Source organism: Gymnoscopelus microlampas (genome assembly GCF_963454915.1).
Source record: "Gymnoscopelus microlampas genome assembly, chromosome: 17".
Classification (NCBI taxonomy): Eukaryota; Metazoa; Chordata; class Actinopteri; order Myctophiformes; family Myctophidae; genus Gymnoscopelus; species Gymnoscopelus microlampas.
Genome location: NC_139954.1, coordinates 45,303,538 through 45,446,128, shown reverse-complemented (window position 1 = coordinate 45,446,128; position 142,591 = coordinate 45,303,538). Strand labels below are relative to the sequence as shown.

The 142,591-nt window shown below is 42.3% G+C and overlaps 3 protein-coding genes across 3 annotated transcripts in view; all 3 read right to left on the bottom strand.

Moving 5' to 3' along the window:
- Positions 1 to 21,432: 21,432 nt before the first annotated feature.
- Positions 21,433 to 61,323, bottom strand: epc2 (enhancer of polycomb homolog 2). The gene is made up of 14 exons (XM_084084995.1): positions 60,923 to 61,323; positions 56,284 to 56,443; positions 49,360 to 49,505; positions 47,787 to 47,993; positions 45,091 to 45,239; positions 41,006 to 41,135; positions 39,448 to 39,660; positions 36,890 to 36,973; positions 35,982 to 36,130; positions 31,607 to 31,956; positions 27,488 to 27,642; positions 26,325 to 26,478; positions 22,997 to 23,402; positions 21,433 to 21,981 (listed from the first exon to the last, which is right to left on the bottom strand). Exons 1-14 carry the CDS (start codon positions 61,073 to 61,075, stop codon positions 21,915 to 21,917), a joined length of 2,523 nt encoding a protein of 840 aa, XP_083941121.1. The 5' UTR covers positions 61,076 to 61,323; the 3' UTR covers positions 21,433 to 21,914.
- An 8,516-nt stretch (positions 61,324 to 69,839) lies between these two features.
- LOC311064039 (methyl-CpG-binding domain protein 5-like) lies at positions 69,840 to 107,035 on the bottom strand. Its single transcript, XM_084083762.1, has 11 exons — positions 106,941 to 107,035; positions 97,725 to 98,156; positions 96,863 to 97,397; positions 90,115 to 90,217; positions 88,032 to 88,191; positions 84,716 to 87,022; positions 79,856 to 80,082; positions 78,004 to 79,149; positions 74,185 to 74,261; positions 73,245 to 73,320; positions 69,840 to 70,264 (listed from the first exon to the last, which is right to left on the bottom strand). Exons 3-11 carry the CDS (start codon positions 96,955 to 96,957, stop codon positions 70,211 to 70,213), a joined length of 4,245 nt encoding a protein of 1,414 aa, XP_083939888.1. The 5' UTR covers positions 96,958 to 97,397; positions 97,725 to 98,156; positions 106,941 to 107,035; the 3' UTR covers positions 69,840 to 70,210.
- Positions 107,036 to 111,495: 4,460 nt separating this feature from the next.
- Positions 111,496 to 142,591, bottom strand: part of acvr2aa (activin A receptor type 2Aa) — a 96,439-nt gene continuing 65,343 nt past the window's right edge. The window contains 7 exon segments of the mRNA XM_084085255.1: positions 111,496 to 117,455; positions 119,240 to 119,370; positions 123,972 to 124,110; positions 128,507 to 128,621; positions 131,185 to 131,330; positions 132,113 to 132,256; positions 134,763 to 134,909. Coding sequence (XP_083941381.1) covers positions 117,261 to 117,455; positions 119,240 to 119,370; positions 123,972 to 124,110; positions 128,507 to 128,621; positions 131,185 to 131,330; positions 132,113 to 132,256; positions 134,763 to 134,909 — 1,017 coding nt within the window. The 3' untranslated portion in view covers positions 111,496 to 117,260.

Sequence of the window (142,591 nt, the reverse complement as noted above, 5' to 3'; positions counted from 1 at the left end):
TTAGATCTAGTTTTTGTACCGTGTTGGCAAGAAGATCCAGAGCTGCATCCAACACCCCAGAGGCCTTGGAGAGGAACAGCTTCCAGACTGGTCTGGAACCAGTGGAGCTGGGGCACCAGTAGTTCGGTAGGCTTGCGTGCCGCACGTCTGGGGGCCAACATCCTCCGAGACTAGGCAGTGGTACTATTTAACCCATAGTTGGGGGCTGGTTCGTGGGCACCAGTAGTTCGGTAAGCTTGCGTGCCGCACGTCTGGGGGCCAACCTCCTCCGAGACGAGGCAGTGGTACTATTTAACCCATAGTTGGGGGCTGGTTCGTGGGCACCAGTAGTTCGGTAGGCTTGCGTGCCGCACGTCTGGGGGCCAACCTCCTCCGAGACGAGGCAGTGGTACTATTTAACCCATAGTTGGGGGCTGGTTCGTGGGCACCAGTAGTTCGGTAGGCTTGCGTGCCGCACGTCTGGGGGCCAACCTCCTCCGAGACGAGGCAGTGGTACTATTTAACCCATAGTTGGGGGCTGGTTCGTGGGCAACAGTAGTTCGGTAAGCTTGCGTGCCGCACGTCTGGGGGCCAACCTCCTCCGAGACGAGGCAGTGGTACTATTTAACCCATAGTTGGGGGCTGGTTCGTGGGCACCAGTAGTTCGGTAGGCTTGCGTGCCGCACGTCTGGGGGCCAACCTCCTCCGAGACGAGGCAGTGGTACTATTTAACCCATAGTTGGGGGCTGGTTCGTGGGCACCAGTAGTTCGGTAAGCTTGCGTGCCGCACGTCTGGGGGCCAACCTCCTCCGAGACGAGGCAGTGGTACTATTTAACCCATAGTTGGGGGCTGGTTCGTGGGCACCAGTAGTTCGGTAGGCTTGCGTGCCGCACGTCTGGGGGCCAACCTCCTCCGAGACGAGGCAGTGGTACTATTTAACCCATAGTTGGGGGCTGGTTCGTGGGCACCAGTAGTTCGGTAAGCTTGCGTGCCGCACGTCTGGGGGCCAACCTCCTCCGAGACGAGGCAGTGGTACTATTTAACCCATAGTTGGGGGCTGGTTCGTGGGCACCAGTAGTTCGGTAGGCTTGCGTGCCGCACGTCTGGGGGCCAACCTCCTCCGAGACTAGGCAGTGGTACTATTTAACCCATAGTTGGGGGCTGGTTCGTGGGCACCAGTAGTTCGGTAGGCTTGCGTGCCGCACGTCTGGGGGCCAACCTCCTCCGAGCATTATAATTGCACAAATTTAATGACCAGAAGTCTAGCTTCACATTTGCGCTTTTTATAGAATTGTCACATCAGAAGACAGACCCTTGCAGCGTAGAGAATAGAGAATAGTTATACCCTTCCAGACAAGAGCCATATCCCTGCAGACACGGCCGTCTTCAAGGCAAGAGTACAGTCAGAGTGCAACATATGCAACATTAAATAAATGCACTCATAAACCTTATAGACGCCGGTAGGGAGGGGCTTTATTATATTATTCGCTTATAGATTCCAACGAGTTGGAATCAACACTCGATTAATGTTAGGACGTATCAACAGATAAATCCTATTGACACACTTCCCTAAAGGCAAGGCTCCTTTCAGTCAGAGGAGGCATTTATCTGAGCTTCAGAGCTTGCTCTATCGGCCACGGCGATCGGATCCCTTCAAGACAGACTTCAAGACTGGAAGGGTAGAACTATTCTTTACACTGCGAGGCTCGGCCTTCTGATATGACATTCTATAAAAAGGTATTGAATTCATTGTTATATGGGTATTGAATTCATTGTTATATGGGTATTGAATTCATTGTTATATGGGTATTGAATTCCCATTATATGGGAGCGCCAATGGAGGGGAAGGCTGCTTCTGTACACGCTCCTCAGCGTCGCAACGTTTTTCCTTCTTTTTAGTATTTTTAAGCTTTTATTATTTTACATGTACTTAAAAGACGTATGAAAAAATTGCCTTTCCCTGTTCTCAAGTAAAATATTGATATGCGATTAAAATGTGATTAATTGTGATTAATTCATTACAAAGCCTCTAATTAATTTGATAAATGTTTTTAATCGAGTCCCAACCCTAGTTCTTATATATATTTATAATGTTCTTACCCTTCATCACAGACACCTGTAGCAGAGTCTCCAAACTTTGTAATCCAGTGTACACAAACTGACCGTTGGAGATTTCCCCAGCAGAGCCACATGACTTCCCTGTGGAAGAGAAAGAAATGTCCTTCAATACACTGGTATGAAATATCCAGTGGTGTAAAGTAACTAAGTACATTTACTAAAGTACTGTACTTAAGTACAATTAGAAGGTACATTTACTTTACTGGAGTATTTCCAATTGTCTATACTTTTACTTACATCTCAGAGGCAAATATTGTACTGTTACTCCACTACAATTATTTGAAACCTTTAGTTACTAGTTATTGTAGATATACATTATTATATTATAAAAACATACATTAACCACTTGCCTTTCACAACCACAAGGACGCACGTACGCACGCACACGCCACTAACCTGTACACACTCGGGTCCAGATTGACAAAGGTATCCAGGTCCATGTTGACATTGGAGCCAGCGGCACTTCTCACATAGGAAAGGGATGCACCACCTACAGGTCATAAAGAAAATACTGAATTTATCCATCTCTGAAGTGTGCGTGTGTGCGTGCGTGCGCAATAAAGGACAAGGATAGGATAGAACGCAATGGTATGAGCCAAAAGCGTCGTGTTTATTGAATTCCTAAAGGAAGCGGAAATATGGAAAAATGAACAAAACCAGTTGACTGTGCAGCCCCAGGACAGTATCTCCAATATTTCAAAACACTCAAAAGCGAAATCAACCAAATCAACCACTTCATCAGTTACCGCAGCCCGACTCAAGGCTGAGGCTGAGAAGGCTGTGCTCCTTATAAGGGCATCGACTTTAAAGGCAAAGCAGGCTCTGGAAATGGAGCAGGCTAAAATGCAAGCCAGCCAGACTGGAACAAATGGAACTGGACATATGCCTGGCTGAATCCGATGCTAGATTAAAAATCCTGGCGGATCTTGACTCCATTTCACAACCACCAGCACCATCACTGCTGAAATCAATCACAACCACAAATGTTACAGCCAAAATCACAGGATGATGCCATGAATGAGTATCTGGAAAATACTAAAACCCCAAGCATCAATATGGACTCATTTCCAATTAATTCACTTGGAGCCAGACAAAAAATAAAATTACAAGGACCATCAAACCCAGGCCTAAGGCCACCAGAAATCACAGCAACTCATACCCAACAGCAAGCAATTGGGACAGGAACTGGAATTACAGTGTCAGACAATGACGACAAATTCTTGACTGTAATACAGAGGCAAAATGAGATTGCTGATTTACTGGTTGTACAGCTAAAATTGACCTCACTTCCCTCTAAGGAAATCCCAGTTTACGATGGCAACCCTTTAGATTACCAGGCATTGATGAGGGCATTTGAGCATGGTATTGAGGAAAAGACTAGAAGCCACCAAGATAGGCTATATTACTTGGAACAGTACACCTCTGGACCCTGCAGAGAATTGGTTAGGAGCTGTCTTCATATGAATGCCAACACAGGCTACATTCACGCTAAAACACTGTTAAAAAAGCATTTTGGAGATAACATAAAAATCTCAAGTGCCTATATGGAAAAAGCTTTAAATTGGAAAAGTATTAAGGCAGAGGATGGAGATGCACTGCATGCTTATGCACTCTTCCTGAGAGGCTGTTGTAACGCAATGAGAGATTTGGAGGATATAGAGGACCTGGATCTGACTTCTAACCTGAAACTCATTGTGTCCAAACTGCCTTATAAATTGAAGGAAAAATGGAGAACGACAGCTTGTGATATTTTAGAGCAAACGCAAAGGAGAGCAAGATTGAGCCACTTGGTACTATTTATGGAAAAGCAAGCGAGAATACTCCAGGACCCACTTTTCGGCGACATTCATGATCCTCTTGCCAATGTGAAGGTTTCAAAACCAAGGACTGCAGCTGAATCAACCTCAGGCAGATTTAAGAGCAAGGGGAGTAGTTTTGCTACTACGGTGGCAACAGTGTCTGACAGCAAAGCCGAAAAGTCACCTGTCAAAAGCAACATGCCTTTTGGTGCATATGATTTTGCATGTATTTTCTGTACCGGCAAGCATCCCTTACCTGAATGTCAGAAAATGAATGCACAGGCACATGAAGACAAAGTTCAGTTTCTCAGGGAAAAAGGACTATGCTTTGGATGTTCAAAAGTGGGACATTTGAGTAGAAATTGTAAACGGAGACTGACCTGCCAGAACTGCCAGGGCAGACATAGTTGGGGGCTGGTATACAACACTTACCACTTGCTGGAATAAAGTTGCACTTGGGGGAGAAAGGGGGGAAATAGTTGTGAATTTGATGACATTTAACTAAAACTCTACTTAACATTTAAAACAAATTAAGGCAAATACCTCTCCACTGTATATGATGCAGCCTAAGAAAAGAAAAGTGCAGATATTAGGATTTTGTTCATTTCTAAAACACCATGGAAAAGCAAAATAACCAATACAAATAAAATGTAAATGTAACGGCAATGTTTACGTCATGTAGATAGAAGATCTCACCTGGTGGAACGTGATGAGCTAAAGTTAGCTCCATGTATGCGATGGATGATGCTACACTCTGAGGAAGAGTAGGCATGGCCTGGTCCAGTCTGGTGAAACTGAGACCCAACAAGTCAGGGGTTAACATCAGCCAATAATAACGAATGAAATCACATCTACCTGTCTTCAAAAAACATAATACTATATATTGATGGATCTACTTACATTATTTGGTACGATGAGCAGGAAATGTTTCCCTGAAAAGTGGCAAAAATATGTTGTCATTTCAAACCTTAATGTGCATGGTTACATTTTCTATTATCTTTACTTTATGTGTTTTACCGTTCCAGAGAACATAACAAGGTGGGACACAAACTCAGCCAATCCAGTTGGAGATGCAGTCAGGGAGTCAAACACTGCGTTGATGACAACGTCTTTCTCAGCAGGAAGAGGCAACACCACAAGTTCTGCACTCTGCTTTGGAGACAGGAGCCTTACAGCCTCCAGCTGGACAGAAAGACAGTCAAGAAAAGATTATCACCACCACTGGATTTTATTTGATAATAATAAGGTAACTATTTGGTCTAATCATTCTTTAGAGTTTTTTTTATGTGGCAGCGATGAAGTCTTACAGGGGAGAAGCCTGGGTTGAGATTCATGAATTCTCTGACAGACACAAGGGCTGAGAATGGCCCAAAGTTGTTCTGCAGCCAGTAAGCACTGCTGTTGTAGGGGACAGATCAGAACAAAGTATTAAGGCATCCAAACAGAAAAATGGCTGCAAATACCAGTCAAAACATTTTCCAGTAAAGATATCCCATTCTAATTGAGAATAGAATGGGAATATATTTATTCAGCAAATACATTTGAAAATGAGAGCCAAACTGTTATTGAGATATTGCAGTTAGTCAGTACCTGGCTGTGGTCGGGAGAGGAAAGGGAGGATTAGTTCCTTCAGGCCCAAATGCTGCTGCTGTGAGGTCATGTTGTCAAACTGATGGCTAAACTCCTTCAAACTGGTGAATCAAACACAGAATGAGAAATACTTATTTCTTAGCTTATTGGTGAAGCTAGAGAAAAGGCAACGGAGTCATCAAAATCAAAATCATCCCCCAGGAAGAATGAAGGTGCACAGAAATGTCTATGGAAATCCAGCAGTCAGAATTGCCACTCTCATCTCTCCAATCACATCCAGAACCACAGACGCTGATGGACCAGTCATGGTCATGGACTAGGGGAAGGATTACATGGATCAATATTTAATATTATTACATTTGCATTAATATTACGTGATGATATTTAGTGTACGGAATAGTAGATAAAGATTCTGGCTCTATAATAGAGATATTCTTTCAAATCTTGATAGACTGTTTGCCTGACAGTGAATAGGGAATTTTTATTAGCATTTTTTTTCATTAGCAAATCTTTTTAAGATTATTAAAAACATGAGCTTTAAATTTAAATAATTTCAGAATTCAGATGTGTTACTTTTAATTAGTTTTTTAGAGATTGTTCATTCTGTCTTCACCATAAAAGTTGTTTTAAGTGTCTGGTTAGATCTAGTTTTTGTACCGTGTTGGCAAGAAGATCCAGAGCTGCATCCAACACCCCAGAGGCCTTGGAGAGGAACAGCTTCCAGACTGGTCTGGAACCAGTGGAGCTGGGGCACCAGTAGTTCGGTAGGCTTGCGTGCCGCACGTCTGGGGGCCAACATCCTCCGAGACTAGGCAGTGGTACTATTTAACCCATAGTTGGGGGCTGGTTCGTGGGCACCAGTAGTTCGGTAAGCTTGCGTGCCGCACGTCTGGGGGCCAACCTCCTCCGAGACGAGGCAGTGGTACTATTTAACCCATAGTTGGGGGCTGGTTCGTGGGCACCAGTAGTTCGGTAGGCTTGCGTGCCGCACGTCTGGGGGCCAACCTCCTCCGAGACGAGGCAGTGGTACTATTTAACCCATAGTTGGGGGCTGGTTCGTGGGCACCAGTAGTTCGGTAGGCTTGCGTGCCGCACGTCTGGGGGCCAACCTCCTCCGAGACGAGGCAGTGGTACTATTTAACCCATAGTTGGGGGCTGGTTCGTGGGCACCAGTAGTTCGGTAAGCTTGCGTGCCGCACGTCTGGGGGCCAACCTCCTCCGAGACGAGGCAGTGGTACTATTTAACCCATAGTTGGGGGCTGGTTCGTGGGCACCAGTAGTTCGGTAGGCTTGCGTGCCGCACGTCTGGGGGCCAACCTCCTCCGAGACGAGGCAGTGGTACTATTTAACCCATAGTTGGGGGCTGGTTCGTGGGCACCAGTAGTTCGGTAAGCTTGCGTGCCGCACGTCTGGGGGCCAACCTCCTCCGAGACGAGGCAGTGGTACTATTTAACCCATAGTTGGGGGCTGGTTCGTGGGCACCAGTAGTTCGGTAGGCTTGCGTGCCGCACGTCTGGGGGCCAACCTCCTCTGAGACGAGGCAGTGGTACTATTTAACCCATAGTTGGGGGCTGGTTCGTGGGCACCAGTAGTTCGGTAAGCTTGCGTGCCGCACGTCTGGGGGCCAACCTCCTCCGAGACGAGGCAGTGGTACTATTTAACCCATAGTTGGGGGCTGGTTCGTGGGCACCAGTAGTTCGGTAGGCTTGCGTGCCGCACGTCTGGGGGCCAACCTCCTCCGAGACTAGGCAGTGGTACTATTTAACCCATAGTTGGGGGCTGGTTCGTGGGCACCAGTAGTTCGGTAGGCTTGCGTGCCGCACGTCTGGGGGCCAACCTCCTCCGAGCATTATAATTGCACAAATTTAATGACCAGAAGTCTAGCTTCACATTTGCGCTTTTTATAGAATTGTCACATCAGAAGACAGACCCTTGCAGCGTAGAGAATAGAGAATAGTTATACCCTTCCAGACAAGAGCCATATCCCTGCAGACACGGCCGTCTTCAAGGCAAGAGTACAGTCAGAGTGCAACATATGCAACATTAAATAAATGCACTCATAAACCTTATAGACGCCGGTAGGGAGGGGCTTTATTATATTATTCGCTTATAGATTCCAACGAGTTGGAATCAACACTCGATTAATGTTAGGACGTATCAACAGATAAATCCTATTGACACACTTCCCTAAAGGCAAGGCTCCTTTCAGTCAGAGGAGGCATTTATCTGAGCTTCAGAGCTTGCTCTATCGGCCACGGCGATCGGATCCCTTCAAGACAGACTTCAAGACTGGAAGGGTAGAACTATTCTTTACACTGCGAGGCTCGGCCTTCTGATATGACATTCTATAAAAAGGTATTGAATTCATTGTTATATGGGTATTGAATTCATTGTTATATGGGTATTGAATTCATTGTTATATGGGTATTGAATTCCCATTATATGGGAGCGCCAATGGAGGGGGAAGGCTGCTTCTGTACACGCTCCTCAGCGTCGCAACGTTTTTCCTTCTTTTTAGTATTTTTAAGCTTTTATTATTTTACATGTACTTAAAAGACGTATGAAAAAATTGCCTTTCCCTGTTCTCAAGTAAAATATTGATATGCGATTAAAATGTGATTAATTGTGATTAATTCATTACAAAGCCTCTAATTAATTTGATAAATGTTTTTAATCGAGTCCCAACCCTAGTTCTTATATATATTTATAATGTTCTTACCCTTCATCACAGACACCTGTAGCAGAGTCTCCAAACTTTGTAATCCAGTGTACACAAACTGACCGTTGGAGATTTCCCCAGCAGAGCCACATGACTTCCCTGTGGAAGAGAAAGAAATGTCCTTCAATACACTGGTATGAAATATCCAGTGGTGTAAAGTAACTAAGTACATTTACTAAAGTACTGTACTTAAGTACAATTAGAAGGTACATTTACTTTACTGGAGTATTTCCAATTGTCTATACTTTTACTTACATCTCAGAGGCAAATATTGTACTGTTACTCCACTACAATTATTTGAAACCTTTAGTTACTAGTTATTGTAGATATACATTATTATATTATAAAAACATACATTAACCACTTGCCTTTCACAACCACAAGGACGCACACACACGCCACTAACCTGTACACACTCGGGTCCAGATTGACAAAGGTATCCAGGTCCATGTTGACATTGGAGCCAGCGGCACTTCTCACATAGGAAAGGGATGCACCACCTACAGGTCATAAAGAAAATACTGAATTTATCCATCTCTGAAGTGTGCGTGTGTGCGTGCGTGCGCAATAAAGGACAAGGATAGGATAGAACGCAATGGTATGAGCCAAAAGCGTCGTGTTTATTGAATTCCTAAAGGAAGCGGAAATATGGAAAATTGAACAAAACCAGTTGACTGTGCAGCCCCAGGACAATATCTCCAATATTTCAAAACACTCAAAAGCGAAATCAACCAAATCAACCACTTCATCAGTTACCGCAGCCCGACTCTACTCTACAAGCTCACTTGGTGCTGTGCTATGAGCTTGTATATCTGCTATTTTTTTTAACACTGGCCCTGGAATGACCCAAAGACACTTAGGCACACAGAAGTGAGCATGTTTGTATGTCAGGTACTTATTAAAGCATACTTCCAAACGGAAACAAATATACTAAATAATACATTGCATCCACGACGTGAAAACACAGCAACTATACCAGTTAACTACACAACTGTACCAGTATGCAAACACATACTAGTACAGTTAAGTAAGGGTGCGACTGCTAGTATACTGCTTCTGGGTGAATACAGTAACTGCCTTTAAAACGAAATTGTGATTTTGAGAGACCAATTTCATCCAATCAGGAGAGAGAACTCATACAGGACACATCCTATACAATCAAGTTGTTGATTATGGTTGGATGAAATTGCCAACACACCCTTAATTTTCTGTTTAAAAAGGACCTGCAGAGACAGGCTGTTCCCTGTTACTAAACAAACACAAAGCAATGATGGCTATAAGCATATAGCTTTCTATAAACTGGACAATAGCAAAGAAACAGTGCCAAGATCGATCTTGAAAACTGTCATATTGTGCTGAAACATTGGCCACATATGGGTAAGACAGACACAGAGGATACACAATCAGAGCCTGTTAATGGGCATCAACAATGGATCATTTATTCAACCTCTAGCCACACCTCTAATCACCCCCCTATTATCACCTTTCAGTCAGCTGACAACTCTATAGAAAATTGAAGCAACACATACTTGTCACCTGAATACCAGTGGTTCTCAAACTATTGAATTGTCAAAGAGCTCTTTGACATTACAAAAGAGATTTGCATTAGACCACAAACCCCCATAACCTACTAGTATTTGACCTCCAGACAATGTCAATAAGCCAACATTAGATAGTTACACACCTTGCAGTAGGTCTGGGATGGTGTGTCTGTCACCTGGGTCCGCAGCCTGAGCTGTAAACAAATAAATACAATATTTTAGACACAAAGCTATGAAAGTACATGCATATCAATAGACAATAGCAGATCTACAAGCTCACAAGTGACCTACAAGCTGACAAGTGAGCTTGTAAGCCAACTAGCTCACAACATGTTGCATTGTGAGCTTGTAGATCTGCCATTTTCAAATAGCCAAAGTTTAAATGGGGCTGAAGTGGTTAATGTACCCTATGTTTTTTTAAATAATAACCAAAATCAAAAGTAACTAAAGTTTTCTAACAATTGTAGTGGATTAAAGGTACAATATTTGCCTCTGAGCTGTAGTGGATAGAAGTACAAGTACAATATTTTTCTATGCAAACTGATACAGTAAAAATCACTGTTTTTGCTGGCAGCAGTGGCACACTATTACACTGTTGATATGGCAGTCAAAGAGTTAAGCTACAGAGTATATATATTGGCAATGCCTCCTTAAAAACGGACAATGGACTGACCCCAAGAAAATGTCCATATGCTAACATTAGATAGTTAGATCTAAACGGTTTTGATTTGCACATGTGTCATGTTATGTTAAACAAACCTTGCAGTAGTGCAGTCTGGGACGGTCCCCTCAGTCCACATCTGTGTTGGCCAAGATATCAGGTCCGATGTACAGCCACGCCACAGCTGAAAATGTCAAGCAAAAATACTGTATTTTAGACACAAATATATATTTGTCACCATATAAATATAGTGACAATAGCAGATCTACAAGCTCACAAGTTATCTACAAGCTAACAAGTGAGCTTGTCGATCGGCTATTTAAAATAAGGCAACAAGTTTACAGTGAGCTTGTAGATCTGCTATTTTCCAAACATTAAACTCACAGTGAGCTTGTAGATATGTCAGTGATGTTGCTAGGTTTTCAATGTAATGTGTCCCAGAAAAATGTTATGGGTCCAAAATAAAATGTTTTTTTTTTCTCTCGTTCTCTTTTATCTCCAAGTGTTATACTTATAGCTACATTCAAATTATCTGAACATTAAACAAAATGTGGCAAATTTTAAACTATTTGTTAAAAGAAAGTGTGTGTGAGTACATTATATCCTGATACACTGGCTCAACCTTTTCAGGCTGTGACCCCCCAAAATAATCATATCTTTACTGGGGGGCCGCCAAAATAATCATATTTGAACTGGGGATCCCCCAAAATAATCATATTTGAACTCCCCCCACCCCACCTGACAAGCACTTCAGGGGTTGTGGCATTACGTTTAGTTTGACTTGGTTCCACAGATAAATATTGTGAGGCGTTGTGAGCTTGTGGATCTGATATTTTCTTAGATGATTTTAGATAAGAGCCTATCTAATGAATCATGCAGTGGCTATATTTTCAACATAAATGCATGCTGCTTCGATGCGAGAGTGTGTTGCGTGTAACCAGTGATGGAAAGTAACTAAGTACATCTACTTAAGTACTGTACTTAAGTACAATTTTGAGGTATTTGTACTTTACTTGAGTATTTCCAATTTCCAATACCTTTACTTCTACTCCACTACATCTCAGAGGCAAATATTGTACTTTTACTCCACTACATTTATTTGAAAACTTTAGTTACTAGTTACTTTTCAGATATAAATTATGATATTATGAAACATACATTAACCACTTTAGCCCTATTTTATACACAGGCTATTTGAAAATAGCCAATCTACAAGCTCACAACGTTGTGAGCTTGTAGATCTGCTATTTTAAAAAATGGTAGTACTTTTACTTTTGGTACTTTAAGTACATTTTGATGCCAATACTTTTGTACTTTTACTCAAGTACATTTTGAAATCCAGACTTCTACTTGTAACAGAGTACTTCTACATTGCAGTATTGGTACTTTTACTTAAGTAAAACATTTGAGTACTTTTTCCACCACTGCGTGTAACCACAGCACAGATTTGCATCGCATTGTAAACAGCTGTGCCTCTTTTACACACTTTGAGTTTCTAACTTGCGGTCACAGTCAGTGTGTGGTACTTTTAGGTGGATCTTACTGTAACAGATAGCCCCAGATGCAATTCAACATTTGACAGACCAGTAAGGCGATCAGTAATGTTATCTCTATGGGCGCAACTCTTGCGCAATGTCTTAAAACATGTAACCGGCGGAGGAGAGAGGCGAATAAAGTGCTTTTTTCAACTCGTTGGATAGATTTTATGGTGAGTTAAAATTTCAAACATCTGTGAGCATTTCAGAAAATATACAGCGGAGGGTGAGGTTCCGACTGGAGCTATGTAACAGTAGCCTGGGCAGCATTCCTTTTCGGGTATATGATCCGGTCGGAAAAAAAAAGAAAAGCGACCGGATCGCGACAAACCGGAAAGACGTCTCACCCCAAAATAGGTCCGTCCCCAAAATCCTTGATACGGCGTAGTTTAGCTTATTTTTTAAATATAAATGTGAGTGTACTTTCCAGAGACTATTTAGCGTCTGTATTATCCATATTATCCCACGGGGAAATTCTATTCCATTTAAATAGGGATTGGGGAACCAAAACAAAGCGGCACCGCAAAACCGGATCGCGACAAAACCGGAAAGAGGATGCTTTTTTTTTTTTTTTTTTCAGTAGGCGTGGTCTAGACCGGATCATATGGGCCTTCAGTAACGAATACCAGGCTTTCCTCCGAGGTGGAAAGACTGGTGATGCGAGGTTAATGTAACAGACAGATCTATCCACCGTTCCAGCCAGGACTGTCGATAGCAGCCACAGAGCATGGATCACAGACTATATATTATAACTATGATCACAGAAACACTACGGAGCCGGCAGCTAGCCGCTAAACATTAGCGTAAGTCGGTGTTGCCAGATCTAGTGAAAGAAAGAAGCAGCAAGTCTATACAAATTTAGACTTGCTGCAAAATTTAGTACAAATTTAGACGCCCAAAATAAGCAAATAGGGGGCAGTCAGTCAAACTTTATTGTCTAATGTTGAGAGCAGTGATTTTAAAACATTTTCATGCCATGGACCCCCAATATTTACAAGCTACTTGTACTTTACAGGGGAAAAAATGAAGCCCAAAGTCGCTTATAATTACAGATTTGGCAACACTGGACCAGCCGCAAACACAATACACACACCACACACGTAACAGTAACAGTGACCTGAAACAAACGTAGCCTGGCGATTGTACTTAATTCATTTAAGGTCCGTACATGTACATAAACGTTCACATTTCAAATATAAAGTTCTTACCCCATGGCCACAGATGTGATAATTCTGTTCGAGCCCTCAGAAGTAACCGTATCTTCAGTATTGCTCAATAAAAAGCATTTTAATCCGATCGGTGGCCATTTTCTCAGCATGTCCGCCGTATGCTTTCAACTGCAAGACCCATCGGTTGGTAGGTGTACTGCACTCTGATACAGTGTGCCAACTATGAGAAAATGGCCACCGATCGGATTAAGATGCGTTTTTATTGAACAATACGGAAGATACGGCTACTTCTGAGGGCCCGTACATAATTACAACATCCGTGGCCATGGGATAAAAACTGGGTTTGAAATCTGAACGTTCATGTAGATGTAGGGTCCAAAAAAGGCGGGAAAAAAGGTAGATATAAAGTAATAAAGGCGGGAAAAAAGTAAATATAAAGTAATATTATTCACCTCAGACAAAAGACGACGAAATGAAAGTAGATCAGTGATATATGAACCGAAATCAAGTAGAACAGTTTCCAATAGTAATCTCTCATCGGACGGAGAGACCTAGCATCCGCTGGAAAATTTGAGTAATGAGGCGAGCTTGCCAGGAGCCGTGGATTTAAGGGGAGGGACAACATCAGCAAGGGCTGTGATTGGTCTGACAAGCAGACATGCGTACATGCGTGTCTGTCTCTCTCCCGGCCCGCTGCAGCCAGCGTTGCCAGACTGTGGGAGAGAATCGAGCGACCCGGTCTGGGAAAACAAAGCCCAAAAGAAGCGACTGTGTGGACTATATGGGCCACGCGAGCGGCGAGCCCCAACGGATGGTCTCTTTGTGCTGGTTGGGACCCAATAATAACGTTTAGATTTGATGTTTTATGTGCTTTTGATGACACAAGCCGTGGATTTTTTACATCTCCGCCGCAGCCTTCCGTTACGACCAGCGTTGCCAGGTTTGGGAGTGAAACGAGCGGCTGGCCTTTTAAACCTACTGTTTACATCGTCAGTATGAAAATTGCAGATCCACAAGCCACACTGGTGAGAGCATAGTCAGACAGCAGCAGACAGGTAAAGGTGCGTTTTATGTTCCACAGAACTCCACAAAACGGCACTTAACACATGTAACATTGTGTGTTTAAACTGCCAGATGTATCTTTTTTTTCATATGACCAAGAGAGGGATGCTGTGCTAACGTTGTAAACAGACGTTTAAATGGCTCCAATTGTGCTAATAGGTCATAATCATTGATCAGTATATACTCCCTAGTCCCTAAGGAAGACGATGTTATATTTAATATGATTTTAAATACATATTTAGCTTAGTTTAAGGCTCTTATTTGTTGAAAGGAGGAGATGCTAGCGAAATTAGCGCGTTAGCGTCATTTATTTAGGGGTTTAAAGGCTGCATGGGACAGTTTATAACACTGTAAAGCTAACGATTGTGTGCTCAGATAACCTGGTGAGCTGATGAATGTACAGTGGATTCATTGTTAGATCAATCTGGGATGTTACAAGTGTGTATTGGGCTGACTGTAACCTGAAGCTTAAAGCTAACAGTCCATGCTAGACACATCATTACTCATAGACCATCACTGATCACTATTAAAACCTCGAGTTTACAGTTCATATTGTAGCGGCCCGCTGCGGACTGTGTGTGTATAGCACTTTAAGGGTTGTCAGCCAATGGGAGGGTCTTTCCGGGACTAGTCAGGAAGTGACGTGACCGTGTTGTGTGTGTGTCCCTATCTCGCGTCTCTGCCTGGGATTTAACGTGTGGCTATGTGAGCCTGGTTGTACTGAGTGAGTTATTATAATAAAGAAAGAACCTAAACGGTGGATTACGTCTCAGCCTCCACTTCCTGGGATCGTTACATTGGTGTCAGGAGTGGGGCCCATGCAGGGTCCGGCTGGAAACAAGCTTCGTGCTTAGTCCGACACCCTGGGTAAACAACAAACTTTGCTTTTTTGGCGTGCCCTCGCGTGAGGGACGAGACGGACCGGCCGTGTGCGGTGAACCGAGAAGCGCGAGGGCGCGCTTCGATACGAACCGAGGGGAGAGTGTAGCGTCCCCAACCCGCCACAACTTCCTCCACCGGGGGAACTATCTTCTCTGGCGCAGGGGGTTGTTGGCCGGACTGGTCGACCCCGGCTCGGGGCGCTGCGCTTCTCGGCCGTTACAATATCATTTATAATATTTGTAGAGGCAAACTAACAACAAATAATTGCCAATGAGGGATGGTGTGAAGCTTTTCCAGACGCGTGGTGTTTAAAGTAAATCAGAGGTCTTCTCTTGAGTGCATTTAAGGATGTTTATTTTGATTGCAGGATGAATGACAGCAAAACAAAAGCCGGGTGTTTAACTGTAACTAAACAACTAACTGTGATAAGGAAATAAACAGAAAATAACGCAAAACAAACAGAAAACAAACAAAAACATGCACGGTTGAAAAACTGTGTGGCTTCCCTCTGGTCTGATTCCCAATCCCTAATGCTGTGCACCTGTGACATCCCCATATAGGCTGTACCCTGAAATTGGCTGAGTCCCCGCCTATGCCCAGGTCAATCAGTATAGAATCACAGCACCATCACAATATCACAATACCTTCATATTCAAAATATTAAAATCATCAAATTGGCTGCAACAATATTTTTAGCTTGGTTATTATATAGCAGTTTGAGGGAAAGAGCTCTAGCTCCGTTTTTGTACTGTTATTTAACATGACAGTTTGTTTTGTGGTCATGGGTCAATGTTGTTGGTCAACACATGTTTACCTCCATCTGGGGTGTGTGTGGGTTTTGTAAACCGCTCAGTGTAACATGCATGATATTATACTGCTAAATTAGGAGAAATCAAATTAGTGATGGACTGTTTCAGACAATGTAATGTATTGTAGATGTTGATTCTAATCACTGTATCTGATCTGTTTATGTATGTCTAGGCCCCTATGCTCGTTTATTGTACATTATAGGGCACTGAGGGTGTACAAATGGAATCAAATGGACCCTCAGGGGTCCATTTGTACACTCTGAGAGATAGGATTTTATAATATAGATTGGGGTCCCAGAGATATAGAAAATGTTATCAAATGGGGGTCTTTGGTCTAATCATTAGACCTTTGTGTTTCTTCTTCCTCTCCAGGGTGTGATGGTGGGCATGGGCCAGAAGGACAGCTACCTGGGCGACGAGGCCCAGAGCAAGAGAGGCATCCTGACCCTGAAGTACCCCATCGAGCACGGCATCGTCACCAACTGGGACGATATGGAGAAGATCTGGCATCACACCTTCTACAACGAGCTGTGTGTGGCCCCGGAGGAGCACCCCGTCCTGCTCACTGAGGCCCCCCTCAGCCACTGCAACACACGTTATTCAGGCTTTTTAAATATTTTCTGTATTCACATGCAAGTAGGGACATGGTGGTGTCACAAAGCAAACAAGCACTGGTAGTAAGTACTTCTAGCTTATGCTGGATCCAGGGTGCAACTCCCTGCAGCGCTGTGCCCTGCTGACTGTCTCACCTTTGTCCTGTTGTATGTTTACATGAAATGTTATCACTCAATTCATTGTTATGCTGTCCAGTTAACAAATTAACAAGGTTGGTTGACAACTGTGTGCAAAGAGGCTGTGTTTTCAGATCAGCTACAGTTGTCTGAGAGTTGTCCAGTTAACAAATTAACAAGAACGGATGACAGCTGTGTGCAATGAGGCTGTGTTTTCAGATCACCTGCAGTTGTCTGAGAGTTGTCCAGTTAACAAATTAACAAGAACGGATGACAGCTGTCTGAGAGTTGTTCATTGTTGGTTGGCGGAGCCCGGGATCGAACCCGCAACCCGTGGCATAACAGAAACACATGGCTACTAGACATGCAAATCACATGCAAATATGCATGAGACATGCAAAGGAGGGACCCTCCCCGATTTGATCACGTGACAGGGCTCGTCCAATGGCTTCGCAGGACGGAAAGCACTACGGTATGACCGATCCCCTGAGAGACACGGGGAGAACATGCAAACTCCACACAGAGTAGGCCCTTTCACCAACCCCACCTAGGGTATGGGCGCTGATGACGCGGAGGAGAAGACACGCCACCAGCGCCCACAGCATCCCCAGCGGGAATCGAACCCAGGACCTTCTTGCTGTGAGGCGACATCGCTACCGACTGCGCCACCGTGACCCCTTGTTTTCAAGTGTTTTCCAAGTGCAACTTTATTCCAGCAAGTGGTAAGTGTTGTATACTTTTCTTGACCTAGTATTTTGTGAAACGTTGTCAAGTATGGCAAGCCGAATGTATTTGTAAACGCAGAATTCATACACAAAGGCAATATCAATATTCTTCTATATACATGCGTCAGAGACGCCATGCCTTCCTAAATCCCTTTGAACAGAAATGGTTTCCAAACCACTTACATTCCCAGAACATATTCTCTAGTTATTTTTTTCAATCCTTAATTCGTTGCTCTGTTTTCACAGAAGCAGACATTTGTCTTGGACAGGTGAATTTATTTCCGAAGCATTACATCTCAGATTTATTTAAAGGTAGGGTAAGTGATTTTCTTTGGTCAAAATAAGTGTTAAATAGCTCTATATTGTGATAGTACTCATTGCTATAGAGTGTTTGTTCAGTAAAAGGAGTCTCCTCCTTGTCTCTCCAGCTCTTTATAAAACAGAAAATGCATTTTCGTTTCAGTTTCAGTTTCATTTCCAATGTCATCCAATCAGGATAGAGAACTCAATCAGGATATAGATTAAACAAGTGAAATTGGAAGTGATGACACTAAGAAATGAGCAGACAAAATTGGAAGTGGAACACTATACAAATTAAGCTTAAAAATGGGTACTTTCTCCTGATTGGCTGAGATTTTGACACCTACCGGAAAATGTATTTTCTGTTTATTAAAGAGCTGGAGAGACAGGGAGACTCCTGTTTCTGAAAACACACTCTATAGCAATGATTACTATCAGAATATAGTATTTTAACCTTTTAACAAAATACTTTTTGTTTTAACCAAATAATATCACTTACCCTACCTTTAATAAATAATGCGTCTCTTCATGCCCGACAACTTTCGTGGTCTGACTTTTGACCTCTGACCTTTAGATCGCCCACCATTTTGAATTGTATGAAAAACAGCCATTGGCTCATAACTTCTACATTTTTTCACTTATGGAAAATCCGCCGCTTTTGTTTTGTCAGCAAAGGTCCTAAGTTCATGTGTAAAATGTTTTGTGCAGATTACTCAAAAATCCCAGGAGGAAATAGATTTTAACTATTGCAGTTTTATGAAAATTATTCATCTGCCCCTAACACATACATGCAAGACTCACATTTCTTTGAAACGTTGCAGTTATGTAGTCATTCCAAATATCACTGAAACCAATCTCACTCCAATTGGCCAAAGGGGGGCGCTATAGCAATTTTTTGAAAATGTAAACTTTAAACAGGCAAAAGTCATGCCTCGTTTGGCCGAAAGTCGTGAAACTTGCTTACACTATCGCTTTGACCAGTAAGCTCCGCCCTTAGATTGTCCGCAATTTTGAAAAACACTTAAACCCAGGATTTTTCAGCTATTTGCGTGAAACTGTATCATCTGTCTGATCTCCTTTTTCACAGGTCCTTGTCTGTTGGTCCAATGGCGTCTCCCTTAAATGAGTGCTTTACAATCTCATGGTCGCCAGTTCAAGCCTCACTTGATGCAGACTTCATTTAAGTTGAATTGCAAACAACATGACTGTATCAATGAATACATGTGCAAATGGTAAAGATAACCTGAAATGCTTATTTGAGAGTACGTTTTTTTCAATCTATGACATACTTCATTCTGAAAATAGCCGATCTACAATCTCAAAACTTTTCAGATAGCAACGTGTTTCTGAGCTTGTAGATCGGCTGCTTTCACCGTTTTCGGTTGCGAGGAGACATACAATTTCTCTATTGGCAAATGGTTTGTGAACGAGTGATCTTAGTGTTGGCTTGGTTCATGACAGAAGGCAAGAGTTTATGAACAGACAACATCAGCCTGGACAAAGCTATAGCACTATAGGTAGTGTTGCAGCCTATTTGTCCGAAGGTTGAGAGTTCGATTCCTGTTAATGGCAATAGGTTGAGATGTCCAATCAATCCATTCCATCTCTCTCTCTCATCAATCTATTCCGTTTCCATGTCTCTCTCTGCCCCGTATTATGTCTGCTTGCAGCTATATTTTCTTTAAGTCCTCACTTTACTCTCATCTGAGCACCCCCAAAATCACGTGGGGAGCAAGAATACCTCCCAACTGAGACGGACTGAAAAAACAAATGTAGGCTACACCCTTACATTTCTGGAGGTTACAAATAAACATAAACTACTTAGATCTCGACATAATCCTCTTATAATCCTCAATAATTTCTTTAGAATCTAGAAAGTGGAGATTATGGTATATACAATGAATGTTTTTAAAACAACAAAATCTTAGCCGTGGCCTCGATACAGTTGGCCCCCATAACTTGCATACCATGTTATCGTCTAGACAGTAGAATACGCCACCTGCTGCTACGAGCCTGACATTACAACTACGTGCACTCTCACCCACAGCTCTGCAGGCAAGACTAACATTATGTCACTGTCAAAACATGTAATGCCATGTGCTATATGTGAACGTCTGTGTATAGTATGGTTGGACTAACTTATTGGATTAACTTAGTCAGTGGTGTAAAGTAACTAAGTAACTAAGTAAGTACATATACTTACGTAGTTTCTGTACGCAAGTACTGAACTTAAGTGCAATTGAGGTATTGTTTTACTTTAAGATTTTGCAAATATCCATACTTCTACTCCACTACATCTCAGAGGAAAATATTGTACTCTTTACTCCACTACAATATGAAAACTTTAGTTTCTAGTTACCGTGTAGATTTTGATTATTACAAAACACATTAACCACTTCAGCCCTACTTGCCATTTGAAAATAGCAGATCTACAAGCTCACAATGCGTCGCGATTGTCAAATAAGTGTCAAGAATTGTCAACCGTTTAAAAAAAAGTTCACGTCACAAATAACGTGAGCTTGTAGATCGGATGTTTGTTTGTCGTATGACAAAGTATATAGAGAGCTCAAGTTGTTATCGCAGTGCAGGATTAGAGAAAAAAAACATAATTAACAATTAAGACATTAAATTGTATAGATGTATTTTTTATTTCCCAGCATTTTTTTTTCTTTTTTTTCTGAAAGACTCCAAGAACAAGTAACAGGGAAAAATGTATGTCTGAAGAAATAGTGCGTGAACACTACGAGGCATGACGCAATTAATCTAAATGTGGTTTCAACATTTTTTTTCTTATTATTTTCTTCTCTTTTGCTAATATCTGTACAGAATTCACTACTTTTTAAACTACACTGAACACTATAGGAGGGAGAGAGGGCCGAGCACTTGACCATCAGACATCGTTTCAACATGTTACTTGCCCCTTTGACCTGGGGAGGGGGGGAGGGGGGGGGGGAGGAAAACAAAACAAGGATACCAAAAAATATCAATGGCTTGGCTACCCCTAAAGTCCCAAGGGTTAGTCAGTCACTCGCTTTTTTTTCTTTTTCACCAATTATCTGAAAGTTCAACACACAATACAGAATGTTCTAGTCCTGTGTTCATTGGCTTAAAGTCCCTACCCGTTTAAAAAGGCAAATATATTATAAAAAAAATGGTTTCCTGTTTTATATTTGCAGTTTTGCTTTTTTTTTTTTTCAAAGGATGCATATATTTGTTTCGATGGGGATTTAAATAAATAGGTTCCTATGGAGACAAAAAGGCTACATTTCTTCACCTTTTTTTTTCTTTTCTTTTTTTGAAAAATTCTACATCAAATGAAAAGCAAAACAAATTATTAAAAATTAAAAAAGAAACAACAAAGACATATTCCTGTTACACCAAACAAAGCAACAAAAATACTCGTCTGAAATGGAAAAAAAAAATGCACTAGTCTAATTACAAAAAAAAAAGTTCAATATCGATTCAATTTGTGAAACCAAATCATATCATCAGGCTCGATTTTCCCCGTCTTTGGAAAAAAACACAAGCACACAAAACCGAATATGCTAGCAAGACAGGCCTGGCCGAGTCTTGGGCAACACATACTTTTGCTGATTTGTTTTCTGTGAAATACAAAATGTAAACATTGCAAAATAAATAGTGAAACTTGAGTGATGCAGGACCCATGCTCATGCTCATGACCCCGACACTAAGCTGCTGCATTTTTGTGTGTGTGTGCGTGTGTGTGTGTGTGTGTGTGTGTGTGTGTGTGTGTGTGTGTGTGTGTGTGTGTGTGTGTGTGTGTGTGTGTGTGTGTGTGTGTGTGTGTGTGTGTGTGTGTGTGTACACAATTTTGTTTGCATTTTTTTTTTCAAGTGCAAAAGCAAGATGACAAAAAGAATTTTGCTTGGATTCAAGTAACAGAAAAAAAAAAGAAAAAAAAACATACTAATGATACAAATATACTATCTTACAAGGTAGTGATATTCCCAATTTACAAAATGTACATGTATAATATTGACAAATGGGTTAAAATATTTTTTGATATGCTCGATTCTTGTATAGGTCCTTGTATTGTGTCCCCTTTACAGTGGCAGGGGACTGTGGGGGGGGCTTTGCATTCGTCCTCTTGGAGGTCTCCGCTTGTCACATTCACCGGTCTGAGCAGAGGCAGATGGAGGGGGGGGGGGGGGGAGGGGGGGGGGGGCAGAGAGAGAGGATGAGAGAGACAGAGAGAGAGGATGAGAGAGAGAGAGAAGGAAGGAGACAGAGAGAGAGAGAGAGAGAGAGAGAGAGGGGGGGGAGGAGGTGTTGCTATGTAACCTCCATTGCCAACGTCTCTGATATTCCATTCAAAAGTCTCTCTGGCTCATGGTTCTCCCTGCAAGATGAAAAGGATAGATTGATTGATTGATTGAACACTTTAATAGACAGAAATGTAAACAGCACGTGGTACAGTTAAGACATTAACCTTTTGACTGCCAATAGACGAGATTTCTCATCATATTTTGCAATGGCAAAAACACTGCCGCCACTGAGAGAACGACCAGATGTGTGTTTTCAGTGGGTTTTACGATAGAGGGCGCTCTTCCGCAGGCTGTGAATGATCCCAGGGTTCACCCAAGAAGAGTACATCAAGTGAACACAACAAAATGAAGCTGGTTTCGTTTCAGCGTTATAAACGTTTCTCTGCGTTCTGTTGTTTTTTGGCAAAAACAAGCCACATTCAACTGCCCATAACTATGGAGCGGATTATCCCGACCGCACGCTTTTTCCCCCCCTCAGATTCTCCGAGACCCCCGTACGTGTAATGCGGCGATCGCCGGGTGGATCGCTGTGAAAAAGTATATTCCATGATTTTTCAAAGGTTAGTAAAAACGCTCAGAATCGCTGGCAGTGGCTTGACGCCAGTGTTCATTTTGACAGCATTTTTTTTTATAGTTTTAGTCATAGTGTTTTGAATCAAATTCCATTTAGTTTTAGTCATATTTTACCGTTAGTTTAGTTTCAGTCGACTAAATATCATATCACTAAAATGTATTTTGGCGGTGCCTTGATGGCGTCGTAAAGGCTGATTTTACACAGTGCATGTTGAAAATAGTTTTCTCTCCTCGGTCATCACTGTTTAACATAAACCGTTCTAACTACAACATGGATGCCCCGTTTGACACGTGGTCTGCACTGGTAGACACAGGGACATGTGCACGATGTTTACAAACAGTGCATCGCGCATTCTTAAGGATTTTAACGGGGTCTATGGCGACGTGAAAAAAACAAAAAACAACAATAAAACCTTGGCACTGGCGAGTACATTATGAGATTAACCTCTGGCGGTGGATGTGTTAAAGAGTTAAGGCTCAAAGGACGACACAAATAAAAGTCTCTGGTGCGTTTACCTGGCGAGGGTGGCGACGGCGCTCGCGGGCGTGACCTTGGGCACGCGGTCCAAGGTGGCGACGGTGGCGACGGTGGCCAGCTTTAAGGCAGACGGCAGGGTGGTGGGAGCGGAGGGCCGGGTGGCGCTGTGGTGGTGGTGGTGGTGGTGGTGGTGGAGGAGGGGGTGGTGGGGGACCGCCGGCGACACGGCGCTCCCGTGGGACCCCCCCCCCCTGCTGTGGTTGTTGTTGGGCAGAGACTGCGGCGGTGGCACGGAGGACGACGAGGAGGACGAAGAGGAGGAGGAGTGAGCGGGCAGCAGCGGACCAGCGCCGCTGGAGGAAGATGGCCGGCCGCCTGCCGCCGCCGCCACGCCCATCTGAGACGTGGTGGTGGTGCTGGTGGAGTGAGGCGGTCTGGGGGTCCCTGTGTGGACCACACAGAGTCACTCATGTTACAAAAAAAACAAACAAGAAATGACCAAAGTCATAATAAAGCTGCATGCGGCAGGCTTTTTTTTGCCCCAATCTTTTCATAGACCTGATTACTTGTTTTTTGGATTGCTTGTTTCTCTCGCCAAACCTGGCAACATTTAGCGTGACAGAATCTGCGACGCGAAACGCTGTAATGTTTTTTTATATAAGTGGTGGCAACATTTTTTGACACCACACGGGTCTTCCCAACAATAGCTAAGATTGAAGTCAGTGTGAACATGGCCAAATAATAACTTAATAGCCAAACTAGGTCTAATGAAGCACGCTAGCATTTAGGCTAACCCTCCGGCCTGAGGCTCTCTCCCTTTCTCTCTCTCTGCTGCAAAGAAGGAGAGGCGGGTGCTGCAAAGGGCCGTCTCCCCATTGGCTTAAACGGGGGGACGTGTGAAGGACAGCCAGGACAGCCAATGACAAATAGGTGTCAAAGGAGGAGAGGCGGGTGCTGCAAAGAGCCGTCTCCCCATTGGCGGGAAGTGTGAAGGACAGCCAGGACAGCCAATGACATTTAGGTGTCACTCAGGTGTCGGACTAGGACTAGTGCTGTCTGTAGAGCCGCTAGCTTTCAGCAAGCGGCTAAAAAAGGTCGAAGAACAACAAGGTGTCAAACGACACCTTCGTTATTTGCTGGATTCATGGACAGAAAAGTCATCGACTTGTTATAACCCGTTCAGACCGGGGAACGCATCCGTGTCATTTTATACATTTCCTTGGCTATTCAAAGATAGCAGATCTACAAGCTCGTATCGCGGCAGCTTGTAGATCGGCTATTTTTGAAAAATCATGAAAATTTGTGCAAATCTTAGAATACATGTATATTATAAGTGTATTAACTCAAATCTTTGCTTCTGGGGGATTCTACAGTTTGTTTGTTTTTTAAAGTATGTTGCTATATTCAGTGGTTCTCAAACATTTTTCCATGTCAAGGACCCCCAAAATTATATGTATTTGACCGCAGACCCCCCCCCCCCCCCCCCCCCCCCCCACATTTTTTTTTGAATAGCCAAAGAAATCTAAAATGACACAGATGCCTTCCCGGATTGAACATTCGTCCAATACTGTCACTTCCCCATGCCAAAACCCTGGTTCATGCTTTCATCACTTCAATGCTTACAGACTACTGTCTGTAATGCCCTCTTCTCCGGTTTACCATCAACAAATGGCCTTAACCCATTGAGACCTGGAACTGTGTCATTTTTAGATTTGAGCTAAAAAAGCATTATTTTACACTTTGGGCTATTCAAAAATAGCAGATATACAAGCTCATAGCGCGGCACCGAGTGCCGCGCTATGAGCTTGTAGATCTGCTATTTTTGAAAGATTGTGAAAATGTGTGCAAATCTTTGAAATATTTATATTTCTTAAGCGAACATTTTTAACTCAAATCTTTGCTTCTGGGGGGTCCCTGGAACAACATATTTTGATGGGGGTCCGCGGCCAAATACATATAATTTTGTGGGTCCTTGACATAAAAAAAGATTGAGCATCATTGATATAGAAACATACGTTTTTCAGAAAACTGTTCAGCTATAGGAGACATGTAGAATCGGCTTCATGTCTCAATGGGTTAAGACTAGTCCAAAATGAAGCAGCTAGAGTACTAACTAGAGAAAGGGAAATTTGATCACATCACACCAACACTCATAGCACTGCACTGGCTGTCGATGCAGGCCAGAGCCGACATCAAGGTACTACTCCTGACCTATACAGCCTTGAACGGACTTGCTCCATCCTACATGTCCAGTCTAATAAAACCTTATATCCCTGAACATCCACTACGTTCCCATGGATGCTGGTCTCCTCACAGTCACAACAAATAATAAAATAACAGTTGGGGGGCAGAGCATTCACACATCGTGCCCCCCCCCCCTCCATCTCTGCAATGCTCTCACTAGTTGTTAGAGATGCCGACTCTCTGGGCATGTTTAAATCTTTTTTTCCCTGCTTTATGGTTTCCCCTAGTTTTATTGAAGGTATTGCTACGTGGTTTATTGCTACGTTCTTGCCCTGTGGTTTTAAATATAGTTTAAAATGTATTTTCTTATCTTCTTTTTTTTTGTCGTTCTGTACTTTTTCAGAACTGTGCACAGCCTGCATGGTAATTGTTTGACCATGCATGCGGGCACATTTTACTGTGTTTCTTGGCTACTATGTCTTTTTTAGCGGCGCTAGCGAGCGGATCCTGCTCTATACCTGACTTTGTCCGTGTTCACCGTCAACGTTCTGATTGGTCAGGTGCGTCAACAAAGTGATTGGTCAAGCTTCACGTGACACGTGGCTATAAACACATTATAAACACATATCGATGACAAAATGTATCAAAGGCGCCGCTACCTTCACACAGGGTGTGATTTTTTGTTGTATGACCTGTTGTGAATTGTACAGAGACCCCTTGGGGTGATGTTGCACTATAAATACTGAATTGGTTAACCCATTAAGACCTGGATCGCATCTGTGTAACTTTTTTGATTTGAGCTAAAAAGCATTATTTTACACTATGGCTATTCAAAAATAGCAGATCTACAAGCTCATAGCTTGTAGATCTGCTATTTTTGAAAAATCATGAAAATGTGTGCAAATCTTTGAATATATTGTTTTAAAGCGAACATTTTTAACTCAAATCTTTGCTTCTGGGGGGTCCCTGGAACAAAATATTTTGAGATGGGGGTCCACGGCCAAATACATATACGTTTGGGGGTCCTTGAAATGGAAAAAATTGAGCACCACTGATATAGAAATATATGTTTTTTCAGAATACTGTTGGGATTTAGAAGACAATTGTAGAATCTGCTTCAGGTTTCAATGGGTTAAAGTCGGTGCATGTGTATAGCATTAGAATGAGCCGGTGAGTTGGTACCTGAAGGATAGAGGACACCGTTGACACTGGTTTTGTGGGGTTTGTTCTCGTTGTTGACGTGGCCGAGGGGCGAAGCGTTGATCACGGCCGACGCGGCGAAGTGGGCACTGGCCGAGTCCAGGGTCTTGGACGTGCCGTCGTTGGAACTGGCGGTCTGAACGGAGAAGACAGAACGGGTCAAGAACCAGTGGTGGGGAAAAAAGTACTCACAATGTTTTACTTAAGTAAACGTATCAATACTGCAGAAATACTCGGTTACAAGTAAAAGTAAGGGATTCAAAATCTGCGAAATAACTAGTAACTAAAGTATTCAAATAATTGTAATGGATTAAAAGTACAATATTTGCCTCTGAGATGTAGTGGAGTAGAAGTATTGAAAATGGGAAATACTCCAGTGAAGTAAAAGTTCCTCAAAAGTGTACTTAAGCACAGTACTTAAGTAAATGTACTTAATTACTTTACACCACTGTCAAGAACATTAGACAGACTAATAGTAATCACATCCACAGAACGCAGACATGTACCAACTAACGCCATTAGTTACACTACTCCAAGAATGAGTCACCTGGCTCCAGTCAATTAAGTACAGCGTGAGTAAGAGTGTAGGGATGCAACCATGCATTATTTTATCCATTATTTTTTTGATTAATTGAATAATCGAGAAGCACATTTTTCCAAAAATTGTTTAATTTTATATCAAGGAATTGATATTAATAATCAACTAAATCGATTAGTTCTGATTAACCAATTAAGTACTAGTTTCAAACAAAAGGAGAAAGAGAAGCACATTTTTCCAAAAAATTGTTTAATTTTATATCAAGGAATTGATATTAATAATCAACTAAATCGATTAGTTCTGATTAACCAATTAAGTACTAGTTTCAAACAAAAGGAGAAAAAATAGCAGATCAACAAGCTCACAACGTGTTGCGATGCAACGCGCTGTGAGCTTGGAGATCTGCTATGTTTGACATTTTAAGTATCAAAAAATATAGACTTACCCCCCAAAAATCTATAAATTACAATAACTGTTGCACCCCTACAAGAGCGCGTGTGTGTGTGTGTGTGTGTGTGTGTGTGTGTCTGTGTGTGTGTGTGTGTGTGTGTGTGTGTGTGTGTGTGTGTGTGTGTGTGTGTGTGTGTGTGTGTGTGTGTGTGTGTACCTGTGTGTTGTGGCGTTGTTGTTGTTGTTGCTGCAGTGAGGAATGCTTGGAGGGGGGAGGGGTAGCCTGCTGCTGCTGCAGCTGTGCCAGCTGTTGTTTCTGCATCTGAGCCAGCTGCTGTTGATGGTTGTGGTACTGCTCCTCTGTGATGCCCCCTGGTGGTGACACAGGGAGAGAACATGCTCAATAAAAGGTTTTGGCTGAGACAAGAAAAGAAAGACATGCCGGGCATCTCCAGGTTTACTTCCCGTGTCTGCGTGACATAGGTGGCTCTGACCTTTTTAGGAGAGCGGAAGCAGGTTGGAGTCGATTAAGTTAACCCTTTAAGACCTGAAGCCGATTCTACATGTCTCCTAAATCCCAACAGTTTTCTGAAAAACGTATGTTTCTATATCAGTGGTGCTCAATCTTTTTCATGTCAAGGACCCCCAAAATGATATGTATTTGGGCGTGGACCCCCATCAAAATATGTTGTTCCAGGGACCCCCCAGAAGCAAAGATTTGAGTTAGAAATGTTCGCTTTAAAAATATATGTATTCAAAGATTTGCACACATTTTCACGATTTTTGAATAGCCAAAGAGTAAAATAAAGCTTTTTAGCTCAAATCTAAAAATGACAAAGTTCCAGGTCTTAATGGGTTAATAGACTAGGTTAATAGTATTAACCCATTAAGACCGGGAAAGCATCCCGTGTCATTTTAGATTTATTTGGCACCGAGAATTTCGTGTCTACAATTGGGATGGTCTATCTATCTAAATCAACCATCTTTGGCTTTAGCAATGAAATATAATACAGAGGTCATGGGAAATCGCTGCAGTAACGGGGCGAAATGCTCAAAGTATGAGATTTGTTTTTCAATCTAGACCTTATTAACCACTTTCAATCTGGCATCTGGGACATAATAGGCATCTTCCATTTTCTCAAAATGTTCACCCAGAATAGGGATGCTAGGGTTCATATGGTTAAACCCTGTAAGACTTCCCAGTGAGCCATGGTCGGCTATTAGACCTCTGTCTAAAACCGGGTTGTAACTGGTCTAAAAGTTAAAGTTTTTTCAACGTCTAAGCTTAGCCTAGACGTTGCTTAGCTGTTTTTTAAGTGTCTATATATAGACGTCATTTCAACAGCTATAATATAGACGGTCTATATATATATATGCTTAAAAAAACAGCTAATGAACGTCTAAGCTAAGAATAGACGTTGAAAAAACGTTATAACCCGGTTTTGGCGTAGCTGCTAAGACGTATTTTAGACGTAGAATAGCCCGCAAAATGCTGATTCATTGATGTCACATTCAATGAACATTCATTTATGCACATTTATGAATGCCGGGAATCACTTTAATGTGGTCTGGATTGAAAAACAAATGAACCCATCCTTAAAATAGAAAATGTGCTCCTCGGAGCACAGGTCTCCGCCAGTACTGTTTCTGATTAATCCTGTCTTACCTATTTATATTACATATTGTCACTTGTCACTTGACCAATGTTAGCTTGGCTGAGACGGACACACACACGGAGGGTAAAACTCTCCTGGCGGAGACAAAAAAATCGCACCCCATTCATATTTAGAAACAACAGTGGTCATCAGTGATGGAAGCTCACTTCAAAAAATATAAAAGATTTTTTGAAGTGCGTGGTGTTATTAATAGGTTTTTATTTCATCATGCATCTCGTTAGACAATCTAAGCATTGGTGACAACATATTGTCATGTGTCACTTGACCAATGTTAGCTTGGCTCAGACGGACACACACACGGACGGACGAAAACATACTCTCCACCATACTGGCGGAGACAACTAACATACAGAAAGAATGATGTCCTCTGCCCTGCTGGATTGTGCAGTATAGTTAATGGAGATACAAATTAAAACTTTTGATTTCTCTGGAGTGTTTCCAGCCATAGAATCTGACTCAGTGAGTGCGTTCTTCAAAAGCACCCAGCATCATCCACCCACACACACCCCCACACACACCCACACACACAAAGCTTGTCTGGTCTCGGAGCTGTGAATTGACCAAGGCTGTGACATAAGAGGGAAGTTTCAGCACATAAAAAATGCCACGACAGCTCTAAACCAGCGGTGGCTGACTGGAACGATACGAACAGGAAAACCACAGACAAACGCCTGACCTCGACTAACTTCTTGTCTCTGACCGAGACCACAGAATGTAGAACGTCTCCGTGTACTTTGAGTAGATAATGGGAAGCATGAAACGGCCGTGTTTTAGCAGTGTGGTACAAGTAGGGATGTCCGATTTTATCGGCCTCCCGATATTATCGGCCGATATTAGCATAAAAATTGATATCGGGAAAATATCGGTATCGGTTTTTGAAAAAAAAAAAAATTTTTTTTTTTTTTTTTTTTTTTTTTTGCTTTATAAATAAGTTACAGGAGTTCTTACTGTATATGGTGTGTGTGATATGAAATTTGAGCTTACCCTAATCACAATAATCCCCGCATATATCGGTATCGGTTGATATCGGTATCGGTAATTAAGAGTTGGACAATATCGGTATATCGGTTATCGGTAAAAAAGCCAATATCGGACAACCCTAGGTACAAGTGCCTGACAAATTGACAATGTTGTCTGAATCTGAAGTAAGCAGTGGTGGAAAAAAGTGCTCAGATGTTTTACTTAAGTAAAAGTAGCAATACCACGATATAAAAATACTTACGTTAAAGTAAAAGGCCTGCATGTGTTCAAAATGTTACTTGAGTAAAAGTACCAAAGTATTGGCATCAAAATATACTTAAAGTAGCAAAAGTAAAAGGACTAAAATGTTTGAAAATAGCAGATCTACGCGTCGCAATGCGACGCGTTGTGAGCATTTTCTAAGATAAGGAACAGAGGACATGCAATTTCAGACTGAACTTCAGTTGTACTAATAGAACTGGTACAAATGGACAGACGAGGGCTTCCATCAAATGCAATACTTTTGATACTTGCAACAGAACAGAGTGCATCGTGTAAAATTGCGAATTGTGATGCGTCAGGTTAGCTGGGATTGGTTCGTTTCATCTAGTTAAACCCGATATACACTTCGTAGACCGGGGTCCCCCAGGGGTCCTTCCTTACTTGGTCCCCTTCTTTTCCCCGTCAACACCTAATCGCTTTGCCAAAAATAGCCGATTGACTTTGTCCCGCAGATCAGCTATTTTGCAGAACGTTCGCCTATTATCGCACTGAACATTTGCCTATTCTGAAATGCCTGGAATAGGGACATGCATTTTTTTTTATTAATTGTTTTGCTTTGACATCTTTATTGATCATGAAAAAACATTTAACGCTGCCATTTAAATCAGTGGTTCTCAACTAGTTGCCCGGGGACCACCAGTGGTCCTTGAGGGGGTTCCCAGCAAAAGATGTTAATACATTTTCACCCCTTTATCCATATTGTATACGTTGGCTATTCGAAAATGTTAAAAAATAGCAGATCTACAAGCTCGCAACGCGGCACAAAGTGACGCGCTGTGAACTTGTAGATCTGCTATTTTTTTAACATTTTCAAAAAATCTTGAAAGTCTTTAAAGAATTGTGTATAATTTAGCATTTCTTTTAACACAAATCTTATCTTCTGGGGGTCCCTGGCACAAAAGAAATTCAGATGGGGGTCCCCGCAGCCAGATGTATATCAATTTAGGGGTTCTTGGCATGAAAAAGGTTGAAAAACCACTGGTTTAACCCATTAAGACCTGGAACTGTGACATTTTTAGATTTGAGCTAAAAGGCATTATTTTACACTATGGGCTATTCAAAAATAGCAGATATACAAGTTCATAGCGCGGCACCGAGTGCCGCGCTACAAACTTGTAGATCTGCTATTTTTGAAAAATCTTGAAAATGTGTGCAAATCTTTGAATATATATATTTTTAAAGCGAACATTTTAACTCAAATCTTTGCTTCTGGGGGGTCCCTGGAACAAAATATTTTGATGGGGGTCCGCGGCTAATTACATATCATTTTGGGGGTCCTTGACATGAAAAAGATTGAGCACCACTGATATAGAAACATACGTTTTTCAGAAAACTGTTGGGATTTAGGAGACATGTAGAATCGTCTTCAGGTCTCAATGGGTTAAATGGTTCATGGGAGTATAGTCGCGGCGACTCACCTGAGCTGCCGTTCTTGACGTTTGGCAACAGCGGACCCCCGGTCGGCCTGCCGTCCAACGGGGGGGGTCTCCCCGTCCTGCTGTCGCCGACGGCCTGGCTCTGAGGCGGCCGCGGTCTGAAGCAGCGCCACCTCAAGGCCTGGATGTTGCTGAGGATGTCCGCCAGGGAGGAGGCCGCGGCGGCCGCGCTGGAGGAGGGGGAGGAGGAGGAGTCTGGCAGGTCCGTGGCTCCTCCTCCGGTGCGGGAGGAGGAGGACACAGGACAAGGCGAGGAGGACGAGGAGAGGACCTCTGGGTCTAGCTGCTTGAGAACCGCGTCCAGGCCGGAGGACGCCCGGTCCAGGTTCACCCTGAGAGAGAGAGACGGTTCAGAGATGATTAGGAATAGCTGGGATTGGTTGACTTAGTTAAAGGGATAGTTCACCCCCAAAATAATTTTCTTTCTATGGATTAGTCACCCCATGGAGACTATTTTTTAGTTTTTGTCGCATTCCTAAGCCAAATAATTTGATGACCGGCAGTGGTTCCGGTAGGGGACACAAATGATTCAAATTATTGGCTTAGGAATGCAACAAAAAACAAAAAATATCCATGAATGCAAGTCTCCATGGGGTGACTAATCGATAGAAAATACGTTTTTTTTTGTGAACTATCCCTTTAAACCCTATATACACTTCTTAGACCGTATCAAGTATTTAGAGCAGTGATGTAAGAAAAAGAAAAAAAAAGGCCAACACAGTTTTTTTTCTATGTTGTCGGTTATCCGCTGTTATAACCATAGCATGAGGTCATAAAATGCTGAAACGCTGAGGAAGGCCCACGTGCCAAAACGCGTCCGTTTCTGTAGACTGCTGCTGGGGATCATTAAATCATTGGTTCTCAAAGTGGGGTCCGGGGACCCCCAGGGGTCCTTGAGGGAGTTCCAGGGGGTCCCCAGCTAAATGATATATTAGGCACCAAATGGACCCTTATGGATCTGTAACTCTGAGAGTGTACAAATGGAACCAAATGGACCCTAACGGGTCCATTTGGTTCCATTTGTACACTCTCAGAGTTACATTGACATAGATTTTACAATATAAATTGCGGTCCAAGTGGTAAAAATGCCATTAAATGGGGGTCTGTAGCCCTAATGCATGTCAAACTGGGGGTCCTGGAAATTAAAATGGTTGAGAATCGCTGCTAGAGCCGTCAAAAATCTTCTCTTATGGGGGTCCCTGGCATATCTTTTCAAATGGGGGTCCGCGGGCTAATAAGTGTCCATTTGGGGGTCCTTGACATGAAAAAGTTTGAGAACCACTGCATTAAATACTCCTAAAACTTTTTCCAGAGAGTGCGGATGTTTCTTTTGTTTTGTGCATATTGTCAAGAATCTGCAGCTACTTTAACCTCAAGACCTTTGCCCTTTGAGTTGAGCGTGCCACTCCATTGCAGGGCACATCACAAGAGTCATCATCTCTGAGTTGTGTGTATCGCAACCAGTGGCGTGCACAGACATTTTGAGGGGCAGGTGCTCAAGTAAATTATACTTTTTTTTGTTTACTTGGTCTGCTCTTTTTTCCCTCAACACCTATACCTCTTAGCCAAAAATGGCAGATCTACAAGCCCACAACGCCTCGCAGCGCGAGGCGTTGTGGGCTTGTAGATCTGCTATTTTTGGCTAAAGTTCTCCTCAGAAAAGGGATGCAAGGTTTCGAGTGGTTATGATAAAAAGAAAAATCATATCACATAAAGATTTGGCGGACCCCCTGTAGTAACTCTGAGGACCCCTAGGGGTCCCGGACCCACTGTTGAAGACCCCTGCTGTAAACTGAAAAAGGGGCACTTCTGGTCAAGAGGGCAAAGGGCAGGTGCTCTAGCACCACCTAGAGTCTATCTGTGCACGTCCCTGATCGCAACAGACGCCAGTGCTTGAATGCACGCCGGCCATATAGGTACTGTATGGCCATATTAGAGTCTACAACGCAAGCAAGTGTTCAGATAAAAATTAAACAGTCATTTGTCTTTCTGGAAATGCTTCTCACCGCCTTGTGGTTTCCTATTTGTCACAGCCTTTAGTTTATTTTAGAAGCCAAGCTATTCAAAACAAAAGTGAAACTTTATATATAGAAGAACACTTAATGTTCTGCTTGCTGGACATACTGATCACGCCCACCCCGAACCTCTGAAATGACGTCATATTGCAGTCTGGACCCAGCCGGCCCGAACGAACGTGGGCTGTAGAATGCATTGGGCTTCAGACTCGTGTAATTTGAAGGGCGTTCGAGTTATTTTGTCTTTATATAAATGTGTATTATGGTGTTAAAAGCCAGTTTGTTTGTAGACTAAAGTGGAATGTGTGTGTGTGTGTGTGTGTGTGTGTACCTGCAACAAATGTAATTAATTTGCATACTTCAACACATCGTTGGGGCAACAGTTTATTAATGTCTCCCAATTGTTTTCGTGATGAGTTTCAGTTTGTGGCAGTAGTAGGCTAAGACAGGGGTCTTCAACCTTTTCATGCCAAGGAATCCCTAGCTGAGAGAGAGATAAAGCAGGGACCCCCTACTCTATATTGTATAAAATTGTGTTTCAGATTTTTTTTTTACTTAGTCTGCCCTTTTTTCCCCTCTACACCTAAAGCCTCTTTGCCAAAAATAGCCGATCTACAAGCTCTCAACGCCTCGCAGCGCGAGGCGTTGTGAGCTTGTAGATCTGCTATTTTTGGCTAAAGTTCTCCTCAGAAAAGGGGATGCTAGGGTTCAGAGTGGTTAAGGTAAAAAAAAAAGAAATATCACACAAAGATTTGGTGGACCGCCTGTAGTAACTCTGAGGACCCCCTAGGGGTCCCGGACCCCCTGTTGAAGACCCCTGGGCTAAGAGAAGGCAGTCAGTAGGCCAGCCCATGAAGGCTCCATTACATTACTTATAGTAGTCAATCATATGGCAAAAAAAAGTAACATTATAACATAACAGCCTACATCCACAGCCTGTCTGAAATCAACATGAGGAGCCAAGCCTACATGATCAGAATCCTGGTAAAAAAGAGACGGATTAGGCATTCGAGAATATTATTATTGCCCAATGAAAAAATAATAAATAATACATTAATTAGGTGTGTAACGAGACGTGTATTCACATTGAACCATTCAGTAGGAGGCTTTCTGTCCGTCACGCACTATGAATTGAATGGTAGACTTTCAGTTTTGTCTTTAACCCATTAAGACCTGAAGCCGATTCTACATGTCTCTATATCACGTTTCTATATCAGTGGTGCTCAATCTTTTTCATGTTAAGGACCCCCAAAATGATATGTATTTGGCCGCGGACCCCCATCTCAAAATATTTCGTTCCAGGGACCCCCAGAAGCAAAGATTTGGGTTAAAAAATGTTCGCTTTAAAAATATATATATTCAAAGATTTGCACACATTTTCACGATCTTTCAAAAATAGCAGATCTACAAGCTCATAGCGCGGCACTCGGTGCCGCGCTATGAGCTTGTATATCTGCTATTTTTGAATAGCCAAAGTGTAAAATAATACTTTTTTGGTCAAATAAAAAATTACACCTGCGTTCCAGGTCTCAACGGGTTAATCAACTTCTCTGCATACAGTATCATAATAAACGCAGAGGTCAAAGTTGTGTTGAGGCACTGAACACCGGCCTTACAGACTATTTGTTAACCTCTAAAGGCTAATCTCTACTTTTCTGCACAACTTTTTCGTCAGGCTTGACTAAAAATGACGTATTTTCAACACAGACACGTTTGTTCAAGTGACACGTTCCAGTTAACACATTGGGTGCCAAAACCGTATATATACTGTTTTTGAAAAAAAAAAATGAAAAAAAAAAAAGTTTTTTTTTTTGTTTTCCCATTTTTTTTTCTTTTTTCCTCCATAGCAACAGGAGATATCATTTTTCGAAGATTTAGACTCCCATCCACTTCCTGGTTAACTTATGACTTCAAAAGCCTGTATCTCGGCTCCTGTGTACTTTTTTTTTTTTCCAATGTATTTTTGACTATTTTCAACTGGCTGCAACTATGGAACGGATTTCCGAATGTTTTTTAATTTTTTTCCCCCGATTGTACGAGACCTCTATATAATGAATGGATGCTTTTTTTTACATGGATTTGCTCGTCGTGGATTCTAGAGCTTTAAACAGTAACGCGCAGTCAATGTGGAGAATGCTGGCACCCAATGTAAGTTGTTATGAAAAATGCTGGCACCCCATGTGTTAAAAGCAACGCCATGTTGTCGCGAGACCCCCCCCCTCCCTTGTCGAAAAGGGTGGTATAAATCCATCTTTGACAGTCGGCACAGCTTCTTGTAGTGTGGAACTTTATGTCAGAATGGTATCCAAACAGTCAACAAGCTGTTTAAAGGTTTTACTGACCTGCCGCCTCGGCCCATCCGGCGGCGGGCGAGCCCCACACAGCGGCGCGGCACCGACAGGGCAGTGACAGAGTGCCGGTGGCGCAGGGCGTCCGTGCCCGCCAGCTCGGGATGCTCCCATAGCAGCCCTGCCTTCTGGTCCACGTGGGACTGACAACCAGCACAGAGGAAGGGGTTAAAAAAAAAAAGAAGACACACACACACACACAAACGTTCTGAAGATCTAAAAAAAAGAAAATCGTGCTCAAAACTTTTGGTATGCCCTCCCGGTGGATGGTGGTGGTGAGGATGAACTGGTGTCCATTATGTCAAGATGAAGACATTCATATACAACAGGGGTGATGCAACTTTGATGATGTAGAGCCACTATATTTCCACACTCACTCCAGAGGGCCACACGTTGCATATATCCTACTGTCTCTCCGTATTTTTATTTTTTTTTCGCCATTCATGTCACACAAAAGTAGCAAAAATAGCAGATCTACAAGCTCAAAACGCGTCGCAGCGCGACGCGTTTTGAGCTTGTAGATCTGCTATTTTTGCTATTTTTGAATTGGAATCCAGTTTTTTTTTTCTATTTTTGAATGAAAATCCTGAAAAGTAACATTTCTATTTTATTTCAAATGCATTTAGTTATACTTATGTTAACTTTATGAACTTAAAATACAAATACATTGGACATTAAAGACATTAAGCTACTACTATAGACTGAAGCAATTAAAGTGGGTCATGTTTGCATGTTTGGAATAGTAACGGCTGAAATCAATAATATATCAGTAATCCGATATTAACCTGTGGGCCGCATTAAGTGAAGGCGGGGGCCGCATGTGGCCCCCGGGCCGCCAGTTGCCCATGTATGATATACAACCTAATGACGAGTCAAAGCTCCGTTGAGGTGAAGGGACTTACAGCGAGGTAGTGACACCCGGCTTTCCTTCTGAAGGCGAACACTCCGTCAGGGTCGTTCTCCTCATCCGGCTCCGATGGGGGAGACTGTGGGTCCAAGAGACAGAGAGAGACCACCGTTACTACAGAACTACATACAGCAAAGGGTCCTGGAAGTCAGTTTCCCAAACACTGGGTTTTATGGGTAGGATATATCCCTTTTTTTGGTTCCTATATTTAAATAATATACATTATTATTTCAATAGATTGTCAAAAAGAAAAAAACAACAACATGATGATAAAGCACTGCTGGCACAGCATCTGAATGGAACCACCTTAATGTAGACACCGTTCTCAAAAGGTAACCGAAACACTCGCCCCAAAACACACGCGCCCCCATTTCTTTTGCGGACCGCTCGCCCCCAGCGGTCCTTGTATTCTTCTATTCGTTTTACTGAGGTTAAGGTTAGGAATAAGGTTAGGTTAAGCATCATTTTACTGAGGTTACGTTTAGGAATAGCGACAGTTCCGAGGTCTCCGGATTTGACCCAGGCGAGTGTTCTTGTATTCTTCTCAAATTAAGCCTGCCACTGCATGAGACTACTACACCAACTCCCAAAAACATAGTCTAATTTCATCTAGAACCCGACTCCCATTCCAACTAGAGCCGAACCATGCCAGGTTTTATAGTCCCATTCCAACTAGAGCCGAACCATGCCAGGTTTTATAGTCCCATTCCAACTAGAGCCCGACCTATGCCAGGTTTTTTAGTCCCAGTCCAGCTAGAGCCCGACCCATGCCAGGGTTTATTGACCCATGCCAGGATTTGATTTTTTTACCTAGAGCCCGACCCATGATGCATTTTTGGGTCAATGCCAATCCCGATGTTGGAGAGTCCTAGACCACCAACACTTTCTAATCAAATTGATCTAAAATGTGATATATATTATAATTTAATTTATAAGCAAACAATTAGTGTAAATAAAACACAAATAACTTTTTGCCAGATAATCTTTTTTAAATCAAGTATACATTTACACAGTATATTACATCAATATATGAAAATAACATTTAAGTTTAATTATACCATTAACAAGCAAACAATGAAATACACATGAACCTAAACATTTTGATGAAAATAGCCGATCACAAGACCTGTTGTGAAATTGCAACTGAGCTATTTTTTAATTATTTTGATAAGCACGCCGGTTTTGAAAGTGGCTACAAATCGCAAGACATCAGCTGCATAATTCCTGCTCAATCTAATCAGAAAAGTCAAATAATTAGATGATTGGTGGCATACTTGTATGATCAATTAAACTGCGAAATATATGCCCTCGGCAGGAATGAAAGCTTGGAATAGGCATATAACAGATTTGGGGCTAGAATTGGACTGGGATGCATCGAAAACCCCAAATCATCAATATATACAGTACATTTGAAGTTTTGTCACAGAGCATATGTAACACGCAGAATTAGGCATCGAATGGGATTGGCACCTGTCCCGTATTGCACATTTTGTACACCGGGAACCTTGGGCTCGTTTGTCCATGCTGTATGCAATGTCCAGGGATTTTGGAGTTCTGGGGAAAGGTTATAGAAGCTTTACCGGACCTAATGGAAGTACAAGTGCCAATGTTTGTACATCTTTTTAAATGATGAATCTAAATTTTCCCTTGCTGAAAAGTCGCGCAAAGTTTGGCCGGCAGGACAGCAGCCAAAAAGATAACAGTCCAAAAGCTGGAAACCTCCACATGACATTTCCCAGACACACTGAGCTAGGGAGGCTTTATGGACATTGCTTATCTGGAATAGTCTTCAGCGAGAATTAACCTTGCTCGACAAGGCACCATTTTACTATGGACAAATTTAATATCAGATCTGAAAGACCTTCTGACTTAATGATGCAATGGATGTGTCGTGTTGCTCAATTAACCCATTGAGACCTGAAGCCGATTCTACATGTCTCCTAAATCCCAACAGTATTCTGAAAAACGTATGTTTCTATATCAGTGGTGTTCAATCTCTTTCATGTCAAGGACCCCCAAAATGATATGTTTTTGGCCGCGGACCCCCATCAAAATATTTAGTTCCAGGGACCCCCCAGAAGCAAAGATTTTAGTTAAAAATATTCGCTTTAAAAATATATATATATATATATTCAAAGATTTTGCACACATTTTCACGATTTTTCAAAAATAGCAGATCTACAAGCTCGTAGCGCGGCACTCGGTGCCGCGCTACGAGCTTGTATATCTGCTATTTTTGAATAGCCCAAAGTGTAAAATAAAGCTTTTTAGCTCAAATCTAAAAATGACACATTCCAGGTCTTAATGGGTTAATAGGAAGGAAGGAGGTAGGGTTGGGATGATGAAAGGTGGGTAAAGGGAGAAGGGTGGGGCATACTGGAGTTCAATTATGTTGACTTTGCACCGTTTGAGATGTGCATTTGATTTCTTGTGAAAAATCAATACAAACGTAATGAGAAAAAATAAATAAAAGTCAAATAATAATGGCCGATGAAACATCAGCCTGGCTCTAATTCCGACCATCCGGGCGAACGCGGCCCGACTTCCACTAACCAGCGGTGCGGGGTAGTCGTCCTCTCCTGAGCTGTGGAAGTCGTACTGTTTGATGTCGGCCTTGTTGACGGTGTACTGGCTGGGCGGCCGGCCGGGCCGGCGCGGAGGGTACAGCTTGTCCCGTTTGGTGTACTTCTTCTTTGGCCGGACGAAGTCAAAGGGAAGCTGCTCGTCCTTCACGATCACCTGGTGAGGCAGGCCCGACTTGTGCGTCTGCGGAGGACGGGGAGAGATAGATCGGTGGTCAGTGAGGGCGTTTACATACACACAATACCCAGATAACTGAGTAGAGTCGTTATCTGTGGCAACAGGATAGGTGGGCACCAAGGAAGAGTGGGCACCTCTGTGTTAAATTGGCATTTTTTTTCCAAAATGTTAAAAAATAAAATATTTGGAAAATGATTTTAAGTAAAGTATAGTTCTCCCACACAACTATCCTTCTCCGTTCTCTACACTGGCTCCCCGTAGCAGCTCGGATCCAGTTTAAAACCCTGGTGCTAGCCTATAGGGCAGTGAAAGGAACAGCTCCTTCCTACCTCCGGGCTATGGTCGATACCTACACCCCTGCCCGACCACTTCGGTCTGCCACCTCGGGGCGACTGATTGCCTCGTCACTCAAGGGTCCTTCTGGTCGATCCACACGGTCACGACTTTTTTCTGTTCTGGCCCCACAGTGGTGGAATGAACTTCCCACTGAAGTCAGGACAGCAGAGTCACTGCCCATCTTTCGCCGCAGGCTGAAAACCCACCTCTTCAGGAAACACTACCCTTCCTCTTTGTCTGGCTTACTTGTTAACTAGTTGTACGAACTCTTGTTTTTCTGTTGTACTGTTTTATTGGATCTTGTTTAGTCGATACACTTTTTGTATTAGCTCGTGCTCATTTGATTTTGCTATTTTGTCTCATCTGTTTAAGAAAGTAGGTAGCTGATATATACAGTAGCACTTTTACCTTAGCGCTAGGTATACTCTTGGTTGCTTGTTTTTACAGGAAATGCACTTAGGACTTCTGGTGATTAGTAGTTTCGGTCCCTACCTATGTTGAATGCACTTATTGTAAGTCGCTTTGGATAAAAGCGTCTGCTAAATGACTGTAATGTAATGTAATGTAGAACATGCTTAAACATTCGACAATGAAGGTCTAATATTTCTACAATTGCTACAAAACCTGTATATCCAGTCATTTTGGGGCATAAATAAAGTTGAAGGATAAAATTAAGTCTGATAATGATGTACCGTGCATGTTCACATCATGTATACTTTGACAACCATACTTACGACCATTTTCCAAATATCTTTTTTTTTTTACATTTTGGACAAAACAAATTATTTGCGATAAATCGCAATATTTTTGGGGATAATCGTCATAATCATTTCCATGTTGGAAAATGTTCATATATTTTCCAACACAGTGGAAATGGAAGATGTACACGCTCAAAACGCGTCACACCGTGACTCGTTTTGAGCATCAATTTGACAGCAATTATTTGAGCAACAATTCATCGTCAAGTAAAATGTCATAATCGTGACAGCTCTATATATACACCATAGATTTCTACCTTGATTTTGATGTCAGCTTTGTGCCGGTTGCCGTTGGTGAGCGTGACGGGTGCCGTGTAGACGGGCATCTCAGCCAGAGGCAGCGTCACCTCGCTGAGGACCTCTCCGGTATAGTCGCCCATCTGATACCTACAGGAGCACACGGGTAGGGTACAACAGAGTTAATCCAGTGGTTCTCAAAGTGGGGTCCGGGGACCCCCAAGGGTCCTTGAGGGAGTTCCAGGGGGTCCCCAGCTAAATGATGGATAGTTAGGAATGGACCCTTATGGGTCTGTTACTCTGAGAGTGTACAAATAGAACCAAATGGACCCTAACAGGTCTATTTGTACACTCTCAGAATTAAATTAACGTAGATTTTACAATATAAATTGGGGTCCCAGAGATAGAAATGCCATTAAATGGGGGTCCGTACCCTAATGCATGTCAAACTGGGGGTCCTTGAAATTAAAATGGTTGAGACTCACTGCTATAGAGCCGTAAAAATCTTCTCTTATGGAGGTCCCTGGCATAATTTTTCAAATGGGGGTCCGCGGGCATGAAATAGTATCAATTTGGGGGTCCTTGACATGAAAAGGTTTGAGACCCACTGATTTAATCAATTATATATTTATAAAAACAAAAATCGATCATCTTTTCCTTTCGGCTGTTCCCTTCAAGGGGTCACCACAGCCAATCATCTGCCTCCATCTGACCCAGTCCTCTGCCTCCTCTTCTCTCACACCAACTAACGTCATGATGTTCTCTCTCACTACATCCATACATCTCCTCTTTGGTCTTCCTCTAACCCATTAAGACCTGAGGCGATTCTTTAAAAAAAATCTAAATCATAACAGTTTTTGGAAAAAAAAACAGATTTTCTTTTTTTTCAAGATTTTTCAAAAATAGCAGATCTACAAGCTCATAGCGCGGCACTCGGTGCCGCGCTATGAGCTTGTATATCTGCTATTTTTGAATAGCCAATGAAATCTAAAGTGACACAGATGCGTTCCAGGTATCAATGGGTTAATAGGCCTCCTGCCTGGCAGTTCCATCCTCAGCAGCCTTCTACCGATAAACTCACTATCCCTCCTCTGTAGATGTCCAAACCATGGACCAAGGGGATTCCGGTCTAACCTCATCTGAGAAGCCTGTCCGGTAACCATAGTGAACAAGAAGGGTCTCAGTGCTGATCCGTGATGCAGACCCACCACGCCCATAGCACACCTCTAGCCTGGTAAACCCTCCCTCCGGAAATCTCATTTCCATTTGATTTCAGGAGTGAGTCTGGCCTGATCCCATTCTGCAATATTGGCTGTGGGCTGGAGTTGGGCGGGAGTAATACCGTTGACCGACAACCCCTTCAGCCAATTATCGTTTTTCCCCTTCAGCCAATCAGCAGTTCATTTTTACCACCTCCAGACTATGTGACGCAACGGGACTTTTGAGACGGCCATGCCCAAAATAGGTTGCCTTATTGGGATACATGCGTGTCACTCCCCGCCCCTGCCGGTTCTCTAAATTTATATTTTTAAATAGGCTCCGTCATGATTAATTGACCACATATATGAAGTTAAACAACTAAATTCTATCCAAACGATATCTTAATAGTAAATTCCGTGCCTCAAAAAAGAAGTTTGAGACCGCTTTAAAAACGAAAGTAAGAAGTGAAGGCCCTCGGACAACAACAATGGCTGCCGTTCGTCTTTTGTCGGCTGCACTCAGGCTGCACTCGGCTTCATTCGGGCTCACTCGAACTCGCCACCTGACTGGCCAACTGTCGCTGTCAATCACAGAACGATGTGCGACGACGCTGATAGGCTCGTCAGTTTGGCGTACACAGCCAATATTGCAGAATGGGCGTTCAGGCCAGACTCACTCCAGAAATCAAATGGAAATGAGATTTCTTGAGGGAGAGTTTACCAGGCTAGCACACCTCACCACTGTCTTACAACTTCCATACATGTCCTGCACCACTCTTAACACACTTCTCCGTCACTCCAGACTTCCTCATACAACACCACGGTTCCTCTCTCGGCACCCTATCATACGCTTTTCTCCAGATCTACAAAAGGCAACTTCTCTGAACTTCTGTCAGCATGCATCAAAGCAAATATTGCATCTGTAGTGCTCTTCCTTGGCATGAAACCATACAGCTGCTCAGAAATGCTCACTTCTACCCTTAAGTCTAGCTTCCACTACTCTGTCCCATAACCTCATTGTATGGCTCATCAGCAGATTCCTCTGTAGTTTGCCACAACTCTGCACGTCGCCTTTCTTAACCCATTTAGACCGGGAACACATCTTTTTTAGATTTATTTGGCTATTCAAAAATAGCAGATCTACAAGCTCATAGCGCGGCACCGAGTGCCGCGCTATGAGCTTGTATATCTGCTATTTTTGAAAAATCGTGAATATTTGGTGCAAATCATTGAATATATATATTTTTAAAGCAAACATTTTTAACTCAAATTTTTGCTTCCGGGGGTCCTCCTTGCAACAAAATATTTTGAGATGGGGGTCCCTGGCCAAATGCATATCATTTGTGGGGGTCTTTGACATGAAAAAGGCAACATAAGCAACATAAGTTGTTTTGTTTTTTAGAACTTAGATTTAGAAGACATTTGTAGAATCCCCCAGAAGCAAAGATTTGAGTTACAAATGTTTGCTTTAAAAAATATATATATATATATTCAAAGATTTGCACAAATCTTCACACTTTTTGAATAGCCAAAAAAATCTAAATAAGACACAGACCAGTTCCCGGTCTGAATGGGTTAAATATCGGCACCAGCACACTTCTCCTCCATTCCTCAGGCATCCTCTCACTCTCTAAGATCTTGTTGAACGACCCGAGTCAAAAAAAAACTCTACTGCCACCTCTCCTAGACACTTCCATACCTCTACAGGTATATCATAAGGACCAACTGCTTTTCCACACTTCGTCCTCTTCAATGTCTTCCTCGCAAATGTTTTGCATGTTCAAAAACCTTCGAAGACAGTGAAAATAGCAGATCTACGTAAGCTCACAACGAGTCACATAGCGACACGCTATGAGCTAGTAGATCTATCTTTTTTCTGTTTTTTGCTCATCTCCGAGGAGAAAAGCCTGGTCACACAGCCTAATGCAGAATGTGGTCTATAGGGGCGAGACTTCCGGCGTACGCCGAAGAAGTATTTTTCGACTAATCACAAACACATTCACAAAAGATTTCTTAAGCCCCAACGTCATTTCCTTGGGCGGTATTTCCGCCAAATTCCGGTACGTCCGTTTAGACACTCAACCAGGGTGCTTTTCCGATACAGGTATCGGTGTAACTCTAATTCAGGTTTTAAAACACAAGCCGGGCTGATGCCAACAATGGTAACCTTTGGTTTCAGCGACGAAAATCACCCCGAAATCACTGTGCTAACAAGCCGTTCTGAACAGGGATAAAACACAAACGTGGTAAATTAGCCGAGCAAAAGAACCTTCCTTTCACAACAACGTGCCAAGTTAAGGCAAAGACAAAATTAGGACAGTGGGGTGAAATTGTACCAATGTCAAGGCATCCCGTTAATGAACATACACGCGAGTGAGTGTGTTAGAAGGACAGGCCGTTAGCAGCCCAGTGAGAGCTGCCGTAATAAATTAGCCAGTGTGACATCTGGTCACTTCTCCACTGGAACAGGAAGTCCTGCTGCGTGACACCACAGGACACCACAGGACACCACACGGAGCGCTAGAAGAACACCGCCACCGACAGGGGCTCGAAATGAATCCATTATTTTCTTAGACATTATTCAGTCCATTACTTTTTTTTGTCCAAAACTGCTTTTCAGGAGCAGATCGACAAGCTCAAAGCTTGTGTATCTGCTACTTTTGCGTGACTCTGTGGTGTGATCAAGTAGGGCAATCATTTTACAAAAAAAAAAAAAACATAAGGTTTCTGCCAGACAGCAACGATATAAAAAATCCCAGACAATATTATCTAGTCACCGTTTTCTTTTTTTAAATGTTAAAACCAGTTACTTTTCTTCAATCAACAGTGAGATTTCTCAACTCAAAGTGCATTATTTTTACCTTACGAGAAAAAAAAAACAGTGCTTGTCATGAATGTGTGCCCACCTCTTCTCCACCAGCTCCAGGGTGAGATGCAACAGCTCTCTCTTGGACTTCTCTCTCCTCTTGATCATCTCCAGGATGGTGACCGTCCGGCTGAACTCCCTCCTCAGCTTCAACATCTTCTCATAAGACGCTTCGTCATTCTTACGGTTCTGGACACAAGAGACACGAGGTGGAAAGTTTTATTTCAATCACATTTAGGCTATCATGTTACAGTAATGAATCAAATTAACAATCAAACTATTATAGACGCCTTAACAGACAGCGTCACGCTGATAAGAACCAGTATGCGCACAGGCCGGCACCAAATGAACCCCACCGCTCATAAGATGCAAGGTAAAAGTGGTCAAAGCCTCACCTGTAAAAATGCATCCCATCAAACTTTCAGATGCCGTTTTTCTCCCAGTATGGAGGAAGAATGCTTAGGATCTTTACTGTGATCTCTCGCTCTTGAAATATATAATCCTTGGTTTCTGTTGTGTGTAAATAATAATAGCAATTCAAAGCAGTTGTCCCCCAAACCCCGCCTCCAGTGGCTGTCATAAGAACGGAGGGAGCGCTCTATGATCACGGTACCAGAACCTGCTCTTGCTCGCGCAGCTGTAGCCCGTCAAACCTAATTTATGCTCCGTCCCGCGAAGGTGTCGCGCGCAGAGAACGGCCGAGAATAGCAGAACCTCCAAAGTCACAACGGTCTCATCCGCGACGCGGTTGTGAGCTTGAATGTCAGCTGTTCTCGGTGCGCAATACCGTTGCGGGGTGAAGTACAAATGTCTCGCTAGGGCGCACCTCACTAGCCAACACACAAGAGGGTTGAATGAGCTGAAACCAGCGCACCCCAAAACAACAGGTTTGGGGATATGTTATTATTATTATTATTTAAATGTTTTTATTGAATTTTCAAGACACATACCAACATATAACAAACTACAAGACACCACAGACACTAGTACACAATATCAAATGAAACAAATACTCATATCAACCAGGTTTGGGGATATGTTGGGAATTGATTACATGAAACGGTCACCTGTGCGTCCAGTCTCAATGTTTTTTAAACAAATAATTGGTCTATTGGGAATACCAAACACAGCTAAAACAAAGATGTGCTACTGCGATGCACAATGCGATGCGAGAGTGCGGTCTAGCCAACACCAACTCGGGACTCCTGAATCGCTGCCCTCCAACACTGTCCTATCTAGAATCAGGGTCTTGAGCTCTACAGTGTTGTTCGCTAGGCGCGACGGCTTAGTGAATAACACTGTAGAGCTCGTAGATGGAGGTGCACCACCATCTACGTAGGTGGTGCACCTCCTACTGGCTCCACTGTGACACCGCAGTGAATCTACGTAGGTGGTGCGCTTCTTGCCTTTCCTGGCTTTGCCCTGGGTTTAGCTCCCATAGTGTCAGTTTGCTTGCCACTAGTTCTGGGTGCCTGACGCAGTGCCCTGCCAGCCTCATCCTCCTCTCTCTGACTTTGTCTGTGACCCGTGGTAGGTCATCGTAGAGGACCACATTTCTGATGTGGTCCGTCCATGTGACACCTAGCGCCATTCGTAGCATTCTTGTGTAGATGTGCTACTGGCTCCATCATAAGGCCTATTTTATTTATACATAGTAGGAAACATGTTTGTATAGGAAATGACTAGCTTGTAGCTTAGTTTTAGTCGTTGTAAATCTTCTCAAGGAATGTTGTGAATTATAGGAGCTGAAACTAAACGTTTGCTTTGAACGAGTATCTTTCTCCTCTTCGGCTGAGGCATTGTTGCGTGCGGATAGGATACATACTGGCAGCAGAGTGGCTACTGGAGCCAAAATGTTGTGTCGCTTACCGTGTAGCCTATAGATGCGAGGAGTGCGTTGGCACACTCACTTGTACACCTGTTATGCAAAGTAGCCATTTGGGTACTTGGCTCATGAAACGAGGGGCTCACGTTCTAGCGTGGACGCACGTGCACATCCGTACCGCACCGTACCTGTGCGTGCGTGTGGAAAAAATAGTGACACCACGCCGTGGTGTAGGCCTGTCACAATGATTACATAATAGTCTAATCGCAATTGAGATAATCGCAATTATTTCTGAATAATTGTCATGACCGTTTCCATGTTGAAAGATTTTCACACATTTTCAAATATTAAAAAAGCAGAAATAGCAGATCAGCTATTTCTACTATTTTTACATGCATACAAATTATTAAATATGTCAATAATTTCTTTGTATATTTCAGTTATTTGTCATATCTGCACTGTGGAATGTTTTATTACGAGGCCTAACAGGCTTCATATGTTCCACTGCTCAATGCCAAACACACAATTAAAGCGTTAATCGCAATTATTTGAGTGACAATTAACTCATCCACTGCCACAGACGTAAAAAACGTAATTAATTTTTTTTCAAAAAAAAAGAAGTTTTTTTTATTTTATTTTTTTGTATTTTTTTACCCAAAGACCAAGGAGATATTATTTTTTCGAAGGAAAAGACTCCCATCCACTTCCTTGTTAACTTAAAGCTTAAAAATTCTGTATCTCAGCTCCTGAGTACTTTTTTTTTTCAATGAAAAATCTCTGTCAGTGGCCAAACGCGGCCAGCAATAAGTCTGGCAGTGGATGAGTTAATCGTCACCTCAAATGTGTAATCGTGACAGCCCTATCGGTAAGGAAAACCTTGTGTGTGGTACATCTCTAAGCAGCACACTCACCTTCCTGGTCTGCATCTTCTCCGTGCGGCGCCTGAAGGCCACGTAGGCGTCGCTATTGGTGGAGCCGTCCCTCTTCTCCTGCTTGATGAGCGGGATGAGCGACGGGCCGCGGCAGTTCTTCCTCTTCCTCACCCAGTAGTCGTACACAGACTTGAGCAGGTAGTCGTCCTCGTTCAGCAGCAGCTTGGCCTCGGGGAGAGACACCAGCTGCACATGATGGGACCAGAACACAGGATGTTAGAGCGGTGGTCCTCGACTTTTCAAAACAATCCTCAAGGACCGTCCCACCCCACAACGACAATATAAACATTTTGCATGTCGTTGCTGTCTGGCAGAAAGCCCCTATCTCCATATTTTTTTCCCACACTTACATCTATTTGTTCAAAAAAGTTCTTACATTTGATGGAATTGATGGCATGAGATATTGTTTAACCCATTAAAGGCCTGAAGGCCTGAGGTTCCGATTCTACGACAGTTTTTTTGAAAAACCTTGTGTTGCTGTGTCAGTGGTTCTCAAACTTTTTCATGTCAAGTTTTCATGTCAAGGACACCACAATTGTTATGTATTTGGCCGCCGACCCCCATCTCAAAATATTTTGTTCCAGGGACCCCCAGAAGCAAAGATTTGACTTACAAATATTCACTTTAAAAAAAAAATATATATATATATATATATATATATTCAGAGATTTGCCCCAAAAAATATCTCGATTTTACAAAAATAGCAGATCTACAAGCTCATAGCGCGGCACTCGGTGCCGCGCTATGAGCTTGTATATCTGCTATTTTTGAATAGCCAAAGTGTAAAATAATGCTTTTTTTGGCTCAAATCAAAAAGTGACACAGATGCGTTCCAGGTCTTAATGGGTTAAACATTTCTTCTACGTTTAACACACGCACAATATATGGGAAAATAAAAAGACATTCCCATGGACCACCATGTAATTGTGCCATGGGTCTACTAGTGGTCTGTTGAGAAATATGGCTGATGAAATATGGGATGGCAATGGTCACAGGGGAGAATAGTAGCAAGGCTGGGTACTGTATCGAACCCTCCAATATAACAGCTGTATTACAATCAATATGAGGAATTCAACTCTTTTTTTTCAATTCTTATTTTCACGATATCCTTCAATAACCATCATCAAAATATGGAGGTATATTGCTTCTGGGGGGTCCCTGGAACAAAATATTTTGAGATGAGGGTCGGCGGCCAAATACATATAATTTTGGGGGTCCTTGACAAGATTGAGAACCACTAATTATAGAAACATAGGTTTTTCAGAAAACTGTTAGGATTTAGAAGACATTTGTAGAACTCCCAGAAGCAAATATTTGAGTTATAAAAATGCTTCGCTTTAAAAAACATATATATATATATATTCAAAGATTTGCAAAACTTTTCACGATTTAATAAAAAAAATAGCAGATCTACAAGCTCATAGCGCTTTGAATAGCCATAGAAATCTTAAAATGACACAGATGCGTTCCCGGATTGAAAGGGTTAAAATCATACATTATCGGATTGGCTCGTTGTATGAGTGCACTACTTGCTGTTACGTGGATGGCGTACCTGGTTCGTGCTGGCCTTCTCCAACCTGTCCACCATGACCTCAAACTGCAGTGGTTTGATCTCCATCTTGCGGTTGAGCCGGTTGAGGAGCGTCTCATCCTCCGAGTCCATGTCGTAGTCCGGCTGCTCATTGTCCAGACCCAGAGCTATTGGGGAAGCAAAACAAAGAGTCAGGACAACAGCTGACGGACCAGTAGCATATAGCAAACTACTGATGGAATGCCAAAGAGTCAGGACAACAGCTGACGGACCAGTAGCATATAGCAAACTACTGATGGAATGCTGGTTCATAGGACACCACCCTTCCTTATTCCATTGAGACCTGAAGCCGATTCTACATGTCTCCTAAATCTCAACAGTTTTCTGAAAAACTTATGTTTCTATATCAGTGGTGCTCAATCTTTTTCATGTCAAGGACCCCCAAAATGATATGCATTTGGCCGCTGACCCCCATCAAAATATGTTGTTCCAGGGACCCCCCAGAAGCAACGATTTGAGTTAAAAATGTTCGCTTTAAAAATATATGTATTCAAAGATTTGCACACATGTTCACGATTTTTCAAAAATAGCAGATCTACAAGCTCGTAGATCTGCTATCTTTGAATAGCCCAAAGTGTAAAATAATGCTTTTTAGCTCAAATCTAAAAATGACACAGTTCCAGGTCTTAATGGGTTATATACCTGACTGAGGTTCAATTTAGGCATTTAGCAGATGCTAAAAGCCAGAGCGACTTACAGTAAAAGCAAGGTAAACACGAGGTAATACATCAAATGCATAGGAATAGTAATCTGGGATCATTAGGTAAACCAAGAACCTATCAGTCTAAACAGTATAATATCAAAAACGTAATTATTATCTATTGTTTTTTAATCTGTACATTGAAACTATACAATGCCAGGTCAACAAATTAACCTGTGTACATGTATAACGGATGCCACACATGTTCATATTGACCTGGTTGGGATGCTAACACCAGCCCTCACCTAACTGACTAGGGTTCATATTTAACCTGGGTGGGATGCTAACACCAGCCCTCACCTAACTGACTGAGGTTAATATTTAACCTGGTTGGGAGATGCTAACACCAGCCCTCACCTAACTGACTGAGGTTCATATTAACCTGGTTGGGATGCCAGCCTTCAAGGCAACTGCAGGTAAACTTTATCAGTAGCTGGAGGTTGGCCGTGTCCACCATCCACTTTGGTCATCTGGAGGTCTAATTGTGTTCTAATTATTAGTTAGCTACTGACAACTGACAAAATTAAATAGGTTAAGACTAGGTCATTCTAGGATATCGTCTGTGTCGGGCAGAAACAGAGTGACATACTTTTTTGTGACGCTGTAGTATGATCAAGTAGTGGGCGTTAATTTAGGAAGAAACACAAAATGTTAGAATATGGAGATACAAGGTTTCTGCCCGACAGCCAAAATGTGTAATGCCCTGGTAAATAATGCTGATGTTTTAAATATGGAGGCCATTTGTTTGGCAAGGGTTTCTCTATGGGCTTATCCAACACCATGGGCAAATACTGTAGATTTAGCTGAAGTGCCTGTGTGTATCTCAGCGTTTGTATGGAACTTCTGATAATATTCCATAAGAGGTACATGTGTGACCTCAGTATTTACAATATCACTGAATACCTCTAGCCCAGGGGTCAACGTTTTCAGGCCAAGGACCCCCTAGCTGAGAGAGAGATGAACCAGGGACCCCCTCCTCTATATTGTATAAAATTGTGTTTCAGATCAAAGTTTTTTTTTTTTACTTAATCTGCTCTTTTTTCCCTCTACACCTATAGCCTCTTTGCCAAAAATAGTCGATCTACAAGCTCTCAACGCAGCTTGTAGATCTGCTATTTTCGGCTAATGTTCCCCTCAGAAAAGGAATTCTAGGGTTCAAGTGGTTAATGTAAAAAAAAACTAAATCCTATCACAGAAAGATTTGGCGGACCCCCTACAGTAGCTCTGAGGACCCCCTAGGGGTCCCGGACCCCCTGTTGAAGACCCCCGCTCTAGCCTAAAAATAGTTTGATTCATAGAGTGTCCCGAGTAGACCTCTAGACCTACTACTGCACACATAAACAGAGCTGCTACCTTTAAACACATTTTAAATCTGAGGCTTTTCTTTTGTTACACCATTTAAATCGTTTTGAGAAAGAATGCTGCTATTCGTCCCAAAGTGACTGCGAAAGATTGCTGCTATTTAGCTCGGTTTATACAATGCTGTACCCCCTCCAACTGTATATACTTCCTCCATTTTCAACTGTTTTTATCATATTTTGACACTTGCTTTGGCAATGTTTTCCAATAAAGCTCCTTTGAATTGAATCGATTCACATTGGCAGGGTCTGCCCAATAAATCATATGTAATTGTATTTATCATTGTGTCACCTTATGGGCACCTCCACCAAGTCACATTGCTGTCAAGATTACTGGGAAAGTGGGAATTAAATGGGTGTTTAGATGAATCAATGTCAAATTTGGAAATATTAGCCCATTAGATTTGAGCTAAAAAGCATTATTTTACACTTTGGGCTATTCAAAAATAGCAGATATACAAGCTCATAGCGCGGCACCGAGTGCCGCGCTACGAGCTTGTAGATCTGCTCTTTTTTTTTTAATCGTGAAAATGTGTGCAAATCTTTGAATATAAATAATTTTAAAGTGAACATTTTTAAAATCTTTGCTTCTGGGGGTCCCTGGAACAATATATTTTGATGGGGGTCCGCAGCCAAATTCATATCATTTTGGGGGTCCTTGACATGAAAAAGTTTGAGCACCACTGATATAGAAACATACGTTTTTCAGAATACTAAGATTTAGGAGACATGTAGAATTGGCTTCAGGTCTCAATGGGCTAATGGATAACTGACAAAGCTGGCTTTCTCGCATCAAAGAATACTTCTTGATTTTCTTGGCTATTCACAATAAATGCTGAGACCAATGAATCACAGCTCCTTAGTGCAAAATATGCACAATCCTCTATTCTTAAGATGTATTTTCTTTTTGCCTTCGTATGCTTCATTTCATTTACGTCAGTGTACTAGAGAGAAAGGAAACCAAGGGCTGACAGAGATAAATGGGGGTCGGATTTGAACCTGGGTCACAAGGAGCATTAGCTATGGTTTGTTTACTCACTGGCTAAGCCACCAGCCACCCCTGCACTATCCACCATTAAAACCCACCCTTTCCTATAGCTACATCAGGGGTCTTCAACAGGGGGGGTCCTCAGAGTTACTACAGGGGGTCCTCCAAATCTTAGTGTGATAGGATTTTTTTTTTTACATTAACCACTTGAACCCTAGCATCCCTTTTCTGAGGAGAACTTTAGCCAAAAATAGCAGATCTACAAGCTCACAACGCCTCGCGCTGCGAGGCGTTGTGAGCTTGTAGATCGGCTATTTTTGGCAAAGAGGTATAGGTGTAGAGGGAAAAAAAGTGCAGACCAAGTAAAAAAAAAAGTTTGATCTGAAACACAATGTTATACAATATAGAGGGGGTCCCTGCTTCATCTCTCTCTCGGCTAGGGGGTCCTTGGCCTGAAAACGTTGAAGACCCCTGCTATAGCTACATCATTGAGTAGTACCTTGACCCGTTAAGACGCATCCGTGTAATTTTTTGACGACTTTGGCTATTCAAAAATAGAAGATCTACAACTCATCATAGCTATGAGCTTGTAGATCTGCCTTTTTTTTTTTAATGTGTGCAAATCTTTGAATATATATTTTTAAAGCGACATTTGTAAACTTGCATCTGGGGATTCTACAAATGTCTTCTAAATCCTAAGAGTGTATTTAGAAAAAACGTATGTTGCTATATCAGTGGTTCTCAAACTTTTTTTCATGTCAAGGACCACCCAAAATTATATGTATTTGGCCGTGGACCCCCATCTCAAAATATTTTGTTCCAGGGACCCCCAGAAGCAAAGATTTGAGTTACAAATTTTCGCTTTAAAACATACTCAAAGATTTGCACCCATTTTAACGATTTTTCAAAAAATAGCAGATCTACAAGCTCACGCAGCTTGTATATCTGCTGTTATGCCTAAACTTCTTCATTTTTTATTATTTTGAAAAACATTTTAAACTCGTGAAAATGGCCTCACAACGTGTAGATGTAGAACGGCTATTTTCCCCATTTTAAAATGTTTTTCAAAATAATAAAAAATGCCCAAGAGGTTTAGGCATAAGGCGCCATGCAAGATAAATGGTAAATGGTGCATTTATGTAGCGCTTTTATCCACAGCGCTTTACATAGATTGTGCATTACATTCACCCATTCACACACACACACATTCAAACACCGATGGCGGAGGAAACCATGCAAGGCACCAACCTGCTCATCGGGAGCAATTAGGGGTTCAGCGTCTTGCTCAAGGACACTTCCACACTAACTCTGAGGGAGCCTGGGATCGAACTGGGAACCTCACGGTTCCCACCCGGCCGCTGTACTGGCCACTCTACCCCTGAGCCACTGCCGCCCCCATAGGCCCATACTGATACTGTAGGGCCCGCTGAGGGGCTGCAACAGGCAGCCCAGAATAATATCAAATCTGTCTGTCTGTGCAAATTACAAAGTAGCCCCAAGTGGCATTACCGGTAGTTGAGATTCTAATTACAACTTACATAATATGAGACAAAGTACAAATCAAAACAAACTTGCCCTTGGGGGATTTGTGCACCGGGGCCATAACGGGGACCATTCATTCATTCATTCATTCAAGCACCTCAGGTAATTATCACCAAATCCATTACAATGACACAGACAAGGCCACTGTAGCACTCTGTGGGAACAACGGCAGTGGCCGTTGTTCCCAGACATTTTGAGGGGCAGGTGCTCAAGTAAATTATACTTTTTTTTGTTTACTTGGTCTGCTCTTTTTTACCTCTACACCTATACCTCTTTGCCAAAAATAGCAGATCTACAAGCCCACAACGCCTCGCAGCGCGAGGCGTTGAGGGCTTGCAGATCTGCTATTTTTGGCTAAAGTTCTCCTCAGAAAAGGGATGCTAGGTTTCGAGTGGTTATGGTAAAAAGACAAATCATATCACATAAAGATTTGGCGGACCCCCTGTAGTAACTCTGAGGACCCCCTAGGGGTCCCAGACCCCCTGTTGAAGACCCCTGCTGTAAACTGGAAAAAAAAAAACTTTTTTTCCCCCCTTTTTTTCAAAAGGGCACTTCTGGTCAAGAGGGCAAAGGGCAGGTGCTCTAGCGCCACCTAGAGTCTATCTGTGCACGTCCCTGAACAACGGAACACTACAGTGTTTTATCAACTCCCACAGGCACAGTACACCTACAGGTCCACCACATTTAGCACATTAATATGAGAGTAATTTATGTCAAAACCGTGTGCTTTGTCATTTAGCCTTTATCGTGCAGTCAAATTATTATTATAATAATAATGTATTTATTTTTGCCATATATTCTTGGTATTGGTACTCAGGGTAAACCCACCAAAAATTATATTTTGGCACTATTTTATACTTCATGTTATTCAACAGTCGACGATGTACCGTACAAGCTCAAAGCTTTTTACGATTGTGGATTTTATTTTATGCATAATTATTTTTCCACCTGTAATGTCCAAAATAGGGATGCCAGGTTGACCGTGGTCAAACCTATAATCCTGCCAGTGTCAGGGTCCTGCCCACTGACTGACAAAACTGAGGCACACTGCCATGTTGTTACCAGTGGAATAGTCTCGCGTACCCAGACAACTATTCCACAATCTCCGAATGCTATAGAGTCTGTAACTACACTTGCCGAAAGTGGAGAACGGAAGCCGTCATCTGTTCGTCATTTCCGTTCACGAAAAATATCTTTACATTTTATTTTAGAATTTCCATTTCTGATAAGCAGCAGGCTACATATTGCTTCAATTACTTTGATTTATATTAGGAAAGATTTGCGTGACTGTAAAGACGAAACGGAAGCGGGGAGGACTGCCGTCAATAGGGCTGTTACGACTACAAATTTAAGTTGACGATTAATTGTCACATGAATAATTGCGATTAACGATTTGATTGTGTGTTTGGCATTGTTGAACATTGGAACATATGCAGACATTTTTTTTATTTCCGTTTGTCTTTTAGACTTCGTAATCAAAAAATTGCACAGGGCAGATATGATAAATAACTTAACCATACAAAGAAATGATTGACATAATTCGTAATTTTATAGATGTAAAAATTGCATAAATAGCCGATCTACAAGCTTACAACGCGTCACGAAGTGACACGTTGAAAGCTTGTAGATCTGCTTTTTTGTAATATTTGAAAATGGGTGAACATTTTTCAACATGGAAACGATTATGACGATTATGCAAAAATCAGGGGTTTTCAACCAGTGGTCCAGGGACCACCAGTGGTCCTTGAGGGGGTTCCAGGGGGTCCCCAGCCGAATTAATAGTTAGGAACTAAATTAACCCTTATATGTCTGTAACTCTGAGAGTGTACAAATGGAACCAAATGGACCCTAACGGGTCCATTTGGTTCCATTTGTACACTCTCAGAGTTGCATGAACAGTGATGATGATACTACAGTGTAGATTGGGACCCCCAATAAACCTAAATGGTTGAGTCCCTGGCATATCTTTTCAAATGGGGGGTCCGTGGGCTAATATGTGTCAATTTGGGGGTCCTTGATGCGAAAAAGGTTGAAAATCACTGCAAAAATGATTGCGATTATCTCAAATAATTACGATTAGACGATTACGTAACAACTGTGACAGGCCTAGGGCGTCACATCCGCTTTATCCTCTGATCATTTTTCAGAGCTTCCGTTTTGCTCCAGACTTGTATGACGGAAAGCATTAGAAAATTGTGTGAGAGGCAACAGTCTGGCTCACGAGATCCACCAGGGGAACTGTTGGTGTGGTGACAGGCAGAAGGACCATGACAGACCAGACATCTGAGAGAACTCACGCTGTATGTGGATGAGCTGCTTGGGAACCTTCAGCTCGCCTTTGTACAGGCGGTCATAGTAGGTGATGTTGCTCTCGGCCTCTGGCACCGGGATGACCATATTCTCCTTCTTCTCCCTGTACACCGAATGGGCAGAGATGGCCCTCTGGAGGTGGTGCTCCTGGGGGAAGACAAACGGAATATTCACCTTTAGTCGCGAATAGAAGAACGGTCGGTTTAAAAACAACCTAGTCGGACGGACCCGGTCAAATCCGGCCACCTCGGAACGGTCGCCACCAGGTGTCCCTAAAACTTGACCTCAGTAAAACTATGCCTAAACCTAACCTTATTCCTTAACGTAGCCTCAGTAAAACTATGTCGTACAATCAGGTACATGAGCGATCTGACAAGAACCAGAACGAACCAGGGCAAAGGGAAATGCTAAGCTGCTCTTTTTGCGCTCTCTTTCTTAAATCTTTTTACGTTTTCTATCATTATTTATTACCTATGCTGCTGCATTGTCTGAAGGAAGCCAAACCAAAATAAGTTTTACTCTTATGTACCTGTACACAAGATGTAACAATAAAGTACAACCTTGAACCTTTGCGTCTAAACCTAACCTTATTCCTAAAGTTAACCTCAGTAAAACTATGCCTAAACCTAACCTTATTCCTAAAGTTTACCTCAGTAAAACTATGCCTAAACCTAACCTTATTCCTAAAGTTTACCTCAGTAAAACTATGCCTAAATCTAACCTTATTCCTAAATTTAACCTCAGTAAAACTATGTCTAAACCTAACCTTATTCCTAAACGTAACCTCAGTAAAACTATGTCTAAACCTAACCTTATTCCTAAACGTAACCTCAGTAAAACTATGTCTAAACCTAACCTTATTCCTAAACATAACCTCAGTAAAACTATGCCTAAACCTAACCTTATTCCTAAACATAACCTCAGTAAAACTATGCCTAAACCTAACCTTATTCCTAAACATAACCTCAGTAAAACTATGCCTAAACCTAACCTTATTCCTAAACGTAACTTCAGTATAAATGTGCCTAAACCAAGCCTTATTCCTAAAGTTTACCTCAGTAAAACTATGCCTAAATCTAAGCATAACATCAGTAAAACTATGCCTAACACTATCCTTATTCTCAGTAAAACTATGCCTAAACCTAAACCTTAACTTCAGTAAAACAAATACCAGAATCTAAGAACCACTGGGGCAGAGCGTTCCGCCCCCCAGACTAGGTTGCTGTACCGACGCCGTTCCGGTTAACTTTAGTCTATCCGAGCGTGAAATTGGCGTTCCTTTTTTAATTACTTCTACTTGGTCATACATCAGTGGTTCTCAAACGTTTTCATGTCAATGACCCCCAAATTGATTTGTATTTGAACAGATTTTTCGAGGCCGTAGAACACATTTTGCTGCCCCCCTGGAACCCCCTCAAGGACCCCTGGGGGTCCCCAGAGCCCAGACACCACTTTTGAGAACCGTCGATATAGACACGTGTGCTCAAACAATACTGTTACATCCTACTTATTGCCAAGACTCCAATGTACATGCCTTTACATTCAATCAACACTGCTTTGTTGCAACTGAACGACCACTCTTTTAGAACAGTGGTTTTCATAGTGGGGTCCGGGGACCCCTAGGGGGAGTTCCAGGGGGTCCCCAGCAAAATCATTGATAGTTAACCAAATTGACCCTTGAGGGCCTGTAACTCAGAGTGTACAAATGAACCAAATGGACCCTTACGGGTCCACTTGGTTCCATTTGTACACTCTCAGAGTTAAAGTAACACTGGGATTTTCGGGGTCCCAGAGATTTAAAATGGTGTCAAATAGGGGTCCGTGGTCTAATGCATATTATCAAACTGAGGGTCCTTGAAATGAAAAACAGGTTGAGAATCACTGCTCTATAACCACACCGTAAAAATCTTCTTATATGGGGGTCCATCATGGCATATATATTTTCAAAAGGGGGTCCGTGGGCTATAATATGTGTCTCAATTTTGGGGTCCTTGGCACGAAAGAGTTTGAGAACGACTTCTTTGTAAAACGTGGGACAGTTGACACGGTTCAGGTTGGTATAATATAATGAGAGTTGTTGTTGTCACATCAAAAAGGTGACATTATTTGACACTACGCTGTGCAGTGCAGTTTGTTACATTATATTTGGCGTTAAATGGGAAATGAAACTTTGTAGTGGACTGGTAGCAGTGGTGGAAAGTAACTAAGTACATTTACTCAAGTAATGTACTTAAAGGGGAAATCCACCCATTTTCAATATTTAACTATGTCATTAATATAGCATAAAGGAGTTGTGTGGAAATAAGAAAAAAGGTCCCCCCTTTCTGTGTTGCCTTGAACTGGAGGATTGATTTTGGGTTTAACATTGCAAATTACAACATGATGAGTCATCATGTTGTAATTTGCAATGTTAAACCCAAAATCAATCTTTTGATTTTGGGTTTAACATTTTTTGGGGAACTTTTTTCTTATTTCCACACAACTCCTTTATGCTATATTAATGACATAGTTAAATATTGAAAATGGGTGGATTTCCCCTTTAACCCATTGAGACCTGAAGCCGATTCTACATGTCTCCTAAATCTCAACAGTATTCTGAAAACCGTATATCAGTGGTTCTCAATCTTTTTCATGTCAAGGACCGCCAAAATGATATGTATTTGGCCGTGGACCCCCATCAAAATATCTTGTTCCAGGAACCCCCAGAAGCAAAGATTTCAGTTAAAAATGTTCGCTTTAAGACAATATATATTCAAAGATTTGCACACATTTTCAATATTTTTCAAAAATAGCAGATCTACAAGCTCGTAGCGCGGCACCGCTTGTATATCTGCTATTTTTGAATAGCCCAAAGTGTAAAATAATGCTTTTTAGCTCAAATCTAAAAATGAAATGGGTTAAGTAAAAGATTTTGGTATTTTTTTGTTTTTTTCTTCAGGATTTAGAATTGAATGCAGTTACTTTTGGTACTTTAAAGTGTATTTTAATGCCGACACTTTTGCACTTTTACTCAAGCACATTTTGAATACGGGGCTTTTACTTGTAACAGAGTACTTCTAACATTGCAGTATTGATACTTTTTAATTGAGTAAAACATGCGAGTACTTCTTCCATCACTGACTACTAAGCGTGTGTGGGTTCTGAATTGCAGGCAAGCTGCTAAAATATGTTCATTTCTCAGCTATAGCGAATGCTACAACATAACAATGGAGGGCAGGTGTTTATGCCTCCAATGTGCTTTGTTGACTGACACACCTCGTCAAGCCACAGTTTGACAGTCAGTCATAATTGACTTAGCATGTGGCTAACGGCTAGCAGAGCTAACGGCAACCCAGTTGATAGGAGCAGTGTGTAAGAACGGCGTTACAACGAAAGTGGTGCCCTGTGGAACTTGGCAGGACCGTGTCAGGACAGAGGCAAATATTGTACTTTTACTGGACTGCAATTATTTGAAAACTTTAGTTACTTTGTAGATTTGTATTATTATTACAAAACATACATCAACCACTTGAGCCCTATATACATTTCGGCCATTTGTATAAATTTTATATATTTGAAAACTTGTGAACTTGGACATTCTGCATAATGGGTACTTTATACTTTTGGTACTTTAAGTACACTTTAATGCCAAAACTTTTGTACTTTTACTCAATTGTTTTTTTAATTGCGGACTTTTACTTGTAACAGCGTATTTCTACAGTATTGATACTTTTACTTAAGTAAACAAAAAATGTGAGTACTTCTTCCACCACTGATCCCACAGCAAACCATGGCATTCTCAATAAAATAAAATAAAAACAGTGACCTCTTTCGCCACACAATTCGATAGGTAAACAATGCCGGTGCAGCCGGTGGCGACGCACGCCTCGTTCAGCTGTTCTGCGTCGCCAGTCGCCAAGAGAAACTACGCAAAAACATCTACGTCACAGACACCACAAAGCGCCCCGAGTCTCCGTGGCGCTACGCTAGCGGCGTAACCGTTGACGTAGCACGGTACGCACAAAGAGTAAAGCCAGAGAGGGCCCGATCGCAGTGTTGCCATGTCCGCTTATTATAAGTGACTTTGGACTTGTTTTTCTGTAAAGTTACTTGAAAATACATTAGTAGTTGCAAGTTGCGTTTTTTTGGGCTTGTTTGTTGTTTCTAGTGTTTTTCCAAACATGTTCAAGTCAATGATTCCCAAATTAATATGCATTTGTCCACGGACCCCCATCTGAAAACATTTTATGCCAGGGACCCCCATACAAGATTTGTGTTAAAAAATAATGATTCAAGAATATTGCTTTTTCTTTCTTTTTTCAAATGTCTTCCAATATTTTTTTTTGAAAATAGCACTTCTGCAAGTACATTTTGTAGATATGCAATTTTCAAATAGCCAATTCATTACAATTTGCACAAGTTCAGAGGGCCGAAGGGCTCGCTTCTCTTTGGCCATGGGTTTTCACAGACCCCCGTTGCTTGTTTCCCCTCCATCTCGAAACCTGGCAACGCCGGTTCGCACGCAGCGTACGCTAAAAAAAAAACCTGCGTAGAACGGCTACGTGCATACCGTTGGCCTGCTATGGGGGCGCCCCGGATCATCCCCAACAGATTATATTGTATTTGTAAAACACCTCAAAAACGTACCAATTCCTCCTCCTTCTCCATGCCCGTCGGCATCTGCGGCACCGCGCGGTTGATGGACACGCAGTCGCTGAGGTCCGGCAGGTCTCTGTTGCGGTACACGGGCAGAGGTTTGGCGGCGTCTAGCGCTCGCGCTCGGAACGATAATTTACTCATTGTTTGCGCCCTTTTTAATCACACAGAATAACATGAATCCCCCCCACCCTCCCCTAGACGGCAGTTTGAGCTCCAAATAACGGTATAAATCCACCGGGGAAGCGGCCGTTTTCGCCAAGTCGCAGCTCATCGGTTTCCCCTCCGTCGAGTTTGCGTGAGAAAAGCCATTTGTTGTGGGGTTTAGCTCGACGTTTGGGCCGTTTTCCTCGGCCGCTCTGCTCGCTGCGCCATGGAAAACATGGCGGACATCATGTTGGTCCACACTGTAGCGGCTCGAGCGGAGCGATGCCTTCCCGTCGGCCAGTGCGTCGTTGGGAAGCTGCGTGCGCAGCTTCATACAACATGTATGAACAGAGTGATGATGATGATGATGATGGCACTCATCATGTTATACTAAACTTAATGTGTGTTATTTATTACTGAATTCCATATAATACACGTAGGTTTAGTGTAACATGTATGAACCCCTGCTCATTTTGCTAGGGTGGGATGTACACAGTGAAGCAGCCTTTATTGGGCCCTGGTCTACAAGATACAAGATACAGTGGTTCTCAAACTTTTTCATGTCAAGGACCCCCAAATTGACACTTTTTAGCCCGCGGACCCCCATTTGTAAAGATATGCCAGAGACCCCCATAAGAGAATATCTTTACGGCTCTAGCAGTCAATTCTCAACCATTTTAAATTCAACGACCCCCCCAGTTTGACATGCATTAGGCTACGGACCCCCATTTAACGGCATTTCTATCTCTGGGACCCCAATTTATTTTGTAAAATCAATGTTAATTTAACTCTGAGAGTGTACAAATGGAACCAAATGGACCCGTAAGCGTCCATTTGGTTCTATTTGTACACTTTCTGAGTCACAGACCCATAAGGGTCCAATTTGGTTCCTAACTATCTATCATTTAGCTGGGGACCCCCTGGAACCTCCTCAAGGACCCCTGGGGGTCCCCGGACCCCACTTTGAGAACCACTGCACTACACCTCAAACATCAAGACACCCATGTAGGCTACCTGTCAAACTACTTTAAAAAAAACGTCAAAGACGCCCACAAACACAACACCAGAGGGAGCTAGCGCCACAAATCACGTTCAACCCAGATTTGGCTCAAACAAGGGGTTAAATTCGTTCTACTGCTATGCCACCAAAATGTGGAATGCCTATACCAACAGTTATACAAGAGTGTGAATCCTTACTCTCCACTCAAAAGCACTTACAGGTGGCTGCAACTCGGAACTGGCCCCTGTAAAAAGCCCAAGCTTATCACCAGAAATGCCCCCCCCCCCCCCCCCCCCAACCCGAACTGTTTACTGTACATATTTTTTATTTTGGATTACTACTCGTTTATATGATTTTTTTTTGCATAGTATTGTTTATTTGTCTGTCATTGATTGACTTTATTAGAAGTTACTATTAGAAGTACTGTATTAGAAGTTTGCAGAAAAAAAGCACATGAAAGTACAGTTCAATATAAGGTCAGCTAATAGGATTATTAAGGTCAACTATAAGCCATATTGGCCATATGGCTTGTTTCCATTGGGGTCCTTTGCACTCAATTCATAGAGACATTAAATGACAGACAGATATACACTACTATGCAGAACATCATAAAAACAGTTTTAAAAAAATAAATAAAAGAAAGGTACTCTTTTAGGACGGCTTTGAAGAAGAGTAGGGTTTTACTCTCTTTCACGGCTTTTTGTATTCCACATTTTTGTGGCATAGCAGGAGTTCAACCCATTAAATGTCATTAAATGTTTCGATGAATAGAATACGCAGGACCCCAATGGAAACAAGTCATTGTGCTTTCTTGGGTTTTAATCCTTTTAGCAGACCTTGTGTACAGTGGCGTGCACAGACATTTTGAGGGGCAGGTGCTCATGTAAATTACACTTTTTTTTGTTTATTTGGTATGCTCTTTTTTCCCTCTACACCTATACCTCTTTGCCAAAAACAGCCGATCTACAAGCCCACAACGCCTCGCAGCGCGAGGCGTTGTGGGCTTGTAGATCGGCTATTTTTGGCTAAAGTTCTCCTCAGAAAAGGGATGCTAGGTTTCGAGTGGTTATGGTAAAAAGAAGAATCATATCACATAAAGATTTGGCGGACCCCCTGTAGTAACTCTGAGGACCCCCTAGGGGTCCCGGACCCCCTGTTGAAGACCCCTGCTGTAAACTGGAAAAAAAGGGCACTTCTGGTCAAGAGGGCAAAGGGCAGGTACTCTAGCACCACCTAGAGTCTATCTGTGCACGTCCCTGCTTGTGTAGAACTCTACTTTCTGTGCTTTTTGTGCAAACTGTTAATAAAGTATTCAATCAATCAATCAATTTATTACTGAACATCCTTATAATACACATGTATGAACACAATGACGATGATGGCACTCATGTTGTACTAAACGTATGTGTGTTATTTATTACTGAACATCCTTATATTATGTGTTTGCTTTGCTGCTTCCAAACTCTGGGTCACTCACTGCCTTAGCACATGTTTTACACCCACTAAGCAGTGGTGTAACGTAACTAAGAACATTTACTCAAGTACTGTACTTAAGTACAATTTTGAGGTACTTTTACTTTACTGGAGCATTTCCAATTTTCAGTACTTTTACTTCAACTCCACTACATCTCAGAGGCAAATATTGTACTTTTACTCCACTAAAATTATTTGACAACTTTAGTTACTAGTTACTTTACTACTTTAGATTTTGATTATTATTACAAAACAAACATTAACCACTTCAGCCCTATATACTGTACATATGGGCCATTTGAAAATAGCCGATTTACAAGCTCACAAGCTTTTTACTTTTGGTACTTTAAGTACATTTTGATACCAATACCTTTGTACTTTTACTCAAGTAAAATTTGAATTCCCGACTTTTACTTGTAACAGAGTATTTCTAGATTGCAGTATTGATACTTTTACTTAAGTAAAACATTTGAGTACTTTTTTCCACCACTGCCCGTAAGCCCTGCCCTGCTGCTTATGCACCTGTCTAAAAATCCATACACTGCTTTAATTAATTGATCTTTAGAGAACATAGATTTTTTTTAAAGAAGAAGAAGAAGAAGCCACAATGAAACTGCTCATTAGATCAAAACTACATTGGGATAAATGTAGTTACTTGGGGTCAAGTATTATAGAAGCCCAGGGCATAGGTCATAGAATAGAACATGAACCGGCCCTAACAGTTGTTACACATTGTGCTTCTGATAATGATACTTATCTGACTTCAGTGCACATTAAGTGGTGAAAATAATTGTTAATAGCCTAGTAGGTTACTTAACAGTGTAGTTCAGACTTATAAGGTGAATCTGTTAAATTTGTATTAAACCTGTCCTGGGTTCGATTCCCGCCGGGGACGCTGTGGGCGTGGGGCCGTGTTCTCTCCTCCGTGTCATCAGTGCCCATACCCTAGGCAGAGTTGGTGAAAGGGCCTTTCTGTGTGGAGTTTGCATGTTCTCCCCGTGTCCCCAGGTACCCTCACAAAAAACATGCAGTTATCCTGGTCTCTATACTGCCTCCCCCTGGTCAGCCGGGGTGCCTGATGGAGGGGAAAGGAACTGGTTGGAATAACGTGTTCCTTCCACGCGCTACGTCCTACCGGGGAACCCCCCCCCCCCCCCCCCCCCCCTGTCAGGTGATGAAGAAGAAGCGGCCTGCTCTCTCCTAATGCATTGAAGGAAGCATGAACTCAGTTCGGGGCTCTTCCCAGGTTGGCAGAGGGAGAGTAGCACCCTGGATTACAAGCTTAGGCATTGGCACTGGGTGAAAAATGGGTTCCAAAATTGTGGGATAAAAACGTAGGTTACTTTTTTGTTGTTGTATTAAACCTTTAAAACCGGGAAAGCATCTGTGTAATTTTTATTTACAGGCAAATTGAAAAGATGTCATGAGTGAGAATTAAACATGGGTTTGTGTAATAAAGACAAAATAGCATTAAATGAGTGATAGTTTTAGTTTTTATTTATAAAATAAAAATAATAGATTTTTGTTGTTGATTCATAAAACAGATTTGGAACAGATTCCACAGGAACATTTTTCTTTAACAAAATATAGGCCTAAGAGCCACTGTTCTTTTCCTGTAAGATCAGGCAGTTTTCACATTTTTAAAACATTTGGATGATACTTGAAATGTCAAAGAATTTAAATATTACAGATGCCGTTCCATTAAAATGACATGAGAAGAAAAAAAAAAAATCACCGAACATTTCATAAATTTTGTACATTATAGCCACTTAGGTAGAAGAAATTATTTACAATATAAATATTTTTTTTACACCGCACCACCTGCCACATACATTAGTCAACTTATAGCATATAACATTCATTTGAACATATAGCAAAAATATTTATTTAATATTCATTTAAACTCATAACTGCGAAGAGAGCAGACACTACAATTCAGTGGAAGTCATTCAGTGTTTCCATGCGCAACCATATTCCAATATTAAGTATGATTTATTCAAGTATTAACTTTTTGTTAATAGTACTGTTTAAGCTATATTAACACCGTATTACTTAACTCTTTATCTGAATGGTATAGGGCTCATTCTTTAACTCAGAACACAGCAGCACTTTCTTCATTAAACATTTTGTCAAAAAATCACCAAAATCCCATTAGACCATGTCTGAGTTAGACGTGACCTTGCAAAGACAGATAGCGATAACAGCATCAAAGCCAATCCTGGTCAGGCCTACTGATCCCTATTATTGTTGGTTTTTGAGGTCTGTGTACGTTCGTTTACATAGTAATACTTAGAATATACTTTTCATGTACTGTATATTTTAAATAGGATAAGATAATCCGTATACACAGCTTTAGACCTTAGCCAGGATATGAGGCAACATCCAGAATACTTTGTAAAAGTACACAATCATAACAAAAAAGGTCTGAAACAGATGAAGAACATTTTGATAAAGAACCTTGCTAAAACAAAGACCACAGATACATAGGCAACTTGGGCAAGAGCCAGGTTACGCTGACCTGGCCACAAAATAAATTGTACAATATGACAAACTGCATTTGCTAGCCCCACTGGCAATTTCACAAGAAAAAAGAAAAAGTAACTTTGGATTCTATTCACAAACTAACAGCCGCCTTTTTAACAGCCTGAACAGCCTTCACCTCTTCAACATAGGTGAAGTTATGGGTGGAATCACTTCACTCCCCCCCCCCCATATTCTCTCATATTCACAAGCATACTTATAACAATTCAGCAGGTGCAAGTAGGGAAATGTGTCATGTAGTAATAACTAGTATTATTTAGGTTTTTTTAAACAGGGGGAAAGGGGGAAAAATAACATTGGTTTGTAGTGCATAATTTATAAACACTAACAGGCCATTGATTTTCTCAAAATGTTTATTTAATTATGATATATATATATATATATATATATATATATATATATATATATTCTAAGGCTTTTTAGAGAAACCTTTCTTATTGCTAATCATTATCCTAATCCTTTGCAGGCTTGTCACCAAATCAATGCCATCCGCTAAAGTAAAAACAAAATGTATTTGATGCATCTGATTCCATTGCCATTCTTGCCTTGAAAAAAGAAAACAGCTGATACATTAGACTGCTATGTATTACTTTATATTAGTTTATCGAGATATTTAATGTTCAGGTTTTGCCAACTATCTTATAAGGTAGCCTATCTGGAATTGGGCCAACCCAAAACACAGAAAATACACAATTTGATTAAAATGCAACGCCAGTGCAATGTCCCTTTTTCTCAAAGTTGTCATTTTTCCAACATTACTGGTGCAGTGCAGCCAGTTTCCGATAAATATAAACATTTGCACTGCAATTCCATCAAATGGTAGCAATTCTGCATTTTTGAGGTCATCTTTTTTTCATACAGTAGCAGCCTGATGCAATGAGTCTGCTCAAAACTGATAAACCAAGCGCAACGACACAAGAACGATCCTATTTAATCAAACATGTTAAACCTATTGAGTAGTGTAGACAGCTAACAGTTATAACATGTTTGCATCAGGATTGAATAAACAAGTGAAGGATCAGGTCAGAGAAAATTAAAGCACACACACTATTTTGCCCAAAATCAGTGGTCAAAAGTAATATTTAAAATATGATTGTGCCTTTAATCGTCTTTGTCACGCCCTGTATTTGAGGAAAAAGGTTCCATCGTTGTTAGTTTAGACAGGGGATCCAAATCTCAGGGGATCAGTGCTCTCCTGGAAAAAATATTTTATTGTTTAAACAAACTTCCATTATAAAACCTCAAATCTGTCAAGACAGACCTAGCTTAGTGTAACCAAAGAGAATACACAACTGGAAGTGCCTACCGGCACTTTAGGATCATATGATGACTTAATATTCTGTTTGGCCCACTCATATGATTATTGTTTTGTTCCAGTGACCAACTTGGCTTTAGAGACAACCTTAACCCCTCCAGTGTTTATAATTCATGATAAAACAAACAGTACATGTCATGAAGGCTAATCACATTGTTGTGTACTAGGAAGCACAACTTCCCAACCAAGCATCCTAAAGATAGTAAGTGTGTGCCTTGCCATCTTAACCCATTACGACTTGGAACTGTGTAATTTTTGTTGGGCTATTCAAAAATAGCAGATATGCAAGCTCATAGCTCGGCACCGAGTGCCACGCTATGAGCTTGTAGATCTGCTATTTTTGAAAAATCGTGAAAATGTGTGCAAATCTTTGAATATATATATATTTTAAAGCGAACATTTTTAACTCAAATCTTTGCTTCTGGGGGTACCTGGAACGAAATATTTTGATGGGGGTCCGCGGCCAAATACATATCATTTTGGGGGTCCTGACCTTGACATGAAAAAGATTGAGCACCACTGATATAGAAACATACGTTTTTCAGAAAACAGTTGAGATTTAGGAGACATGTAGAATCTGCTTCAGGTCTCAATGGGTTAAAATACCGGATAAAATATTGGATTGTGGATTCTTGCCAAAACCAACACAGGTAAAATCCTCAGTGTTCATTTAACTCAAGAGTGCACACTTGGAACCAAATGGCCCCTCATGTGGAGTTAAAATAACACTCAAGAGGATTTTATATGCCTCGATTTGAAAGGTGGACGATGTCATTCTGATGCAATCAGCTCCATCCATTCACTCAAGTCAACACTTAGGAGGAGCATCTGTTACTCCAGTGGTTCTCAACCTGTGGGTCGGGACGCCCAGGGGGGTCCCCACATGATTTTTTTGGGGGGGTCCCTGGATGACGGTAAAGTGACAATTTAAGGACTTTTAAAGGACGATTTCACCCATCTTCATATAATCCTCACTAATGCTCATTATAAAATTTTTGTCTACTCAGTCTTTGTCTCAGAGGGCTGTGGACAGTTCAGAAACCCGCCTACCAGTGACATCATCGATGGGGAATCCAAGCTAATAGAAACTGCAGGCTTTCTATTCCTGGAAAGTTAGCATGCTATTATAATGGAAGCCATTGTTCTAGCGCTAATAAGAATAAAAAATAAAAAATTCAAATCTTGAAAAAAAAACAAATTAAAAAACATTCCTAACGATGAAGTCACTGGAAGGCGGGTTTCTGAAGTGTCCACAGCCCTCTTATGAGACACAGACTGAGTAGGGAAAAAAATGTCAATTTTATCAGGTGCATTAGTGGACTAATTGAAGGTTAAAAATGGGTGTAAAAATGGGTGAAGTCGAAAATGGGTCGTCCTTTAAGACCGTTTTAATACCTAAAAAAAATGGACCATTAAATTAAATACATGACTATACTATAAAACTGGTCAAACATTGGCCAAATTGTCAAGTATGACAAAGAGGCAATTGTTTTTAAAAACAGACGATCTAAGCTCAGAACGCCTCTGCTATTTTCACAATATTTAGCTGAGTCAAACTAAATGTAATGTCTCAACTCCAACAATTCCAAGTTCTTGTCAGGGTGGGGTGGGGGGGGTCCCCAGTTCAAATATGATAATTTTGGGGGGGGGTCCCCAGTTCAAAAATGATTATTTTGGGGGGCGCGGCACCGAGTGCGGCACCGAGTGCTATGAGCTTGTAGATCTGCTATTTTTGAGAAATTGGAAAATGTGTGCAAATCATTGAATATATATATATATATATATATATATATATATATATAAAGTGAACATTTTGAACTCAAATCTTTGCTTCTGGGACCCCCTGGAACAAAATATTTTGAGATGGGGATCCGCGGCCAAATACATATAATTCTGGGGGTCCTTGACATGAAAAAAGATTGAGCACCACTGATATAGAAACATACGTTTTTTTTAGAATACTGTTGGGATTTAGGAGACATGTAGAAGCGGCTTCAGGTCTTAATGGGTTAATCAGGGACATCTCCGGGGTATTAATATTTAGTCTCCAGTGAGGCTGATTTTCAGCAGTATTTCACATGTAATCTATGTGGTGAAGCAACGTGTCATGGTCTTGCACAGAGTATTTACTTATATGTTCAATAACCCATCCCTGCAAAATGCAACATGTCCACATTTAGGTTCAACAGAATGAACTCAAACACTCAGTTTTGCAGATGTAAATCTGTTTTTATCAAAAATAATTAAAGAAAAATAAATATTAATTTTGAAATACAAATAATTAAATTGAGCATTTTACATCCCTTAAACTTCAACAATATACATTCCAAAATAATATTGAAAAATGGAAAACATTATTATTAGATGTACTGTATGTAGGACATATTGCCATGTACTGTTACTCATCTATAGAAAACATATGGTAATGTGAATATAAACAAGAATATTTATTACAAGAACCACGCTAATAATATGAATATAACATGTACTGTAGTTATGATAATACAAGTAAATACAGTTTTGAGTGACGTAAATCCAGAAGAGAAATATACAATATTTTTTTGCATTTAATGTATATTACAGTTTGGGGAGTTGGGAAGTAATTGACTTAATATTTGTCCAATTCATTTTACGCATGTTGTGTGATAGGCACCTGATTTAAAATCTGTGTACATGTGCTAATTTTCATCTTCATCAGGGTCTCAGCAGGGGTCATGATGGAGAGGAAGGGTTCATTGATTCTTTTTGAAGCACCAGAAAACTACAATAGGCTATGAACACCCCCGCCTCCTAACATTCACTGTCATCTGGGAATCTTCCTCCGCTTGGACTTGGGTCCATCCATCTGTCCGTCTCTCTGCAACAGAGAAGAGGCGTGTGAACATGGTGAGAACCTAGTCGAATGTATTTAACCCTTTAAGACAGGGAACGCATCTGTATATCATTTTATAGATTTATTTGGGCTATTCAAAAATAGTAGATCTACAAGCTTGTAGCGTGCACTGAGTGTCGCGCTATGAGCTTGTAAATCCACATTTTCTTTTTGAAAAAGCGTGAATTTGTGCAAATCTTTGAATACATATATTTTGTACGTATATTTTATTTTCTACATAAGATTTGCACACATTTTCACGTTTTTTTCACAAATAGCAGATATACAAGCTCATAGCGCGGCACCACGCTATGAGCTTGTATATCTGCTACACACACACATACATACTGTATACTACCCTCTCTAATTAGCATCGTCCCAAAGTTTGTAAAGATTTTTCCTTCAAATGGATAGGGACTTGCATGCCACAAGATATCTACCATAGTTACACAGTGAATAACTAAGATTCCTAATGTCAAGGTAACTCTAACTTGCCAATTCCCAGGTGCACACTGTATGCATATATATATTACTAGAGTTTCGGGGGGCTATGCCCCCCGAAACCCCAGCCGCGCACGGGGCCCAGCGTGTGCGTGTGTATATTGTGGTACCCAAGTCGCCGGAGTAAAACTGTCCAAAAGTAAAAAAAAAAAAATTTTAATTTGGAAAAAATGTTAATATTCATTGTTACCTTGGTGGTCCGCGGACCCCCTGGTGGTCCGCCGACCCCCTGTGAGTGTTGGGACCCCCGGGGACCCCCCCTGGAACATCGCGGACCCCTTCGGCTTTTTTTTTTTTTTTTTCATGCACGGTTTGCTTGTTTCTGTCGCTTGTTTTAGAAAACCTGGCAGGACTTGGCAACCCGACTGACATCACTGACGTATCCTTGGTATTTGTACTTCCGGGTTGCATAATGATGACATCACTGTCGAGTCCTTTGGTGTCATGAACCTAAAAGCTGGTTTGTTTACCACATTTACCAGGGCAACGTGCAGTGCTGTGGCCGTCGGCGTTTGTTTTTGTGTTTGGGATGAACATGGCACGTGAAGGACGGACATATTGTGATCGAGACATGAGTGAAGTGAAAGTAACGGCCTGGGTGGAACAAAGGAGGTACGTAAGAAGGGGGGGGGTTGAAGCAAAGGAGCTGCGTGTGTGCTGTTGTGGAGGAGATGGGCAGAGTGCAATGGCGGCCGCTCGTGTTGTTTCGGCGAAATCCGTCGCCGTTCGGTGACGGTGGTGTGCACGGTAAACGGTACGAAACTGTTTCACCGTCCGTTTTGTCCGACATTTGGTGAGTAGAATTAATTATGTTGCGCGGTGGAAAAGGTGTAGTGAGCAATGAGATGTCCCCTACGCGAGGCGTAAATTCAGCGCGGCCGCCGTGGCGAGTCAGTTGGCGACATGTGGTCTGGCGGTGCGTTGTTTATTCGATAGCAGAGCTGTGGGGTGTCCTCACCGAGGGTGCGGAAGTCGGTCGCCATTTATATAGTTAGATACATATATCATTTTTAAGCTTTATTTAAAGTAGACTTAACATTATGTAGTATTAATGCATGTGATTTGAGTTATTTTTCTTTCTTTCTTTCTCTTCTGCACTGTAATTGTATTGTGTTATTTTTACTTCTTTTGTTTTATTGCATCCTAATATAATTTTATAATTGTATTTTGTGTAAAGCACATTGAATTGCTTTACTATTGTCTGTGCACATAATAGTACACACTGTTTCAATGGAGGTGAACACATGGACGCATCTGTGTCACTTCTTGATTCGAGCTAAAAAGCATTATTTTACACTTTAGCTATTCAAAAATAGCAGATATACAAGCTCATAGCACGGCACAGAGTGCCGCGCTATGAGCTTGTATATCTGCTATTTTTAAAAAATCGTGAAAATGTGTGCAAATCTTAGAAAATATATTGTTTAAAGCGAACATTTTAACTCTATTCTTTGCTTCTGGGGGGTCCCTGGAACAAAACATTTTGAGATGGAGGTCGGCGGGCCAAATACATATAATTTTGGGGGTCCTTGACATGAAAAAGTTTGAGCACCACTGATTTTGTTTTGTTTTTTCAGAAAACTGTTGGGATTTAGAAAACATTTGTAGAATCGGCTTCAGGTCTCAATGGGTTAACCATCATCCAACTGCTATTCAGCTGCGTGCTGACCAGGCGGCCCAACAAACCAGCAGGGGTCACTAGTGCGGGGACAAGGACACGGTCCAGCACGGGAGGATGTCTTTCCCAGGTGTTTGGCCCAGGCGGACAGGGTTTTGAGCTTAGGTTTAGGCATTATTTCTGTGAGGTTAGGGTTAGGCATAGTTTTAGTGAAGTTATATATGTTAGGGTTTCAGCGCAATCAAGGCAAAAAACACCAAGGAAAGAGGGAGTCCCGGTCCACCCGCAAAACACCGCCAATTGTGTTCTTTGGCCGGAGGCACCACTGGTGGAAATTTAACCCAGCTATCTGTGGTGGTGTGCAGGTGTTTGGTTAATTTGACCCAGCTATCTGTGGTGGTGTGCAGGTGTTTGGTAACAGGAAAAGTGGGCACTAAGGAAAAGTGGGCACCTCGATATAAATGTGTCTATTTGGTCCAAAATGTAAAAAAAAAGGTATATTTGGAAAGCGGTCTTAAGTAATGTAAAGTATACATGATTGAACATTTTGACAATTAAGGCCAAATATTTCTACAATTGCAACAACACCTGTATATCCAATCATTTTGTGCATAAACAAGAGGTTGAAGGTAACGTAAATGTAGGTCTGATAATGATGTACCGTGCATGTGCACATCATGTATACATGACATTAGTTGTTTTACATTACTACATTTTTTAACATTTTTGGACAAAATACGAAAATTGACAAGGAGGTGCCCACTCTTGTATCCAGATGTTTTTACCTCTATAAGTCACCCTGACGCTCTCTTACACACAATTCTTAAATATGTATTTAATACTTACGTTGCCCGTCAATTTGTTCAGCTCACTCATTGCATTCTCTATAGCAGCCTCAAGGTAGTTATTAAAATCTCCACCACTGTCAAGATAAACAATATCTTATCAAGGGAAGTCATCATCATCATCATCATCACTACAACCTGGCTCATTAACCCATTGAGACCTGGAACGCATCTGTGTCACTTTAGATTTCTTTGGCTATTCAAAAATAGCAGATCTACAAGCTCAGAGCTTGTAGATCTGCTATTTTTGAAAAATCGTAAAACAATTTTTTAAATATCTTTTTCAAATATCTGTTAGGATTTAGGAAACATTTTAAGAATCGGACTCAGGCCTTAATGGGTTAAGCATATCTATAAGTGTTCTCAACTGCATATTGCTTCTTCAGAAGAGAAAAAAACAAGATGGGATTAACACATCCTACCACAAGAAAAAGGCAACGGGAACGCATCTGTGTCACTTTAGATTTCTTTAGCTATTCAAAAATAGCAGAAATACAAGCTAGATATACGAGCTTGTAGATCTGCTATTTTTGAAAATAAATCGTGAAAATGTGTGCAAATCTTTTAACATATATTACATTTTAACTCAAATCTTTGCTTCTGAGGATCCCTGGAACAAAATATTTTGGGGGGGGGGGTCCGCGGAAATACATGGGGGTCCGCGAACATGAAACAGTTTGTGCACCACTGATATATAGCAACATAAGTAAAAACAGAAAAAAAAAGGATTTAGAGGATTGTAGTAAAAAACGTAAAAAAAATAAATTAAATTCAAATTTTCAAGATCTTTCAAAAATAAATTGCAGATCTACAAGCTCGTAGCACGGCACTGTGCCACGCTGTAGATCTGCTATTTTTGAATATAAAAGAAAATCTGAAATGACACAGTACGAGTTCCCGGATTGAAAGGGTTACAGAGATTCATAGCCCACACAGCTTACTTCTGGTGAATTCTGTTAGCTCTGTGTAGAGACTCCAGGTCATCTTTCATTGTTTTGTGGAATCTCGCCGGCTCCACCTGCGAACCAGGAAAAATACCATTCAATACAAGACCATTAAATTGCCTGGGACAATAGCATAGTGCAAGAAGCAATGAAATTCACCTTGGCCAAGGGTCCCCCCCCCCCAAAAAAAAAATCATATTTGAACTGACAAGCCCCACCCCTGATAAGCACTTGGAATCGTAGGCATTACATTTAGTTTTGACTCGGTTCCACAGATAAATAGTGATAATAGCCTAACTACAAGCTCACAACGCCTCGCACCGCGAGGCGTTGTGAGCTTGTAGATCAGCTATTTTCTCAGGTCTTTCTCAGGTAATATTTGACAATATAAAAAGGTCCTAAAAGTCATTAAATTGTAACTTTAGAAATGTGCAGATACCATGTATACATTTACACAGTATGTTGGGTTTGTTTACTGTTGAGTGAGAAAACAATGTTGCACATTAAGCTAATCATCTGAGGACCCCCCCTCCAAAATAATTTGGGGACCCCCCCAGTTTGGGACACACTGATCTAGGCAGTATGTTGCAGCGACCTGTCAAATCCATTATGTTATGTCACCCACACACACACACACACACACACACACACACACATCTCACACAGCAACCTGTCGTGCCAAAGGGCACAACGGGGAGCCTTTGAACAGACCAGGATGCTGCAAATGATTTGTTTTTCCTGTCATCATTTATTGTGGAAGAATCTTCTCAATTCCTTGCAGTCCTGTTTTAATAATATACCATTTTCAGACAGAGCAACACTTAACAACATAAGAATTCAAAATCTCTGAAGCAGATTTTGCACTGTAGAGGACTCACTTGTTGTTTTGTTTTGTGGGTTGTGTGTGTGTGTGTGTGTGTGTGTGTGTGTGTGTGTGTGTGTGTGTGTGTGTGTGTGTGTGTGTGTGTGTGTGTGTGTGTGTGTGTTTAGTTTCTACTCCCTCCTGTTGTGACTGACAGCGTGACCGAGTTCTTGTTTTCCTAGTCTAGTCTTCTTTGCCTTGTCCTTATGTTTTTCCTTTCTCCAGAACTGCGCCCCGGGTCAGTGTAATAACTGGATGGGGGGGAGGGGGCACTACAAATACCAAACCTACAGTATGACCTATCTGAGGACCGAGACTCGTTTTCCCACCGCTGCAGTGGGAAAACGATTCACATTTTTTACTTAAAAATCTTTTGAAAATAGCAGATCTACAAGCTCACAATGCGTCGCATCGCGACGCATTGTGAGCTTGTAGATCGGCTATTTTCAAATGGCCGAAATGTATATAGGGCTGAAAGTGGGTAATGTCTGTTTTGGAATAATAATCAAAATCTACAAAGTAACTAAAGTTCTCAAATAATTGTAGTGGAGTAAAGGTATAATATTTGCCTCTGAGATGTAGTGGAGTAAAAGTGAAAGTATAAAGAATTGGAAATACTCCAGTAAAGTAAAAGTACCTCGAAAATTGACGTAGTTACTTTCCACAACTGGACCCATGACTGAATCACGTACTGTTTACAATTCGAACAAAGAAATAAAAATCTAGGCAGTATGTCGCAGTGACCCTCTGGGAGAGTCAAATCCATTACGATGTCACCCAAACACTGGACCTCTTTTGCATCTCAGAAAGCGACCTGCGTGCCAAAGGGCCCGACGGGGAGCAAATGATTTGTCTGTCTGTCATAATATTATTGTGGAAAAATCTTCTCCCAATTCCTTTACAGAACATGCAGTCCCTGTTTTAACTCTCCCAGTGCCAATGAAATTTAAAAAAAAGTTCATACTGTGCGAGCAATTTTTTAAAAGTAAAAAAAAAGTGCTCAGTAGCCGAGATACAGCCTTTTTCAGTAATAAGTTAAACAAGAAGTGAATGGAGCAGCAAATCTTCAAATGATGATATCTTGAGTTCTTAAAGGTAGGGTAAGTGATTTTCTTTGGTTAAAATAAGTGTTAAATAGCTCTATATTGTGATAGTACTCATTGCTATAGAGTGTGTGTTCAGTAAAAGGAGTCTCCTTGTCTCTCCAGCTCTTTATAAAACAGAAAATGCATTTTCGTTTCAGTTTCATTTCCAATGTTATCCAATCAGGATAGAGAACTCAATCGGGATATAGATTAAACAGGTGAAATTGGAAATGATGACACTAAGAAATGAGCAGGCAAAATTGGAACTGGAACTCTATAATAATGAAGCTTAAAAATGGGTACTTTCTCCTGATTGGCTGAGATTTTGACACCTACCGAAAAATGTATTTTCTGTTTCTTAAAGAGCTGGAGAGACGGGGAGACTCCTGTTACTGAACAAACACTCTATAGCAATGATTACTATCAGAATATAGTGCTTTAACCTTTAACGTTTAAAAAAATAAAATAAATAAACAAAAATAACTTTTACATTTTTTTATAATTAAAAAAATACCCGTGATAACTCGTTTTTGGCACTCAGAGAGTTAATATACCTTTTTCCAGACGGAGCAAAACTTAAAATAAGAAATCGAAATGCACTTGCACAGTAATCCTCCTCATGCACAAAACAAAATCTAGGAAACAAAGCAACAGACTGCTGTGTTTTGTGTTTGTATTAAAAGTGAGGATATGAATGGAACATATCCATTTGTTCCATCATTCTTTGTATAATATCATAAATGTGTTTTGTAGCCACACACGCCACGAACATTTAGTGTTATGTGTCTGCACATGTTTCAATGTTATATTACAACGTTTTTTTGCATGGATGGGGTTGTGGCGGCGTGGGTCAGTGACCGAGAAGCAAAAACGTCTTGTTTTGCTTCTCTGTATGTTTTAGACTGGGAAAGAATCTGTGTCATTATTTAGATTTCTTTGGCTATTCAAAACTAGCAGATCTACAAGCTCATAGCGCAAGCACCGAGTTTAAAGCAAACATTTGTAACTCAAGTCTTTGCTTCTGGGGAATTCTACAAATGTCTTCAAAATCTTAAAAGTTTTCAGTGGTTCTCAAACCTTTTCAATTCAAGGACCATAAAATTACACTAATTAGGCCGCCGACTCCCATCTCAAAATATTTTGTTCCAGGGACCCCCAGAGGCAAAGATTTGAGTTACAAATGTTCCCTTTAAAAATAAATATATATTCAAATATTTGCACAAAATGGTCAAGAGTCTTCAAAAATAGCAGATCTACAAGCTCATAATGCGGCTATGAGCTTGTAGATCTGCTATTTTTGAACAGCCAAAGTTTAATATATGGATAAAGTGTTTACGCAGATGCGTTCCCGGTTTGAATGGGTTAACCCATTAAGACCTGGAACTGTGTCATTTTTAGATTTGAGCTAAAAAGCATTATTTTACACTTTGGGCTATTCAAAAATAGCAGATATACAAGCTCATAGCGCGGCACTCGGTGCCGCGCTACGAGCATGTAGATCTGCTATTTTTGAAAAATCGTGAAAATGTGTGCAAATCTTTGAATATATATATATTTTTTTAAAGCGAACCGTTTTTTACTCAAATCTTTGCTTCTGGGGGGTCCCCTGGAACAAAATATTTCAATGGGGGTCCGCGGCCAAATACATATCATTTTGGGGGTCCTTGACATGAAAAAGTTTGAGCACCACTGATATAGAAACATACGTTTTTCAGAAAACTGTTGAGATTTAGGAGACTACTATGTAGAATCGGCTTCAGGTCTTTAATGGGTTAAAAGGAAGATAAAACATTCGATCACAAAAGAAAAAGAAAAAAAAAGAAAGATAGAAATCCACACTGTGTGCATTAATTTGGGGAATCATCTCACCTTGCCTTGAGCACTGTGGGACCCAGCGGGGGGGGGGAGGTACACGTGTCCCCCCTCCTCCTTCAGCTTGCTTGGCCAAGAGTGCAAGCTCAGCGCCTGGGCCCAGAGCAGTTCTCTGGCATGCTGCGATCTGGGCTTGTACTGGAGCAGCTCGGGAGACCGCAGCCTCTCCTCCTCCTCCGTCGTCGTCGCCTTCTTGTCGGCCATATCGGGCGCGAGGCCGAGGTTCACTTTGCATTGTCCGTTGTTGTAGTTCCCATTGAGCTGACCGTTCAAATGCCCGTTGTAGTGACCGCCGTAGTCACCGGCGAACCCCGCTCCCCCCCTGCCCTCAGAGCCCGTGGAGGAAGGCACGGCAGAATGTGTGTTGGTGGCGTGAGGAGGAGGAGGAGGAGGCCTCCCTAGGACCACGTCTCCTCCTCCGTTCATGTGGGCGAACAAGCTGTTGGAGTCTATTCCGTTGAACTGAGGCGGCGGCGGCGCGGCGCCGGCGGCGCACTCCTGGTGGGACAAGAAGCCGCGCCTCCTGAGCATCTCGGCGTAGTTTCCGTTGAGGTCCGGAGGAGGAGGTCCCGCCGCGGCAGGAGACTGCAGGAGTCTGTCTCCTCCTCCCGCTCTTTGCCACGGATCGTGTTCCGGAGCCTCGGCGTCTTTGAGCCACTGTTTTTTCGGGTTACAGCGCCGGGGCGAACGCAAGCGGACGGCGGGCATTCCCGGCGCCGCGGCGCCGCCGCCGCCCGAGGAGATACTGTTGTTGTTGTTGTTGTTGTTCGGTCGTTCGGGCTTTTTGCGGGGCCGGCCGGCCCTGGGTCGGGGTCGCGGCGGCGCCGACTCCTCGGAGTAGGAGCGAAGCGGCCCGTGGATGACGGAGTGAGAGAGCTTTTTGGGCATTTCTGCGGCGGACGCCGTAAACGCGTCGTCGCCGCCGTTGTTGTTGGCCGTTATGACACAGGGCATGGTTTCCCTGCTCATGCCCGCTGCTTCCGCCCATTGGCTGGCATCAGTTACTTCTCTACCGTTACGCAGACCGTGGATGGCAGAATATTCCCACTGGCCGTCCCGGAATCCAGGGAGGGACATTTCTTCTGGTCGACCAAAGGAGGAGGACGTCCCGGGAGGATGCAGTACTCTCTCAGGGAAGCCCACCTTTCAGGGACACAACAGGGAAGCAGAGAAAAAAAAGCAGGAAATTAAAAAAGAGCAGGAAAAACATTTGCCAAGAAATGATTATAATATCTATTGTATATCGTTGCTGTTGGGCAGAAACCTCTTATCTCCATATTCTTTTTTTTTTGGGGGTCCCTGGAACAAAACATTTTGAGATGGGAGTCCGCGGACAAATACATATCATTTTGGGGGTCCTTGACATGAAAGAAGTTTTAGATATTATAGCAACATAAGCATTTCCCCCCCCCCCCCCAAAAAATCAGGATTTAGAAGACATTTGTAGAATCCCCAGAAGCAAAGATTTTAGTTGAAAATGCTTTAAAAAACAGACAAAGATTTGCACAAAAGCTCGTAGTGCGGCACTCTGTGCTATGCTTGTATATCTGCTATTTTTTTGAGTGGTGCCAACCACTCCTACATTTGACTTTGTCCGTGTGTCCGTCCGTATGTCCGTCCGTGTGTTTGAGCACGGCTGATTGGTCAAGCTTCACGTGACAATATGTTGTCACGTGTCACGTGACAACATATTGTTGCTGATTGCAACACAAGGATGCAACCAGTTACACTTTCAAAGGCACCACTCTCTTCACACTGGGTGTGATTTTTAATAGCCAAAGACATCGTAAAAATGACACAGGTGCGTTCTGCGGTCTTAAAAGGATTACAACGCTTCAGTCACTCTGACCTGGAAGTTGTGCAGGAGTCTATCCATGGGGTGGCTGTTGGAAGAAGAAGAGGCTAGAATATCAGGATGAGAGCCACAGGCTGGCTGGCTGCCACGGGTCTCACCCCCCTGACCAGACATCTGCTGCTGCTGCTGACGCCGGTGGCTGGCCTTCACCAGGGACAGCACCCGCTCCTCTTCTTGAGCATGATGCTGCCTCAGACTGGAGCTCAGAGAACAAGCGTCACCTGTGATGGGACACGGAAGACAAGAAGGAAATAGAGGGAGACATGGGAGTAAGGAGGGGTGTGGAGAATCACCAGACGGAAGAGAGAGAAAAAAGAGAGAGAGATAGAGGTGCAAAAAGACAAGCCCAGGAATGGTGTGTGAGATGATAATCACAGTCCAATTTTTGGGTTTTTTTTGTGAACAGGTGTTGGAAGTTTCATTATAATAAAGGAGGATCAGTGTGTCAGTGTATCAGTGAAGGACATTGGTTCTCAAAGTGGGGTACCCACTATTCAAAAATAGCAGATCTATAAGGTCATATCGCGTCACTACGTGCTGTGCTATGAGCTTTTAGATCCGCTTTTTTTTAACCCACTAAGACCTGGAACTGTGTCATTTTTAGATTTGGGCTAAAAAGCGTTATTTTACACTTTGGGCTATTCAAAAATAGCAGATATACAAGCTCATAGCGCGGCACTCGGTGCCGCGCTATGAGCTTGTGTATCTGCTATTTATGAAAATTCGTGAAAATGTGTGCAAATCTTTGAATATATATATTTTCTAAAGCGAACATTTTTAACTCAAATCTTTGTTTCTGGGGGTCCCTGGAACAAAAGATTTTGATGGGGGTCCGCCGTCAAATACATATAATTTTGGGGGTCCTTGACATGAAAAAGATTGAGCACCACTGATATAGAAACATACGTTTTTCAGAAAACTGTTGAGATTTAGGAGACATGTAGAATCGGCTTCAGGTCTCAATGGGTTTTAAAGCAATTTTTTTTTTACACTTTTAGATGGGGGGTCCGTGACCAAATACACCAATCAATTAGGGGGGGTCCTTGCCTGGCACGAAATAGTTTGAGAACCACTGGCATAGAAGGCGGGAGCAGGAACAGTGAGTAGAAGTCCTACCTAGACTTTTTTTTTGGGCAAATACAAACCTGCACAACGTGGAAGTGAAGAGCTTTTGTATCTTAACTGTTGAAGAAAACAGGAAATGCTACGTTTACAATGAAGCTATAAGAATTGTTTGCGAAGTAGAAGAGTTAGAAACAAATTAAATGCAGTTGAATGGAAGGATGGATAAATAAATCAAATGTTAAAAACCCATGTACTGTAATATGAGACTGAATACAAATGGCATTTTCTAAAAAAATATATATATAAACTGAAAACTCTCTGGAGTCAGTGGCTCATTCGGCAACTTCAAAAACAAGCCTATTGGAACTCTTTATCCACAAAGTTATATCCAGAGCTTACCTTTCAATACAGCATCTCTAGGCCGTTCATTGTAGGACAGAGGACAGGAGAAGTGGCCAATAAGCAAATCAACAACAAGCAGTGTGTGATATATATATAAGAGAGAGGGGATAGATCGTGAGCTTTTTTTGCTGCTATTCAAAGAGTCGTTTACAAAAGCAGATGACAAACCTCAAACAAAGTGGCCACCATGATCCGCTATACTGGGGGGTTTCGGACGACATGTGCTGCTGAATCCAGAGCTTGGACGCGAAGTGAATGTGATCATTTGTGTGGCGCTCCTGTATTGAGACAACAAAACGCAGCCTACGTTGAGGAATATGTGTGTGAAATCAAAACTTTGGCACCGTGCAAGGGATCTTTTCGCTTCATGTCCGGGGGTAGCCAATCTGTTCTCAATCATTACTTGACATCAATAGCATTAACAGTTGCACACAAAAAAACAGTCATAACAACAACAAAAAAACAAATCTAGTGTGATATAAAATGGTCAGATTTCTTCTCTATACGTTAACCCGTTAAGACCGGGAACGCATCCGTGTGTCATTTTTAAGATTTCTTTGGCTATTCAAAAATAGCAGACAATAGCAGATCTACAAGCTCATAGCGCGGCACGAGTGCCGCGTTTTTTTAAATCTTGAAACTTTGTGCAAATCTTTGAATATATATATATATATACGTTTTAAAGCGAACATTTTTAACTCCGATCTGTGCTTCTGGAGGGCTCCCTGGTACAACGTCTTTTGAGACGGCCAAACACATATCATTTTGGGGGTCCTTGACATGGAAAAGTTGGAGCACCACTGATATAGCAACATAAAAGTTTAAAAAAAAAACTGTTTGTAGAATATATACTCAAAGATTTGCACAAATGTTCCAGATTTTGCAAAAATAGCAGATCTACAAGCTCATAGCGCGGCACTCGGTGCCGCGCTAGGAGCTTGTATATCTGCTATTTTTGAATAGCCAAAGAAATCTTAAAAATGACAGATCTTAATGGGTTATACAACTTGAGTCCCGGCTGATTTACAAGCACAAAGCATTGCTATGAATACAAAAAAAAAAGACCTCGCCGACCTTGGTTTTCGCTACATTGCAAATTATTTGTCACAAGTGATGATTGTATTCATCTCGGTGGCGAAGCCCATATCCCGGTCAACCTCCCCAACCAGCTAAAGAACATTAGAGTCAAGCCTCCGGTTGCAGCATTTGGATCAATAAAACATGTCAACTTGTTTACCAAAGCCGTTGGGTCTCTTACAGAGTGTGACCTCCCTTTCAACCCCACGTCTTTCCCAGTTCCCACCTCTCTAAGAATGGAGGTTAATAAAAGATAGCTCAAGGACACTTTGGCCAAAGAGTTTAGCCACCCGACACCTTCGACTAGTGACACAACACATGGCTATTTTACTTTTTATGTTGGGCCTGTTTTAACGGAATGTCACCCTGGGATAAAACGTAGGCCATGTGCATGGACCACGACGAGACTTTCTGACACAACTAAAATCTCTGCTGGCCGACAATAAGATGATTGCTAAATGTAAAGAAAACGCCTCGCATTATTGCTGTGCTATAATTACATTAGAGTTACTAAGACTAAAGGTAGGGTAAGTGATTTGCTTTGGTTAAAATAATTGTTAAATAGCTCTATATTCTGATAGTACTCATTGCTATAGAGTGTTTGTTCAGTATTAGGAGTCTCCTTGTCTCTCCACCTCTTTATTAAACAGATAATGCATTTTCGTTTCATTTCCAATTTTATCCAACCAGGACAGAGAACTCAATCAGGATATAGATTAAACAAGTGAAATTGGAAGTGATGACACTAAGAAATGAGCAGACAAAATTGGAACTGGAACACTATACAAATTAAGCTTAAAAATGGGTACTTTCTCCTGATTGGCTGAGATTTTGACACCTACCGAAAAATGTATTTTCTGTTTATTAAAGAGCTGGAGAGACGTGGAGACATCTGTTACTGAAAAAACACTCTATAGCAATGATTACTATCAGAATATAGTATTTTAACCTTTTAACAAAATACTTTTTGTTTGAACCAAAAAATATCACTTACCCTACCTTTAAGTTACTAGTAACTCACTTGTTCTTTGAATCAAGCAGCACACTATTTAGTCTGATAGCCTATATCACTAATATGGTTATTAATAAAAAATAAAAAAAAATTGAAGATGGGAGATTGGATAGAATAGGCCTGAAAAATGTTAAAAAATAAATAACAAAAATATGTAAATGAGAGAATTAAGTGGGGGAAAAAAATGCACATAGACACTTTGAAACTGTGACATTGATGACATCATCTTTGTTGTCAAGAATATATCTGTCTGGGTGGAAAACTCATACGTCCAAAAATGTTACTTTTCAGGATTTGAATTCAAAAGTAGCCAGATCTTTAATTAACAAAAACACTAAAAAGTTAAAATATGGAGATAGGAGGTTTTTGGCCGACAGCTCCGATAAAAAGCATGCGTTGATGCCAGATAGCCCCCTCCCTGTCTGTGTTGTTGTCTAGAGAGACTTGGAATGAACAGGATGGCAATTAAATTACATGCAACATATTGAATGACATGAAAACACGTTTTCTGTCGTTCACCTGGCATAGGTGAAACTAAAAAATAAATAGTGACATTCATTAGGCCAAGATGAATAAAGTTACAGTATATTTGCATCCACAAGGTGGAAAAAAACAATCCATTGAATTTTGCTAGTGTTAACCCATTAAGACCTGGAACGTATCACTTATCACACGTCACTTTATCATTTGAGCTAAAAAGCATTATTTTACACTTTGGCTATTCAAAAATAGCAGATATACAAGCTCGTAGCGCGGTAGATCTGCAATTGTTTTTTAAATCGTGAAAATGTGTGCAAATCTTGGAAAATATATTGTTTAAAGCGAACATTTTTAACTCTATTGTTTGCTTCTGGGGGGTCCCTGGAACAAAACATTTTGAGATGTGGGTCGGCGGCCAAATACACATCATTTTGGGGGTCCTTGACAAGTAGGTAGCTGATATATTGCACTTTTACCTTAGCGCTAGGTATACTCTTGGTTACTTGTTCTCGCAGGAAATGCACTTAAGACTTCTGGTGATTAGTAGTTTCGTTCCCTACCTATGTTGAATGCACTTATTGTAAGTCGCTTTGGATAAAAGCGTCTGCTAAATGACTGTAATGTAATGTAATGACATGAAGTTTGAGAACCACTGATATAGAAACATAATTTTTTTTCAGAATATATTGGGATTTAGAAGACATTTGTACAATCGGCTTCAGGTCTTAATGGGTTAAAATGCTCGACTGAAATGACATGACGACGCCAAGAAAAAAAACCTAAAAAGATAACCCCCCCCATGGGGGGTGGTGGATTACCTGATTCAGAGAACGTATGGAAACCACCATTGGACACCACTGAAGGCAACACTGTCCTCTCTCTGAAAGGGGGGGGGTTGCCTTGGAATGGTTTCGAGTAGGGGGGTCCCAGCTGCTGCTGCTGCCGTTGAGGGTTAAGAAGGTTGTCCATGGATCCCACCATGGCCTTGTGTCCGCCGTAGCCCACCCCGCCCCCCACCACGTTCCCGCCGAAACTAGGATCATACATTTGACTCATGGTGTCCGTGAACTGATCCATGCTTAGCGGAGGAGGAGGAGGAGGAGCGCCTGGATTCAGACTACGTTTATTGCTGAGGTCCTGAAAGCCGGTGGGGGGGACGTCCAGTCTGCCGTGGTGGAGCTGATGGAGGGAGGCGCTCTGCAGCGTCGACATCGGAGGAACAACGCTTTCTTCGAAGAAAGGCGATTTGCCCGATGACCTGGCGGCGTGGTGGTGGTGTGGGTGGTGGTGACCTGCGTGGCTCGTCAGGCCGTTCTGGGCACTCTGGTGGCTCATGGACTGCAGTAGATGGGCCATGGGGGTGTTGCTGCTCGGCAGTCCTCCTCCTCCCCCCTGCTGCTGCAGGATTCTCTTCATGGGCTCCGGGTAGCGAGAGGAGGAGGGGTTTGAACCGGGGGGGCCACGCTGTCGCTGGAGGCTCATGTTGAAAGGGGCGTCGCCGTCGACGCCCCCTCCGGTCTCGTCAGGCGTCAGTTTCCTCTTCCGGAGGAGAGCCTCCCTCTGCGTCTGCTGGGACATCAGTTTGTCCCGGAGCGCCGCTCTCCCGCTCTGCTGCGGGCCTCCTTCGCGCGGCGGCGCGGGCAGTCCTCCGGGACCGGAGACGACGCCGTACCCGCCGGCCTCCATGTACATCTGTTCACCGGCGCCGCCCATCAGCCCCGGAGGCCCCCGACCGCTGACCGGCTGACCGTCCGCTCCTGGCATGGAGGAGTCGGTCAGTTTGTTTTGATTGACTAGCTGTGCTTTGGCTGCTGCCGACAGTAGACTGCTGGCTGGGAACGAGGGGTTCTGCTGATTAAGCAGTTGGTGAGAGGCCACGCCCCCCCGTGATGACTGGCCGTCAGACCCAGGGCCTGGGGGGGGCGGGCACATGGAGTCCAGGTTCCTGCCCACGCCGGCGCCCCCCACCCCCCCTCGCAGGTGGACGGCGGGCTCCTTGAGGTGATGCAGCGGCACGGAGGGGGTCCGCGGGGACCGAGAATGCAGCTTGGAGACGTGCGGGGGGCCCGCGGCGAGAGTACAACCCCCGTGTTGAGCGAAGGAAACGGAGGCGTGGTGCGAATGATGGGACGTTTCCTCTGATGCCCTGATGAGAGCGGGACCGTGGGCCATGTGCGCCGGAGACGTGATGACGGGCGAGGGCGACGCGGACGACGTGTTGTTAACGTGCTGGAGCCTCAGGCCGTGGTGCCCGACCGCTCCGGGCTTAACCGTCGGCATGGGGAGGTTGCTAGGCAACGGGACGATGGCGGGAGGGACGTTTACATTCATGGATGGCACCTGAGGCTGGGTGTTAAACTGGAGGTGGGGCGGCGGCGGCGCGACAATTTGGTCCTGAACGACGTGGCTCTTGCTGGGGATGGGGTCGAGGATGCCGAGGGGGTCCTTCTCCGAGGAGGTGACCTGCTTCTTCTGTATGACACAGGGAGGGAGCTGGGACAGGGCCGGGTGCTGCTGTGCGTGGCAGGCGGACGAGGATTTTTGCTGATAGTCTACGATTTGCGCGTTGAAGTTGCAGGGAGACTTCCGTCTGCCGGGGCTTTTGGTGTGAAGCGAAGGCGATAGGGAGACACTGGTCCTCGCGGCCATGGCACAAGGTGGCTGAGTGCCCGAAGGAGAGCCGTGGACCATGATGTTGGGCGGCGAGAGAGGGGTGAAGCGCTCGCCGTTCATATGACCGGAGCCCGGACTTAGGGCTCCGTGAAAAGCCAGGACGGAGGGGTCGGGGCTCCTCAGGGAGTCGGGCCTCGGAGACGGGGTCCCGTCGCCGTAATGTTGCGAGCTACACGAGGTGGACGACGGGGGGCTGAGCAAGCCACCGTGGCGGCCGCTAAACGGCGATCTTCGGGCGGCGCCGCCGCCGCCGCCGAGCCTCGACCTGCTCTGAGCCGCTGCCGCGTACGGGTCCCTCTGAGGGGGCGAGCCCAGGTCGTGCTGGTAGTGTTGTTGACCAGACATTGTTATTTTGTAGGAGCTGTTACTGTCAGGAGTGACAGAGTTGGATAGACCGTTGTGCATGTCGTTCCTTATTGCTTGATGATTCAAGGACCCCCCATGGCCGCCACCTGTGGAACAAGCATCAAATTCAACGTCAGAAACGAGAGACAAAGTGACAAAAGGAACAATATACACAGACTCTGAAACCTGACGTCACATTACTTCCACATTCGGGCGCGTTGCTGACATCCGTTACTCCGGATTGATTCAATAAATCTAATAATCAATGTACTAATCTTTGTATCCATCTAACTGTGTGCTCGTCTATCAATCAATAAATCCGAAGGAACAGATGTCAACACGATGCGGGAGACATGCGGAAGACATCAGACCTGTCAGCCGGTCGGAAAAGATACGCTGGAGTTAAACAGCGATCTCGTTCTCAACAAACACTTGTGTGTGATCAACTGAGTATTGGAAATGCTTCGAATATTTCCAGCTTGCCGGAAATATAATCAAAACTAATATTAGATAGAGATGTCAAATGCTGTAAGCAAATGTAGGTCACATATTGTGACCAGACTGGCAAGTGACACACTTGCCAGTCTGGTGTATTGCATGGGGGTGAGGCGCTTGCCAAAAAGAACAGATCTACAAGCCAACAAACGCGACGCAACAAGGCGTTGTTAGCTCGTAGATCTGTGCTTTTTCGCAAGAGACTCCATCGTACTTACGGAGTAGTGATGGAAGTACTTACTTGTATGTAAGTAAATGTATCAATACCACAATGTAAAAATACCATGTTACAAGTAAAAGTTCGGTAATAAAAATGTACTAAAGTTAAAGTACGTGTTATGTATCGTGTCCCATTTTAGGTTTTCAAAATGTATTACATTTAAAGATGGGGTAGACAAAAATGGTACCATATTATAATGAGCATTAGTGTGGACCAATTATATGAAGATACGTTGAAAATGGGTGAATTCGTCCTTTAAAGTACAATACTTGAGTAAATGCACTTAAGTTACTTTCCACCACTGGCTTTAGCAGCAACACAATGTGAATCTCTAAAAGGCAGAGAGATAGAGAGACAGAGAGAGAGAGAGAGAGAGAGATAATAAAAGCACAATGTCATACCAGCGGCAGCGCCTGGAAGCTGGGACTCCATGCTCTTGTGCAAGGTAGCCACGGCGATGATCTTCCTCTTGTGAATGCACAGCTTGGTGACGTCGGCGTCGGCTCTGACATCCTCGGCTGTCCTCTGTTTGACCACGGCCCCGGGGTCGAAGTTAAACACCTGGGAGGAGGAGACGAACGATGACAGGAATGACTGGACGAGTTATGACCGTGACCGTGTGCGATGTGCGTGCTGCGGCCCGCGCACGTGCTTATGTGCACGTAGTACGCGGGGGAGGGTTTGTGATCATTTTTTTCCCTTCCCGATAAATAGTACAGCAATGGTGTTAAGTAACGTTTTAAGTACATTTACTCAAGTAGTGTACTTGAGTACAATTACTTTCCTGGAGTATTTCCAATTGTCAATACTTTTACTTCTACTCCACTACATCTCAAGAGGCAAATATTGTACTTTTACTCCACTACAATTGTTTGAAAAGTTTAGTCACTAGTTACTTTGCAGTTATAAATTATTATGTTATAAAACATATTTTAACACATCCACTGCCAGGCCCGTAGTCCTACGGGCCGTTAAATCCAACCGTTAACTGCCGTTCCCGTAGTCCTACGGGGCGGGTGTTTTCCCATGTTAAATCGTGCAGGTGCAGATTCCGGATTTTTTTTGCACTTCCGGTTTCGAAGGGGGCGGACCGGAAACGAAATAATACTGTTTCCGGTTTTTCTCCCGCCTCCGTTTCCTGTCTAGCGATCAACTTTGGACGCCATTATCTCTGGCTTGTTGTTTTTCTCACCACATCCACCATTTTAGCGTTTTCCTCTCGTTCTCCAGAATGCAGTGTCGGATCGCGGCACGGTTTTCAGCGTTTTGTTCGGTCGGGTCCCGTGTTTGTGTCGAACCAAATGAACGCGGATTTTAAACGGATTTAGCGGGGCCTATGATGGAATCAAAAAAACAAAAAAGGTAAGAAATAGCTTGGCACTACGATGGACGTTCTGAGATTAGCCGATGGCAGTCAATGTAACCACTTTAGGCCTATTTTTTACATAGGCTATTTGAAAATAGCAGATCTACAAGCTCACAACGCGTCATGACGCGTTGTGAGCTTGTAGATCTGCTATTTTCAAACATTTAGTACTTTTACTTTTGGTACTTAAAGTATGTTTTGATGCCAATACTTTTGTATTTTTACTCAAGTAACATTTTGAACACAGGTCTTTTACTTGTAACCAGTGGTACTGTGGTATTGCTACTTTTAGTAAAATATCCGAGTACATTTTCCACCACTGTAGTACAGTGGTGGAAAACAGTAGCGCAACATCAACTGAAGCATTAAAAAGACAACATGATTGATTACTGTAAATTACATCATTATTATCATCAAGTGATAAATGACTAGCCTGGGATCCAGCCTGATTCACTACGTTCGGCTGATTTTATTTTTCTCACTTGGCTCATCAGTCTGGCCAGCCTCCTATTTGACTCGTATTTCAATTACGTACTGTAGGCAAGTCAGGAAGTGACTCGAGTTTTACATTGGACAACACTGGTCCAGCCCCCCCCCCTACAGACCAATCAGAAGCTGCGAGTCGTTTTCTCCCGTTTGTGAACGGAGATAGCTCGGAGATAGCTCACAACGCGTCGCATCGCAACGCGTTGTGAGCTTGTAGATCGGCTATTTTCAAATAGCCTAGGTATAAAATAGGTATGTTTAATAATTTATATCTGCAAAGTAACTAGTAACTAAAGTTGTCAAATAATTGTAGTGGAGTAAAAGTACAATATTTGCCTCTGAGATGCAGTGGAGTAGAAGTAAAAGTATTGAAAATGAGAAATACTCCAGTAAAGTAAAAAATCCTCAAAACTGTCCTTAAGTACAGTACTTGAGTAAATGTACTTAGTTACTTTTACACCACTGATCCCAGGCTAATAAATCACATGACTTGGCACACTCGCCAGATACCAGCATTTTAGGCAGTATATCGGCAGCTTTTCCGATGCTGGTATCGATCGGTACAAACTCCCCCATTTGTGACGGATCCCTGTGCAGCCAGCGCACAGCCTGGGACAAATGACTAGACTGACCTTATGGAGGATGAGCGGACACTCCAGGCCACACTTGCAGGTGCCGTTGGTTAACAGGTAACTCTTGGCCTGTTCCAGACAGGCTAGCACCGATCCACTGGGGCTGTGTGGGCAGAGAGGGCAGGGGACACAGACTGAACACTGTAGTCCATGAGCCAGACAAGATTTCATTATCGAAAGAGTGGGCAAAACCATACCTATATTAAATTGTTCATAGGGTCAATATAAGTAAATAAATATATGATAACCTTTCGAAAGGAGCAGCTTTTTCATGGTTATCACACATTTTGTTATTTTCCCCATACGTACATGACAGGTGAAGAAATGACAAAAAATATATATATATATAGTTATCATAATGAAACTTCCTGAGTTGATTACTTACATGAAGACAATGATTTATCGTATTACAAGTTTTCTGAAATTGTATATTTAAAAATGCAAATTAGGCATTTAGTCCATGAGCCAGAGCCCCAATATTGAGCCAGATATTGAATATTCCATCGTTAAAAACCTTTGACTCCAACATCTTAACAAAATGAAATAAGAATGTTGACTCTGGCTTTGTCCAATGTTGATTCTGGAAAGGTATGCAAATTTGGGCATATTTTCCTAATGCCTAATCTGTCATCTAATCTGTTAAATTTTGTCATTTTTTCACCTGTCATGTACGTATGGGGAAAATAACAAAATGTGTGATAACCATGAAAAAGCTGCTCCTGTGGAAAGGTTATCATATATTTATTTACTCGTATTGACCCTATGAACAATTTAATATAGGTATGGTTTTGCCCACTCTTTCGATAATCATTGCTCAATTTTGGGGCTCTGGCTCATGGACTACTGGGGCAACAACCATCATGTTCTATTTCACACCAACTAACTAACTTTAACCCATTTAGACCGGGACAGAATCTGTGTAATTTTTTGATTTATTTGGCAATTCAAAAATAGCAGATCTACAAGCTTGTACAGTAGCACGGCTATTTTTGAAATATTTGAACATTTGTGCATTTGAATACATATATATTTTTTGAAACAATATTTTTAACTATAATCTTTGCTTCTGGGCGGTCCCTGGAACAACATATTTTGATGGGGATCGGCGGCCAAAAACATATCATTTTGGGGGTCTTTGACAAGAAAAGATTTGAGCACCACTGATATACAGTATGTAGCAACAATAGTTTTTCAGAAAAATTAAGACATTTGTTGAGACATTTGACAGTTACACATGTTTGCTTAAAAAATATATATGTATTTATTCATAGTATGCACAAATGTTCATGATTTAAAAAAAGAAAAGAAAAATCACACCCAGTGTGAAGTGAGCGGTGTTATTTAGCAACAACAGTGGTCATCACAGTGATGGAAGCTCACTTAAAAAAAAAGTAATTTTGTTGAAGTGCGTGTTGATATTTATAAGTTATTAATTTCATCATGCGTCTCGCTAGCCAATCACAGTACTGAGCAAAGGGTGTGAATAGAGTCAGCCAATCACAGTACAGCGAAAGACACATTTTCACGCCGGTCCCAAACCCACTTATAGGAGCGGCTACACCGCTCAAAAATAGCAGATATACAAGCTCATAGCGCGGCACTCAGTGCCGTGTTTATCTGCTATTATTTTTGAATAGCCAAAGAAATCTAAAATGACAGAGATGCATTCCCGGACTGTCTGAGTCTGGCCAGGACGTGAAACACACACACACACACACACACACACACACACACACACACACACACACACACACACACACACACACACACACACACACACACACACACACACACACACACACACACACACACACACACACACACACACACACACACACACACACACACACACAGCTGGCTCAGCGAGGTTTGGCCACGCTCTGAAGACGGTGAAGATGCTGCTGGGCTTTGAGCCAGACAGGGCTTGTCTAAGGTAATACATGCTGTAGAGATGCTCTCTGATGGGAGAAAAGTCAATTATAGTCCCATTTTCTTTGTACAGCGACCCCCCCCAAACTGATGATCTCAGTCTAGATTGGTCATCAACGCTGATGGGAACTATGCCAGGTACAGTCTTAGCACTGCTTCGGTGGGGTTTTGGGTACATGATCATTACAGTAGTACATCCATAAATGATAACCACGTTTACAAATAGGTTACATAATTTAGATCAGGGGTCTTCAACGTTTTCAGGCCAAGGACCCCCTAGCTGAGAGAGAGATGAAGCAGGGACCCCCCTCTATAGTGTATAAAATTGTGTTTCAGATAATACTTCTTTTTTATGGGGCCAGGCTTCCAGCATGGACCCATATTGTTATTCGCATTATTTCCGTTTCTTCTTCTTCTGCCACTTTTGGCAGTTCTGGCTGAACCGTGCAGTCGCTTTTTATGAAACTCGGCCATATGATAGATGGTCATGAAAAACGATCAAAAAATAATTCTCACAATCTTTCGTCAAAAGGTGGCGCTATAGCACTCAATTGAAAAATGCCAACTTTGAACAGGTACAACTCATGCCGTGTTTGACCTACAGCCATGAAACTTCGATGCACACATGCGTCTCCTCATGCTGAACAACTTTCACACTCTGACTTTTGACCTCTGACCTTTAGATCTCCCACCATTTGGAATTATATGAAAAACAGTTAAAACCTATCTCCTCCTGGGATTTTTGAGTAATCTGCACGAAACTTTTTACACATGAACTTTGGACCTATACCAAAAAACGTTTGCAAAATATCTTCCATAAGTGAAAAAATGAAGCTTTAATGAGCCAATGAATATTGCAGTTTTATGACAATTATTCATCTGCCCCTAACACATACATGCAGACTTACCATTCTTTGAAACTTTGCAGAAATGTAAAGGGCCATTCCAAATATCACTGAAACCAATCTTACTCCAATTGGTCAAACGGGGGCGCTATAGCAATTTTTTGAAAATTGAAACTTTAAACAGGCAAAAGTCATGCCTCGTTTGGCCGACAGCCATTAGACCTGCTTACACATGTGCCTTGACTAATGAGGAACACATCTATCACGTTGACCAGTAAGCACCGCCCTTAGATTGTCCGCAATCTTGAGCAGTTTGAAAAACACTTAAACCCAGGATTTTTCAGCTATTTGCGTGAAACTGTATGATCTGTGTGATCTCCTTTTTCACAGGTTCTTGTCTGTTGGTGGCTTCTCGCTTAAATGTGTGCCCCACAACCTGAAGGTCACCAGTTCAAGCCTCACTTGGTGCAGACTTCATCTGAGTTGCATTTCACACAACATGACTATCAATGAATACATCTGCAATTGTTAAAGATAACATGAAATACTGAATTGAGTGTTTTTTACATACAGCTGATCTACAATCTCACAACTTTTCAGATAGCAATGAGAGTATGTTTTTTCAATGTATAACATACTTCATTGTGAAAATAGCCCAATGTACAATCTGACAACTTTTAATGGTTTGTGAGCTTGTAGATCGGCTACTTTCACTAATTTTGGTTCTGAGGAGATGTACAATTTCTTAATTGGTAAATGGTTTGTGAACGAGTGATCTTAGTGTTAGTGAAACAGGGGCTTGGGTCATGACAGAAGGCAAGAGTTTGTGATCCTCAACAGACAACATCAGCCTGGACAAAGTTATAGCACTATAGGTAGTGTTGCAGCTACCTAAGAGTGCTTCATGACCGTAGGTTGCCGGTTTCAAGCCTCACTTGATGCAGACTCATTCAAGTTGAAATGCAAAAAACATGACTCAATCTATTCCGTTTCCATGGCGCTCTCTCTCTCTCTCTTCATCTATTCCATGTCTTTCTCTTCAATCTATTCCGTTTCCATGTCTTTCTCTCTGTCTCTTCAATCTATTCCATTTGTCTCTCTCTATGTCTCTTCAATCTATTCCATTTGTCTCTCTCTATGTCTCTTCAATCTATTCTCTCTCTCTCTCTCTCTCTCTCTCTCTCTCTCTCTCTCTCTCTCTCTCTCTCTCTCTCTCTCTCTCTCTCTCTCTCTCTCTCTCTCTCTCTCTCTCTCTCTCCTCTCTCTCTCTCTCTCTCTCTCTCTCTCCTCTCTCTCTCTCTCTCTCTCACTCTCTCTCTCTCTCTCTCTCTCTCTCTCTCTCTCTCTCTCTCTCTCTCTCTCTCTCTCTCTCTCTCCTCTCTCTCTCTCTCTCTCTCTCTCTCTCTCTCTCAGGGGTGGCCATAGCTGAGTGGTTAGTGAGCCCGCCTAGGGAGCCAGAGACTCTGGTTGCCCCAGGTACGATTCCAGGCCAGGTCAGCAAATGTGTCGATGAAATGAAATTTGTCCCTGAGCAAGACTCTTAACCCCTAATTGCTCACGGCACTCATTGGAAACAAGACCGCAAGGACTTTCATGAACTGACCTGTCAAAGGAATTATCATTTCTCTCTCCTGGCCCCCATATTATCGCTGCTTGCAGCTATATTTTTTACTTGGTCTTCTCTTTTTTTCCCCTCTACCTCTTTGCCAAAAATTGCCGATCTACAAGCTGCGAGGCGTTGAGAGCTTGTAGATCTGCTATTTTCAGAAAAGGAATTCTAGGGTTCAAGTGGTTAATGTAAAAAAAACTAAATCCTATCACACAACGATTTGTCGGACCCCCTATAGTAGCTCTGAGGACCCCCTAGGGGTCCCGGACCCCTTGTTGAAGAACCCTGATTTAGATCATCCTGAGATAAAAAGAAATGTGCATTATTTAGATTAAACATAATATTACTGGGATACATCTATCTATCATCATCATCATCATCATCATCAGGGCCCATATTTAACAATCACGGTTCCAGATAAACGATACCATTTTCTATGTGTTCAGGTTTTGCTCTCAATAAAGCCAGGGGTGCAAAATGTCACTCTGTGTTCTGCTTAGATATTAACCCATTCAATGTCACTCTGTGTTCTGCTTAGATATTAACCCATTCAAAACGGGAACGCATCTGTGTCATTTTACATTTCTTTGACTATCAAAAATAGTGTATATCTACTATTTATTTTATCTTGAAAATGTGTGCAATTTAGATTTTATGGAAGATGCTGCTGAACATATTGATAGTTTGACCACTTCAAATGCTCTAATCTAAAACGAAAAGAGACCAAAGATAGCCTATCCATCTACATGATTCCATAGAAGACATGCTGGCTTCTAACCAATCCAAACGACTGAAATCAGTCGTGGCGACTGAGAAGTTAACCCATTCAATACGGGAACACATCTACAAATGTCTTCTAAATCCTAACAGTTTTCTGAAAAACGCATCTTGCTATATCAGTGGTTCCAGTGGCGTGCACAGACATTTTGAGGGGCAGGTGCTCAAGTAAATTATACTTTTTTTGTTGACTTGGTCTGCTCTTTTTTCCCCTCTACACCTATACCTCTTTGCCAAAAATAGCCGATCTACAAGCCCACAACGCCTCGCAGCGCGAGGCGTTGTGGGCTTGTAGATCGGCTATTTTTGGCTAAAGTTCTCCTCAGAAAAGGGATGCTAGGTTTCGAGTGGTTATGGTTAAAAGAAAAATCATAATCACATAAAGATTTGGGACCCCCATCAAAATATTTTGTTCCAGGGACCCCCCAGAAGCAAATATTTGAGTTACAAATGTTCGCTTTAAAAATATATATATATTCAAGATTAGCACACATTTTCACGATTTTTCAAAAATAGCAGATCTACAAGCTCATAGCGCGGCTACTCGGTGCCGCGCTATGAGCTTGTATATCTGCTATTTTTGAATAGCCCAAAGTGTAAAATAATGCTTTTTAGCTCAAATCTAAAAATGACACAGTTCCAGGTCTTAATGGGTTAATCCATGTTGTCTGACTGGTCTCTACATGACAGAACTATCAAACTGAACTGACCGGTATGGATAAAGGCCAATTAAAGTGTAGAACAGATGGAAATGACACAGTGGGAAGTTTCACAGCACAGATAACCACTTAAATCTACTTAAATCTACCCAGGGCTACATAATATAATAAGGCCCCTTCCACTTTTTGCTGTCCGCTAAATATCTTCGTCGAAAATAGCCGATCTACAAGCTCACTCACAACTTGTACATCTGCTATTTTCACCGAATGTTCTCCCCCGAAATAGGGACGCTGGGGTTCAAGTGGTTGACTGCCGAGGTTCCCAAATCGGGGGTCCCCATTATTTTGGGGGGGGTCCTCAGATGAATAGCTTAATGTGCAACATTGTTTTGTCACTCAACAGTAAACAAACCAACATGCTGTATAAGTGTATACAGGTATCTGAATCTGTACATTTCTTAAGCTACAATTTAAGGATTTCTAAGAGCTTTTTAAATACCAAATTGTCAAATATTACATAAGAAAGAGGCATACGTTGTGAAAATAGCCGATCTACAAGCTCAAAAGGCCACGAGCTTGTAGATCTGCTATTTTTGAAAAATCGTGAAAATGTGTGCAAATCTTCTGAATATATACATTTTTAAAGCGAACATTTTTTACTCAAATCTTTGCTTCTGGGGGTCTTGGAACAAAATATTTTGATGGGGTTCTGCGGCCAAATCCATATAATTTTGGCATGAAAAAAAAGATTGAGCACCACTGATATAGAAACATACGTTTTTCAGAATACTGTTGAGATTTAGGAGACATGTAGAATCGGCTTCAGGTCTCAATGGGTTCAAAGAAAATCACATCCAAACTGCTGAAACATGAACAGTTGAGAAGAGCCGAAGTCCCCGTTTCCCCCACAGAGAGAGAAACACTCTTACCTGATATAGACCACCCCGCCCTGGTGGATCCTCCGTTGCCAGCCTATCGGGACCTCCGCCGATGGCATCCTGTCATCTGGACAGTGGCCCACCATGTACTCATAGTTCTGTCCATTCTGTCCTTCCAACAAGGTCCCAACACACTCCTCCGCCTTGCCAGATTTATCACCACAAGTCTGTCAGACTAGCAGCCGCTCTGCCTGCGTGTCATCCTGGCCCCGATCAGCCACCAACTGACCAACCAAGAGACGATGATGATGGTGATGGTGGGGGTGGGGGCGGTGACGGCGGTCGGTCGGTAAATTGTCGTGCGCTCTCGTGCGTGTGCTGAAATCCATCGGGAACTTCAGGCATGACGCGGCCTGAAAAAACTTGTTGTTTTTACCGTTTATACCGTGGCTTTATATCCTAAAAATCCACTGGGTAACACAGGGATGGAGGGTGGGTGGGCGGGTAGGTGGGTGGGGGGTGCTTGTTGTTGTGACGTTAACAGCTTGTGTGAGTGAATACGATTCCGACCCCCACCATTCTGCACCTGCGCGGAATAAAGCAAACATACTGTAAATTCTCATGACTGGAAGTTTATCGATGATGTTTTTTAGGTATCATTCTATCCACCATTCTAAACCTTATGTTGCTGCTGTTCTACAGCCAGTGGAAGAAATCACAGATTTTTTAGGCATTAAACCTTTGCTTTTATGACATTTCTGAGACCATTCTTTCATGTTTACGGAAGGTGATTCAAAAAAACATGTATTCTATTGCTAGTCTGATCACTTCAAATACTTCATAATCTTAAAATAACTAATGACCTAATCTTTCAAATAACAACCGAAACTAGTTGATACTTGAATCCATGTACCTGTCATCTGCTCCGCCGTCCACAGGAGGAGGAGGCTAGCCTCACAGTGGAACTCCAGTAGTGGTGTCCACCATCATGGCCATCCTGCTGACGTTTAAACTTCTCATCATGTTGGAGATGGCGTTGGAGAGGAGGGGGGACAGGGCAGGGCAGGGCAGGGCAGGGGGGGCCCAGGACGGGGCTGCTAACCAATCCCAAGGACAGTGGGATCAGTTATAGGCCCGAGTCAGTGATGTGCCGATGGGTCTGGTCACTAATGAAACGGGACTACAGGACAGGAGGCAACAACAACAACAACATCAAGCGTCGCTCTTCTGTTTAAGGTGACGTCGTCTCTTGATTCAGGCGGGATGACATCACCCCCCCCCCCCCCCCCCACAGTGGTCTAGATGATAAGGAAGGAAACCATCGCATCCCGTTCCAAGTTCACTTCTGTGAAATGAGACAGAGAAAACAGCAATTAACATTACTTGTAATATAGTCTCGCGTTACCAGACTGTTGCCTCCCACAATTTACAAATGTTTCCGGCATACAGTCTGGGACTCGGAAGCTCTCATCATGTGTAAGGGGAAAGCGGATGCCCCTCCCCTACCCACTCCAAAGGAGTCCGACTGGAATCAACGAATCTCATAAACATCGTTTATGTCTACTAGTGTCTTCTTTCACAGTTTTTTCTGCGTTAATTCCATGAAACCTTTCTCAGTTTTCTGTGATGAACAATCCTCGCACAAATAACATGAATCTACCGCTCCTATGACTATGCTTCCGCCTCGGTTCTGTTTCCACTGGGACTACAGGTCCGCGGGCACCACGTCGTGATTGGTCGAATGTCTTTCCGGTCTGAACAACTTCCGTTGTACAGCTTTCGGGAAGTGGAGTTCCAGACTCTATATAGCATTCAGAGATTGTGGAATAGTTTTCTGGTGACGCGAGACTACTTGTAATATAACATTTCAATCCTAAAGAGAGAAAAACTTTTTTTTTTTACAGAATCTTCACCTCTTCCTATCTCCATGTCAGAAATGGCAGAAGATATAAGATCTAGAAGTCCCGCCTGACTGATAAAGCAAAAAAAAGAAGCTAAAGGCAGAAAAAAAAACAGCAGGTGCTCCAAAGATGCCGGCTCTGACATCGTAGTGGCTCTGACACAGACATGCAATAAAGAATACACAGCAGAATATTACCATCTTGTTGCCACTGGTGATCTCATCATAAAGGCACTGGCCAAGCCAAGTGCTAGATTAAAATGGGGGATGGGGAGGGGGGGACGGATGATAGACAGGCCTTCTTCTTTTTTGCTGTGGCAGTGACTAAGGTATGACTAAGCCCCCGAGCGGTCTTCATTCACAATGAAGCTAGAGGACCGTTCCTTTTAGAGTGCTGCTGGTGCCATCGTGACTTCGTGACAAACAGTGGCACACAAGCAGGGTTGCCAGATCTGCTTGCTTATAATAATTTCCCCGCGCAAGATTGTATTTGAAAATAGCCGATCTACAAGCTCACAACGCGTCGCATCGCGACGCGTTGTGAGCTTGTAGATCTGCTATTTTCAAATAGCCGACGTATATGTTTAAGTGCTCGTGTGGCCCATAGTGGCTTCTTTTGGGCTGGTTTTCCTAGACCTGGTTGCTTGTTTCTCTCACAGAATCTGGCAACACTGCACACGAGGAGGAATGGAAAATATGGGAGCCAGGGGTCTTCAACGTTTTTTCAGGCCAAGGACCCCCTGGCTGAGAGAGATGAGAGAGAGATGAAGCAGGGACCCCCCCCCCCTCTATAATGTATAAAATTGTGTTTAAGTGCGAGGCGTTGTGAGCTTGTAGATCGGATATTTTTGACAAAGAGGTATAGTTGTAGAGGGGGGAAAAAAGCAGCATTTTTAACTCTATTCTATGCTTCTGGGGGTCCCTGGAACAAAACATTTTGAGATGGGGATCCGCGGCTAAATACATATCATTTTGGGGGTCCTTGACATGAAGAATATTGAGCACCACTGATATAGAAACATAGGTTTTTCAGAATGCTGTTGGGATTTAGAAGACATGTAGAATCGGCTTCAGGTTCCCTAACCTATGAATGATTCCTTGCCCGTCAGAAAAGTATAGACCTGGACAGCTTGTTTACATTGTTGTGGAAAAATGGCTTCATCTCCGTTCCTGTTGCTTTACGGCAAAAACAAGCCACATTCAACTGGCCACAAGTTATGCAACACGATTACCGCGACCGGACATCCCCCCCCCCCTCCCTTCTACGAGACCCCCGCGCATGTAATGAGGCGGATCACGGAAAATATTCCATGATTTCTCAAAGGTTAGTAAAAAAAAAACACTCGAAAATGGCTGGCAGTGGCGCGGCAAACGATGCGTTTATTTCGTGGCAGTCAAAGAGTTAACGGTTCCCCGGCTGTTACGATTCCTAAAAGGGTCCATTTGTACACTCTCTGAGTCACGGCTGGTCCTTGAAATGATAAAGGTTGAGAACCACCGATATTGTAATTGCATATCAGACGTGAAGTCCACATAACCAGCTCTGACAGTGTGATAAAAAACCGGTTCCGGTTCCAAATGTGATGGAAACGGACCGATTCCGGTTCCTCTGTGTTGGATCCGGGTTCCTCCGATTCCGGATCCCAACCCTTACCTATGCTGGTCTGCAGTAGTGATGTGTCGTTCATGATCGATTCGTTCAAAAGAACTAGTTCATTTGCTGCGAACGCGAACGAGCTCGTTCACTTTCTGAAAGTGTTACGTGCGACGTAAAAAATAAAACGCTCCCGTGATGGTGTTTTACACACATTATAAAACATACATTAACCACTTTAGCCCTATTTCATACCTAGGCTATTTGAAAATAGCAGATCTACAAGCTCACAACGTGTCGCATCGCGACGCGTTGTGAGCTTGTAGAACGGCTATTTTCAAATATGTTAGTACTTTTACTTTTGGTACTTGAAGTATATTTTGATGCCAATACTTTTGTACTTTTACTTCAGTAAATTTTGAACACTAGAAAATAGCCCTACTGAACGAGAAGGAATCATTTGAACGAATCATTGCCGTGAACGTGAACGAAATCGTTCGTTCACTGAAATTAACCTTTTTTCCCACCACTGGTCTGCAGTAGGCAGTGTGGCACTCACTCTTTCTATTGCATTATTATAGCATTACAGTGTGAATCATCCTCACTGTGCATTTCCTCCAGTCTTATGGAAGATGAGTCATACGTGGCAAAATGTGACACAATATAAATACACCAAGAATATTGTCCTTCAACAGACGCTCACTGTGCTGATAGATTGGCCTTTGGTAAATGGACAATTCTTGATTGATTGTCATTAACAGATTATTGCTGAATAATATTGCCAAAAAGGTACCCAAGAGATTAGCACAAAATGTCAAACAGGAATGCTAACGGTAATACACAAAAAAAAGTCAATATAAATAAATTTACCCATTCAATCCGGGAACGCATCTGTCATTTTAGATTTCTTTGGCTATTCAAAAACAGCAGATCTGCAAGCTCATAGCGCGGCAGTGAGCTTGTAGATCTGCTATTTTTGAAAAATCGTGAAAATGTGTGCATATCGTTGAATATATATCTTTTTAAAAGCGAATATTTGTAACCGTCAAATGTCTCGACAAATGTCTTCATTTTTCAAATAAACGGCAAATTTGGCAACTATTGTTGCTATATCAGTGGTGCTCACTGCTCAAACATTTTCTTGTCAAGGACCGCCAAAATTATATGTTTTTTGGCCACCGATCCCCATCAAAGTATGTTGTTCCAGGGACCCCCAGAAGCAAAGATTATAGTTAAAAATGTTGTTTCAAAAACATATGTATTCAAAGATTTGCACACATTTTCAATTTTTTTCATATATAAAAATAGCAGAATAACAGATCTACAAGCTGCTGCGCTATGATGAGCTTGAAGATCTGCTATTTTTGAATATCCTAAGTATAAAAACAATAGCTATAATCTATAATCTATAACGGCTAAACAAAATGGCTTATCCGTTGATTTATTTTTTTACATCCTTTTCCATTACCAATACGTAACCGTGATTATTCCCTCGTCTTCGTCGTCATCAGTTTATATGGCTTTAAGCCAAAGGAGGGCACATTTTGTATGACGCAACACCCTCTCTACCATAACACAATATCTCAGCCACAAAAGAGCAGGGAGAGTCTCTCTCTCTCTCTCTCCAGTCCTTTCACCAGTAGTGGTGCTGTGTGCACCGTGGAGCCTGGAGCCAACGGACCGGGTTGAAAAATAGGACAGGCTGTCTTGGATGCAAAGGTAGCCGTGGTCCCAAAGGAGGGTGGGGGGGGGGGGGGGGGGGGGGGGGGGGGATAGGTAGGTAGTAGTAGATTCAACAGCCAGCACCAGAATATTTTTCGTAACTGAATACGGTTTCAGACAATGAGGGCAACATCTCTGTTTGTGACACTGAACAAACAACCACGTTCATGCCAAGAGGCCAGAAATGAGACAAAACTAATAAATGCCAAGAGGACAGATAATGTCCAGAAATGACGGAAAAAAACGGCCACAAAAATAGCAGACCCCCCCCCCCCACACACACACACAGAAAGGCATACCTTTATTAATCCTTGCGTAGGGCTGTCACGATTACAGAATTTAAATTGACGATTAATTGTCAATTGTGATTAACGGTTTATTTGTGTTTTTTGGCATCGAACATCGGAACATAATGAATAAAAACGTAAACGTTTGGCTTTATTATTTGACAAATCACTTCAATATACAAAGAAATTACTGTCATATTTAATACTTTTATATTTTGAAAAACATTTAAAAATAGCGGAAATAGCAGATCTACAAGCTTACTACGCGTCACTTCGTGACGCGTAGTAAGCTTGTAGATCTGCTATTTCTGCTATTTTAAATGTTGACGATTATGACGATTATGCGAAATAATTGCGACTATCTCAAATAATTACGATTAGACAATTATGTAATACCCTTGCGGGGAAAATTCAGTTTCAGCTTCAACCAGCTGACGGCTGCTCAGATGGTCGCTAGGGTTGGGATCCTTTAGGATTTTAAACGCTTCCCTCTTTAAACGGTCCGATTCCTTAAAACGGTTCCCTTTTCCAAAAGGACCCTTACAGGTCTGTAACTCTGACAGAGTACAAATGGAACCAAATGGACCCCGTTACATTTGTACACCCTCAGAGTTATGGTTGGTCCTTCAAAGTAAAACGTTACCGGTATTGCAATTGTATAGCAGACGTGAAGTCCCACACAACCAGCTCTGACAGTGTGATAGAACCCGGTTCTAGAAAACGGTTCCAAAATGTGATGGAAGGAACCAATTCCCGGTTGGATTCGGGATTCCAACCCTACACAGATGAGGGCTGGGAGGGTATTAATCTATCAAGAAAAAAAAATAAAATAGCAGATCTACAAGCTCATAGCGCGGTACCGAGTGCTGCGCTATGAGCTTGTAGATCTGCTATTTTTTTTTTTTATCGTGACAATTTGTTTTAATCATTGAATATATATATATATAGTTTTAAAGCGAACATTTTGAACTCAAATCTTTGCTTCTGGGGGGTCCCTGGAACTAAATATTTTGACATGGGGGTCCGCGGGCCAAATACATATAATTTTGGGGCCCCTTGACATGAAAACGTTGAGAACGACTGATTATAGCAACATACGTTTTTCAAAAAAACTGTTTTAGAAGACATTTTGTAGAATCCCAAGAGGCAAAGTTTTGAGTTACAAATGTTCACTTAAAAAAATATATACATATTCAAAGATTTGCAAAAAAAAAAAAAAAAAAAAAAATAGCAGATCTACAAGCTTGTAGCGCGGCACTCAGTGCCACGATATGAGCTTGTATATCTGCTATTTTTGAATAGCCAAGAAATAAAAAATTACACAGATGCGTTCCCCGGACTTAATGGGTTAATCGTCTTGCTCATGGACACTTCCACACGGACACAAGGCAGACCGGGGGTTGAACCACTGACCTTCCGATTACCAGACAAGCCTCTCTGTCCAATAACCTACAGCCGCTCTTATATCTGAAACTAAGACGGATCAAACCAGGATCTAAAACTACAACTCTGGCTATATCACCATCAGGGACGTGCACAGATAGACTCTAGGTGGTGCTAGAGCATCTGCCCTTTGCCCTCTTCACCAGAAGTGCCCTTTTGACAGCATTTTACAGCAGGGGTCTTCAACAGGGGGGTCCGGGACCCCTAGGGGGTCTCAGAGTTACGACAGGGGGTCCGCCAAATCTTATGTGATATGATTTTTATTTTTACCATAACCACCCGGAAACCTAGCATCCCTTTTCTGAGGAGAACTTTTGCCAAAAATAGCCGATCTACAAGCCCACAACGCCTCGCGCTGCGAGGCGTTGTGGGCTTGTAGATCGGCTTATTTTTGGCAAAGAGGTATAGGTGTAGAGAGGGAAAAAAGAGCAGACCAAGTAAACAAAAAAAAGTATAATTTACTTGAGCACCTGCCCCTCAAAAATGTCTGTGCACGCCACTGAACACCATCATACAATCTTATGAAACTAAATGAACTTAACATATTGATACAAAGTGTGTTGCTTAGTCAGCATAGGTATGGGGCTGTGCCTTTTGATGCCAAGGAAAGAAAAAAAAAAAAGCAGGTGAGGTAATACTATGAAAACCTTTTAACTAGATTAGAAAACATAATTGCCTAGAATAGGAACACTCAGAATATCAACACACAAGTCACCACGTATTTCTTTCTATTTGAGGGAGCAGCCAGCCAGTGCAGCAAAGATTCTGTTCTCCCCGACTCGTAAATCCGGGCTTATATTTCATGTGGCTGTCAGAAGTTATGTATGCCCTCCATGGTGAGCCGCACGTCGGGCCAGAAGCCCCCAGACAAACTAGAAGACCGCTCAGACGAGGTCTTTATTTGTGACACTGGGAGAGGGCCTCATCGGTACCACACCAATATCAGGAAGAGAAATTCATAATAGGTTTACCACTAGACTGACAGACACAGTAACATTAATGCAACCCACAAGCTTGTTGCACGTACTGTACATAAATAATTAAAAAAATCGCTTCAAATTGTAAATCAATTAAACTGCCATGAGCCCAAGCACCTGTGTGGGGAAACACCATGAGATAATGACAACAACATATAATATAATGTTACTAGATTGTGGCTGTGTGTGTGTGTGTGTGTGTGTGTGTGTGTGTGTGTGTGTGTGTGTGTGTGGTGTGTGTGTGTGTGTGTGTGTGTGTGTGTGTGTGTGTGTGGGGCAGTGGTTCTCAAAACTTTTTCATGTCAAGGACCCCCCCCCAAAATGATATGTATTTGGCCGCGGACCCCCGCCCATCTCAAATATTTTGTTCCAGGGACCCCCCAAGAAGCAAAGATTGAGTTAAAATGGTTTGCATAAAAATATATACCTTCAAAAAGGTTTGCACACATTTTCACGATCTTTCAAAAATAGCAGATCTACAAGCTCATAGCGCGGCACTCGGTGCCGCGCTATGAGCTTGTAGATCTGCTATTTTTGAATAGCCCCAAAGTATAAAAGGTTAAAATTATTGTGATGCTATATTAACACATTTTGCTGGTTACCCCCCCCCCCCCCCCCCCCCCCACTTTGAGAACCAATGGTGTAGGGGATGAAAGCATAATGCAGGTTTTGCTTCTCTGGAACAGAAAGATCCTTGGCATTTGTTTATAAACAGTTTATAATCTTTTTGTTATATCACATATCAGCCCAGCTGTACTGCTGGCATGTACAGTACAATACATCTGAAAACTTGCCAGAGGAACATCTGCAACAAAACACACACATATGAACATAGAATGTGCAGAATGTGGCTTTTTTCCCCCCACACAATCCATAATATGAGCTGTGTGGAGCTCCAGGAAATAGCCTCATCTCCAGGAGGCTGCTCCTCAGACTCTACAGGAATATTAGGGCTATAGTAATATATATATATATATATAAATAAAATAACCCCCTCTCCAGGAGACTGCTCCTCACATTCTACAGGACTATAGTTTTTTGTGTGTGTGTGTGTGTGTGTGTGTGTGTGTGTGTGTGTGTGTGTGTATGTATATATATATATATATATATATATATATATATATATATATATATATATATATATATATATATATATATATATATATATATATATATATATAAATAATAGCCTCCTCGAGACTGCTCCTCAGATAGATTGTACAGGAGTATAGTAATATATATATATATATATATATATATATATATATATATATATATATATATATATATATATATATATATATATATATCAAATTGTATTTATTTTTTAAAAGGCTCTTCTCCAGGAGGCTGCTCCTCAGACAGATTGTACAGGACTATAGTAATATTAATATATATAGTAACAGGACTAGAGGACTAATAGTATCAAACAGGGAATAAGGCACAGACAGGGAATAAGGCACAGACAGGGAATAAGGCACAAACAGGGAATAAGGCACAGACAGGGAATAAGGCACAAACAGGGGAATAAGGCACAAACAGGGAATAAGGCACAGACAGGGGAATAAGGCACAAACACAAAAAAAAAAGAAATACATCAACAACGCCTTATATTTGCGTTTAGGGAAAATGCATTTGACAAGATAATATGAAAACGATGAATGTAAAACAAATGACATGTGTTAACGCATGTATTAAGCCCTAAAAAAACACACACACACACACACACACACATAAAGGTGGTTTAATTTCAGGGCATTTGGAGCAGACAGACATATAGTTCCAAACCCCGAAGCTAACATGATAGCATCCAGGCTAACAGCTTAGCTACAGCGTTGCCAGATTCTGTGAGAGAAACAAGCAACCAGGTCTAGGAAAACCAGCCCAAAAGAAGCGACTATGGGCTCCAGTCCATGAGCACTTTAACATACACATCAGCCATTTGAAAATAGCAGATCTACAAGCTCACAACGCGACGCGTTGTGAGCTTGTAGATCGGCTAATTTCAAATAAAAATATTGCGGGGAAATTATAATAGGCAGATTTGGCAACCCTTGCTTAGCTAACAGCTCAGAGCTGCAGACCAGAGGTAATAGAAGCAGACAAATCAGACCCTGGCAGGTGAAATAAATGCTCCTAATGTTCATTTAACTCCTAAAAGAGGGACATGAATGTGTGTTAAAGGTGTATTTGTCAGGATACTGACCAGTATTTAAGGATAAAGCCGTCACCAGAGGCTTGCTTCTCTCTCTGTGGCTTCTCTTCTCTTCCCAAATCCCAAAAGCCTTCTTCTCCTCCTTCTCCTGCCTTGGCTGCAGTGTTGCCAGATATTGCGGGAGAAATGAGCAACCATGCAGGTCTATGAAAACAAGCCCAAAAGAAGCGACTACATGAGCCCCTTGCTAATTGAAAATACCAGATCTACAAGTTCTCAACGCGTAGCGATGGGAGGCGTTATATGAGCTTGTAGATTTGCTATTTTCAAAAGAAAATGTGAACAATTTGGACACAAATCTTGGCACAAATACATATTAATTTACTTTACAAACAAGCCCAAATAAACAACTACTCTTTACAAACAAGCCCAAATAAACAACTACTCTTTACAAACAAGCCCAAATAAACAACTACTCTTTACAAACAAGCCCAAATAAACAACTACTCTTTACAAACAAGCCCAAATAAACAACTACTCTTTACAAACAAGCCCAAATAAACAACTACTCTTTGGAAACAAGTCCAAAAAAACACTACCCGCAATATTTACAACAAGCAACGTTACAGAAAAACAAGCCCAAAGTCGCTTATAATAAGCAGACATGGCAACACTAAATGGCTGACGGAAAAAAATAAGCCAAGTCATACTTCGACGTACGGCGGTGCGGCACGCGCCGAAAATAGCCAGATCTACAAGCTCATAAAGTGTCGCTGGCGCGACGTGTTATGAGCTTGTAGATTGGCTATTTTCGGCGCACGCCGCACCGTCGTACGACGACGGGAGCACAAGCACGACTATTTCAAAATAAAAGCGCCTGTCATGATCCCGACAAAATAGTGGGATATCGTGCAGATATTTTTTTGTGTTTTATAGCCTTTCATCAACATAATAATAATAATAATAATAATAATAATAATAATAACAATAATAATAATGATAATGATAATGATAATAATAATAATAATAGTATTAGTATACGTTATATTATATACTATATTATATACTACTACTACTACTACTACTACTAATAATAATAATAATAATAATAATAATAATAATAATAATAATAATAATAATAATAACAATAACAATAATAATGTTAATATTGCTTTTTTATTATAATGTTATTATTACCATGCCACCATTGCTTTATGCAAAGATTGATTGATGTACTTTATTTAGTAAGACATGAGAACAGTACATGGCAGTACATAACAGTACATGGAAGTACAAATTCGCAATACAAGGTCTACTAAACTGGATAGCTCATTAAGCACTTAGCTTGTTTAAGATGAGATCCCCATGCACACAAATCATGTTGACATATAAGAGACAGACAGATATACACACTACTATACAGAATGTCATACAATCAGTTTACAGGTTACTGGTATGAAGTATGAAGGGTGAAAAATATGTACAAAAAAGAAAGAGAGGGGGGGGGGGTAGGTTAGGTTAGATAACCCACAACCCTCATAATATCCCAGTGAAATGTAGGCCTTATTAAATGTAGGCCTTATTAAATGTAGGCCTTATTAAATGTAAGCTTTATTAAATGTAGGCCTTATTAAATGTAGGCCTTATTAAATGTAGGCCTTATTAAATGTAGGCCTCATTAAATGTAGGCCTTATTAAATGTAGGCTTTATTAAATGTAGGCCTTATTAAATGTAGGCCTTATTAAATGTAGGCCTTATTAATGTAGGCTTTATTAAATGTAGGCCTTATTAAATGTAGGCCTTATTAAATGTAGGCCTCATTAAAGCCCAAATGCTCGCATGATAATAATGAGGAGTTGTAGTACAGTAGGCTATTACGTTATTAATGATAAGTTATCATTAATAACGTAATAGCCTACTGTACTTTGACCAAATAAACAATCTCGAGTAGGTTCGTTCATGTCTTTAATTGGATCTATATAAATGCTAGTCTGACATTAATATTCCATAATCCCAATCATTAAAAAGATGTACACTAAATAGTAGCCTTCGCATGTATTTATAGAGTTCTTACAGCGCACTCTAGTGGCAGTTATAAAGATGCCCACCAAATGGAAATAATAAACATACCAGGCTCTACTAAATACTAGCCTAGTAGTACTCACATTTTATACTTAAGTAAAAGTATCAATACTAGTAGAAATACTCTGTTACAAGTAAAAGATCCGGAATTAAAATGTGCTTGAGTAAAAGTACAAACGTATTGGTATAAAAATGTACTTAAAGTAGGCTACCATGATGTACACATGTATTGGAAAATGAGGACATTTTGCCTAAATTAACACAAGACATGAATAATTAAGTAGCTTACATTCTGAAAGTGACAGGGAGGGGAAAGGAATGGCTCTAAGAAGTAATAGATAATAGAAATAATATTCTTTGAGGTGTTCCAAAAAAAATTGTAATAAGAAGGCCACACTCATGTCATATGATATGATGGAACGTGTCAGTTTTATGAAGCAGGACCCAAGCAGGAGAAGGTAGACTAGACCCGTGGCTCTCAACCTGTGGGGCCTATCGGGAACCCCCAGGGGGGTCCTTACATGATTTTGGGGGGCCCCCAGATGACAGTGACAGTAACAATTTAAGGACCTTTAAGACCTTTTTAATACATAAAAAAAATCAAATGAAAAAAGACCATTACTGCATCAAAAGTAATCAACAAACTATACTATAAATTGTCAAATAATATAAGAAAGATGCAAAAATTGTGAAAATAGCAGATCTACAAGCTTGCAGATCTACTATTTTCCACAATATTTATCTGTTCAACCGAGTCAAACTACATAATGCCCCAGTTCAAATATGATTATTTGGGGGGTCAATTATAATTATTTTGAGGGTCTCCAGTTCAAATAGGATTTTTTGGTCTCCCGACCCACAGGTTGAGAACCACTGGATTAGACAGTACTCGGTACTAAAACAGTTCACAGTTTACCACGTTGCCACCTGGTGTCCAAAATGATGAACTACAATAATTAACTGATGTTGCTAGGGAACAGCTTGGGTGGAAGTTTGTTTCCTCTTATAGCAATTAATATTCACATAAACATTGCAAAAAATGTTTCTAGTCACGTGTAAAAAAATCAAAAAAAATCTATAAAGGTGTTAAAGCAGCCTTACATGTTCTACCACTAAATAGTTCTTATAGTTCTTCTTCTGTTAATATATAGAGCTTAAGGGGTATGTTTAGTAATAATAATCCAGATCTGCAAAGCAACTAGTAACTCGTTTTTAAATAATTATAGTGGAGTTAAAGTACAATATGTGTCTCTGAAATGTAGTGGAGTAGAAGTAATTGAACAGAAAATTCAAAAAAAGTAAAAATGCCTCAACATTTTTACTTAAGTATAGTACTTGAGTAAATGTACGTAGTTACTTTACACCACTGCTTTCCAGTTCAAGTCATCTCCACATCATACTGCAATTAATTAGAACCCAGTGGTTCTCAAACTCTTTCATGTGCACTGTTTCAGAGTTAGACACATAAGTCACATTTGGTTCCTAACTATCAGTCAGTTGGGTGGACCCCACTTTGAGAACCACTGAAATAAAAAATACATTTACTTAAGCACTACACCCACCATCCCCTGGTCCCTGGCATAACCCTGAATGCAGTTTATTGATGTATTGTAGCCTAAACTTGTCAGCTTAATTAATTCAAATGAACAGCAAATAGGCTCTATGCACAGTAGCCAATTTGGAAAGACATTGGTCCCCTTCTTTACTTTCTTCACAGGTGTTACCAATGATACTAATGAAGGCTGTTCCATTCTGATCAAGGAGTCAGGGTGCTGATATTGTGCATGTTGGCTCACTGGGAACACTCACTGCTACACCAGTGGGGGGGGGGGGGGGGTTCTAAATGTCCCCTTAAAAAGGTGCAACTCTGAGTGTACAAATGGAACCAAATGAACCCGTAAGGTTCCATTTGTACACTCTCAGAGTTATGGGGGTCCTTGAAATTAAAGGGTTTGAGAACCACGGTGCTACATGAAATGGAACAGAGCCTTCATTAGTATCATTGGTAAAAACTGTGAAGGAAGTAAGGAAGAGGACCAATTTCTTTCCAATATGGCTGCTGTGCATAGAGCCTATAGACGGATTTCCGCGCAACGTCATCACAGAGCAGAATGCGCAATCTGCGCATGCTCGGGGGAAACGAATTGTTGCGCCGTTCACTCTGTTGTTATGTTCGGGAGTTAGATAGCCATAATTCTGCTATTATAGGCATAATAGGCATAATGCTGCTATTATATACAAACAGATCCAACTTCCGACAAATCATTTTTATTGAGTAAACAAGGTATTACAAACTGCATAATTTAATCTACTTTCATTAAACCCGGTGAAGATCATTTCTTTTATGAATGGACATTTGACCAGAGCTGCTGCGGGTAATGGCGCCCTCTATAGGCTTCCCCCTCCTCTGCGCGGTCATATCCTCTCAATGTTTACAAACATGAAACCCGTCTATACAACCAACCTGGGCAAAATTCCAAGGCAAGCAGGCCTTACAAGATCCAAGAGACAACAACACGCCGGTGCAGAGCAGTCACTATACTTTATTTTAGGGGAGGGGGAGGATAGCATACATTTTGTCTTCTGTACAATATTCAACAATCACTTCCAACCAAGCCCTGAAACAGTTTGTTAAATAAAATAAATCAAAACAAAAACAAAAAAAAGAAAAGATGTCATTCTTATCCTATTGGTGTGGGATGGCCATTTTCTGTCTGCTGATGGAAAAGCTAGGGCAGCTTTTTAAAAGAACACACGCACACACACACACACCTCGGGGTGTATTAACGGTGACATTCTGAACTACTGTGTTTTGCGGAGAAGCAACGTGTCAGATTATGGCTCTTTTCCACTACGAAGGGGTTAAGCCCAGAACCTTCCATTCAACCTGAAACTAACCAGAACCTGTTAAGTTCTGAGATAGATTTTTTTATTGTTGTTTACATTTTCATTATAGCCAGAAACCCCCGCTGAAGGGGGAGGTAGGTGTCATTAAAATAAAATAAATTAAGTAGTGAAAATAGCCAGTCTACAAGTTCACAAGGTGTCACATCGTGACACCTTGTGAACTTGTAGGTTGGCTATTTTAGCTATTTCTGAAAAAGTTTGAGTTCTGAAATTTGTAGTTCTGAGTTTCCCCAGAAGTCAGGGCTGTAGCACCACCTCCTGGGCAAGGGACCAAATTAAAGTTCCGAGAACCTTATCTGGAAACCTTAGCTGTAGTGTATTGGTATGGAAACGAACCCAGAAACCTGTTAAATATGTTTCACAGCAAACAGACACGGTTCACTTAAGGTCTGCTTATGGAAAAGAGCCATATGATGTCAGCATATTTGAGGAGAAAAGACCCCAAAAAAAGAAAAGAAAAAGCGAGAGTTTTGTTGCAGGTCAGATGTGGTTGATGTGTCGTCATCATAAAGCCTGCTCTCAACACTGATTGACGCGGGGTGATGATGTCATTAGAATGGTGGAGCACCAGTAGAGGGATGTCTGAGGTATCTAATGAACCCATCCGAAAGCAAAACAAACAAAAAATAACAAAACAAAAAATAAAGACTTCACCAGTGTGGGGGAAGAGAGAAAAAAAAAGAAGATATATACACACCACACTGATTCCTCCACAAGGGGAAATTAGTGTCATTTTTGAGCCTTGGACATAAATTAATAAAACAATTTGTTTTGTTTTTGTTTGTTTGTTTCTTAAAATATCATTGTCATATAAAATAAACAACATAAATCTTTTTTTTTTTTAATATTAACATTATAAAGGATTTTTTTTTTGCCTTGAGACCATAAAAAACAACCTCATGCTAAAATCACAATCTAAAACAACATTCATATGTACATACTGTGCATTTTGCCATCCAGTTATCTAATGTTCTCGAGGAGAGGTGGGGGGCGCGCGGGGGGGTTTGGCTTTGATTAAAAAGGACAACAACAAAAAAAAAGCAAAGAAATAAAAGAAAATAATGCGGGCTGCGTTTTCATAAAAACCATTTCAAAGAACACATTTACACGTGACATAAATAGCCAACTTTCGCTTGTATGGCGAGACAATTATTTCATTTTCTGGAGAGGATTGGTTGAGGAGGAGACAGCCTTTTTGCAGAGCACAACAGCAGCATAAAAATAAAAATGAAACAAAAACCAGCAACTTTTGTGGAGCAAAAATGTGGATAGAAATGCCTAATAATGTTGACCGTCCTCTTTTAGCGTTAGTAGTGCTACAGATAACAAAGTTCGAGTTATATCAAAATGGCAGCGGGTTTGCAAAATGTTAACTCCTCCCCTGCATCTCGGATACAACCATCTTAGGCTTCACGTCCAAGTCCACGTTGAAGTGGCTTCTGGGGACACACAGCAACGTGAGCCAACAACAGCATCAGTGGATTGAACACGATCGCTCATCACACCCTCCCTGGGAGAGCTTTGAGGATTATCTGTCTTTTTTAGGTGTGCTGAACAACCTATAGCTCTTAAAAAATAAAAATAAAAATCAACTAAACAAAGGAAAGCTGAGGATTCTGTGGTGTTGTGTGGCCATTTTTGTACCCAAAACTTGTGCTAATTAACGCTGTGGTTCTCAACCTTTGCTGGATCAGGGTCGCCATTTGAAAATCTTGTGCATTTTCAGAGCATGTTTATTTTAATGATCAATCAATCTATTGTGTTCTGGCTTATATCAATGGAACTAACATAGTATACAGTTCCTATTTATCGGTATCACAATGAAAACTGATTTTTCGAGGTTTTAAAATAAATGTTTTTTTACATTATCATTTATTTTATATTAATCTTTTATATTAATGTTATTATAATAATATAATGAATTAATATAATATATATCATTAAAATCTTAAGTGGCCCCCCCACTTGCAATACCCTCACAGGCCACCAGTGGTCCCCGCCAGCCCACAGGTTGAGAACCACGGTGCTGATAAAGCACGCCCACACACCCAGGGAGCTTGACAACCGTCCGTGTGGTATTAGCAAAAAAAAGGCCAGAGGATGCTCTGGTTCATTTAACTTTTTTTTTTTCTTTTTCAAAAGAGCTGAACAACAGCAACAACAACAACAACAGCAACAAAACGCTACAGAGAAGTAAAAAAAAGTTGGCAGGTCTAGTGTTTGCTCCAACTTTTGATTGCATACTGTTAAAAACTGAGTATAGAAAACATAGCGTTCCATCCCTGAATGTCTGTTTTGTGGAAATAAAACCAAAAAAAAAGGTTTTGCTGGGTAGAGAAGCACACAAAAGTTTGGAGCCACCGTTTGTGGAAACCATTTTGCAAGATGACCTGTAGCCAAAAAAAGGATTTCGTTGACAGGTTGCCTCTCGTTTAAAATGCTACAAGCTCCTCAAGTTATGCGAGGGCTGGCTTGCATTTGACCTTTCTACTTTATCGAAGATGCTGAGACTTGCCTTTTGAATACTTTTTTTTTGTAGTCGTAAAAATAGCACATCGCCAAAGGGAGGGGAAAAAAATTCTATTGGGTTGATTGGTTAAGAGGGTCTACGGACCCCCCCCAGAGAGGTTGAAGAGGCAACAAACACACGATCCGCCCCATTCCAACCCCTGAACCCAACAGCAGAAAACCCAACGCTGACTGTAGCAACTTCATGTCCGTACACCCCTTTTTGACATACTGTAATAGGTGTCAAAAAAATTAATGGCACGAGTCGCCCAAGTCAGTTGGACCGTAGCGGATGAATGTTTTCCTGAGATGTCTTTGAAATCTGGTGTGGGGTAGCAACACCTCAAAAGAAAAAAAAACAAACAATTAACTAAACACAAACATACAAACAGAGAGAGGGGAGACCTAACAAATGGAGTACAGTGGATAGTAGACTTTTTTTTTGTTATACCGGTAATTAAAAAAAAAAGAAAATAAAAGGGAGGGGGGGGGGTTTTTACACATTGACCCACCTGTACGTATAGAGGCTCAAAAATGTAAATAAATCCCCCCTTCAAAATAATATATAAAAACAACAGGCATGCATTATAATATTCAGTGGACACCGCAAACCTAAAAAGGGGAAGTGCTTTCATTTATTTCTTTTTCACGCTCTCTCTGAAATTCATATTCTCAAGGGATTTGTCTTGATCAAAAAGGGTCTAAATTTCAGGACAACAACAGTCACAATCACATTAAAAGTAGCATGGGGGGGGGGGGGTCAACGAGGAAACACAGAGAAAACTACTAAGAAGGCAGAAACACTGTTTTGTGAATGGCCTTTTTTTTTTCTTCTTCTTCTTTACGTTGGCATACTCATAAAGTCACCCCATCCAACCCCCCCCCTCTACCTACACCGTGTGATTTGAAAAAGCTTCAATACCAAACAGGTCGTCTGAATGTTCCGTAGTGGTCGTTTAGTGTTATACCGAGGAGATCCTCTACTGGTAGAATGTGACACTGAGGTATACCTGGTTGAGAGAGGTTAGAAGGATACGCGTTTTCCTGTTTTGTTTTTGCCATGATGCGCTGCTCAAGGTGGTTCTTTTTTTGGTCTCACGGTCCTTAACACATCGGAAGCGTTTGTGTTGTTGTGTGATTTCATTTGCGTTAATTCGAACGGATAGTAGTCCTGACACAAGTCGTGCTCGTGTCAGGACTGCAGACGCGACCGTTAAGCATTGATAAAGAGAATGTTTTTCGAAAGGAAGGTTGATTTTTTTCAGCGTGAATATAAGAGCATCAACCTGCACGAACGAGGCATCGCCGAAATGTATAGTTTGATGTGAAATACTTGCCGACTCTGGATGTGTTAAGGACCGTAAGAGTAGTCAGTGAGCGGACTGGGCAAAACTGGAACGCACGGTTCCACTAGCCGCCGGTAATGATAAATGAACAATGAGGATCAGAGGGCAATAGCGGACATGTTGCATAGTTCTCGTTTCGATCACCTTGAAGTCAGTGACACCGCGGTGCGAGGAGTTGTTTTTTTTTCTTCTAAAAACTAAATTCAAAACATGCCAAGATTGCCTATGAAAGCCCTGCTCATTTAGCATTAGCTACGGCAAAATGTTTTACTCACAAAATAAAAACCATGCATTACATTCTCACTCAGCTCTCGACAAAGAACCCCATAACCACAACATGAAATGATTTTTCTTCTTTTTAAACCAAACAGGATTTACCCTTAAATGGTAGTTTTCGAAAGAAATGCTGCGAGGCAGGTCTGGATAAATAAACTTGATTACACTCTTAGTCTCTCTCTCTCTCTCTCTCTCTCTCTCGGTTGATATATATGTATATATATGTATATATATACAGCAGCGATACACAGACATTCAGAAGCTGTTTCTTATTGGCATTACATAGTCATTCATAGAAAGACAAAAAAAAAACGAAAAACAGCAAATGTGTCTAAAAACCGAGTTGCCCTTTTTTTTGTGTTTATACTGAAATGAAATGAAAGTGTGTATGTGAAGGATTCTTCTCTCCACGGCTCCTTTTTCTTAGAAAAGAACCCAACAGTCTTGACGTAGTCTTTCCAGGAAGTCTTTCGACTAAAAACAGAGAAAACTAGTTTAGGTTAAGGGTCAACCTTAAAAAGGGCCGAGTTCATTGTCATGGTGCTTAGCTTAGCCGTGGTCCACCTTGAAAGAGAGGTTGTTCTCTGTGCCGTTAAAAGAGTTTTCTCCTCCATGATTCTGACACAAGGTTTCGGGCTCCTGAAAGTTTTGTAGGCACACATGTAGCCATACGCTACAACACATGTAGCCATACGCTACAACACGTGTAGGCATACGCTACAGTAGCCATACGCTACAACAGGTGTAGCCATACGCTACAAGATATGTAGCCATATGCTACAGTAGCCATACGCTACAACACGTGTAGCCATGCGCTACAGTAGCCATACGCTACAACACATGTAGCCATGCGCTACAGTAGCCATACGCTACAGTAGCCATACGCTACAACGCGTGTAGCCATACAGCTACAGGGGACCAGAACAATGGGAGCTTCCAGCCAATCCGGGCCCCGGGATTCAGCCCGATCCGCCACCAGGTACACCTTGTGTACAATGTGATGGCGGTTTACGTGGTAGAAAAAACAACAACAACAACGTAAAACCAAAATTAAAAACACAACGAACGGGACGAGTCTCGGCTCTTTCTGCTCACGGTGGGGACTAGGGGAGGTGGGGGGTGTGGGTGGGTGGGTAGGTGGCTCGGGGGTGGGTGGGTGGGTGTGTGGGAGGGCGGGGGTTTTCGGGGGGCGTCGAGTGAGTCTTTTGAGGCATCCCGTCCGTCTCGTTGTGATTTTGGTTCTCAGCCTAGTCATAGGCTGGACTCTTTGGGGGGGTAGTCCACGTTGGTGACCATGGTGACCACGGTGACGATCTCCTCGGGCGCCGTGACGTTGCCCAGCCGCTGCATCTGCACCACGCGCTCCTCCACGCAGCCCGCCGACAGGCGCGCCTCGGCCTCGTGGTCCCAGCACTCCTCGATGGTCTCGCACAGCATGGCCAGGCCCTGGGGGACAGACACGTGGGGGAGCAGCATTTAGTTTTTAACCCATTAAGGCCTGAGTCCGATTCTTAAAATGTTTTCTAAATCCCAACAAAAAAAAAATATATATATTCTTTTTACGATTTTTCAAAAATAGCAGATCTACAAGCTCGTAGCGCATTATTCACAACATCACAACACGTAGCATTGCGACGCATTGATATTAATAGGAAAATGTACTTTGTAATTTGTACTTCTGAATATTTAAAAAGCATGTTATTTTGCATACTATAATAGCATTTAAGTAGTACACCAGTACTTTCTAACTCGAGTACAAATTTGACTGAGCAACTTTCACTTGTAGTTGAGTAATATTTGACCAGGAGTACCGGGGATCGAGTACTTTGTCCACCACTGCATAAATGGCATTTCATGGCCATGGATATTGAAAGATATATAATTATCTTATCAACCTTCTTTAACACATCCACTGCCAGGCCCGTAGTCCTACGGGCCGTTAAATCCAACCGTTAACTGCCGTTCCCGTAGCCCGTAGTCCCGTAGTTTTCCCATGTTAAATCGTGCAGGTGCAGATTCCGGATTTTTTTTGCACTTCCGGTCTCGAAGTGGGCGGACCGGAAACGAAATAATACTGTTTCCGGTTTTTCTCCCGCCTTCGTTTCCTGTCTAGCGGTCAACTTTGGACGCCATTATCTCTGGCTTGTTGTTTTTCTCACCGCATCCACCATTTTAGCGTTTTCCTCTCGTTCTCCAGAATGCAGTGTCGGATCGCCGCACGGTTTTCAGCGTTTTGTTCGGTCGGGTCCCGTGTTTGTGTCGAACCAAATGAACGCGGATTTTAAACGGATTTAGCGGGGCCTATGACGGAATCAAAAAAACAAAAAAGGTAAGAAATTGCTTGGCACTACGATGGACGTTCTGAGATTAGCCGATGGCAGTCAATGTGTTAATGGAAAAAAAGCGCAAACAAAAAAAAAATCAAAAATGATTTTATAATAACATCAAAATGTTATTGTGCACACTGGGGTCAGGACATCCCATAAAAGACAAGGACATGACAGTGCACGTGGCCCCCACAGGGCACAGCGCTGGGGCCAGAGAGCAGACACCATTAGCAAAAGATAATCTGCCGTTACAGACACCGCAGGGGAGGAAGTGGCTCAATGCGGCCTGGAAAACAGATACGATGGGAGACACTGATAGTGCAAAAACAGTGAGAAGAAGGCCACTCAGCACCCATTTCAGACAGAAATGCCTGCTATCTTCTTCGACTGGGGGGTGGGATGGTGGGGGTGGGGGCGAGGCGGGAACTGGCCACAGAGACGGTATCAGTCTGCGATCGATAGCAGTCTGCTGCTTGGGGGCTTGTTACAGTTAGGATGCTCTGTAGACAGACAGATTCGGACCACTATTTAAGACCCCTGGTCAAGTTAGGATGCTATGCAGACAGACCACTATTTAAGACCCCTGGTCAAGTTAGGATGCTCAGCAGACAGACAGGTTCCAGACCACTATTTAACCCATTAAGACCTGAAGAAGCATCTGGGTCACATTTTCATTTGAGCTTAAAAAGCGTTATTTTACACTTTGGGCTATTCAAAAATAGCAGATCTACAAGCTCATAGCACGGCACTAAGTGCCGCGCTACGAGCTTGTAGATCTGCTATTTTTGAAAAAACGTGAAAATGTGTGCAAATCTTCTTTGACTCAATGGAACCAAATGGACCCGTAAGGGTCCATTTGGTTCCATTCGTACACTCTCAGAGTTGACATGGTGGTGGACTCACCGAGTGTTTCTGCCAGCACTCCCTGAGCGTGGGTCTCAGCTTCTTGTGCACCACCACCTCCTGCATGTCCTCCAGGGAGGGGTGCTGGCCCACCTCCTCCTCAAACGGCAGCATGTACTCGTCCAGTGGGCCTATAGAGGAGATCACAACATGTCTAACGGTTAAATCAAACCCAACACATTCAATCCATTATATATATATATATTTTTAATCATTTATCATTTTTATAAAATATAAAAGCTTGGAAATTCCTGTCCCAGCTGTTGGTACGCAAAATCGCCTCGCGTCATCTGATGTGCCGCGCATTATTTATTTTGGGTGCGCATGCGCACCCGCGCACCAGTTATGTGCACCCCTGGTCATGTCTCACCTAGACACAGGATCTGACACGAAAGCAGGCAGGCTCTATTGGCTCAATGGTAAAAATGTCAGCACTTGCGCAGGAAACCGGGTTCAAATCCGGGGTAGAAGAGGAAAGCTACAGAGTGCAGCTTTAACAAGAGCTTCTGACTAAATAATAGATCCGTTGGAACACAGGTTCTTTTTTTTCCTTTTTTTTACCGTTCCTGAAAAGTAACAGTTTGGTTTCCACCCGACACAGTGACCATATAAGGAACAATGGTGATAGAAAACATAAATAATATCCCACCACTGGTGGTTCTGTCACTGAACTCTGCTCCAATGTACTGACACGGGTCAGGCAGGGCCTTAGGAATTAAAGTATAGAATGTACATTTTCCATTCAAAGCAATGCTGTGCGTCAACGTCAAATGGAAAGGAAGGAATACATCCATGGAGTCCTCCGTTAACCTAGTCTCACGTAGCCAAACAACTATTACACAATCTCCGAATGCTATCTAGTCTGGAACTACACCTCCTGAATGTTATATAGAGTCTGAAACTACACCTCCTGAATGTTATATAGAGTCTGAAACTACACCTTCTGAATGTTATATAGAGTCTGAACTACACCTCCTGAATGTTATATAGAGTCTGGAACTACACCTCCTGAATGTTATATAGAGTCTGGAACTACACCTCCTGAATGTTATATAGAGTCTGGAACTACACCTCCTGAATGTTATATAGAGTCTACACCTCCTGAATGCTATATAGAGTCTACACCTCCTGAATGCTATATAGAGTCTGGAACTACACCTCCTGAATGTTATATAGAGTCTACACCTCCTGAATGCTATATAGAGTCTGGAACTACACCTCCTGAATGCTATATAGAGTCTGGAACTACACCTCCTGAATGCTATATAGGGTCTGGAACTACACCTCCTGAATGCTATATAGCAGGGGTCTTCAACGTTTTCAGGCTAAGGACCCCCTAGCTGAGAGAGAGATGAAGCAGGGACCCCCTCTATATCGTATAAAATTGTGTTTCAGATTAAAAAATAAATAAATTCCGTGGTCTGCTTTTTTCCCTCTACACCTATAACTCTTTGCCAAAAATAGCCGATCTACAAGCTCACAACGCCTCGCAGCGCGAGGCGTTGTGAGCTTGTAGATCTGCTATTTTTGGCTAAAGTTCTCCTCAGAAAAAGGGATGCTAGGGTTCAAGTGGTTAAGGTAAAAAAAAAAAATCATATCACACAAAGATTTGGCGGACCCCCTGTAGTAACTCTGAGGACCCCCCAAGGGGTCCCGGACCCCCTGTTGAAGACCCCTGCTGTATAGAGTCTGGAACTATGTTGTGCGTGTGTGCTGTGCTAAAGGCAAAAAGGGCTGGTGGGGCACTAGTCCCAGAGCCAGAGTCCTGATGTCAGTCAATAGCGCTGAATAGATCCAGACAGATTGCATCCATACAGGCAGTGCAGTGCTGGCCTCTGTGACCAGAATGGAGAAAAAAAAATCACACCCTGTGTGAAGGAAGCGGTGCCTTTGGGGCGGGCCTTAACTCATTTCAGTTCGTCCCTATTGGTGGTCTGAGTCCACTTACCAAATGTGTACTTGGTAGCATGCTGCAAACTGGAATGATGGCTGTTTAAAGCCCAGCCAATGGGAAGACAGAGGGGGCGGGGCTTCAGCAATTCATGCTGGTCCCTATTGGTGGTCTAAGTCCACATACCAAATGTGGACTTGGTGGCATGCTGCAAACTGGAGTTATAGCTGTTTAAAATCCCGTGCTCATCCCGTGCTCATACGGGCGCTGGGGGTCCCTGGACCCCTCTTTGATAACGTCATCAATTCATGCTCGTCCCTATTGGTGGTCTAAGTCCACATACCAAATTTGGACTTGGTGGCACGCTGCAAACTGAAGTTATAGCTGTTTGCTTCTTTGCCGTGCTCATCCTGTGCTCACACAAACGGACGGACGGACACGCAGACAGAGTCAAACGTAGAGCGGTTGGCACCGCTAAAAAAACTAAAGCACGTTTTCTTCCTTGCATCCCAGACTAGAACAATTATGCAGGACACACAAAGCGCACAACATCACGTGTACGCTATGCAGACTATATTACGCACAGACAGACACACCCACTATTGATATGAAATACACGCTATTGATTGGAGTTCATGACCTCTCCCCCCCTGTGTGGCTAATTGAATAGAAATATACAAACAAGCTCTGTGATTAGTACATGAATAAATGCTGTATATTTCCAAATAGTAGCCCGGGGTGTTTTAATACGCAAAATCGATTTGGACCCCCGGGCGTTTAAAAGGAACCAGGCGGCGATTTGCAGCAGGCTTTTATTTATTTTTGCACCGGCCTGCACCGGGCCATTATTTGGTTACAGTTCCAATTAGGCTGAAGAAACTGCAAATAATAGCCCCGGCTTTTATTTGGGGGGGAGGGGGGGGGGGCATTTAACCCTATCTACAAGATCTACAAGCACAGAGTGCCGCGCTATGAGCTTGTAGATCTGCTATTTTTGAAAAATCGTGAATATGTGTGCAAATCTTCTTAATATATATATTTTTAAAGCGAACATTTTGAACTCAAATCTGTGCTTCTGGGGGGTCCCTGGAACAAAATATTTTGATGGGGGTCCGCGGCCAAATACATATAATTTTGGGGGTCCTTGACGTGAGAAAGTTTGAGCACCACTGATATAGAAACATACGTTTTTCAGAAAACTGTTGGGATTTAGGAGACATGTAGAATCGGCTTCAGGTCTCAATGGGTTAAAAGGAACCAGGCGGCTATTTGGAAATATACGGTACTCTGGTGGAGGTTGCGGATCTGCTACTTTTTGATACTTTTGTGTGACGCTCAGGGACGCCCAGGGCGTTCATTTACGAAAAAACACAAAAATTTCAGCGACGATATTAATATGTAAAGCCGCTTATACGTTTCCTATGCTGTCTGTTAATTATAGTACACTGCTTTGCCTGCCCAGCCTGATCGCCAGAGAATTAGTATACATTGCACGGATTTGTGCACGTCATTCCGTGCATAGTCGCCTAGAAACCCCCAAATTCCGTGCATACGTACGGGGAGTCCCACGGTGGGCGTAACCAGTCGCAACCCGGAAAAACCAGGAAGTAGAGCAGTCCCCACAACAAAATTTACGATTCTGTGCCTATCGGTACGTAACTCAAAAGTAGGCTCAAGGGAATGTCGCAATGTTCAGGGCGGCAACTCGCTCGCTTTAGCTCGCTCGGTGGTCCTTCACACGGCGACAATTCCCTTGAGACTGCGCGCCTCCGAAATGGTTTAGTCACAATGGGGGAGATGCGAGGCGGCTATGCACGGAATTTGTGGTTTTCCAGTAGTCTACGCACGGATTTTGAGAAACGTTGAAAAACGTTCAATGAGAACGTTTCCTCTGGCGATCGGGTTGGCCTGCCTGTTGTATACAGTACACATGTACTGTACTGTAATGTATTGGCAGCCCATTGATTGTATCATTGCACTAGACTAGTCAACACGCTGGAACAAAGCCAAAGTCACACATTGCTACCAGAAGGCAATTTCCTGTGTTTTGCCACCTCCCCCCCCCCCCAACCGGTATGACTGTCACCAGGGGTGTAAAGTCACTAAGTACATTTACTCAAGTATATATGTATATATTTTGAGGTATTTTTTACTTTACTGTAAATCACACATTTCCAATTTGCAGCAAATATTATACTTTTACTAATTATTTGAAAACTTTAGTTACTAGTTACTTTGTAGATTTTTATTATCATTACAAAAGATACATTACCCACTTCAGCCCTACAGCATATACATTTCGGCCATTTGAAAATAGCAGATCTACAAGCTCGCGATGCGACGCATTGTGAGCTTGTAGATCTGCTGCGACGCATTGTGAGCTTGTAGATCTACTTTCGAATGGTTTTTATATACATTTGAAAACTTGTGAAATGGGACATTCTACATAAAGAGTACTTTCTACTTTGGTACTTTAAGTACATTTTGATACCAATACTTTTGTACTTTTACTCTGAATTCTGAATTTCTGACTTTTTATAAGCCAATAATTTGATGACCGGGTGTGTATCCGGTAGGAGACACAAATAATCTACTTTGTGTCTCCTACCGGATACATTAGCCGGTAGGAGAGGGGAATCAAATTATTGGCTTAGGAATGCGACAAAAACAAAAATAAATCCATGGATTCAAGGCTTCATGGGGTGTGCAATTGATAGAAAATAAGTCATTTTATGGGTGAACTACTCCTTTAAGTAAGAGTACTTTTTTTCCACCACTGACTGACACCGTGTGTCCCTTTTGTCATCAGACGGACCGGCCCCTCCCTCTCTCCTCTCTTACCATCTGCAGCCTTGCAGCGTGAGGCCAACTCCCACAGCACCAGGCCCAGGGCGTACATGTCTATCCTCAGGAAGGCGTCCCGCTGGAAGTTGATGGCTCCCTCCAGGACCTCGGGGGCCATGTACCTCCTGGTCCCCACCTTGGAGCAGAGAGAGAGAGAGAGAGAGAGAGAGAGAGACGAGCAGCTGTTAGAAACCTACTGCTGCAACACTATCGTCTCGCTGACGGTGGCTCTGATGGCCAACTGCTGTTTCGGTTAACCCATTGAGACCTGGAACGCATCTGTGTCACTTTAAGTTTCTTTGGGCTATTCAAAAACAGCAGATCTACAAGCTCGTAGCGCGGCACCGAGTGCCGCGCTACGAGCTTGTAGATCTGCTATTTTTGAAAAATCTTGAAAAAACTTTTTTTAGATTTTTGCCAGACCCCAAGGTGTCGGGCTTACATGAGGCTTTGTATCTGTTTTCTCCATATATGGGCATGGCCACTTTGTCCCCCGGCCAAAAAAGTCTGTCCCCCTCTCGTCATAGAAGGGACACACGTCACGCGAAGCCCGGCCATTCGGATTTCAACCACTAGGGGTCTGGCAGTACCAGGTCTCCTGGTTCCCTTGTTTTCCAAAAACTGTTTTAGATTTTTTTGAAGAATCGCCTCAGGTCTTAATGGGTTAATTGCGTTTTTTTTTCTTTCCTCGCTACTTGAACCACATGAACCCCTAGCGCACCGTTTCTCAAACAGTGGGTCGGGACTATAGGCATGTGAAGGATTTATCGTAAGTCGATTTAAAAATCGATTCAAACTGGTGACAATTTAAATCGATTTAATAGAAAATGTATCGCGATGTAAACAGCAGAGGACGCGTACAAAAAAGAAGAGAGTTGATTAAAAAAATAATCTGTAATTTGCTACTGTATTGAAAAGAGGATAAGAGAAAACACAGTATTGTACAAAAAAATATTATACAAAAATACTGGATTTGGTAAGAGAGAACTTTTTTTTTAATGGTAATTTGTCTGGAAAATAATTTTGCGTTTAAGAAATCGTGAAAAATCGTATTGTGAACCTAATATTGTGATTCGAATCGTATTGTGAGTCGAGTGAATCGTTACATGCCTAGTCGGGACCCATGTTTGGGTCGCGGAGCAATTTTTATGGGTTGTGGGTAAATATCCCACTTTTCTTTCCGTTTTCTACATAATTATGTTTTTAAATAATTTCAAAAGATTAAAAAAAAAATAAGAAAAAAATCAAATGATTTTCATAAATAAATAAATAAATGTTTTTAACACTTCACCTGCCAGAGTTATTTCAGATTTTTTGCTGTTGTCTGCCAGAGATTTTTCATTGAAATTTAAAAAGTACTCAGGAGCAGAGATACATAATTTTTAAGTTTTAAGTTAACAAGGAAGTGGATGGGAGTCTTTTTCTTCGAAAAATCATATCTCCTTGGTCTTTGGGTCAAATAAAAAAAAAAAAAAAAAAGAAAAAACATTTTTTTTTCAAAAAATTTAATTTTTCAATAGAACGCATTTATGCGATCTTGGCGGCCAAGTGCGCTATTTAATAGATCGCATTTATGCGTGATTGGCAGGAATTGAGTTAAGAAGAAGTGAAAATAGCGGATCTTCACGCTCACAACGTGGCGCAAAGCCTGTTGATCTGCTATGTTCATTAGTTTGGGTCCAGGGCAAACGTCTACATTTCTCTTTGGGGTCTTTCTTGAGCTAAAAGGTTTGGCAACCACTACCCTAGCATCCCTATAGTAGGTGAACATTCACCGGAAATAGAGGGAACATTCGCTGAAAATTGGATTCACTCTTTAAAAGACCTTCTATGTAAGGAAGTCTCCAGGGTTTGGGATGAATCGGGCAAGAACAAGTTGTGTTGGAGGTTATGGAAGGAGGCACCTCATTGCAGCTGGAACCATGATATAAGAGTTTTATTTCAATTTTTTATTTTGGTTCTTCATTGACTTTGCAATGTACTTTGCAATATAAAATCCCCTGCTGGCGTAGTGGGATTTTAGAGAAAGATCCGTGGGGAAGGGGTAGGTCAGGGTTAACGACTTGAACCCTATAAACTTCTTAGACCAAGGTCCCCCCCAGGGCTCTATCCTTGGACCGCTAATGTTTTTTCTCTCTCTACAACAAATCATTTTGCTGAAAATAGCCGCTCTACAAGCTCGCAATGCGTCGCGGGCTTGTAGATCTGCTATTTTCACGGAATGTCCGCCTATTATGACATAGCCCGGAAGAATAGGGTTCATATGCGGTTAAGGAATGAACAAGGTTGCAGGTGTATAATTTACTGTTGTTGTTTTTTTTTTCTATATCTTTCATTATCTTAACCCATTGAGACCTGGAACTGTGTCATTTTTAGATTTGAGCTAAAAAGCATTATTTTACACTTTGGGCTATTCAAAAATAGCAGATCTACCAAGCTCATAGCGCGGCACCGAGTGCCGCGCTACGAGCTTGTAGATCTGCTATTTTTGAAAATTCGTGAAAATGTGTGCAAATCTTTGAATATATATATTTTTAAAGCGATTTTTTTTTAAACTAAAATCTTTGCTTCTGGGGGGTCCCTGGAACAAAATATTTTGATGGGGGTCCGCGGCCAAATACATATAATTTTGGGGGTCCTTGACATGAAAAAGATTGAGCACCACTGATACAGAAACGTACGTTTTTCAGAAAACTTGAGATTTAGGAGACATGTAGAATCGGCTTCAGGTCTCAATGGGTTAAGTCATAATGGTATGCTGTACATATACTGTATATGCATGCATGTTGTTACAGACACATTCAATTTATGTAAACCTGCTTATTTGTATGGAAAATAAATTACACAAATTACAAAATATACAACAAATTGGTTTAAAAATGTCTGAAGGGAAAATGAGAGACTGAATGCCATGGTCTGATAAGAGACACACACACACACACACACACACACACACACACACACACACACACACACACACACACACACACACACACACACACACACACACACACACACACACACACACACACACACACACACACACACACACACACACACACACACACACACGCGCACACACACACTTCCTGTCTGATATTCTGTGATATGAATGAACAAGGTTCCACAGGCAGTGAAAATCAAAAGGTTTGACCTTCACGAGGATCAAATGGCACACGTTCCATACAATCACTGTGTTATAGGCAGACCGAGATAAACTGAATGACGTGCTGTACTGTATATGAGCGGTGCTTTCCTTTTGATAAGGACTAGGTAGCGTGAGCTACAAAGTCCATGTGGTATGATCACGCCACACCAGGCCTTTGTGCTACAACGACCAGCGCGTTAGTACACAAACTCTCTCACTGGTCACGTGTGAGACGAGAAATGAAAGTTCGGCTGATACCTCGACATTTGGGCGGTTTCATGAACTCACCCCGGCAACCAACCACTAAGACTTTCTGGGGACATGGAAAAAAAAAAACTACATCTAAATGGTAGGCTGGCTACACTTGGTTCTGTTGCGGTGTTGCCATGTCCACTTATGATAAGCGACTTTGGGCTGGTTTCCTAATGTTGTTTAACCCATTAAGACCTGGAACTGTGTCATTTTTAGATTTGAGCTAAAAAGCATTATTTTACACTTTGGGCTATTCAAAAATAGCAGATATACAAGCTCGTAGCGCGGCACCGAGTGCCGCGCTACGAGCTTGTAGATCTGCTATTTTTGAAAAATCGTGAAAACGTGTGCAAATCTTGAATATATATATTTTTAAAGCGAACATTTTTAACTCAAATCTTTGCTTCTGGGGGGTCCCTGGACCAAATATTTTGATGGGGGTCCGCGGGCCAAATACATATCATTTTGGGGGTCCTTGACATGAAAAAGATTGAGCACCACTGATATAGAAACATACGTTTTTTTCAGAATACTGTTGAGATTCAGGAGACATGTAGAATCGGCTTCAGGTCTCAATGGGTTAAACCAGTGGTTCTCAAACGTTTTCATGTCAAGGACCATCAAATTAATTTGGCACTGTTCTCTAGCCTATGACGAGACACAATGGCAGTTGACGGACACACCTGGAACAAATCTTATACCCTTTTCTCCTTAACCAATAGAATTAACTCCCCTTTAAGTCATATGACTTGGGACCGATTGAATAGCAATATTAAATACAGGGATTAAAGCGAGAAAAAAAAGAGCATGAAAGGAGTCTCCAACACTAGTGCTCCGTTTCCTAAACAATTAGCACAACCATGGTTGCTTTGGTATTGTTCTAAACCTATGTTCCTGCGGTTTTACATACAGCCAACCAGTTGGAAGAAATCATACATTTGAGGCTTTAAAAAGGCAAAAAAAAACAAATGGTTATAATATTCCAGCCGTACGGAGCAGAGCAGCAGCAGTGTTCACATGCTAGGCCTCTAAGGAATCCAAAAGATTGAAATCTTTAATCCATATAAACATATTACTGCACGGCCCCCTAAACCCCTCCACAAGCCTAAAAGCTACGAGGCTAAAAGCTCACCTGTCCGTGCGTGTCTCCGGCAGACTTTCCGGACTCGAACCGCAGGGCCAGTCCAAAGTCAGCGATGCAGGCGCTCAGGTTGGCTTTCAGCAGGATGTTCTTGCTCTTGATGTCCCTGTTTGGATAAAACAAGCCAAAAAAAAGCATTTTTAGATTTGAACTAAAAAGCATTATTTTACACTTTGGGCTATTCAAAAATAGCAGATATACAAGCTCATAGCGCGGCACCGAGTGCCGCGCTACGAGCTTGTAGATCTGCTATTTTTTTTATATCGTGAAAATGTGTGCAAATCTTTGAACATAATATATTTTTAAAGCGAACATTTTTAACTCAAATCTTTGCTTCTGGGGGGTCCCTGGAACAAGATATTTTGATGGGGGTCTGCGGTCAAATACATATAATTTTGGGGGTCCTTGACATGAAAAAGATTGAGCACCACTGATATAGAAACATACGTTTTTCAGAAAACTGTTGAGATTTAGGAGACATGTAGAATCGGCTTCAGGTCTTAATGGGTTAAACATAGATTGAGGGCCAGCCTGATGAATCAAGCCTCTCCACTTGCTTCTACCACATAACAAAACGTAGCCCTACTTCTGCATACACAGCCATTACTTTGTTCATCTTACAACTTTTTTTATTGTGTGTGTTTCATGTCTGAATGACACAAGGGTCTTGTCCCTTTTCTGTGGGTATTCATTCAAACTTTATCTTAAATTCTCAGTGAGATCATTGAGGGAGACCCTCATTTACAATGATGCAGAGATTACACATATATATATAACATTGGAACAACAAAGAAAGACAATATGTTGACAACAATCAGTTAAAACAGTTGCATGTTGACAGCAATCAGTTAAAACAGTTGCATGTTGACAGCAATCAGTTAAAACAGTTGCATGTTGACAGCAATCAGTTAAAACAGTTGCATGTTGACAGCAATCAGTTAAAACTGTTGCATGTTGACAACAATCAGTTAAAACAGTTGCATGTTGACAGCAATCAGTTAGAACAGTTGCATGTTGACAGCAATCAGTTAAAACAGTTGCATGTTGACAGCAATCAGTTAAAACTGTTGCATGTTGACAACAATCAGTTAAAACTGTTGCATGTTGACAGCAATCAGTTAAAACTGTTGCATGTTGACAACAATCAGTTAAAACTGTTGCATGTTGACAACAATCAGTTAAAACTGTTGCATGTTGACAGCAATCAGTTAAAACAGTTGCATGTTGACAGCAATCAGTTAGAACAGTTGCAAACAGGTAATGAACGGTTATTAAGGTAAATTCCTAACATGGCCAGTATATGCTAGGGCAGTGGTTCTCAAACTTTTTCATGTCAAGGGCCCCCAAATTGACACTTATTAGCCAGCGGGCCCCCATTTGAAAAGATATGCCAGGGACCTGCATAAGAGAAGAGTTTTTTACGGCTCTAGCAGTGATTCTCAACCGTTTTAATTTCAAGGACCCCCAGTTTGACATGCATTAGCCTGCAGACCCCCATTTAATGATATTTCTATCTCTGTGACCCCAATTGATATTGTAAAATCAATGTTAATTTAACTCTGAGAGTGTACAAATGGAACCAAATGGACCCGTCAGGGTCCATTTGGTTCCATTTGTACACTCTCAGAGTTACAGACCCATAAGGGTCCATTTGGTCCCTAACTTGCCATCATTTAGCTGGGCACCCCCTGGAACTCCCTCAAGGACCCTTGGGGGTCCCCGAACCCCACTTTGAGAACCAATGTGCTAGTGTATTTAAATCTTGTTGCAAGAGGTTCCAAGAACCGGCTGCACCAGTGCTGCAAGCAGTCCTTCCCAGTTCGGATTTGGCAAGAGGAACCAGAGTTAGAATGCGACTAGGGTTCTGACGTAACATGGGTGAAATACATGGTGGTAATTTTCCAACCAGGGCTTTATGAATGAAGAGGTGCCAATGATTATTGTGTCTCTCAGTCACAGACGGCCAGCCCACTTTATCATACAAGGACACAGTAATGCGTGTTGTAGTTGTCACCAGTGGCGGAAAAAGTACTCAAATGTTTTACTTGAGTAAAAGTATCAATACTGCAATATAGAAATACTCTGTTACAAGTAAAGGTCAGGAATACAAAATGTACTTGAGTAAAAATACAAAATTATTGGCATCAAAATGTACTTAAAGTACCAAAAGTAAAAGTACTCATTAGGCAGAATGTCCTATTTCATGTATCCAAATGTATCCAAATCTTTTGAAAATAGTCAATCTACAAGCTCACAATGCGCAGCGATGCGACGCATTGTGAGCTTGTAGATCGGCTATTTTCAAATGGTCGAAATGTATATAGGGCTGAAGTGGTTAATGTATGTTTTGTGATAATAATCAAAATCTACAAAATAACTAGTAACTAAAGTCTTCAAGTAATTGCAGTGGAGTAAATGTACAATATTTGGATCCGAGATGTAGTGGAGTAGAAGTAAAAGTACTGGAAATTGGAAACACTCGAGTAAAGTACAAATACCTCAAAATTGTACTTAAGTACAACTTAGTTACTTTACACCACTGCCAGTGATAAACCTCAGAGCCGAGCGGTAAACCGAGTGCAGGGGCTTTGGCGTGGAGGAGGCAGCTGCATGACGACAGATTACACACACACACACACACACACGTGTCAGAGGTCTGCGCTGTGTACCTGTGAGCGATGGCAGGCTTGTGTCCGTCCTTCAGACCCGGGATGTCCTCGTGGAGGTAGGCCAGGCCACGGGCCATGGTCTGGGCCATGTGACACAGCTCGTTCCACGACACCACGTTGGCCTTCAGGTAGTCCGTCATGGACCCCTGTGTCAGGGAGGCAGGGAAGCAGTAAGGAACGGGTCAGTCGTTATGATCATCAGGGTTGCCAGATCTGCTTAGGCCTATTATAAATTTCCCCGTAAAGATTTTATTTGAAAATAGCCGATCTACAAGCTCACAACGCGTCGCATCGCGACGCGTTGTGAGCTTGTAGATCGGCTATTTTCAAATAGCTGATGTAAATGTTAAAGTACTCTTTTGGGCTGGTTTTCCTAGACCTGGTTGCTTGTTTCTCTCACAGAATCTGGCAACACTGGTTATGATAGTCCAATAAAACACTTGCTCCAAACCTCCTTTCTCAGAGACGCTGGACAAAGAGGAAATATGTATTTTCCAAAGCGAAGTGCAAAGAGGCCGTTTTCTAGTTGCAGCATCTGACCACTAGGGGGCAGGCTATGCCAGTACACAAACAGAAAGAGCACAGTAGTACACAGTAATCTAATTCTACTGTATATTACTCTATCCTCATGAGCAAGTACAGTTATCTAACTGCTGGGAATATTGCAGCTGCTTAGTGAAATAAACCGATAAAAACAAAGAAAAAAAAAACCTAAGAAAAAAACAATAATTTGTGCAGGTGAGATAAACAAACCAAAATCTACCGAAAAAGGAAAAAAGAGAAAAGTAAAGACAGCTGAATTGAAATGTAGAAGGTAAACTGCAAAATAAGAGACTGTGGTGTCCTTTCATTTGGGGGGGGTTTACTGTATATTATGGTTGTAGCTGCTGAGAGTGTCCAGCAGGGGGAGATAGAGCGGTTAGGTTACCTTATCGTGGTAGGCGGTGATGAGCCACAGCTCGATGTCCATGTTGGTGCCGCGCTTCTCGGCGCCGATGAAGTGCAGCAGGTTCTCGTGTCGCATCCCGCTCAGCGTGTAGATCTCGTATTCGTTCTGCCACGACGACTTGTCCTGAAGGGACCAAGAGAAGAGTTAAAGGGATTGTAGGGAACATTAAGCCTAAATTTTAAAAATATTTATATATATATATATTTTGCATTTTCTCCCCTCTATCAGCCACTATATAATGATGCTGGGGTGTTTTCCTGCATTGAAACACATTACTCTTTCTGAAATCCGTATTTTCCCTACTGTTTATGTTCATGTTGTTTATGTCCGGTACGTAAATTAACGCACGCATGTGCGCGTCCGTGCGCGTCCATCAACTTTTTACTTTCGGTTTTAAAACGCTCTCAAACTTCGTTTTTGAGGCACAGAATTTACTTTTAAGATAGCGTGTGGATAGAATTTAGTTGTTTAACTTCATATATGTGGTCAATTTACCATGAAAGAGCCTATTTAAAAATAAAAATTCAGAGAACCGTAGGGGCGGGCAGTTCCACGAATTGTATCCGCATAAGGCAACCTATTTTGGGCATGGCTCATTTAAATTTCCCCCCCTGCGTCACCCCCTGGTGGTCGGGGAAACTAACTGCTGGAGGGGCGGTGTTTGACAACAGTTTTTTTCATTGATTATGTCTGAACTCATCTACAATCCCTTTAAAGACAGGAGTTGGAGAAAGACAAACCCAAAGACTCAGCCTGCATCCTCTAGAGGCCAAAGGGTTCCTAAACTTTCTAGGCCGCGAGCGCCGAATCTTTTCTTTTTTTTAACTCGGGACATGACAAGCACTTTGGATTTGTAGGCATTACGTTTAGTCCGGGACCCCTAGGGGGTCCTCAGAGTTACTACAGGGGGTCCGCCAAATCTTTATGTGATTATGATTTTTCTTTTTACCATAACCACTCGAAACCTAGCATCCCTTTTCTGAGGAGAACTTTAGCCAAAAATAGCAGATCTACAAGCCCACAACGCCTCGCGCTGCGAGGCGTTGTGGGCTTGTAGATCTGCTATTTTTGGCAAAGAGGTATAGGTGTAGAGGGAAAAAAGAGCAGACCAAGTAAACAAAAAAAAAGTATAATTTACTTGAGCACCTGCCCCTCAAAATGCCTGTGCACGCCACTGGCGTTGTGAGCTTGAAGATCGGCTATTTACACAATGTTTGCCTCTTTCTTCGGTAATATTTGTCAATTTGGCCAATTTGCTTTTAAAAAGGTCTTAAAAGTCATTGAATCTTTTGAAATGTGCAGATACCCTGTATACACTTATATTGGCTTGTTTACTGTCGAGTGAGAAAACAATGTTGCACATTAACACATCCACCGCCAAGAACGTAGTCCTACGGTCCGTTAAATCCAACTGTTAAGCGCCGAGACCGTAGTGCTACGGTCCGGGTGCATTTTCCTTTTTTACGATTTTTTTTTTTTTTTCAATTTTCTAGGGGGACCATTTTCAGTGTAACACCACCGGAAGTCTACCGGAAGTGCGATCCCGTTTTTGGTTTCCCGTCGGCCTCCATTCTAAGGCGCACACTAAAACCCTTGTTTAGGCCGTGTAGTTTTTTTCTCCTCGCATTTCCCATGTTAACATAAACGGTCAGAACTCAAACATGGCGGCTCCGTTTGACACGTGGTCTGCACTAGTAGACGCAGGGACATGTGCACGTTGTTTACAAACAGTCCATCGCGCATTCTAAAGGATTTTAACGGGGCCTATGGCGACGTGAAAAAAACAAAAAACAACAATAAAACCTTGGCACTGGTGAGTACATTATGAGATTAGCCCTTGGCGGTGGATGTGTTAAGCTAATCATCTGGGGACCCCCCCAAAAATAATTTGGGTCCCGACCCCCAGTTTGGGAACCACTGCTCTAGCCAAGGAAAGAAAAAAGGCGTCCATTTCTCCGTCCCTTGATGAGGAACAACAACAGAGTCATTTGTGGTGAGTGAGCCATATACATGTATGTTAACTTCATACATAGCTCCATATTGAAATAGGGATTAATACAGACGTTTACAAGCGCTAAGTGTTCTGCTCACAATCACTCAAACGGTGCACGCTGCGAGGGAGGGAGGGAGGGGTGGTGGGGGGGGGGGGGGGGGGGGGGGTGGTTGCAGTCCTATCGCTACGTGCTCCGTGGTCAATCGAGGCCACGGAGGGCTTAGTGAACAGTGATTGGCCTAAGCTAAGGGCCCCGGTCAGCCTCCGAGGATTAGGGACCTGGGAGAGCTTTAACCCATTAAGACCGGGGACGCATCTGCGTCTCGTTTTAAGATTTCTTTGTGCTATTCAAAAATAGCAGATCTACAAGCTCGTAGCGCGGCACCGAGTGCCGCACTACGAGCTTGTAGATCTGCTATTTTTGAAAAATCTCGAAAAATTATTTTCCAGATTTTTTTCAAAAAACTGTTGAGATTTAGATTTTTTTTTAAAGAATCGCCTCAGGTCTTAAAGGGTTAAGGCTGATCAAGCTCTCCTCTCCTTTCCGAAGGGAAACGGTGGGGAGAAAGACACCGTCATGCAACACGGGGAACAAAACACACACACACACACACACACACACGCACGCACACTTACCTGAATGGGGAAGATTTTGACCGCCACATGTTCGTTGAGGAGCTGAGCTTTCCACACGCAGCCGAAGCGACCTCTGGCCTTGATCTCGATCAACTGCAAGGGCTTCTGGCCCAAGATGGGAGAAGGGGGCATGGGGCCGCCCGGGTCCTGTTGAGTGACACAAAACAAACACACACACACACACACACACACACACACACACACACACACACAACACACACACAACACCGGTTGAGTCATCCATCACTCAGAGCTTAACATTCATCAGCCTGACTCACTGTGTGTGTGTGTGTGTGTGTGTGTGTGTGTGTGTGTGTGTGTGTGTGTGTGTGTGTGTGTGTGTGTGTGTGTGTGTGTGTGTGTGTTTGTATTACTATACTTGCGAGGACCAAGTATAGTAGAATTTGTAGAAATATACATTGTGAGGACCGTTTTCCTGGTCCTCACAAGACAAATGGTTGTTTTATTGTTAAAAAAAAACATTTTTAGAGATACGTTAACAATTAGAAAAACATTCAGGTTAGGATTAGACATTTAGAGGCTAGGTTTAGGGATTGGAATTAAGAGTTAAACATGATTTATACTTAGTTGCGCGCCAGTGTCATGCACCGAAAAAACAGCCGATCTATAAGCTCACAACGCGTCGCAGCGCGACGCGTTGTGAGCTTATAGATCTGCTGTTTTTCGGCTTTAGGCTTACGGTTAAAAATGGCAATTATTTTTTTAAATGGCAATGGCTGTCCTAAAGTGTTGATGTCCTCACAAGTATAGTAATACAAACGTGTGTGCGTGTGTGTGTGTGTGTGTGTGTGTGTGTGTGTGTGTGTGTGCTCGCCCGGGGCCTCTGAGATGAGGGCCCCTTCGATGTAGGGGAAAGGGAAACTCGGCAGCAGCAGCAGCAGCAGCTGCAATGAGGCTTTGACAGCAGGGGCTTACAGAGGCCGAGGGAAGTCCTGAGCTTGTTAAACTTAATCACAAACCTCTGTCTCTGGACTACTGGGAGGATGGAGGGCTAGATAGTAGATGGATAGATGTGTGGGTGGGTGGATGGATGGCTAGATGGATGGATGAGGCCCAGGGTGACCTAGTTTTTCGATGGCAGACTGGTGGGACACTATAGATGCAACGTCCCGTGAACCCGTTTTGCTCTTAAGGGACCCTATAGCAGGCCAATGTTGACTTCTGGCCATTAGCAGAGATTGCCACCGTCTTCAACCAATTTGGCAGTGTGTGCAGTGTTTTTTTTGTAGATTTCTCTTAAACGTCATTCACTTGCCATTCATGTTGAACTGGAGTCTTACAACATTGTACGACAAGTTGCTAGATATGCGTGTAGGTAACCATTTTACTACATCACACCACCATTTTTTTTTAAAAAAGGGCAAAAATTCCTTGCAAGTGCTGCATTTTGAGCAGCTAACAATACAGTGACCTTTGTAATGTTGACAAAAATATATTTTTTTAAAATATTTATTGGATAAGCCTAGTGCCGTGCTATGTGCTTGTAGATCTGATAGTTTTGAAAAATCATGAAAATGTGTGCAAATCTTTGAATATATATACGTATATGTTTTTAAAGCGAACATTTATAACTCCAATCTTTGCTTCTGGGGGGTCCCTGGAACAACATATTTTGAGATGGGGGTCCGCGGCCAAATACATATAATTTTGGGGGTCCTTGACAAGAAAAGGTTTGAGAACCACTGATATAGAAACATACGTTTTTCAAAAAAAAAACAGTGAGGATTTAGAGAGACATTTGTAGAATCTCCCAGAAGCAAAGATTTGAGTTACAAATGCTTGCTTTAAAAAGCAAGAAATCTAAAATGACAGAGATGTGTTCCCAGATTGAATCGGTTGAGCCCAACGGTCAAGCTCAGGGGCTTTTAGAAAAACCCTACTTAAAACAGAGAAAGAGAGAGGGAGGGAGAGAGAGAGGGAGGGAGAGAGAGGGAGGGAGGGAGAGGTACAGAGGGCAGGTGGACTGATTCGTATTGTTGTTGTTTTTTTGTCACATTAGAGCATTGGTTCTCAAACTTTTCCGTGCCAAGGACCCCGAAATTGATACGTATTTGGCCCGTGGACCCCTCCATCTGAAAATGTTCTGTGCCAGGGTCCCCCCAGAAGAGAAGATTTATGTATAAGCTTGTATATCTGCTCTTTTTTTGAATAGCCAAGGTATAAAATATGGTCAAAATGATTATGGAGCTGTATCAACCCATTAAGACCGGGAACGCATCTTTGTGTCATTTTTAGATTTCTTTGGCTGTTCAAAAATAGCAGATCTACAAGCTCGTAGCGCGGCACTATCTGCTATTTTTGAAAAATCGTGAAATATTTGTGCAAATCTTTGAATATATATACATTTCAACTCAAATCTTTGCTTCTGGGGGACCCCCTGGGACCTCTGGGGGGGGGGGGTCCTCGGACCCCACTTTGAGAACCAATTCATTAGAGGGAAAACGTAGCCTCTAGTTCTGTGGACAAAGAGCCTACTCGCGGAGGAGAGTCCCTGCATATGGACGCTTTATATCCCTAATAGGGTACTAAACAGTGACCTTTGCCTCAGTTCAATCAAGGAAGAGAACTACAAAGGCAGGATGATAGTGCTGGGCGATGGGGCCGACTGATAAGAGAGAGCAGAGCAGTGGCGTAGCTATGGCTAAAGAGGTGACCTTTCTGTCCCGTTTTATATGGCTAGAGACAGGAGAGGGGGCTCCATTGTATACGTGGGGAGGGGGTGGAGGGGGTGGGGCGCCCGGCGTAGCTTCCTGTCCGTCCGTCCGTCCGTCCGGGAGCGGGCAAGAGCGGCGGCGGAGCGGAGCCGTGTTGGTCAGTGACTGTGTTCACCACCTACAATGACCTTCTGCATCAGATGGGCCCTTTGTCAGCAAAATAAATGGGACGCTTCCTCTATAAACCCTGCGCCCTGTGTGTGTGTGTGTGTGTGTGTGTGTGTGTGTGTGTGTGAGAGGTAGGAAAGGGATCTGTAGTGTAGTCATACACGGGGGGGCCTCTTCGCTCGCTCGCTGCTGCTGCCGAGCCTTATTGCGGGAGGAACCAGTGATTCAGTTTAAGGGTCAAATTTCAAGAGCCTTCAACTTTTTTTTTTTAATCGGGGAGGGGAGGGAGGGGAGGGAAGGGAAGGGGGGGGGTTGTTATTGAGCCTTCAGTGTGCACTGCGCAAAAAAAAAAAAAAACTAGGACACCAGGGCCTCCTGTGTAACATATAAGGTGTTGTTGTTTTTTTTGCTCCTATGGGGCTGGATGGACAACAAGCCCCGAGGAAACCTCCTGAGCAGCGGACACGGCTTCACGCACACAGCCTCCCTCCGCCGTAAGGAGGTGAATCATCAAATAAAAAAGGGGGGGGGGGTTGTTGTTGTTGCGGGGAAGGAGCAAGTAGGTGCACGGCACGAAGAGGGTAAAGGGCGGAGGAGAAAATACCGAAACGAGACGAGGTGACATATATAGGTTACATAGGCTGGAGGCGAGAGAGGAGCTAGTGTAGTAGAGCCCGGGCGTTAAGGCAAAAGGGATACAGTACAGTACATGCCTCGTGGGCCCCTGGGGGCCTCCGACTGCCGAGAACCTCACACACCAGCCGCACAGTGTACAAGGTCATGTTGATACTTCCATTCTCCTCGGTGTCAATCATGGGAGAAAGAAATAAAATGAATTGCGACAGCAAAAAGGACGACTAACGAAAACAATTGCGTTTTTTTTTATTTTTATGGTACGGCCCCCCCCCCGCCGAGGGACAGGTCGGGGATGGACACAGGCAATTTATCAAATTTTATGAGGCGTTCTTTGTCCTCAAAAGAGGAAAATCGATACTCTTGTTTACAGGCAACGGAGAGCGGTTTATCCTGCCGGTGACTATAGGGCGGAAAAAAAGAACCAGCTGACCTTGCCTTTAGAGGGGGGGGGGGGGGGATGTCCGGTATATGTGGACTGACATTGGTTTTGAGAGACGGAGGGAGAGAGAAAGAGACACAGGGTGAAAAGGACAGAGAGAGAGAGACACTAGGAGATGATGTGATTATAAGTGAGCATGTGTGTGTGTGTGTGTGTGTGTGTGTGTGTGTGTGTGTGTGTGTGTGTGTGTGTGTGTGTGTGTGTGTGTGTGTGTGTGTGTGTGTGTGTGTTTTGCCGCTGGAACAACAATATTTTGAAAATTAATACATATCATTTTTTTGGGGGTCCTTGACATGAAAAAGTTTGAGAACCACTGATATAGAAACATTAGTTTTTTTTTTTTTTTAACGGTAGGATTTAGAAGACATTTGTAGAATCCCCCCAGAAGCAAAGATTTGAGTTACAAATGTTTGCTTTAAAAAATATATATATATTCAAAGATTTCCACAAATGTTCACGATTTCTCAAAAATAGCAGATCTTCAAGCTCATAGCGCGGCACTCGGTGCCGCACTATGAGCTTGTATATCTGCTATTTTTTAATAGCCAAAGTTATCTAAAATGACAAAGATGCGAGATAGAAATGTGTGACAGAGATGCGTGTGTGTGTGTGTGAGTGTGAGTGTGAGTGTGAGTGTGAGTGTGAGTGTGAGTGTGTGTGTGTGTGCGTGCGCGCGTGCGTGCGTGTGTGACTATACTTGTGAGGGCCAAAATGTCCCCCACAAGTATAGTAGAATTAGAAAAATACATAATAAATTGTGGGGACAATTTTCCTGTTTTCCTCACACAAAGATGGTTGTTTTGAACAGGGCTTTTTCCACAAGGTGGCACACACGTTTTCCCTCTGCTTCGTTCGATTAGCTCTGTCAGCAGGATTGAACCGGAAACACATCAATCACGACACCTTCAACCTTCATGTGTTTCACAAGTTTAAACCTGCTTACTGGGCCAATGAAAAGAAGCCATGGGAAACTAGAACTAGAACAGGAAACGTGGGACTATACTGTTATGCACACAGATCCATTTAGGAACTTAGAAACTTTTGCGTAAACCCATTCAATCTGGGAAAGCATCTGTGTCATTTTTAGATTCCTTTGGCTATTCAAAAATAGCAGATATACAAGCTCATAGCGCGGCACCGAGTGCCGCGCTACGAGCTTGTAGAACTGCTATATCTGAAAAATCGTGAAAATGTGTGCACATTTTTGAATATATATTTTTTTAAAGCGAACATGTTGTAAAATATTTGGTTCCAGGGACCTCCAGAAGAAAAGATTTGAGTTACAAATGGTCTTAATTTACAAAAAAACACAAACAGTTACAATATGGAGATAAGAGGTTTATAAAATTGCGTCCTAAAAATGTTTATGTCCTCGCTAGTATAGTAATAAGTTAGTGTTTGTGTGTGTGTGTGTGTGTGTGTGTGTGTGTGTGTGTGTGTGGGTGTTGACATCGCCATTCCCACCCTTTGAATTGACACATTGTATCGGTTCATTCACTGCATGCTCAACCTGATAGAATTCTGATCAGTGATTCATCCAGATAATCATCAGCCCATGCACATCAGCACCTGATTCTGGGGGGGGGGGTGGTGCGCACACACACACACACACACACACACACACACACACACACACACACACACACACACACACACACACACACACACACACACACACACACACACACACACACACACACACACACACACACACACACACACACACGCACGCCTCCCCCCCAATCAGGACAGAGTATATATATATATAATAGGTTCACAACATAAACGCCATCCGTGCATCATGACATAAAGTTCCATGGCAGGGGGCGCATGGCAAAATGAAAAGTACAAAGAGCACAGAGGAACACAAATACAAAAAGAGAATATTTGTGCATTTTGAAAAAAAATGATAAAAATGGCGGGTGGCACAGGCCCAAGCTTGGAAGAGAGAGAGAGGGGGGGGTGCTAACCAAGGCAAAGATGCAAAAAGAAAACAGAGAAAATGAGGGGAACGGGGGGGGGGGGTGGGGAGAAACCAAAAGAAAAAACGTGAAAATGAAAAAAAAATCTCATGGTGAGCGTGAACTCAAATAGCTAGACCAGACTTGTCTTACCTCTATCATAATATGAAAGGCGTGCTAAAGTCGAGGGGGGGAAAGAGGAGGCATAGAAGAAACAGGTTTCCAGCATGAGAAACATGGGACGGAAAAGGCAGTAATAGTAGAAAAGAGCAGCAACAAAATGACCCTAAAAAAAAAGAGAAGATTTCCGTGAACCAATGACAAGGCGGAAGAAGGGGGACGGGGGACGGGGTGGGGGGGCCTTTCTGCCATCACACACTTTATAACCAAACCGGACTGTTCTGGTTCGGTTATGTGTGGACCCCCCGGCCTGCTGGGCCACAGTGATTGGAGGAGGGGGACCTTTGGGCTTTGGCGGAGGCCACCAGGCCCTGTTGACGGGTACAAGGGCAACATCTGGAGAGCAAGCCGAGCATTTGGAGCGAGCGAGTGCGAGCGCTCCGGCTCTCACCTGCAGCCAAGATTTTCAAGTCAAGACAACAACGCTCTCTTCCTCCTCCTGTCCATTAGTGCTGGATGAGCAAAACGCTGAAAGCCCAGAAGCAATCATCATCATCGCTCTATAATGCAAAGAGAGCTATACTCGCTCTCCAAACCCCCCCCCCCCCCCCCCCTCTTTCTCATGGCAAACAATGGAGCTGAAGTGTGAGCACCCAATTCATTTCTGTTCGCCTTCGTTCTGAGCAAAACCGGGTGAGCAACTCTCCCTTACACATAGCGATGAAGTGTGTCATTCTCTTTAGCTATAGCGTGTTTGCTCTCCTTCTCTCTCGCTCGCATGCGTGTGTGTTGCGTACACACACACACACACACACACGCTGCGTTTGAGTGTGTTAAAGGGCTGCTCAGACCGGCTGAGGATATGCGGTCCGCGAAGCACCCACACACACACACACACACACACACACACACACACACACACACACACACACGCGCACACACCTCTTCCGTGTTGTATAGTACAAGTGTGTTCAGCCCCGGGATGCTATAAAAAATGACAAGCTGACGGTAAGCGTTTCAGCAGCTGCCAACAAACGCCCCCAGAATTTCGCAATGGCTGTTAGCTTCTCCGTCCCGTCCTTTCACTGGTTACGAGTCAGCACACTTCTCCATAATACATGCACACACACACACACACACACACACACACAGAAACGCACCACTCAAACATACACCTACACTAGTACCCCTCCCCCCCCTGTTTCACGCACAAGAGGCGCAGCGAGATACTGTACACTCGAAATCCCCCTAAGACGCAAAAAAACACTGAAGTTGCCGTCCCATGTAGCTGTGGCATTGAGGAAAATATGATGTCGCTTAGCGCCGTGGCGCGCATGTGCGTTTGCACATAGGAGAAGGAACATCAGATCAGAGAGCGTGCAAACAGCCTGCCGGAGAGAGCGAGGGAAGTGGGCAAGCGAGCGAGCGAGCGAGCGAGAGCTAGTGAGTGTCCTTGTTTTGCCCAGGCAGGCGGTGGAAATTAAATTCAAGCAGAAGAAGAAGAAGCACACAGGAGCTCTTATTCACAAGGCCGGGCCGAGGACTTAAGAGAGTGCGGGGGCCCCCAAGGTGGCGATGAACGCAACGCCGCAGAGACGGACGGACGGACGCACTCCGCTCCCGTTGACCTCTGACCTCAGAGAGACATCATCGTCATAATCGTTTCCGTGTTCAAAATGGTCGTATACTTTCAAACATTTTTAAAAAATTGTGGAAAATTGTAGATCTACAAGTTCAAAACGTGTGAGCTTTTAGATCGGCTATTTCCACTATTTATGTTTTTTTCTTTTTCTTTTAACTCAAGGACTTACCGAGTACACAGAGTGCCGC

Bases quoted from the DNA above. Each gene is read 5' to 3' on its own strand.
- epc2 (XM_084084995.1), bottom strand. From the start codon at position 61,075: ATGAGTAAATTATCGTTCCGAGCGCGAGCGCTAGACGCCGCCAAACCT. The intron at 49,506-56,283 runs GTGAGTTCTCTC...CTTCCCCAATAG, and splicing joins GCAGCTCATCCACATACAGC to CTCTGGGTCTGGACAATGAG. The intron at 39,661-41,005 runs GTAGAAATCTAT...CGTCCTCCGCAG, and splicing joins AAGCTGACATCAAAATCAAG to ACGCACAAGTCGGGCCTGCC.
- LOC311064039 (XM_084083762.1), bottom strand. From the start codon at position 96,957: ATGGTGGGCCACTGTCCAGATGACAGGATGCCATCGGCGGAGGTCCCG. The intron at 87,023-88,031 runs GTATGACATTGT...CTTGTTCCACAG, and splicing joins GCTTCCAGGCGCTGCCGCTG to GTGGCGGCCATGGGGGGTCC. The intron at 73,321-74,184 runs GTAAGCTGTGTG...TTATCTTGACAG, and splicing joins GCTAACAGAATTCACCAGAA to TGGTGGAGATTTTAATAACT.